At 34.7% G+C, this 121,658-nt stretch overlaps 1 protein-coding gene across 2 annotated transcripts; it reads left to right on the forward strand.

The window, feature by feature from the left end:
* Positions 1–4,870: 4,870 nt before the first annotated feature.
* On the forward strand, positions 4,871–117,576 carry LOC148944700 (phosphoenolpyruvate carboxykinase, cytosolic [GTP]-like). 2 transcript variants are annotated; one of them, XM_089100683.1, is made up of 12 exons: positions 4,871–5,094; positions 30,606–30,714; positions 68,026–68,171; positions 69,587–69,771; positions 72,722–72,874; positions 74,937–75,175; positions 80,128–80,341; positions 83,375–83,529; positions 93,618–93,866; positions 103,928–104,139; positions 109,984–110,119; positions 114,265–117,576. In XM_089100683.1, the coding sequence occupies exons 1-12, from the start codon at positions 5,066–5,068 to the stop codon at positions 114,379–114,381; spliced, it is 1,944 nt and encodes a 647-aa protein (XP_088956809.1). In that variant the 5' UTR covers positions 4,871–5,065; the 3' UTR covers positions 114,382–117,576. The 2 variants fall into 2 exon arrangements, with proteins under 2 accessions (XP_088956809.1, XP_088956808.1); XM_089100682.1 differs by lacking the exon at positions 4,871–5,094 and adding an exon at positions 19,487–19,511.
* Positions 117,577–121,658: the final 4,082 nt, after the last annotated feature.

Here is a 121,658-nt window from a genome sequence, read left to right on the forward strand (position 1 = left end):
AACCTTATATGCCCCCAGGGCATAACGTAAAGCCCTTGTCCTGAGGGTTATGGGGGAGTGTCCTCCTCAAAAATATATTTTCTATCTGAAAGTCAACTACGCTGAACAAAATGGCTGTCTCAACATTTTTATTGGTTGTGTTTGGGGGTTCGTTGGGCGTGGAGGAAGGTGGGTTGTTGCCCTCCAAAAACAGTTAAACCTAAACGATGGTAATATACATTTGATTTACCAAGCGATTTAGCTTGTTTTGACGTTTCTATAATAACGCCTACTATAAAAACATTATTTGCCCCCTGGGTATCGTTTAAAATCTGTGCCATGAGGGTTATGGGGGAGTGTTCTCCTCAAAAACATATTTTCTATCTGAAAATCAACTACGCTGAACAAAATGGCTATCTCAAAATTTTGATTGGATGTGTTTGAGGGAATGATGGGCGTGGGGGAAGGGGGCTAGGTGCCCTCCAATCACTTTCGACTATTAAAAAGGGCACTAGCCCTTTGAATTTCCAATCTAATGAGCCTGTTTTGAAGTTTCTACGACAACACCTTCTATAAAAACCTTATATACCCCAGGGCATAGCTTAAAACCCTTGCCCTGAGGGTTATGGGGGAGTGTCCCCCTCCAAAACATATTTTCTATCTAGAAATCAACTATGCTGAACAAAATGGCTATCTCAAAATTTTTATTGGATGTGTTTGGGGGAATGATGGCGTGGGGGGGCTAGTTCCCCTTCAATCACTTTCTAGTATTAAAATTGGTACTAGCCCTTTGAATTTCCAATCGAATGAGCATGTTTTGAAGTTTCTACGACAACGCCTTCTATAAAAACCTTATATGCTCTCAGGGCATAACTAAAACCCTTGCACCGAGGGTTGTGGGGGAGTGTCCGCATCAAAAAGATATTTTCTATCTGGGAATCAACTACGCTGAACAAAATGGCTATGTCAAAATTTTGATTGGATGTATTTGGGGGAATGATGGGCGTGGGGGGGCTAGTTGCCCCCCAATCACTATCTACTATTAAAAAGGGTACTAGCCACCCCAATTTCCAATCGAATGAGCCTTTTTCGAAGTTTCTACGACAACTCCTTCGATACGAAATGCCTGTCGAAGAAAGAAGAAGAAGAAAAAAAAACACCTTGTGGCCGTATCGTTCTTTGCTTAGGCAGCGCTAGCGCGCTGCCTATGATGTCAACTTTCTTCTTTTCTTAGACCGCTTTCTAAAGTTTACAATAAAGCCATAAATGTAATCCAGGATACACATCATTCATCTGCAAAACCATTACTTGATGTTGGAAAGATTTACATTATTCCTGTGTCTCCTTCACATTTCGTCAGCTCCATGGTGATCTTCCCTGGTTAACTGGCTTTATTTTATCCTTTGTACTTGATCGCTAGAATCTCTCTCTTTCAATTTTTTTTCAAATTTACAAATTCAAATTTTTAAATTTGAATTTGCAAATTTGTGATGAGGGGGGGGGGGTGTATTAGAATATTTGTATAGTTTAGAAGAAAATTCATATGTTTCAGAGAAAAAATCCACATTTTTTCGTTATTCAACAACAAACCAGTTACAACAATGAAAAAAGTATGGTATTGCTCAACTGCACAATTCCCCTTGCACACCTTTTCTTAGCTGCTAACCTTTTCTTCTTGTCTCCCAACATTTATCATTCAAATAGGAAGACAGGCTTTTGAGTCTTTCAATTTTAAAACCCATCGGGAAATCAAATTCTCTATTAGCTTTCTCTTTTATTTATTTATTACTTAAATATTTAATATTTACGAGTTACTTTTTCACAAATAGTCTTATTTTCCTTCTTTTTAAGGCCATAGACTCTTTATTGGGATTAGTGAATTATATATATTTTATTATCTTTATTGTTTTTTGTTGAAAATATAAAAATCGAATTTTCAAAAATCCAAAAATCTAAAAAATCTCACTTCCATAAAAATTCAAAATCATATCAAATGACGGACGTTATTCAAAGATCCGTCAAACAGAAAGTGGGACATTTTTTTGGATTCACTTTTCTATTAGATAGGCTATAAATAGTATAAAAGATTCCATGATAGAGGGGTGAGGGTATTTTAAAATTTGTTAACTTTACAGGAGAATTTGTAAATTTCAGAGAAAAAACGATCTCTTGACGTTATCTAGCTACAGAGTGTCGATAACGATTAAAAAAAACCACCCCCGCCCCTCCAAAAAATTTGCACATTCAATAGTATTACTCAACTTACCGATAAGTGTATGATATATTCCGCTCGTCTCCCAAAAGTCATAAATTTTAATCACAAGATAGCCTTTTGAAATGCTTCAATTTCAAATTCCGTTGGGAAATTAAGACTCTCAATTATTTTGCAGTAGTGATTTTTCAATAAAATAGTCGATCATATAAGATCCGAGAATCAGGATCTAGAACATTTCTTATTTACTTCTCGTTTTATGTTTCGCAGCAAAAATATTTTGTGACGGGAGGGGGACTGTTGAATAATATCCAAACCTCATAGGAGAAGTTCCCCAGAAAAATCTATTTCTTGCCGTTATGCAGCTGTGGACCCCGGATGAAAAAAAAGAACAACTACGGATTGAGTAGTTTTTCTCAGATGTACAACTAGTGCATTACCTTTTCCCTTTGCCTTTAAATGTTAACATTATGACAGCTGTTATAGGTCTTGCCGCTTCAAAACTCGTCGGCAGGAACAAAACAAATCTCGTTACAGTTATGATTTATGTGTCACATCTCGACGCTTCACATAATAATGAATTTCATTGGTTGGCTTTTGCTTGCCTTATATTTTATTTTTGACCAATAAACTAGGCCGGAGTGAAAACTAAAAAACTTGATATGAGTGACTTTCTAGCAGAATTAATTCTTCAACTGTCAAGGGAGAATATATTCCAAAATAGTTAAGATTTATATATTAAATATCAGTATATTTCGAAATCAGAAATCATTTATTTAAAGACAGCTTCCATACTCGTAGATAAAAATCACAAACTAAATGTCACTGTCATTTACAAACCTAGTCCTAAGGCATTTTGGTATAGGCACTGGTAAAAACCGGCACAAATGAATTGTTAAATTGATTAGTTCTGCAAGGCACTGGCACTAATTTGTTCTTCTATCTGGTATTAACTACTGAGTTGGCAGCAGGGGGTAGAAAATGTCGGTGCTTGGGGCTAGCAAGAATTTGCCCGAAAAGCATTATCAACTGAAACCTGCGATTTCTAAGAGTTTCAAACTTTAAAGACTCAAGAGCAGACTTGTAATCTAAAAATTTTTCTCCAAGGATGAATTTAACTGCTCTTTTTTGACTCCTTCCACATCATCACTTAGATACACAATATTATGAATCTGAGGCCCCCAAACGGGACATGCATATTCTAATATGGGACGTATGTATGTTAGATATGCTGTTTTCAGCTGATTTACTGGGAAACCCAAGCGGCGATTTGAAATCAAACAATGTAGTGCCCAGTTGCCTTTCTGGGCTAGCACTTGAATATGAGGCCTAAATGAGCAGTCGGTACTGAAATTAGCTCCCTGGACTGTAGCTGACAATACAAGCGGAAACCAGGGAGCTGGGCCAACAAGATCTTATTTCAGTGGATTGAATCTTAAAATTTTGGTTTTGCTTTCATTGATCTGCATTCTATTTGTACTACATTTTCCCCTGAATTCTGTTAAAAGATCAGGACTGAATTGGGACACATCTAGTGTTGTATCTAATGTGAACTTGAGAAGCGCAGACAGCTCGTCTACGTATTTGAATCGGTCATCCATGTTATCCATAACATAATTAACTACCGCAAGGAAAAGTAGAGCGGCTAATTTGGTCCCTTGATGGGCTCCACATGTAAACTCTTTCCATTCAGAGTCTGGATCATCGGGAAAGAGGGCGTAGAATCGCTGGTACCGGGAACGTAGGAAATCAATAACAAGCAGTAAGATATGTTTACGTCCACCCATTCTTTAAGATTTATAGCAGCGGCGAGGTGATTAATCAAATAAAGTGCTGCCCGTTAATTGATGAGTAACAAATTAACAAAATAGTTTTCAGATTTAAACCATTTCACGATCAGGTCATAAATCTTAACTAAATACAATGGGATACTACACCCTTTTTAACAACCATATTGGTGCAGGTCAAGTGAAACTGCAATTTGTGATATAAGTTCACAGTAAAGAAAGGACTCAGTGACTTTGGCAAAGTTCGACGTGATTGAAATGAGTCTTAATGCATTCATTTGTTCTTTTCATTAATCTTCGTAACAATGGTGATTTTGTATAAATTAAATGAGAAATCATTCACATTGCTCGAGATAAAAATTACTTTTATTAAAGTGCAAATTGAGTTTTTGTCTTTAGTAGGCACAAGGGGGTGTTAACCCTACTCCTCATTGTAAGTTTTTGATAACTCGAATGATGATACAAAAAAATGACACTCTAAACAACAAAAAGATTGCTTTAATAGAGATTAAGAATTCAAACAGCATCGGACTTTCGTACACTGAATTCAAACCACTTAACCACAGGTGTCATAATCTCCTTTTAGTGTATCTTTATTACTTTGCTCACATTATCACAAACACGGGAGACGGAAACTACAATACCCAGACTTTTGGTAGGCTCAGAGAGCCTTTTGTTGAGTTCCAATTCGAAAGTCCTGTTAGTATTTGAAAATTGGCAATCAAGGTCTAAGAGCAAGGTCAACTTGGTGGATTCCACAGGCTATTTGCTATCTATTCTAGTAGAATTATATTATAGTATCTACCCACCTATAATCCTGCTATAGTATCTATAAATCTTAGATGGCACTAGAAAATAAAGAACCGCTAAACGATTTTCCGAAGATATAACTAAAAACTACCATTAATGAACTGCCACAACTAGTCTGGATTTTACATAGGTCTAATCTACAAGACCTGAGTGTCTCATTTTTGACACTTTCAAATACAGCTCCTCAGTTATCTATGAGAAGCTTTTTCACTTGGAATTATTTGCAAGATTGCCTATACTACAAAAATAGTCTAGTTCCTGTTCATTCTTCTGAAAGATGCCCTTGACAATTAGTTTTGTGTTAAGGTAGGCCATAATTTAGACTACTTGAATATGTAATGGTATTTAGATTTTGGAGAGTGAAAATTTCATATATAAATATATAGGCTGGGTTACTAGATTCCACAACTGACATATCCTTGGGACAAGGTGAACACAATAAGATTGGCACTATAATTTAGCTGGGATGAAAGTGAAAACATCATTTGCTGACTTTTTTTTAGCCTATGCTCTTTCATAATTCAATGATTGCTACTCTTGCAAATTGCATCTTGAGCCCTTAAAGGGGCCCCAAAGGTATTTTATTTTTGTAACCACACAAAGATGTTAGCCTATCAACATTAGTTAAGTTATTGAAAAGTTGTTAAAAACATATCACTAGTTTATAAATAAGTTGTTCAAGAGTAATATATTCCAAAAATACTTTTTATAACAATCCAAATCTCATTTATTAGGCAACTCAAATATAAACAATTTTCCTAGCCTACTGTCAAGTTTTTCAAATGCCATCAACAAAAATATTTTGCAATTCAAAATTTTGCTGTCAACAATTCAGGGTATATATTTCCACATTAGTGGGGTGGGTAATGTAGTGATAAATTTGCAGTGGTCCATGTAATTTAGCTAGGATGAAAGTGAAAACATAATTTGATGTTTTTTTTTATAATTCATATAAAATAACTTTGGGGCCCCTTTAAGGGTTCAAGATGCAATTTGCAACAGAAGCAATTATTGTATTATGAAAGAGCATAAAAAGGCATCAAATGATGTTTTCACTTTCATCCTAGCTAAATTTTAGTGCCACCTAGAAATTTACCAATTTGTGCTTCAGAGTAAATTAAGATCCATCTTAATTAGTAAATTGCTCTAAAGTTGATGATCAAATATCAAATGCATTCCACTGGTACTTTGGTATTTTCAGGGAACCATTCAACATTTAGTAAAAGGTAAGGTTAATATTAACAGACTATTCAGGTGGCTAAGAAGTAAACTTACCTCTATAGACAAAATTGGGTAAATACTTACCAAATCATATTATTGAGTTACAAATAAAGTAAATATACCACTTGATGCCTTTTTTATACTCTTTACAAATATAAAAATCATTTTTGTTAGAAATGAATTTTACCCCACCCATATATATACAATTCAGGGTATATATTTGCACATTTGGGGGGTCGGGGTAAATTTTATTTCTGATATAAATGAGAGGTAAGTTTAAACTTTCCCCCACCCTTCTAATGTGCAAATATATACCCTGAATTGGTATATATAGGGGTGGGGGCTAAAATTTATTTCCAACAAAAGTGATTATTATATTTATAAAGAGCACAAAAAAAGGCATTGAGTGGCGTATTCACTTTATTACTAACTCAATAATATGATTTGGTAAATATTTACCCAAAATTGCATTCCTGAATCCAAATTTAACATGCATTTGCATTGGAAATGAACTTTACCACCACTTCTATGTACACAAATACAGAGTATATATTTGCACATTAATAGGGGGCAGGTAAAGTTCAGACTTACCTCTATAGTCAGAATTGTATCCTGAATCCAAATTTAATATTCATTTGCATCAGAAAGGAACTTTACCCCCACCTCCCTAAGGTGCAAATCTACCCTGAATTGGTATATATAGGGGTGGGGGTAAAGTTCATTTCCTACGCAAATGAATATTAAATTTGGATTCAGGATGCAATTCTGACTATTTGTTTACAATCCTTTGTTTGTTTTAATTTGAATTCAATTAGAATTCAAACTTAATGGATTAATTCTCATGGGAGTTAAAAATAAAATATATTCCAGGTAAACAAAGACCAGGTAAGTGAATTCACACTTTGAGAAAATAAACTTAAGGATAGATAATAGTTGGAAATAATAAATATAGGTACCAATAACTGCTTTACCACATGAAATTGGCCAGTAATCCTGTATTCAATTTTCACTTAGATTAAGTTGCTGTTGTCAAGTTGTTATTCAACTTGAATATTAGATTTGGATTCAGGATGCAATTCTGACTATAAAAGTAAGTTTATTTCTTAGCTACCTGAATAGTCCATTAATATAAATCTTACCCCACTATAATTTATATATAAATTATATATATATATATTTATATATATTATATAAATTATAATATATAAATTATATATATATTTATATATATTATATAAATTATAATTTATATATAAATTAATATAATATAATATAATATACTTCTTGAAAGTTTCATCATTGGATGCCAAGACTATTGTATTTGAGAGACTATTGCTGTGGTTTACTACACAGTAGGAGAAAAACTGTTGTTGGCATTGAGTTTTGACAGATGGCTTGAGCAGCTTCTTTGAATGTCCTCTCCTGTCAGTGCCAATATTCTGGGAAAATGAAAAATGAATTGGGGGGCAGAGGGGGCTCTTGTGAAGTTAGCTTATATGTCATAAGTATATCAGCTCTTTGTTGTTGGTAAACCAGCTCCTTCAAGTTCAGCTCCTTCAAACATTCATCATATGGCTTGTCTCTCATCTTTGTTACTCCCTTAGTAGGGCAAAAAACAGTATATAATTGAGCAAAATTATGTAAAACTTAAACCCTCAGATCTTGCTACCAAATAGAAATTGAAAATAATCATATACATCAATGAATAGCTAAAATCTAAGCTATGCATCAATATAGTTATCATTAAAATTATTTAAGATCAAATAATTGAAATTATTAGTTTATTGACTTACCTAGAAGGATCTCTTTTTAGAAATAACAATTATCCTATTTTGATGCATATATCTCAGTTGTATTTACATATTAACAGAAAGCTGGTTGTCTTCTGATTCTAAAAATGTAACTTTTATTGTTTGATATTTATTCTATAAATAACAAATATTAGATATAATGTTTTCTTTTCAATTGCTTATCAAAACAGAGACCACATTTTGGATTTATGATGACAAATCATTGGTGAAGATTTAACCAAGAAGGCAGGATCTTGATACAACAATCATATTGGATCTTGCCGTAGTAAAATTAGAGCAGCCCAGCCCAAAAACCTGTCTCTATTTTTCCAGAATGCCAAAGAAAAGAGGTATTTTCCCCTAGCTCTCCTCTGCCCCCATTCCAGAAGTTGTACATCACCCCTGTATCCTGGTGATGCTATGCAAATTCCAAAGTCAAGCACTGGCCTGACAAGGCCCTTGCACAACTTCACAAAAACATAGGGAATCCTACTGGAAGTAGTTTTTTTTCAAAGAGCCCAAGAACAAAGCTTGCATGAAACACAATCTTCTTACAGTTTGAATGGAATTTACACTGGTTGTCAACAATGATTCCAAGATCACTTTCTTCATCCACACTTTGCAGGTGTTGTAGGGCAAAAGACTACTTTTCTTTTGCATTCTGGAAAAATAGAGATGGGCTTTTGTACTGCCCCTATGTTAACACAGCAATGTGTGTGTAGTATCAAGATCCTGCCCTTGGAGAAATTTTCACCAATAATTTGTCATTGTAAATTCAAAATGTGGTACTTGTGATTTATAGAATAAATATCAAGCAATAAAAGTTATATTTTTAGAATAAAAAAATAATCAGCTTTCTGTTAATATGTTGATAAAACTGAATCACTGAAAGGATATATACATTAAAATAGGATAATTGCTTTTTCCAAAAAGAGGTCTTTCTAGGTAAGTCAATAAACCAATAATTTGAAGTGTTTGATCTTAAGTAAGACACTTATCTGTTATAGCCACCACCTTCATGTTCTTGATCTGACAGAACTGGTTTCTTTCTGTAGTTTCTTTCAGCTTAGCATGAAAGAATGTGTATGTATTTATTGATTAAATATTTTATCTAGTATTTTGGTTAGGTCAAGTCATGTTAGAAACGATTTAATATAATGAATTAGGGGTGGGGGCTGATTTTCATAAGTGTCTGTTATAGTTTCCATAATTTTGTTACTAAATATTTTATTTTCTTCATACTTATGTATATTTCATTAGGATTAACTTCACTTCTTGAGTTTGGTTGTTGTAACAGATAAGTTTCTTAAGTAATTATAATAATAACTATTGATGCATAGCATAGATCTTTAGCTATTCATTGATATATATATATATATATATATATATATATATATATATATATATATATATATATATATATATATATATATATATATATATATATATATATATATATATATATATATATATATATATATATATATATATATATATATATATATATATATATATATATATATATATATATATATATATATATATATATATATATATAATTTTTCTCTATTCCTATTTGGCAACAAGATTTGAGGGTTTGACTTTTACATAATTTTGCTCAATTGCATACTGTTTTTTTACCCTATGTTGTTTACAACTGAATTGACCATAGTATAGTTAAAACCTAGGTTGGACATGCCAAATGTATAATGCAATATTTGTCAGTATTGAAGCTCATGTGCCATGTTGTTGCCCAGTTTTGAATATGGTCAAGATCTGCTTGTAGTCACTCATGGCTGACTGCACTAAACAACTTAGAGTTGTTAGCATAGAGAGTGAGATGAGTTGTAGCTAATTGAAAAATATCATTTTTGTAGGTATTGAACAGGATATGTCCTAAGATGCTACCCTGTGGGACATCACTGGTGACTCCACATCTCTCAGAAAGGATTGATTCTCCTTCATCAGTAAAAAGCCCCATCCTCTGTTATATCATAGGCAGCACAATAGAGCTGACTAAGTAAAGAACAATATGTATTATTTTTATTTTAACCCTTGCTCTCAGGGCAAGGGTTGTAAGTTATGCCCTGGGGTATATAAGGTTCTTATAGAAAGTGTTCTTGTAAAAACTTCAAAAAGGGCTCATTTGATTGGAAATTGAAATGGATAGTGCCCTTTTTAATAGTTGAAAATGATCAGAGGGCAACTAACCCCCTCTCACGCCCACCATTTCCCCAAACACATACAATCAAAAATTTTGTTATAGCCATTGTTTTCAACAGAGTTGAAAGTTCTGGAAATTAGTTCTTTGAGGATGATAACCCCCTCAGAGCCCTCAGGGCAAGGGTTGTAATTTATGCCCTGGGGGCATATAAGATTTTTTGTAGAAAGTTCTGTTGTAGAAACTTCAAAAAGGGCTCATTTGAGTGGAAATTGAAAGGGCTAGTACACTTTTTTTTAGTTGAAAGTAAATAGAAAGCAACTAACCCCCCTCTCACTCCCACCATTTCCCCAAACACATTCAATCAAAGTTTATACTTGACTGATATACTTGAGAGATAGCCATTTTGTTTAACCTAGTTGAAAGTTCTGGAAATTATGTAATTCAGAATGACAAACAACCCAGAGCCCCCCAGGGCAAAGGTTGTAACTTATGCCCTGGGGGCATATAAGGTTTTTATAGATAATGTTGTCATAGAAACTTCAAAAGGGGCTCATTTAATTGAAAATTGAGAGGTCTAGTGCCTTTTTTAATAGTCAAAAGTGATAGGAGAGTACCTCCCCCCCCCCCTCTAACACCCACCATTTCCCTAAGCACATCCAATCAAAATTTTCAGATAGCAATTTTGTTCAACATAGTTGAAAGTCCTGGAAATTAGGTCATTGAGGATGACACTCCCACCAGAGCCCTCAGGGCTAAGATTGTGAGTTATGCCCTTGTGGCATATAAGGTTTTTATAAAACGAGTTGTCATATAAACTTCAAAAAGGGCTCATTCAATTGCCCTGGGTGCAACTAACCCCCCTCTCACACCCACCTTTTCCCCAAACACATCCAATCAAAATTTTGAGATAGCCATTTTGTTCAATATAGTTGAAAGTTCTAGAAATTAGGTTTTTGATGATGACAACCCCCCCAAAGCCCTCAGGGCATGGTTGTAAGTCATGCCCTCGGGGCATACAAGGTATTTAAAGAAAGCGTTGTCGTAGAAACTTCAAAAAGGGCTTATTCATTGATTGTAAGGCAATTAACAACCCTTCCAAGCCCATCATTTCCCCAAATACATCCAATCAAAATTTTGAGATAGCCATTTTGTGCAACACAGTTGAAAGTTCTGTAAATTATGTCTTTGAGCAGGACACTCCCCCACAGTCTTCACAGCCAGGGTTATAAGGGGCATATAAGGTTTTTATTGAAAGCTTTGTTGTAGAAACTTGAAAATGGGGCTCATTCGATTGGAAATGCAAAGGGCTAGTGCCTTTTTTAATAGTTGAAAATGATTGGAGGGTAACTAACCCCCTCTCACGCTCACAATTTCCCCAAACACATACAGTAAAAATTTTGAGATAGCCGTTTTTTTCAACGTAGTTGAAAGTTCTGGAAGTTATGTATTGGAGGATGACAAACCCCCCAGAGCCCCCAGGGCAAAGGTTGTAAGTTATGCCACCTTTTCCAAACACATCCAATCAAAAATTTTTTATAGACATTTTGTTCAAAATAGTTGAGAGTTATGGAAATTAGGTTTTTGAGGATGACAACCCCCCCGCAGCCCTCAGGGCAATGGTTGTAAGTTATGCACTTGTGGCATCTAAGGTTTTATAGAAATCAATGTCGTAGAAACTTCAAAAGGGCTCATTCGATTGGAAATTGAAAGGGCTAGTGCCCTTTTTAATAGTTGAAAGTGATTGGAGGGCAACTAACCCCCCTTTCACGACCACCATTTATGAAATCACATCCAATCAAAGTTTTGAGATAGCCAATTTGTTCAACGTAGTTGAAAGTTCTGGAAATTATGTATTTGATGATGACAAACCCCCCAGAGCCTTCAGGGCAAAGGTTGTAAGTTTTGCCCTGGGGGCATATAAGGTTTATATAGATTAACATAGTATGTCCAAAAATAGCTAGCAATGTATTGGCTGATTTTCGGAGAGTTTTGAACTTTATATACTATCTGTTCTGTATCTGTTTTGTTCCATCCCATTTGCTAAGGGTAGCAGTGTATTGAGTGATTTTCGGAGATTCGGGGAACCAATTTTTGGGATTCGTAAGAAGACTCCTTCCCCCAGGTTAAACAAAGACCTGTCACTCCTCCTTTATAAGAGCTCATGCACAATTATGCATTGCTGTGCATAATTTTGTGAGACATCAAGCGTTTCAGTTTGGTCAAATGAAGGTTTAAAATAAACTTTTATATTAACCACTTACTCTGTACAGACTGAGTGACTTCTTGCGAACAAACCGACTACCAAGCGGCACTACTTCCGTCGAAACTATGAAGCTAAATGTACAGTATCCCGATACTTTGAAATCGACTTTTGGCTGTCTAGGAATTTTTAATCGACAGAAACTTTGCACTATTTTAGGCAAAGTCGTATTTTGAAGCCGTAAAAAGGCGGAAAACACCATTTTTCAGTTGCATAATACTTTTTCTACTTGAAAAGGGCACTAGAACTTTTAATTTTCATTTGAATTACCCTTCTCCAATTTCTAGGACCTTTTTTTTAAACTTTTACCCCTGGGGGGGGGGGGAAACAAAAAGAACAAAAAAGCAACTGAAAAAAATTTAAATGAATTTACTGAAAGAAAAGGGCATTGTCAGTTTAGTATACATATGCTGATATTTATTCCTTTAAATCTTAATTAATTTTTGATTTCTTAAAGTTATAAAATTTAAAACATTTAAAGAAATTTTTACAGTAAAGTGAAAATTATGCTCTGGCTTTTAGGAAGCATAGCGTTTTAGAACCCTATTCATATTAGTTTCTGCTCGTTTCGAGTTTGACTCTGTTTGTTTTTCGTTTCAGTTATTTATTGATACTGATTTGTGGTTGTTGTATGCTTGGTAGATTATTTGATTCTAATTTCATTCATTTTTGGTTTAATAGAGGTCTTTACTTTTTTTTTGAAAAACTTATTTTGTGGAAAAAGTTTTTTTTAATTAATCAGTAAGAAAAGCTGAGATCCAGCCCACAAGGTCCACATGAGATGAGTTTTATTTTCAGGTGCAGATGGAATTTCCAATTGAAGAGCCTTTGTGCTTCCATGTATTATTTCTTTCTTCCTATTTTCTCCTGGCCACTTCATAAAGAAGTCATACATACTTTGGAGGGGGGTTCTAGTGCCCTTCCAAGACTAGCCCCCCAAAACTTCTAATCAAAGCTCGAGATAGCTGTTTTGTTCAGAATAGATGAAACGTTTAATAAATACCCCTTTGAAAATGACATTAGCCCCGCTGCCACTGAAGCAAGGGCTGTAACTAATAGGAAATGCCGATTGTTTATGCATGTATCTTATAATGGTTAAGGGTGGCTTGTCTGATCTTAGGTTTTCGATTGGCTCAAAGCTTTGAGGGACTGTTCTCTGGATCAAACGGATCCCACTTTTGTTGACGGAAGGGAGGATGTTAGGGGGCCTTGAAAGGTGCCAACAATCTTCTTGTCCCTAGTCAGGTTGGAACTTACAGGCGTAAGACATCAGACCAAAACGAGCCTACTGCACAAAAAAAGTTGTTTTATATATACCTCTCAAAAATAGGGCACAAAATCCTATTTTTCAAAATCTAAATTTTTTAATATTTTTTTTTCTATTTTTGTGAATTTTTTAAGTGAAAAATCTTTTTTAGACCTAATTTCTAGAACTTCCAATTTCCAATCAAATGAACCTTCTCCAACAAATTATTTGTCAATTTAGTTTAAAATCTGTTTGGTTCCTTGAATAATCACAATTCACAATAGCTTTGAAAATTAATGTTAAGAAGACTAAGTCACTAAGGCTAGGAATAAGTGAAGATGAAAAGGTGACGTTGGGTAGCGAAAAGATTGATCAGGTGGGCACCTTCACTTACCTTGGTAGTATTTAGTAAAGACTGAGCAAAATATTGCTCAGAAATTGGGGATGGGAGAGGCCACAAGCCCAAGGGCCCCACTTTGTACTTTTCAACACATCAGTTGAACATTCTTGCAGGAGTCTGATTTCAACAAGGTGTAACATGCCTGTCTTTCTGTTAAAATCTATCAATGAAGCCTCTGTTTTATATGGACTATTTGCATAATTTGGGGTCCTTGCCCCTGGTACTGCATGAGTCTTATTGTCCCCAAAGGTGTTTCTTGAAAACATTTCAACCGTTCTGATTAAAATAGCTATTATCAGATGTTAATTCGATGCCGTCTTTGGGCTCAGAGTCTTTAGGGATTTGGAGGGATGTTAGGTTTGCATACGGTTGGTCTTGGCCCTAAAAGAAGGCATTGGTTTTTTTATTTGTGACCGGGTGAACTCTCCCTCAAGTTTCTACAACTATCTATTTTGTGTGATGACACTAGGAAAAACACACGGGATGCGCATCGATCTTTACTAAGTCAACCCTGTTGTGTTGGCTATGATGCTTTATGAGGGTCTCCTCGACATTTGTCCTGTCAAAATGACGACTTTTACTTGGTGGCGACGCAATACCTCTAAATTTGTTTTTATTGTGACAATTTTGAGTAGCATTATAAGCAAAAATCCGAATTTTAAAGTCATAATTAGATTCATACATCCTGAAAAAGGGGCCGAAGTTGGCTCAGGAACGCAAAGTAACAGAAATATCTTAAACTAGATGGCGCGTGCCAAGTGCGGCGGAATTATGCCGAGCGCTACGGGGACTGTATCACACGTGGCAAAACAGTTTGGCATACGTGGCGCTCTGTGATGCACACCAGGAGGCCGAAAATTGGGGATCCCTCGGAGTAGGCTATCCTAGGACCCTTGGAGTGAAAGTTTAGAGTCAAAGACAAGGACGTATCCGGGGGGGGGGGGTCTCGTGACCCATGACCTCCGAAGTCTCCCGAATTTAAGACCCTTCATATTCAAATTATCACATAAAATTTGTTTTTTTTTCTGTTCCCCTCATTTGGAAAAGAAGTTTCTGGGTTCGTGCCTGGTAAAATATTTTAGGAGTTGGAGATAGCGTTTTTAATTTAATGATTCTGCAACCCTGTTTTGAAATAGGTCCAGCTGTTTACTTGCATGTGTGTATACAAGACAATACCAAAACATGGGGTGGAGCATAAAACCCAACCTCCTTTTTTATCCAATTAGCTTTGTTTAAAAAATATGCTGATTGTTGCTATTTGAAACGGTGTTTAACCTCTGAATTGGCCGTAATCGTCTTACGTAGTTGCTTGAGTTTCCAGCTGCATAGTTGCTAAGAGAACTTGTATAAAGGCCAAGGGATACCTGCAAAAAACATTAAGAATCACCAACCAGTTTTTTTACTTTAACGACTTGTAATATATGGTCGAAATGGGGGTGTGTCTGTACGAGTTGCGTATGTTCCTTTTTCATTGCGCAATTATTTTGTCTCAAGAACTCTTTTTAAATGATCAAATTGAAAAATAAGCTATTGTTTTGCAGGTGTAAGTAAAGACTGATGTTAAAACTAAAAACGGACAAAATTATCCAAATATATGGGAGTGTCCCACTCATGCCCTTGCTCTTTAAGTTGTAATTCTACTCGATCTTATTTACCACAATGTCTAATTTAAAGGTGTTATGTCGAAAATACACAATGTCTAGAGAATGGATGTGCAAATTTAAATGTCTGCTTTAAAGTATGGGGTTTTCAGGAAGACGAAATGTCATAATTTGCGATTCGGAATGTTTGAAAGGCTGTAGGTAAATAAAGCACTAGTAATTGCACCAAAGGTAGAAAACGACAGTGAATTAAGGCACGGTATTCTTTGCTACCCAAAAATACTAGTATAGGTAAGAAAAAACTGAAGCTCTGTTTAAAAATTTTATTAATGGGGGGGGGGGCTTGAAACGTTCAATTAAAGTTTTAAGCCACATTATTCTATTTTTGTTATAGAATAGTTTTTTGGACCATTTTTAACATAGGGGTATCCATATCCATCTTCACACTTGTTGGCTGTCATCTTCGATTTTACCCTCAAAACTTTCGCTGTAAGAAAGGAGTTATTACCCCTAACCACCTGGTTTTATAACAGTATAAAAATATTCCTTCAAATTAAGGATTATGGGTGAATTGTCCCTCTCCCTTGTATATTGATGTGAAGGACCTCACAAAATTTGGTAAATTTGGGTCTTATTATGCACTTCTAGAGGCGTCAGCCTCGGGCGCCCATAAGCTGTATTTTAAGGGGGGGGCTTACCTGGTCTAATCGGCACTTCCAATGCTGTCTAATAGAAATCTCAAAACAAAAATATAAACTAATAAGGCAGCGTCAATCAGCCAGGGGGGCCGCCCCCCTTATGGGCACCCATGGCTTCAGCCCTCCAAACTAAAAGATTCAATTACCATTCCTTTCCCCGTAGTTGGTTCACAACTACACACAACTGTGCATAAATAAATGAAATCTCAGATGAATTAGCTAAAATCTCAAAGAATTAATCAAATCAGTCAAATTTCAATTAAAGCTTAAAAATAATTCGCCACTGTTTCGCTGTATGTCTTAAAAAGCTAGGAGGCTTTATGCGACGAGTCTTCGATAGTTTTAAACCAATTTCCTGTGAACAGAACTTTTGCTCGAAAGCATTTTGGCCTTATTTAGGCCAAAAATGCTCTTTTACATCCTAAAATTGCTGTAAAAAGTATTTACTGTGACTCAGTTTCTGTTGTTACTTAGACGAAGCGCTAGAACTTCAAATTACCATTTGGATGGGCCCTATCCCATATTTTGTGGAGACTGGGTCGATACAACCACCATTGAAATAAATCCAAAAACCGAGCCAAAAAAAAACAAAAACAACTAACAAATAAGCATGCATCGCTGCTTATCCCTTATTCGTGCTTCTAAGTAAATCCCTTACCAGTTCATACGACATTCTTTTCTGGTGTTCTCATATATGCTAAAGTTGACGGTGGAATTTCGGTACTTGTATGCAATTAAATAAAAAAAACAAGTTTTTTTTAGCTGAAAGTAAGGAGCGACATTAAAACTTAAAACGAACAGAAATTATTCCGTATATGAAAGAGGCTGTCCCCTCCTCAACGCCTCGCTCATTACGCTACAGTTTTTTAGTGTTTAAAAAAAATAGAGTTGTGAGAAAGTCAAACTTTATCGGAAAGAGTGAGGCGTTGAGGAGGGGACAGCCCCTTTCATATACGGAATAATTTCTGTTTGTTTTAAGTTTTAATGTCGCTCCTTACTTTCAGTTAAAAAAAAACTTGTTTTTTTTATGTAATTTTTGAACGTTTTTCAAAAAATGCAGGTTTTGATCTTGGCTCACCGTACATGAATAATTAAAACAAAATTTGCATATTAATTTACTTTTATTTGGTTAAATGGCTTTCTCGAAAGTTGTTTAATTTTATTTATGAACGTTTTTATTAGTAATAAATATACGTAACTTACGAATTAACTTACGTAACGAACTTCTATTTTCATATATTTTTAATACGTATGTTAGGGGGTTCGCCCCCTAGTTAATACCTTGCTCTTTAAGCGAAAGTTAGAATTTTGTTCCAATTCTTTAAAATTGACCGCTTAATCACATAGGCCGTTCATTAGAATAAATAGCTCTTATGAAAGTACTAAAAAATCTTTGGCTTAAAGAGCGAGGTATTGACTAGGGGCTGAACCCAACCATAAATGTAATATTTTCTGTTCGTTTAAAGTTTTGATGTTGCTGCTGTTGCAGTTGAAAAACTTGTTTGTTTATATTTAATTTCTGATCTTTTTTTAAATAATGCTGGGAAGTCCGGCGTCCCCTTCATAGCAATGTCCCTTCCCCCATGAAAACTTCCTTCATGGAAAGATCCTCCCACATAACCCCCGACCCACCCAACCCCCCACTACCAGGAAAAATCTCCCCTGAAAACGTCTCTATACTTCCCAATAACCAATACTATATGTTAACATTAGGTAAAGTCCATAACTTTCATCCCTTCCCCCAAAAACTTAGGGGTATTAATTCATTCTAAAAGACATACTTATAATGTTTTTGAAAATCCTGAACAAAATGGCTCTCTCAAAATTCTTATTGGGTGACTTTGGGAAAAAATGAGCGTGGGAGGGGGCCTAGTTGCCCTCCATTTTTTGGTCACTTATAAAGGGCACTAGAACTTTTAATTTCCATTCCAATGAGCCCTCCCAAGATATTCTAGAACCACTGGGTCGATACGATCATCCCTGGGGAAAAAAAAAAACAAAAAACAAACACGCACCCGTGATCTTTCTTCTGGCAAAAAATGCAAAATTCCACTTTTTTAGTAGATAGGAGCTTGAAACCTCTACAGTAGGGTTCTCTGATACGCGGAATATGATGGTGTGATTTTCATTAACGTTCTAGAACTTTTAGGGGGTCTTTCCCCCTTTTTTTCGAAAATCAGCCAAATATTCTCAGACGCTTAACTTTTGATGGGTTGAACTAAACTTGATGAAACTTGAATATATATTTGAAATTAGCATTAAAATCTGATTCTTTTGGTGTATCTATTTGTATCAAAATACCGTTTTCTAGAGTTTCGGTTACCATTGAGCCGGGTCGCTCCTTACTTACAGTTCGTTACCAAGAACTGTTTGATCCAGTGAACAGGCGAAATGTGAAGTTTGGTTAATTCTAATGAAATACAACAAAATAGGATGAATATATAATAGTTTAGAAATAAATATGGGCTATATATTTGCACATTGGGGGGGGGGGGGTAAAGCATAGCATATATTAAATACGTAACCTAACATAATCTGACCTAACCTAGGTACCTTTTTTTGTCCCTTCAACCCCAAAAAACTAAAGATTAAATAGTTTCCACGAAGTGAACAACAACTCACTAGCTAGTGAAACCCGGTTTTGAATAACATCTTTGACATTCTATATGCGTTTCTCTTTGCGTGTTTACTGGATTGCATACAAGTACCGGAATTTTCATCAAGATCATACTTCTTTTTGGGAATATTTGACCTCTTTTTCTTAATCTTTGTAGGCTAATAACTTTTATAAATAAAATTAAATACACAATAAGCATATTTAGAATTAGTATTAAAAAGGAAGTCCTATATATTGATGTATATATTGCATTCAAATTTACGTTTTATAGAGTTTTGTTGACCAGGGCTGCTATTTCCTTACCGTTCGTTAACAAGAACAGTAAGGAAATGCGTACTGTGTCTACAAATGCCTGTATTTAGGGCTCTAGATTGCGCATGAATTTAGACTACCATAATGGAGAGAGAAAATAATATGGAGAGATGTGGTTGAATGAAAATTGAGTTTACTTAAATTTCTTCTGGTAATTCTCTCATCTTTAAATCCCCCAAATTCTGTGAAAACTGACAAAAATTCGGCTTGATCTCTACGCCATTGGATATTCTCATGACAACGGCAAATTTTAATACGATCAACCTAAACTACGCTTTCATAATTATGCTTTGTCAGGAAAACAAGGATATGCTCTTATGTATTTAACCTGGTACATAACGCAGTATGTATTTAGTTTCTGGTTGTGATGGCTACTGAAAGCATGTTTTGCTGTGACTCTACCATATTTGTAAGGTACAAAAATTAATAATTTTATTCTATATTGTTAGAATTATATTATTTATATAATATAACTTTACATATGACACATATAGTTATTACTATAAATATATATTAGATATGGTACTAGTGCATTAGATGGCCACTTTTATATACTATGCAAGGAAACCAGTCACGAAACCCGCCAGAGACCGGTTATTTTCAAAGAGATGGTTATTAAGAAAAGGAATGCAGAGTATTTTTCATTGCGTTTACGATAACTGTTGCTTTTTGGGGTTTAGGGGGGGGAGGTACCTAAGTTAGGTTAGGTTAAATATTTAATGTATGCTATGCTTTACCCCTCCCCCCCTCCCTATTGTGCAAATATATAGCCCAAATTTGTTTCTAAACTATTATATATTCATCCTATTTTATTTCATTGGCATTATATATTTCAATAATATAATTAAGAACAATAGGTTACATTAGCAGCGAAATGTTTCGGACAACAGGCATGCAAAAGAGAAAAGCTGCATATTCTCTTTTGTAATCAACTTAGTTACAGGCCTATGTAGGGAGTTGATACTGCAATTCCTTCTGGTAAATGTCCTGATAACAAGAGTTTAGGGACTCCCTTTCTCTACATATGTGGAATCATGTAGGAGCTCTCCAAAAGCGGAACTAGGAAATCTACATTTACTTTACAGCAAGTTTGGTTGAGATCCCACTACCCGGATAAAGCTTCATTTTGACACCTCTTTTGGAACGCATAATTTTATCCTGTGGAATATACTCCGGGCGCCAGACCCCTATAATGTCACAACTAGGTGATCAAAAAGACACAGTCAGTTTAGCAATAGTTTCCGACTATATCGACTGCACTGAATCTGAATATGGGTGGTGGCAAAGCTGGAGGTGACGGCTTGACCTTCTAAAATCAATTCCTTATTCTTCTGAGAGGTATCTAGAGAAATTCAAATTTCGGTTTTTCATTCATTAACAAATTAAATATTTGTGATCGGCCAATTTTATCCTATTTACTAGATGCAAGTAGGAGAATAAAATCCGATATTTTCTAAAATAACTGAACCGGATGAAGGTTCATTTTGATGCCTCTTTTGGAACGTATAATTTTATCCTATGGAATAAAGGAAATTTCTTTAACAGTGTTGTAATTTTGTCAAAATCTTGATGGAGGGCAAAGTTGAAGCCAATTTTCCCAAATGACAGTGAAAAATGAAAAATAAGCCATATAGTACCATAAACGCAAAGATATAATAAAGAAAATGTACCCCTTTCTCTGACTGCTTGAATTATGTATGCTTATCTTAGTTTTGACAAGATTTTTGAAGAAACTAAATTTCACCTGAAGAGGGGGGGGGGTAAACTGGGGTCTGAAGGGGGCAGTTGCCTCCACCCCTGGTCCATAGCCAATTACGCCCCTGTTTCTTGACCTCATCCGCACCTTTGTGTGTGGGTTTATTTATAATTAGTTTTATCATTAGAAATTATAATTTCTTGCGCGATTGAAGAGTACGTGACATACGTTTTTAATCTTCTTCGCAAAAGAATTTCCTCGGGATAGATAAATAATGGAGACTTTCAATCTTTGTACTATGACCGAATCAAAATAAAGAGGTCGAGCATTTTCAATTATCTGTTTTGTTGTGCAAGGAAAATAGTCATGACTTTTAGATTTTCTAGTTCTAGGCGTGAATTTAGGAAGAATTTCTGTAGAATTACCCAATAAGCCACATAAATAAAGTAATTTTTCAGGAAAAATAATGTAGCGTTACTTAACGGTAATATGAAATCAAGTTATGAGATTAAAACTGTCGCTAATGCCTGTGCCACATTATAGTCACACTTGTTGATAAAATCAAAATTACGCACGACTACAGCGCCAACTACGTTCGCCGTTTGTAATTTCTTCAGTTGAACATTGTTCAACTTTCAAATATAAATTTCTTGGCTGACCAATCAGAGTCAAGGTTTAAGGCGTAATTTTTAAAACTAGAAAAGATGGAAACTTAGAGCAGGTGTTTTTCTATCTGGGAGAGGGATTTGACAATAGTAAAGGAGACTTAGTATTAGTAAAGAGCAGTTGGACACAAATTACTGTTGGTGCAAACTCATTAAACTAATTTTCTGGCAATTTTAATATTTTGCTTTTTAAATACAAGTGTGACGCAAAATCAAGAAAATTGTCTTGACATTCATGAAATTTTGCTTTCCTTATCGATAGATGTGACTATGATGTGGCACGGGCATAACTTGGATATAGATCTTGAATCCCATTTTTATACTCATCTGTTTAGTCCAGGAAGTGTGTGAAAAAAAGGGCCTAACCCGGAACAATTTGCAATAGAAATGATTCTTTGACTACCCGACTCAGAAAAAATTTGCTGATTCCGAATATGCAAAGTTTGCTCATCTAGCTGTTTCACAAATACGTTTTTTTGGGGTTGAGGTAAATAACGAAGAGGAGAAATATATCTTTTGCAGAAATGCTTAGAACCACGAAAAACAATATGCATTTAGGGGTAATAAAGTGCGATGAATCTGAAAATGATCTCTAACTGCAAGGATAAACAACGGTTATCAATATTTAAAGGGGAAGTATGCGGGAGGAGGGTGAATTTTCTCATCTAGTGTTAAACCACGCTGAATCTGAAAGAAACCGGTCTTAAAATGTAGAATGACAACTATCACCCATTTTGATGGTTTAACTAACGATTAAAGCATCCTCGACTTTTTCAGTTATATACTATACAAATGTGATAAAAAAACGAAATATCAATATTCATAGATCTTCATTATCTTCGAGATCATCAACTCCGAGAAACTCAGTCGTGACACAGTTCGCACACCATATTCGCTTGCATGGTCCACAGGCCCAGGTGCATTTCATTCCATTTCTTTTGCAAGTGCATCGCATATTTGAGCAGTCGGATTTGCAGTTACAGCGAAAAACTGCAAGGAGAAAGTTGGGGGCAGCGGGGAGTTCACCAAAAATAGGGCGATATAATCCATTCTGAATTACCCAACCGAACTGGCCAGGGTTGAGATTACATCCCAGGGTCGAGATTACTTGCAAATAAACTCGAAATGAGTGGAAGCTGCAAGCATCACTGGTTGGAAGGAGAACTTTAGACTCAACATACGAAGCAGATGCTGTAACTTTCTCAATGAATTTGAGATGACGCAACTGATTGAGGGTTGCAATTGAGCCTGGACACTTAAACAAAAGCATCATTGCTTTCTCCCCAGCGGCTGAAATGTCGTTCTTGGTGGATAGTGGGTCTGTAAAAATTTAAATAAATTCGTAAAACTCGTTGTTTTTATAAGTAGCTCTTGTCCCGCTGACATCCCAACACCATAAATACGAGAAATTGAGTCACGCCCAAGAAAGGCGCGGAAAAATTCAATTTTGCTACATAAGTTAGGTCTAAGGTTAAGTTTTGTTTCGTGTATATCCCAGATTCTATTCTTTGCGATTTCATCTCGAGGCTCGGAGTAAAAGTAGATCGCTTTGCTACCTGTCTGTGCGTGATAACACAGGAGTATAAGCAGATCTGTGTCGTCTCCAACCAGGACAGTAGGCATTAAAGAAGCAGATCGAACTGCGGTTAGAACAATGACAAGATCAGCGTCCCCTTCTGATTAGTATACCTGACACCCAGCTTTGGTTAGGTACTCACTGGTCATGGCTATGATTGCTTGCTTATTCTTGAAGTTGCTTAGGAACACTTCTTTCTTTGTAGAACAGACGAAATTCCTGCTAAAATTGATCTGCGGGCACGATCGTTTCCCTTTCCGTCTCAAATGGGTGATGTCTTTGATTGAAGGTGCTTGGTCGTATCTTTCGAAAACCACCGACGTCCTTGGCGCCCCGCTTTTCCGTCCAATGTAGTCAACGTACTTCTGGCAGATACTATCATAAGTTGAGTTATTTTCCCAAGGAATTCGCTGAAGCAGTGCCCCACCATCGAGAACTAAATGCTTATCACTAAAATATTTGACGAAGTCTTTAGCTTTCGGCTGCTGCTCTGCAACTAGACACCGCATCCCATCGGCGAGGGCAGGCTTATTGGCTGTTTGTGGAAGTCCGTTTGCTTCAAAAAGTGACGGAGGCGGTGAACACAATTCATACTTAAAGCATGACTCCAAATCATCTTCGCGATTTCCAGCAACTGTCACCAGCCGCTGAAACATGAATGCAGGATCAACGGCAACTGACTGTCCGTCAATAACTTGTGCAGCTTTATTAGCAAGCGTTACGGCCACAGGCTTTTTATTGAATGTGTACGTGTTGACGTTTTCCCCTGTCATGCTATCCATGATTTCTTGTCCGACGGATCTAGCTGTGTCGACGTTGACTTTTTCATCAGCCGTAACTTCAGAGGTAATTTTTCGCAAGCTCGGGTCTTCTGCGAAAGGGGTATTCTTAGCAAGAAAGCAAAAGAGCTTGCTAGTGTCATGGTTGTCGCGTTCAATCCTCGACTCTCTAACTTCTTTGTGCTGTTTGCTCGTCTCGTATTGGACCTTAGCAAAAGTTTGCATCGACAAATTAATTGCACTACAAGTTGGTGCTGAGAGTAACCAAGTCAGCCTCTGCAACTCACTCATGCCGCTTCCCCTTGTAAGACCACCGTTAGTTTTCAACGAGCGCATGAGGACCTGCTCAATGACCCCCGTTCTGAAAATTGTCAAACACGTCGGGATTGGTAGTTTCCAGCTGTTTCATATTTTGCAGGTACACCCTGGCAGCAGAACTACACCATCAGCTAAACAACTCTCACTGACTGAACAAAACTTTGACCTGTTATCCATTAATCGACTGGCCAGATAAGGCAAAACACGATGGAACAGGTTTTATCACTGTAATGATAGATTTAGAATCGCCTGAAGGATTTTGACATACTGGGACTGTGATGTCCCGTCAGTCACTAAAGGGTTATGAAACTAATGGAATATTTAGATAAAATTTCTAATTTTACATTCAAATAAAGGTGATTTTCATAATCACGATGATCTAGTACCCTGTTTTAGACATTAATTTCGTTGTTGTATGCCTTTATATGAAAACATGAATTTTACATCCTCAAAATCAACGTCAACCTCAAAAACAGAATTTTTAGTAGTTTGCTATATATTCATCGTTCAACCTAAAAAGATAAATGAAAGTTTAATTTTACGTTCAAATAAAGGTGATTTGCATACTCACTGTGATCTAGTACCCTATTCTAGACATCAATTCTGTTGTTGTACGCCTATATATGTAAACACGAAATCCCCCTCCTCAAAATCAACCTCAACCTAAAAAAAACAAAACATACTTTTGAAGCAGCTAGATGAGCAAACTTTGCATATTTGGAATCAGCGCATTTTTCTGAGTCGGGTAGTGAAAGAATCATTTCTATTGCAATTTGTTCCCGGTCAAACCGTTCCCTTCCTGGACTAGTTATCCGTGGATACTGTAGCTAAACATTAATTTTAAACCATATCGGGAAACAGGGATATAGTTCATATCAGGTTCGTTTGGGCGTCTTCAAACCCGTGTCCACAGAAGCCCCCAGATTCTTAAGATTTTTCATGTGTTTTCTTTAGTTTTCCTTTAAGTCGCCTGTATTTAGCTTTTTTATTTAAATTGTGATTCCTCCCGGAAACAAAGCCCTGTGCACGTGACTGAGTGGGGTGATTCGACGGTGAACATGTGGTTGCATACAGAGGATGGAGGTTTCTTTTCAGTAAATTAAAAACTAGTGACCTAAAAATAAGCTTATTTCGTGCTTTGGTTTACCTCTCTTTCTACTATCCCCCCCCCCAAGTGTCAGACCTAAGTTCAACTGTGAAGGTACACATCCATAGTTTTGAAAGAAACCGCAAAGGACTTGTCCAAGGTGTGTTTGAAACCAGGAAAAATCCGCTTTTGAACCTACATTTTCCTCGGGGGAGGAGTTTTTCTTTTGGCTAATACTAAGGAGAGTTAACGCAGTTTAGGTACCGATGAACACCTCTCCTTAGTTTGTTCTTTGACCCCTTCCCTACAGGAACAGTTCTGAGAAACATGAAAACAGAGGCGGTTTTAGGGGAGGGAGATACCACTTGTCCCGTTCGCAGAAATTTTAGGGGTGCAAAATTTCAAATAAGTAATCTAACGGTTATAACCATCTTGTAATTTTTGAAATTTTATTTTTATGAAAGTAAGGTAGAGGGCACAATTAGATAGATAGATTTATTTTCCATATACCAGTAAAATAATTACATAACAATCTACAAATCCCCACAAAGGCTCCATGGCCTGTAGGAGGGGGATTATGAAAAGATCAAATGAACATTAAACATTTAAACGCTTAAGATTTAAACAATATAAACATAACATTAATATTTAAACATATAAACATAAGCATTTGAACTTTTAACATGTAAAGAATTTGCTTAATAAAAAAAAAAAAAAAAAAAAAAAAAAAAGGAGAGTTCACTAAATAAGCTTTATCAAACTACAGTGAATCACAACATCTATAAAAAAAAGGAGAGTTCACTAAATAAGCTTTATCAAACTACAGTGAATCAAAAAATCTAAAAAAAAAACAAAAAAACAATTAAATGAAAAAAAAACTATTGGTAGCAGGCAAAAGTAAAGAAAATTAATCGCATGAAAACAAATATTGTTTACTAGTCTTTTGAAGGTGCCAAACGAGTGGCATTCTCGAGCCGAATCGGGAAGGGTGTTCCATGTCAAATGACACGCAACAAGAGGATTAAAATCTGATCTTATTGTTGGTGTATGGGGATATTTAGATATTTATTTGGATATTTAGAGAACTACGGAGTTGATAATTTGACCGATCAGATACAAAAGAGGACGTAAATCTAAGGGACCTAGGAATATCACCATGGAGCTGAAGAAAAGCGAAAGACGCACAGGAAAGAATATACAGTTTTTTAATATCAAGTAACGGTTTAGTTGCCGAACGATTTACATCCTGGATAAGATTTATAGCTTTATCATAAGTATTCGAAAGCGGTTTGAGAAAAGAAGGGAAAGTAGACATCCATATGACTGAACAATAGGAAACATAAGAATGAATTAAGCTATGAAATAGGATTCTTAGAGTTGGTCCTGGAAAGATATGTTTTAGTTTTCTTAGAATACCGAGGTTTCTGCATACCTTCATTTTAATCAAATCAACATGGTGTTTAAAAGATAAATTTTCATCTAGGAGGATACTTAGGAAACGGACAACGAACATTACATTACTTACAAACTTACATTAAAATACGAAGTTTAAACTAAAAATGCTTTTAAAAAACGCTTTTGAAAAACCTTTAAAACAGCCCTAGTATCCTTACTTCAACGAAGTTCAACCAGGACTCTTGAACTTTGGACTCTAGTCCTGGTTGAACTTCGTTGAAGTAAGGATACTAGGGCTGTTTTAAAGGTTTTTTAAAAGCATTTTTAGTTTAAACTTCGTATTTTAATGTAAGTTTGTTTATATATATATATTTTTTCTTTAATGTTGTGCTGAAGACGGCCCTTGGACATAGGGCCGAAATATTCACCGATTTAAATTGCACTGTCTTGTGAAAAAAAAAAAAAAATTCCCTATTGTTTTTAAGTTGTGTTTGTTCGAGACGACGAACAATTTTTCAATCCTATAACAATTTTAGCTATTTCTTTCTCCGTCGCTGGTTCCAAAAACATTGACTTCATACAAGGTGGCCCAAGATAAGACCTGAAATTGGATCCTGAAGGAGAAGAACCAACAGCCGAAGCTGTCGTTTTACCAATATTCGCAAAATATGAAGTAAATGCATCTTGGACATTCGGTTCATCTTTAATGATTTGGCCATTGAGATCCAAAAAAAAGGGGCTGATAGAGACTGAAAAGTGGGCCTACGTACAGAATTTATAACCGGCCATGTTTTTTGTATATCTTTACCACAATCTGAAAAACAATTAAAATAATACTGTGACTTGGCCTTTCGAAACACAGAATTGTAAATATTCCTATAAATTTTAAATCGCTGAAAGCAAATAGCTTTCATTGAAGGGCTAGCAGACTTAGACTTAAAGGCCCTCCAGAGCTTATTTTTACTCCTACAACTCATAAGGAGACCAGGGGTCATCCAAGGATTTAGAGGAAAAGCATTCTTAGACTTACGATTAGAAAGTGAAATAGAACAATATCAAGTACAGCTTCTTTAAAAGACTCATAAAAAGTATCAAATAAATTACAAAAATCAGAATCACTCTCAAAACCACCCCAAGAAATGTCTGCCAATCTTGACCTAAGAAGCATCAATTCCACTTCACCAAACCTAAAAGGCATCTTACCAGACTCACAAGTCCTCTCAATAGCCTGTTTGTCAAAACAGTATCTTGAAAAAACAACAAAACGATCAGAACTATCACTCAAAACAACATAATTTTGGATCATTGTAGCCGTACAGACAATATTGTCAGTTAGGGATAGCATACTCTCTGTTACGCGAGATGGAATGTATAAAGAAGTTAAATTATCTTCGGCAAGCATGGACGACAAAATATCCAAAGATACAGAAGACCTTATATACATCAAATTAATATTAAAATCTCCCATTATAATTATCCCAGCCAACTGTTTGAGGATGGTATCCTGCAGTTGATTAACAACGCTTAGAAGGAGAGGAATAGAACAGCGAGGAGATTGATAAATAATACCAACAATTAAATCCTTATCTATATATTTAATTACGAAAAGTGACTCAAAGACACCTTCGATATTTCTGGATAAATCCATTCTAAGAGAATATGGGAGATTATTAGAAATATACAAAGCAAGACCACCCTTGGCCATCTTTTGTCGATTCAGTCGTTACATTTTATAACCTTGCAAATCCAAAAGCATATCATTTTTAGAATCTAAAAAAGTCTCGCATAAACCAACAACGTCAGGTAGCCCATCAGAAACAATCTGTTTTCGATGGTCAATTGAAGAACAAAGACCCTGGATATTCAACTGGAGCACTGAAAAATATCCATCCCGCTTGACAGCCTCACTCAGACTAGAAACATATTTACTTATTACTGTGTGGTTCACTGGGGTCAAATCACTGTTGACATGTCCGATAGAATTATTGATAATGCTTAAAATATCTAACGGGTTATTTTCAAGCTCAAAAAGTCGTCCTACAACCGGGGGCGTTTCTAATTTGCCAGTAAAAAAAATACAATCTATTCTAGATATGGAATTAAATAATAAAATATAAATGCAACAAAAAAAAATAAAAAAAAAAAAAAATATCTAAGCACAATCCGCGAATGATCGAATCTTTCGTATCATTGATTGACCAGGTGGTTTGGCCAAAATTTGACCGCGGTCAGTCCATACATTAAATTTACCGAAGCAATATCTTGCCGCATTTAAAATTTCACGACGCTTTTTTGTTAGCGATTCTGATAAAAATATTCCACTCTTTGCTAGTTTAGTCTTTTCTTTGAAAACAACTCGAGCTAATTCCACAATTTTGAAGCGTATTAGCACTGGAGACACTTTGGATTGATCATTAAAGTCATTCAAACTTAGTTGATAAACATTTACAATATTATTGACTTCAAAACCAGGGACCAGCATCTTGTCTTTAATGATAACCGATACTTATTTCTTTAGATCATTTCAAGGCCTCTGCCTTACTCCATTCATCACTAAGCAATCCAACATCTTTTCTTGTTCAAAATCATCCACTTTCGATTCCAATGACAAAATCCTACTTTCCAAGCTTTTAACCATTGCAAATAGTCCTTTGAGTGATCAATGGAAATAGCATCATGATTTTTTTTTACTGTAATATCAATTGCTTGATTTGCTGTATCAGGGTCTGATAGTTTAGCCTTAACTTGACGGGAAGTCTCAGCTGTAAGATTCACTTGTGTCCGATTTAATTCATCCTGGGTAAAAACTATTTTTTGCAGGATTAGGCTAGGTGCCAGTGAGTCTTCTGCAATAACGCTCGCTGGGTTTAATGCTAGATAAGTAGGTGATGACGATTTATAAATGTCTGGAAACGAATCTAATTCGGTAAATGCTTTACCAAACATCTTTTTCCGTTCTTTTGCGAGCACTAGGGTTATCCGAAAGTAATTTCAAATTAGTCTCTGCCACTTGGTGCTCAGAGTGATCGCCGTAGCAAAAAACCGTATATCTCCATAATCCTTTAGCACCACTTTTTGACTGCAAAACAATTGCTGGCCAAGGGGGGTAACTTTTGAAACTAGCGAGAACAATGTCAAAAGGCTTGAATTTTGACATGAGCGTAGCACTGAAAATAAATAATTACTTATCTTTGAGTGGGCCAAGTAATCCAGTAATTTACAAATAAATTCAAATAATTGCAAGTAGTCCAAGTATTTCAATGCACGATTCAGATGATAATAGTGCTGAATACTAATCCAAAACTACAATCCATAAATAATCCTTAAGCCGTAATCACATGCAAGTCACTTGTGTAATCAGATTTTAACTTAATAATTTCTTTTTACGCAAAATCAATTGGCTCCGTACCTAGGTTTATCCACAAGTAAAAAATTAATCCATGAAATGTACTTTTTGTTTTCAAGATGTGAACTGGTCAGAGACTGAATGAGTACTGATTAATAAATTAATAAATAAAACTAAATAATAAATTATTAATTAATTAATAAATAAGAAATAATTAAATACTAATTAAAACAATTTATAATAATTAAATAATTTAACTAATAAATTGAAAAATAATAAAAAAATGAACTATTAATTAATAAGTTGGAAATAATTTAGTTAATAAATGAAAATTCTGATAAAATTTGGCCTGAAAATTTCATGGGAGACAAGGGGGAGGAGGACAAATTAACATTTTGCCCCGAGCGCAGTAGAGGCCAGAACCACCACTGCATGAAAATAGAGATTTTTAAGATTAAGCCCTTTTTTAAGCATCTTGACCCCTCGCCCTTCTTTCGGAAAAATCATCTTTGGTTGCTTTTTCTATATTTTTCTTTTATATGGATGTTTTCTAAATAAGATATCTAAATAAGATATTTGCTTGTATAAATTTATAAGTAAAGTTCAGTTTTTTTTTCTTTTTTTGCTAAATAAGATATCATTTTAGAAACAGCAAGAGCCTTCGTCTTTCAACCGTTTCTGGTACTTTTAGCTCAATATCAGCCTTACGTAGGATTGGAATTTTAAATGGAGACATCAAGAAACTATCCCCTGCCGTAAGCCAACCTTTTATTTAATGTAATAAATTGATTACTTCGATTGTTTCCCAAAATTTCAAATTATTTTCTTTAAGCGGATCAAAATTTAGGGATTTACCTAGAGCATATAACTCAAGTATTGTAGATTTGAACACTTTTTCAAGTTCAACTCGTGCAAATTTGTTCATATTTTTCTTGCAGTTTTTTTAAGTAAAACGTTAAAATAGAAATAATAATATCTTTTGTTTAAAACGTTTGGAAACAGATGGTCATATGGATAAGCATTGTTTCAGCATTGGATGAAAATGCTTAAAAAGAGCATCTGAAAATTTTTTGCTTGTATAAATTTATAAGTAAAGTTCAGTTTTTTTTCTTTTTTTGCTGTCAAATTATGACGAGTAATATATTTGTTTCTGTCAATAAATTGAGCATTGTAAATTTGAATATTCTCTTAAATATATTTCGTGCTATTTATTCAAGTTCTTTTTATGTATGTGCGTGTTCTTTTTTTTTAAGTAAAATATCAAAATATTATTAAAAATAGATTTTATTAAAAAAAAGAATGAAAGAAGCTGGTCAAATGGACCAAAAAAGCTGGTTGTTGTTTTAGTATTGAATAAGAATGCTACAATTTAACATTTTGAAGAAATGAGAAGGTATAATTTGTAAATAACGTTTGGTTTTTCGTTTTTTTTTTGTTTTTTTTTTCTTGGCTGTCAAATTTGGAGAAGTGATAAATTTGTTCCTGTCGAGTAAGTAAACGTGGATAATTTTTTTTCCTTAATTTGCCTTTTATAGAGGGAATCGTAGTACCTAGTCAAAATTTTCTTGTAAAAATTATCTAAACGAGATATTTAAAAAGTGTATTTTCTTGGATAGAGAAAAGAAGAAACCAATGATTGCCAATCATTTCATCACCAAGGCATTTTGAAGTCTTTTAGATAAGGCTGAAGACCACGAAACTAGATAATTAATTTTATAATGATTCAGTGCCTTCTTGCTTGTCTTTTATTTTTAAAAATAAATTTAGTTAATATTTTTACATTAAAGCACCGACAAATAGATAGTTCACTTATAAAATTTGTGTGGTTCAAAATTTTTGTTCTTTTTGTTTGATTAATCAAAAAAACTGCACATAATACGTTTTTCAAAAAAAGTAAACAACTCCATTAAACCAAAAATAAACAAAAATAGAATCAAATAATCTACCAAGCATACAGACCATAAATCAGTATCAATAAATAAATGAAACCCAAAACAAGCAGAAATTAAAATAAGTCAAACTCATAACGAGCAGAAATTAATCTGAGTAGGGTTCAAAACCCAATGCTTTCTAAAATTCAGAATGTAATTTGTACTTTACTGGAAGAAATTCAAATGAATTTACTGAAAAAAATGTGTATTGTCAGTTTAATATACATATGTTGATATTTATTCCTTAAAATCTTAATTAATTTTTGTTTTCTTAAAGTCATAAGTGAAAAAATTTAAAAGAATTTTTTTCAGTAAAGTACAAATTATATTCTGGATTTTAGAAAGCATAGGGTTTAGAACCCTATTCAGATTAATTTCTGTTCGTTTTGAATTTGACCTATTTTAATTTCTGTTTGTTTTGGGTTTCATTTATTCATTGCTACTGATATGTGGTAGTTGTATGCTTGGTAGATTATTTGACTCTATTATTGTTCATTTTTGGTTTAATGGAGTTCTGTACTTTTTTTTGAAAAACTTTTTTTGTGCAAAAATTTTTTTTGACTAATTTATGTTCGTTTTATATTGACATAGTCTTTTTCAGGGAGAAACACTGAGCCTCTTCTGAAGTTAAACAGCCATCCCTCCCATAAAAACTTTTAATACCCCCTGGGAACAACTTACATCCCTTGACCCTAATCTCTGGGGTTTGTATCAACCCCAAAAGCCTTGTTATATGATATTTAGACTATTTTGAATAGAATGGCTATCTCAAAATTTCTATTAGACGCATTTCCGGACAATATGACGTGTGTGTAGGGATGAAAGGGTAGCTGCCCTCTGATCACTTTGACTCTTAAAATGAGCACTAGAGCGTCTGATTACCAATCCAATGAGCCCCCTTTGAAGTTTTTATGACCATACTTTCTATAAAAACCCTATATGTTCCCAGGGAACAACCTACAACCCTTGCCCCAAGGGCTGGGGGATTTGTTATCCTCAAAGACATAATTTCCAGACCTTTCTAATAGGCTTAACAAAATGGCTATATCAAAATTTTGATTGGAAGTGTTTTGGGAAATGATAGGCGTCGAGGGAGAAATTTGTCCTCTGATCACTTTCGACTAATAAAAAAGGCAGTCCTCTCAATTTCCAATTGAATGAGCCCTTTTTGAAGTTTCTACGACAAAACTCCCTATAAAATCGTTATATGCCCCAAGAGCATAACTTACGATCCTTGTCATGAGGGCTATGGGGGAAGTGTTGTCATCCTTAAAGACATAATTTCCGGACTTTTCAACTACGTTGAAAAAAATAGCTATATCAAAATGTTGATCGGAAATGTTTGGGGAAATGATGGGCGTTGGGGGGTGGGGGGATTAATCTCCCTCTGATTACTTTTGAATATCAAAAAGGGAAATAGCCCTTTCAATTTCCAATCAAAAGAGCGCTTTTTTGAGTTTTTACGACAACACTTTCTATATGACATTATATGCCCCCAGGGCATAACTCACAGCCTTAGCTCTGATGTCTCTGGGGTGTTGTCATATTCAAACACATAATTTTCGGACCCTTTAACTACGTTTAACAAAATTGCTATATCAAAATGTTGATCGGAAGTGTTTGGAGAAATGATGGGTATGGGGATTCACCCTCCGATTGCATTTGACTACTAATAAGAGCATTAGCCCTCTCAATTCCCAATTGAATGAGTCCTTTTTGAAGTTTCTGCGACAACGCTGGCAAAGACCTAATTTCCAGAACTTTGAACTACGTTGAACAAAACGTATATCTCGAAATTTTGATTGGATGTGTTTGGGGAAATGGTAGGCTTGAGAGGGGTGTTAGTTGCCCTCCTATCACTTTCGACTATTAATTAGTGAACTAGCGCTTTCAATTTCCAATCGAATGAGCCCTTTTTGTAGTTTCTACGACAATTCTTTCTGTATAACCTTATATGCCCGCAGGGCATAACGTACAGCCCTTGCGCTGAGGGCTGTGGGGGGGGGGGGGAGCGTCATCCACAGACATAATTTCCGGACTTTTCAATTACGTTGAACAAAATGGCTATCTAAAAATTTTTATTGGATGTTTCTTGGGAAATGGTGGGCTTGGGAAGGGTGTTTCCTGCAATCACTTTTGGCTATTAAAAAGGGCCCTAACCCTTTGAAGTTTTCGAAGATTCTATTACAATGGTCTATAAAAAACCTTATATGCCCCCAGGGCATAACTTACAACCTTTGTCCTGATGTGTGTGTGTGTGGGGGGGGGGTGTTGATCATCCTATAAGACATGATATCCAGAACTTTCAACTACGTTGAAAAAAATGGCTATTCTTTTAATGGCAAAAATGGAAAACTTTTAATTGGATGTGTTTGGGGAAATGGTAGGCGTGAGAGGGATTTTAGTTGCCCTCCAATCACTTTCGACTAGCCTATTAAAAAGGGCACTTGCCCTTTCAATTTCCAATTGAATGAGCCTTTGAAGTTTCTACAACAAAATTTTATATAAAAACCTTATATGCCCCCAGGACATAACTTAAAACCTTATCCCTGAGGGCTCTGGGGGAGTGTCATCTTCAAAGACCTCATTTCCAGAACTTTCATCTACGTTGAACAAAATGGCTATCTCAAAATTTTGATTGGATATGTTTGGGGAAATGGTGAGTTTGAGAGGGGGGCTAGTTGCCCTCCAATCACTTTTGACTATTAAAATGGGCACTAGCCCTTTCAATTTCCAATCAACTGAGTCCTTTTTGAAGTCTCTACGAAAACGCTAGTAGGAGGGACCCAATTGACGCGGAACGAAGTAGACATCATTGCCAGATAAGAAAGGTACTATTTAGTACTTTAAAAGTACCTCTTTCAAGGTCAATAAGGGAACTTGGAAATACTGCTGGGAAAATGCACTTGCGCAATGAATGCTAACGAGACAATGCTATTGATCTACGAAGGGAAGAAGATCAGACTAGATTTCTGGGAAATTGATTTGCGTAGTCGAAGGGGAATTCTAATGTATCATGAGGAGAATTAAGAAACAATATGGCTTCTCTGGTCTTTAGGTCTGAGAGATAAATATTAATATTATTTCCGAACCTTACTAGTACAACTAGAACCACCGTGGATATATTTTCACAATTCCAAATAAGGTCAAGACAGATTTAATCTATTTTACTTAGGAAATACTTTCCTGGGAATTTAAAATTTAACATCGCAAAAGGATGCCAAAACAAAGAGAACATTCTGAAATTACTTTTAGGGAATATTTTGGGCGAAAACAAGTTAATCAACATTTTATGGATTTTTTTGGGTGAAACAGTTTGAGACATTTTAGAGGATGATTTGGGGTGAAACTTTGTGGTCGTTATAATACATAACTTCCAATTTGAACAGTGTTGTAAGGTCCCCTACCCATACCCCAAGGACCCCCCCATTTTTTAACACTTGCGCGCTTGAGACACAGAAGGCCCCCCAAGGACCCCCCCCAAGTTTTTTTGCCCCCCCCCCCCAATTTTTTTACACTTTTTTTCGCGCTTGAGACACAGAAGGACCCCCCTCCCCCAACTTTTTGGGTCCCCCCCCCCATTAGTGTTTCGTCGTGGTTTACCATGTCACTGTTACATTCTCTTGATGTTTCAAAGTTCATTTTGGATTTTTCATTGAAATGTAAGAGTTGGAATATTTCAGTAGTATTTTGTCATGGTTTACCTTGTCACTGCTACATTCTGAAAATGTTTTAAAGTTCTTTTTGGATTTTTTACGTTGAAATGTAAGAGTTGGAATATTTCAGCAGTGTTTTGTCGTGGTTTACCTTGTCATTGATACATTCTGAATATGTTTTAAAGTTCATTTTGGATTTTATCCTTGAAATGTAAGAGTTGGAATATTTCAGTAGTTTTTTAATATGGTTTACAATGTCGTTGTTAAATTCTTTAGATTTTTAAATTTTCATTGTGGATTTTTTTTTCGTTTTAATGCAATAAGCGGATTATTTAAGTATTTCGTTCTCATGGTTTACCATGTCAATTTTACATTATGTAGATATGTAGAATATAAGTTTAAATTTATTTCATTAAAATGTAAGAGTTAGAATATTTCAGTAGTGTTTTGTCGTGGTTTACATTGTCACTGTTACATTCTGAAGATGTTTCAAAGTTCATTTTGGATTTGTTTCGATGAAATGTAAGAGTTGGAATATTTCAGTAGTATTTTGTCATGGTTTACCTTGTCACTGCTACATTCTGAAAATGTTTTAAAGTTCTTTTTGGATTTTTTACGTTGAAATGTAAGAGTTGGAATATTTCAGCAGTGTTTTGTCGTGGTTTACCTTGTCATTGCTACATTCTGAAGATGTTTTAAAGTTCATTTTGGATTTTAACATTGAAATGTAAGAGTTGGAATATCTCAGCAGTGTTTTGTCGTGGTTTACCTTGTCACTGTTACATTCTCTTGATGTTTCAATTTTCATTTTTTATTTTTTTTTTAGTTTAACTGTAAGAGTCGGAATATTTCAGTAGTGTTTTGTCGTGTTTTAACATGTCACTGTTACATTATGAAGATGTTTCAAAATTCATTTTGGATTTGTTCCGTTGAAATGTAAGAGTTGGATTATTTCAGTAGTGTTTCGTCGTGGTTTACCTTGTCACTGTTACATTCTGAAGATGTTTCAAAGTTCATTTTGGATTTGTTTCGATTAAATGTAAGAGTTGGAATATTTCAGTAGTATTTTGTCATGGTTTACCTTGTCACTGCTACATTCTGAAAATGTTTTAAAGTTCTTTTTGGATTTTTTACGTTGAAATGTAAGAGTTGGAATATTTCAGCAGTGTTTTGTCGTGGTTTACCTTGTCATTGCTACATTCTGAAGATGTTTTAAAGTTCATTTTGAATTTTAACGTTGAAATGTAAGAGTTGGAATATATCAGTAGTGTTTTGTCATAGTTCACGTTGTCACTGTTACATTTTCTTTATGTTTCAAAGTTCATTTTTTATTTTCTTTGAAATGTAGGAGTTGGAATATTTCAGTAGTGTTTTGTCGTGGTTTACTATGTCACTGTTACATTCTGAAGATGTTTCAAAGTTCATTTTGGTTTTTTTTCGTTGAAATGTAAGAGTTGGATTATTTCAGTAGTGTTTTGTCGTGGTTTACCTTGTCACTGTTACATTCTGAAGATGTTTCAAAGTTCATTTTGGATTTGTTTCGATGAAATGTAAGAGTTGGATTATTTCAGTAGTGTTTTGTCGTGGTTTACCTTGTCACTGTTACATTCTGAAGATGTTTCAAAGCTCATTTTGGATTTGTTTCGATGAAATGTAAGAGTTGGATTATTTCAGTAGTGTTTTGTCGTGGTTTTACCTTGTCACTGTTACATTCTCTTGATGTTTCAAAGTTCATTTTGGATTTTTTTCGTTGAAATGTAAATTGGAATATTTCAGTAATGTTAGTCGTGGTTTACCTTGTCACTGTTACATTCTCTTGATCTTTCAAAGTTCATTTTTGATTTTTTTTCGTTGAAATGTAAATTGGAATATTTCTGTAATGTTCGTCGTGGTTTACCTTGTCACTGTTACATTCTGTTGATGTTTCAAAGTTCAGTTTGGAATTTTTTCGTTGAAATGTAAGACTTGGAATATTTCAGTAATGTTCGTCGTGGTTTACCTTGTCACTGTTACATTCTCTTAATGTTTCAAAGTTCATTTTGTATTTTATTTTTTCGTTGAAATGTAAGAGTTGGAATATTTCAGTAATGTTCGTCGTGGTTTACCTTGTCACTGTTACATTCTCTTGATGTTTCAAAGTTCATTTTGGATTTTTTTCGTTGAAATGTAAATTGGAATATTCCAGTAATTTTCGTCGTGGTTTACCTTGTCACTGTTACATTCTCTTGATGTTTCATAGTTCATTTTGGATTTTTTTCGTTGAAATGTAAGTTGGAATATTTCAGTAATGTTCGTCGTGGTTTACCTTGTCACTGTTACATTCTCTTGATGTTTCAAAGATCATTTTGGATTTTTTTCGTTGAAATGTAAATTGGAATATTCCAGTAATTTTCGTCGTGGTTTACCTTGTCACTGTTAAATTCTCTTAATGTTTCAAAGTTCATTTTGGATTTTTTTCGTTGAAATGTAAGAGTTGGAATATTTGAGTAATGTTTGTTGTGGTTTACCTTGTCACTGTTACATTCTCTTAATGTTTCAAAGTTCATTTTGGACTTCTTCGTTGAAATGCAAGAGTTGGAATATTTCAGTAGTGTTTGTCGTGGGCTGTCGTAAAAAAAAAACTTATATGCCAACCTATAACCCATGCCCATTGGGCTCTGAGGGGGTTATGATCGTCAAGGACCGAGTTTCCAGAACTTTCAACTACTTTCAACTAAGAGTTGGAATATTTCAGTAGTGTTTTGTCGTTGTTTATCATGTCACTGTTACATTTTGAAGATGTTTTAAAGTTCATTTTGGATTTTTTTTCGTTAAAATGTAAAAGTTGGATTATTTCAGTAGTTTTTGCCGTGGTTTACCGTGTCACTGTTACATTCTCTTGATGTTTCAAAGTTCATTTTGGATTTCTTTCCTTGAAATGTAAGAGTTTGATTATTTCAGTAGTGTTTTCTCATGGTTTACCTTGTCACTGTTACATTTTCTTGATGTTTCAAAGTTCATTTTGGATTTTCTTCGTTGAAATGTAAGAGTTGGATTATTTCAGTAGTGTTTGTCGTGGTTTACCTTGTCACTGTTACATTCTCTTGATGTTTCAAAGTTCATTTTGGATTTCATTCGTTGAAATGTAAGAGTTGGATTATTTCAGTAGTGTTTTATCATGGTTTACCTTGTCACTGTTACATTCTCTTGATGTTTCAAAGTTCATTTTGGATTTTTTTCGTTGAAATGTAAGAGTTGAATTATTTCAGTAGTGTTTTGTCGTGGTTTAGCATGTCACTGTCACATTCTGAAGATGTTTCAAAGTTCGTTTTGGATTTTTTTTTCGTTGAAATGTAAGAGTTGGAATATTTCAGTAGTGTTTTGTCGTGGTTTACCTTGTCATTGTTACATTCTCTTGATGCTTCGAAGTTCATTTTGGATTTCATTCGTTGTAATGCTATATTTTGCACATTTCAATAATGTTATATCGTTTTTTAGCTTTTCACTGTTACATTCTCTTCATTTTTCAAAGTTCATTTTGGATTTTTTTTCCCTTGAAATGGGAGAGTTGGAATATTTCAGTAGTGTCTTGTTGTTGTTTACCTTGTCACTCTTACATTCTTTTGATGTTTCAAACATCATTTTTGATTTGTTTCGTTGAAATGTAAGAGTTGGAATATTTCATTAGTGTTTTGTCGTGGTTTACCTTGTCACTGTTACATTCTGAAGATGTTTCAAAGTTCATTTCGGATGTGTTTCGTTGAAATGTAAGAGTTGGATTATTTCAGTAGTGTTTCATCGTGGTTTACCTTGTCACTGTTACATTCTCTTGATGTTTCAAAGTTCATTTTGGATTTTTTTCGTTTAAATGTAAATTGGAATATTTCAGTAATTTTCGTCGTGGTTTACCTTGTCACTGTTACATTCTGAAGATGTTTCAAAGTTCATTTTGGATTTTTTTTTTCGTTGAACTGTAAGAGTTGGAATATTTCATTATTGTTTTCTCATGGTTTACCTTGTCACTGTTACATTCTCTTTATGTTTCAAAGTTCATTTTGGATTTTTTTTTCGTTGAAATGTAAGATTTAGATTATTTCAGTAGTGTTTTGTCGTGGTTTACCATATCACTGTTACATTCTGAATATGTTTCAAAGTTCATTTTGGATTTTTTTTCGTTGAAATGTAAGAGTTGGAATATTTCAATACTGTTTTCTCGTAGTTTATTTTATCTTTGTTACATTTTTTTGATGTTTCAAAGTTCATTTTAGATCTTTTTCTTTGAAATGCAAGAGTTGGAATATTTCAGTAGTGTTTTGTCGTGGTTTACCTTGTCACTGTTAGATTCTGAAGATATTTCAAAATTCATTTTTGATTTTTTTCGTTGAAATGTAAGAGTTGGAATATTTCTGTAGTTTTTTTTCGTGGTTTATCATGTCACTGTTACATTTTCTTGATGTTTCAAAGTTCATTTTGGATTTTTTTCGTTGAAATGCAAGAGTTGGAATATTTCAGTAGTGTTTTGTCTTGGTTTACTTTGTCACTGTTACATTTTCTTGATGTTTCAAATGGTTTACCTTGTCACTGTTACTTTCTGAAGATGTTTCAAAGTTCATTTTTGATTTTTTTTCGTTGAAATGTAAGAGTTGGAACATTTCAGTAGTGTTTTCTCGTGGTTTACCTTGTCACTGTTACATTCTATTGATGTTTCAAAGTTCAGTTTGGATTTTTTTCGTTGAAATGTAAGAGTTGGAATATTTCAATAGTGTTTTGTCGTAGTTTACTATGTCACTGTTACATTTTCTTGATGTTTCAAAGTTCATTTTGGATTTCTTTCCTTGAAATGTAAGAGTTGGATTATTTCAGTAGTGTTTTCTCATGGTTTACCTTGTCACTGTTACATTCTCTTGATGGTTCAAAGTTCATTTTGGATTTTTTTCGTTGAAATGTAAGAGTTGGATTATTTCAGTAGTGTTTTGTCATGCTTTACCATGTCACTGTTACATTCTGAAGATGTTTCAAAGTTCATTTTGGATTTTTTTTTTCGTTGTAATGTAAGAGTTGGAATATTTCAGTAGTGTTTTGTCGTGGTTTAACTTGTCACTGTTACATTCTCTTGATGTGTCAAGTTCATTTTAAAATTTTTTTCCCTTGCAATGTAAGAGTTGGAATATTTCAGTAGTGTTTTGTCGTGGTTTACCTTGTCACTGTTACGTTCTCCTGATGTTTCAAAATTCAATTTGGATTTTTCCGTTGAAATGTAAGAGTTGGAATATTTCAGTAGTGTTTTTTCGTGGTTTACCATGTCAGTGTTACATTCTCTTGATGTTTCAAAGTTCATTTTGGATTTCTTTCCTTGAAATGTAAGAGTTGGATTATTTCAGTAGTGTTTTCTCATGGTTTACCTTGTCACTGTTACATTCTCTTGATGCTTCAAAGTTCATTTTGGATTTTCTTTGTTGAAATGTAAGAGTTGGATTATTTCAGTAGTGTTTGTCGTGGTTTGTCGTTAAAAAAAACTTATATGCCAACCTATAACCCTTACCCATTGGGCTCTGAGGGGGTTATGATCGTCAAGGACCGAGTTTCCAGGACTTTCAACTACTTTCAGCTAAGAGTTGGAATATTTCAGTAGTGTTTTGTCGTGGTTTACCTTGTTACTGTTACATTCTGAAGATGTTTTAAAGTTCATTTTGGATTTTTTTTCGTTGAAATGTAAAAGTTGGATTATTTAAGTAGTTTTTGCCGTGGTTTACCATGTCACTGTTACATTCTCTTGATGTTTCAAAGTTCATTTTGGATTTCTTTCCTTGAAATGTAAGAGTTTGATTATTTCAGTAGTGTTTTCTCATGGTTTACCTTGTCACTGTTACATTCTCTTGATGCTTCAAAGTTCATTTTGGATTTTCTTCTTTGAAATGTAAGAGTTGGATTATTTCAGTAGTGTTTGTCGTGGTTTACCTTGTCACTGTTACATTCTCTTTATGTTTCATAGTTCATTTTGGATTTCATTCGCTGAAATGTAAGAGTTGGTATATTTCAGTACAGTTTTCTCATGGTTTACTTTGTCACTGTTACATTCTCTTGACGTTTCAAAGTTCATTTTGGATTTTTTTTTCGTTGAAATGTAAGAGTCGGATTATTTCAGTAGTGTTTTCTCATGGTTTATCTTGTCACTGTTACATTCTCTTGATGTTTCAAAGTTCATTTTGGATTTTCTTCGTTGAAATGTAAGAGTTGGATTATTTCAGTAGTGTTTGTCGTGGTTTTCCTTGTCACTGTTACATTCTCTTTATGTTTCATAGTTCATTTTCGATTTCATTCGTTGAAATGTAAGAGTTGGAATATTTCAGCAGTGTTTTGTCGTGGTTTACCATGTCACTGTTACATTTTCTTGATGTTTCAAAGCTCATTTTGAATTTTTTTCGGTGAAATGTAGGAGTTCGAATATTTCAGTAGTGTTTTGTCGTGGTTTACCTTGTCACTGTTACATTCTCTTGATGTTTCAAATGGTTTACCTTGTCACTGTTACATTCAGAAGATGTTTTAAAGTTCATTTTTGATTTTTTTTTTGTTGAACTGTAAGATTTGGAATATTTCAGTAGTGTTTTCTCGTGGTTTACCTTATCACTTTTACATTATCTTTATGTTTCAAAGTTCATTTTAGATTTTTTTTTCCCTTGAAATGTAAGAGTTGTAATATTTCAGTAGTGTCTTGTCGTGGTTTACCTTGTCACTGTTACATTCTTTTTATGTTTCAAAGTTCATTTTGGATTCTATTCGTTGAAAAGTAAGACTTGGAATATTTCAGTAGCGTTTTGTCGGGTTTGCCATGTCACTGTTACATTTTTTTGCTGTTTCAAAGTTCTTTTTGGATTTTTTTCGTGGAAATGCAAGAGTTGGAATATTTCAGTTGTGTTTTGTCGTGGTTTACCTTGTCACTGTTACATTCTCTTGATTTTTCAAAGTTCATTTTAGATTTTTTTTCCTTGAAATGTAAGAGTTGGAATATTTCAGTAATGTTTTCTCGCGTTTTATCTTGTCACTGTTACATTCACTTGATGCTTCAAAGTTCATTTTGGATTTTTTTCGTTGAAATGTAAGAGTTGGATTATTTCAGTAGTGTTTTGTCGTGCTTTGCCATGTCACTGCTACATTCTCTTGATGTTTCAAAGTTCATTTTGGTTTTTTTTTCTTGAAATGTAAGAGTTGGAATATTTCAGTAGTGTTTTGTCGTGGTTTACCTTGTCACTGTTACATTCTCTTGATGTTTCAAATGGTTTACCTTGTCACTATTACATTATGAAGATGCTTCAATTTTCATTTTTGATTTTTTTTTTTCGTTGAACTGTAAGAGTTGGAATATTTCAGTAATGTTTTGTCGTGGTTTACCTTCTCACTATAACATTCTCTTGATGATTCAAAGTTCATTTTGGATTTCTTTCGTTGAAATGAAAGAGTTGGAATATTTCAGTAGTGTTTTGTCATGGTTTACCTTGTCACTGTAACATTATCTTGATTTTTCAAGTGGTTTACAATGTCAATGTTACTTTCTTAATATGTTCAAAAATTCTTTTTTTTTTTTTTTTTTGTTGAAATGTAAGAGTTGGAATATTTAAGTATTGTTTCCTCATGGTATACATTGTCACTATTACATTCTCTTGCTTTTTAAAATTTCATTTTGGATTTCATTCTTTGTAATGTAAGAGTTGGAATATTTCAGTAGTGTTTTGTCATGCTTTACCATGTCACTGTTACATTCTGAAGATGTTTCAAAGTTCATTTTGGATTTTTTTTCGTTGAAATGTAAGAGTTGGAATATTTCAGTTGTGTTTTGTCGTGGTTTACCTTCTGACTATTACGTTCTCTTGATGTTTCAAAGTGTTTTGTCGTGGTTTACCTTGTCACTGTTACATTCTCTTGATGCTTCAAAGTTCATTTTGGATTTCTTTCGTTGAAATGTAAGAGCTGGATTATTTCAGTAGTGTTTTGTCGTGGTTTACCTTCTCACTATTACATTCTCTTGATGTTTCAAAGTTCATTTTATATTTTTTTTTCCCTTGAATTGTAAGAGTTGGAATATTTCAGTAATGCTTTGTCGTGGTTTACCTTGTCACTGTTACATAAGTTCATTTTGGATTTCTTTCGTTGAAATCTTAGAGTTGGATTATTTCAGTAGTGTTTTGTCGTGGTTTACCTTGTCACTGTTACATTCTCTTGATGCTTCAAAGTTCATTTTGGATTTTTTTTTTCGTTGAAATGTAAGAGTTGGCATATTTCAGTAGTGTTTTGTCGTGGTTTACCTTCTCACTATTACATTCTCTTGATGCTTCAAAGTTCATTTTGGATTTCTTTCGTTGAAATGTAAGTGTTGGATTATTTCAGTAGTGTTTTGTCGTGGTTTACCTTGTCACTGTTACTTTCTCTTGATGCTTCAAAGTTCATTTTGGATTTCTTTCGTTGAAGTGTAAGAGTTGGATTATTTCAGTAGTGTTTTGTCGTGGATTACCTTGTCACTGTTACATTCTCTTGGAGCTTCAAAGTTCATTTTGGATTTCTTTCGTTGAAGTGTAAGAGTTGGAACATTTCAGTATTGTTTTGTCGTGGTTTACTTTCTCACTATTACATTCTCTTGATGTTTCAAAGTTCATTTTAGATTTTTTCCCCTTGAAATGTAAGTGTTGGAATATTTCAGTTGTGTTATTTCTTGGTTTACCTTGTCACTGTTACATTCTCTTGATGCTTCAAAGTTCATTTTGTATTTCTTTCGTTGAAGTGTAAGAGTTGGATTATTTCAGTAGTGTTTTGTCGTGGTTTACCTTGTCACTGTTACATTCTCTTGATGCTTCAATGTTCATTTTGGATTTCTTTCGTTGAAATGTAAGTGTTGGATTATTTCAGTAGTGTTTTGTCGTGGTTTACCTTGTCACTGTTACATTCTCTTGATGTTTCAAAGTTCATTTTGGATTTCTTTCGTTGAAGTGTAAGAGTTGGAATATTTCAGTAGTGTTTTGTCGTGGTTTACCTTGTCACTGTTACATTCTCTTGATGCTTCAAAGTTCATTTTGGATTTCTTTCGTTGAAGTGTAAGAGTTGGAATATTTCTGTAGTGTTTTTTCGTGGTTTACCTTCTCACTATTACATTATCTTGATATTTCAAAGTTCATTTTAGATTTTTTTTTCCTTGAAATGTAAGTGTTGGAATATTCCAGTAGTCTTTTGTCGTGGTTTACCTTGTCACTGTTACATTATCTTGATGCTTCAAAGTTCATTTTGGATTTCTTTCGTTGAAGTGTAAGAGTTTTATTATTTCAGTAGTGTATTGTCGTGGTTTACCTTATAACTGTTACATTCTCTTAATGTTCCAAATGGTTTACCTTGTCACTGTTACATTCTGAAGATGTTTCGAAGTTCATTCTTAATTTTTTTTTTGTTGAACTGTGAGAGTTGGAATATTTCAGTAATGTTTTCTCGTGGTTTACCTTGTCACTATTAAATTATCTTGATTTTTAAAATTTCATTTTAGATTTTTTTTCCCTTGAAATATAAAAGTTGGAATATTTCAGTAGTGTCTTGTCGTGGTTTACCTTGTCACTGTTACATTCTATTGATGTTTCAAAGTCCATTTTGGATTCTTTTCGTTGAAATGTAAGAGTTGGAATATTTCAGTAGTGTTTTGTCTGGTTTGCCATGTCACTGATACATTCTCTTGATGTTTCAAAGTTCGTTTTGGATTTTTTCATTGAAATGTAAGAGTTAGAATATTTCAGTAGTATTTTGTCGTAGTTTACCTTGTGACTGTTACATTCTCTTGATTTTTCAAGAGAAACATCAAGGTTTACATTGTCACTGTTACATTATCTTAATGTTTCAAACTTCATTTTTGATTTTTTTTTTTTCGTTGAACTGTAAGAGTTGAAATATTTCAGTAGTGTTTTGTCATGGTTTACCTTGTCACTGTTACCTTCTCTTGATGTTTCAAAGTTCATTTTAGATTTTTTTTTTCATTGAAATGTAAGAGATGGAATATTTCAGTAGTGTTTTGTCGCGGTTTACCTTGTCACTGTTACATTCTCTTGATGCTTCAAAGTTCATTTTGGATTTTTTTCGTTGAAATGTAAGAGTTGGATTATTTCAGTAGTGTTTTGTCATGCTTTACCATGTCACTATTACATTCTCTTGATGTTTCTAAGTTCATTTTGGATTTTTTTTTTCTTTGAAATGTAAGAGTTGGAATATTTCAGTTGTGTCTTGTCGAGATTTACCTTGTCACTGTTACATTCTCTTGATGTTTCAAATGGTTTACCTTGTCAATGTTACATTCTGAAGATGTTTGAATTTTCATTTTTGATTTTTTTTTCGTTGAACTGTAAGAGTGGGAATATTTCAGTAATGTTTTGTCGTGGTTTACCTTCTCACTATAACATTCTCTTGATGCTTCAAAGTTCATTTTGGATTTCTTTCGTTGAAATGCAAGAGTTGGAATATTTCAGTAGTGTTTTGTCGTGGTTTACCTTGTCACTGTTACATTCTCTTGATTTTTCAAATGGTTTACCTTGTCACTTTTACATTATTAAGATGTTTCAAAGTTAATTTTTTATTTTTTTTTTTTCGTTGAAATGTAAGAGTTGGAATATTTCAGTAGTGTTTCCTAGTGGTTTACCTTCTCACTGTTACATTCTCTTTATGTTTCAAAGTTAATTTTAGATTTAATTCGTGGTAATGAAAGAGTTGGTTTATTTCAGAAGTGTTTTGTCATGCTTTACCATGTCACTGTTACATTCTGAAGATGTTTCTAAGTTCATTTTGGATTTTTTTTTTCGTTGAAATGTAAGAGTTGGAATATTTCATTAGTGTTTTGTCGTGGTTTACCTTCTCACTATTACGTTCTCTTGATGTTTCAAAGTGTTTTGTCGTGGTTTACCTTGTCACTGTTACATTCTCTTGATGCTTCAAAGTTCATTTTGGATTTCTTTCGTTGAAATGTAAGAGCTGGATTATTTCAGTAGTGTTTTGTCGTGGTTTACCTTCTCACTATTACATTCTCTTGATGTTTCAAAGTTCATTTTATATTTTTTTTTCCCTTGAATTGTAAGAGTTGGAATATTTCAGTAATGCTTTGTCGTGGTTTACCTTGTCACTGTTACATTCTCTTGATGCTTCAAAGTTCATTTTGGATTTCTTTCGTTGAAATGCAAGAGTTGGAATATTTCAGTAGTGTTTTGTCGTGGTTTACCTTGTCACTGTTACATTCTCTTGGTGTTTCAGATGGTTTTCCTTGTCACTGTTACATTCTGAAGATTTCAAAGTTCATTTTGGATTTTTTTTTTTCTTTGAACTGTAAGAGTTGGAATATTTCAGTAGTGTTTTGTCGTGGTTGACGTTCTCACTATTACATTCTCTTGATGTTTCAAAGTTCATTTTGGATTTCTTTCGTTGAAATCTTAGAGTTGGATTATTTCAGTAGTGTTTTGTCGTGGTTTACCTTGTCACTGTTACATTCTCTTGATGCTTCAAAGTTCATTTTGGATTTTTTTTTTCGTTAATATGCAAGAGTAGGCATATTTCAGTACTGTTTTGTCATGGTTTACCTTCTCACAGTTACATTCTCTTGATGCTTCTAAGTTCATTTTGGATTTCTTTCGTTGAAATGTAAGTGTTGGATTATTTCAGTAGTGTTTTGTCGTGGTTTACCTTGTCACTGTTACTTTCTCTTGATGCTTCAAAGTTCATTTTGGATTTCTTTCGTTGAAGTGTAAGAGTTGGATTATTTCAGTAGTGTTTTGTCGTGGATTACCTTGTCACTGTTACATTCTCTTGGAGCTTCAAAGTTCATTTTGGATTTCTTTCGTTGAAGTGTAAGAGTTGGAACATTTCAGTAGTGTTTTGTCGTGGTTTACTTTCTCACTATTACATTCTCTTGATGTTTCAAAGTTCATTTTAGATTTTTTCCCCTTGAAATGTAAGTGTTGGAATATTTCAGTAGTGTTTTTTCGTGGTTTACCTTGTCACTGTTACATTCTCTTGATGCTTCAAAGTTCATTTTGTATTTCTTTCGTTGAAGTGTAAGAGTTGGATTATTTCAGTAGTGTTTTGTCGTGGTTTACCTTGTCACTGTTACGTTCTCTTGATGCTTCAATGTTCATTTTGGATTTCTTTCGTTGAAATGTAAGTGTTGGATTATTTCAGAAGTGTTTTCTCGTGGTTTACCTTGTCACTATTACTTTCTCTTGATGTTTCAAAGTTTATTTTGGATTTTTGTCGTTGAAATGTAAGAGTTGGATTATTTCAGTAGTGTTTTGTCGTGGTTTAACTTGTCACTGTTACATTCTCTTGATGCTTCAAAGTTCATTTTGGATTTTTTTCGTTGAAGTGTAAGAGTTGGAATATTTCTGTAGTGTTTTTTCGTGGTTTACCTTCTCACTATTACATTATCTTGATATTTCAAAGTTCATTTTATATTTTTTTTTCCTTGAAATGTAAGTTTTGGAATATTCCAGTAGTCTTTTGTCGTGGTTTACCTTGTCACTGTTACATTATCTTGATGCTTCAAAGTTCATTTTGGATTTCTTTCGTTGAAGTGTAAGAGTTGGATTATTTCAGTAGTGTTTCGTCATGGTGTACCTTGTCACTGTTACATTCTCTTGATGTTTCAAAGTTCATTTTGGATTTATTTCGTTGAAGTGTAAGAGTTGGAATATTTCAGTAGTATTTTGTCGTGGTTTACCTTCTCACTATTACATTCTCTTGATATTTCAAAGTTCATTTTAGATTTTTTTTTTCTTGAAATGTAAGTGTTGGAATATTTCAGTAGTGTTTTGTCGTGGTTTACCTTGTAACTGTTACATTCTCTTGATGCTTCAAAGTTCATTTTGGATTTCTTTCGTTGAAATGTAAGAGTTGGAATATTTCAGTAGTGTTTTGTCGTGGTTTACCTTGTCACTGTTACATTCTCTTGATGTTTCAAAGTTCATTTTGGATTTTTTTTTTCGTTGAAATGTAAGAGTTGGAATATTTCAGTAGTGTTTTGTCGTGGTTTACCTTCTCACTATTACATTCTCTTGATATTTCAAAGTTCATTTTAGATTTTTTTTTCCTTGAAATATAAGTTTTGGAATATTCCAGTAGTGTTTTGTCGTGGTTTACCTTGTCACTGTTACATTATCTTGATGCTTCAAAGTTCATTTTGGATTTCTTTCGTTGAAGTGTAAGAGTTGGATTATTTCAGTAGTGTTTTGTCGTGGTTTTCTTGTCACTGTTACACTCTCCTTATGCTTCAAAGTTCATTTTGGATTTCTTTCGTTGAAGTGTAATAGTTGGAATATTTCAGTAGTGTTTTGTCGTGGTTTACCTTCTCACTATTACATTTTCTTGATATTTCAAAGTTCATTTTAGATTTTTTTTGCCTTGAAATGTAAGTGTTGGAATATTCCAGTAGTGTTTTGTCGTGGTTTACCTTGTTACTGTTACATTCTCTTGATGCTTCAAAGTTCATTTTGGATTTCTTTCGTTGAAGTGTAAGAGTTGGATTATTTCAGTAGTGTTTTGTCATGGTTTACCTTGTCACTGTTACATTCTCTTGATGCTTCAAAGTTCATTTTGGATTTCTTTCGTTGAAGTGTAAGAGTTGGAATATTTCAGTAGTGTTTTGTCGTGGTTTACCTTCTCACTATTACATTCTCTTGATATTTCAAAGTTCATTTTAGATTTTTTTTTTCCTTGAAATGTAAGTGTTGGAATATTCCAGTAGTGTTTGTCGTGGTTTGTATTAAAAAAAAAAACTTATATGCCCCCCCAACTTTCAACTACGTTGAACATAATGGCTATCTCAACATTTTGATTGGATATGTTAGGGTAAATGGGGGTCGTGGAAGGGGTGTTAGTTGCCCTCCAATAACTTTTGACTATTAAAAAGGGCACTAGCCATTTACATTTCCAATCTAATGAGCCCTTTTTGAAGTTTCTATGACAACGCTTTCTATGGAAACCTTCTATGCCCCCAGGGCATAACTTATAAACCTTGCCCTGAGGGCTGAGGGGGGCGGGTTGCCATACTCAAAGACCTAATTATCAGAACTTTCAACTACTTGGAACAAAATGGCTATCTCAAAATTTTGATTGGATGTGCTTGGGGAATTGATGGGCGTGGAGGGAGTGTTAGTTGCCTTCCAATCACTTTCGACTATTAAAAATGGCACTAGCCACTCCAATTTTCAATCGAATGAGCCCCTTTTGAAGTTTCTACGACAACTCCTTCGATACGAAGTGCCCTGGTCTAAAGAAAAAGAAAAAAAAAATAATACTTTGTGCCAACATCGTTCTTTACTTAGGCAGCGTGATTGCGCTGCCTATGATTTAAATCAAACAGTTTGTGGTAATGAACTGTAAGTATGGAGTGATTCGGCCCAATAGTAACCGAAACTCTAAAAACTGAACTTTTATTACATGAATGCATGAAAAGAATTGGCTTTTTATTCTGATTCCAGATAGGTATAGAAAGGAGGAAAAACTCCAAAAAAGGCAAGACATCTTAATTTAAATCACATCATCAGACACAGCATATAGTGGTTTCGAGCTCCTATCTACAACAGTGGCGTAATTTCGTCAAAATCCTGGTGGGGGGGGGGGGCAAAGTTGGAGCCAATTTTCCCAAATAAAGTAAAAATGATAGTAAAAACTGAAAATTTGCCATTTGGTACCATGAAATAACTATATAGTACTATAAAAGTACATTAAACATACTTTATAGTACTATAAAGGTAAATATATACTAAAGAAAACTGATCCGTTTCTGTTGATGCTTGAATTATGCAGTTAAAATACTTCCTCATCCCTCGGTCTTTACGCTAAAGTTTGACTTTAGTCCCAGTCCTTTAAGAATGATTCCTAAAACACAAGGGCCATTGCATTTGAATGAGATGTATTTTAAAGAACTTAAGGATTTTAGCGTAAAGAGGTAGGGATGGGGAAGGGGCATACCTCCTCCCCTATATACGGAATAATATCTGATCGCTTTAAGTTTTAATGTTGCTCCTTATTTTCAGTTGACAACTCTTTTTTATTAATTTCTAACAGTTTTTAAGTCATACCAGGAAATTCCCCTCCCGTGTAAAATTTTCCCTTCAAAATTTCCCCTGGAAACCTCCATCCCCACAGAAAATTCTCTCCATGGAAAATGCCCTCCCATCTCAGATAACTCCCCCATCCCCGAAAAATTTACATACAAGAGTCATTCATTTTTGCTGGCTAAAAATTTGACATAGCAACAACAGGTAAATACAACAACGCGTAAAAGGGGTTGGGTTATTCGCCTTTCTTTTTATGCCTAGAAACAGAATGATTGGCTAAATAAAAATGACGATTGACGTCACACAAATAAACCAATGTAATTAAAGCACACTTTTAACACGGGAGTATAGGATAGTCGTCGCTGTTTTTCTTTTTGTTTGAAGTCTAGAGTTCTCTGTAAAAAAAAAAGAGAAATCAGTGATTGTCAATCATTTCATCACCAAGACTAGACATTTTTTCTTCGTCTAGATAAGGCTGTAAAGGCAAGAAGATGACATAATTAGATATTAATCTATCGAATTATTTTTCCCCTCTTTTGTTCGTCTTTTATTTTTAGAAAATTCTTCTTATTTTGTCCCATGGCAACTGTAATTTTGAATTAAGATGTATTTCGTAGAATATTAACCGGCTAGAGTTTGGCTACGATGATTCAGATATGTATCAAATTAAAATATAGAAATATTTCGTCTGGAATATGAAATTTCTGAATATTGCTAATGGCTACTTCCATGATGTCTAGAGAAATATTTCAGATGGAGGGGTGGGGGAGGCATGCCTATAAGACTATTCCTAAGAAGAACAAAAGTTTGAAAAAAAATCCTTTTTGCCAGAAATATGTCCTAATGTTTCTAGGAATTACAGCATCTTTGACCTTATGGACGTTTTGGTTGAATGTTTGCCCGGTCTGTCCCTCCTCCCTGTCAGGCACGTATGACTAGTTGTCATGGTTGCAGCAGTTGCTGCAGTCTTGGTAACTAATAATTTAATTATGATTTATAATAAAATATTATTTTGAAAACCAGTTTATTGGAATTTAGAAAAAATAACCTGAAACCCATCGAAAATGGCATCTGATCGAAACAAAAAGTAATCCATTAGAATTCCTGTTGCGGACAACCCTATACAGGGAACTTACAGTCCCGTGGCTTGAACAACAAGAAAACTTCACTTTTTCCACTGAAGAGGACACTGACCTGTTCTTTTTTCCTGTTTTTCCGTCACCGCTTGCGTGGAATTGTAACAACACAGAGTAGTTTAAATGTTCATTAGTAGTTTAGTATTATTGTAGTTAAAAGCAGTCTAAATTTTATTGTTCAACTACTCTTGCAAGCAAAATAGAACATTTAATAATAATTAATTCCTTTAACAGACACGTATATCTGTTATTTTGTGAACCTTGCCGAAATATCAAGATTCTTGCGATTTTTTTTTTACGAATTTCCAGGGCAATTGGATCAATCCAACCCACACACCGGAAGGATACACTCCTACCTCCGCCCACATTCCAATTGAAACTACCTATGTTAATCTAATTAAATTGTGGGCTGAAATCGATTTTGCATCAGAAATTGATCCTTTGAGACGAGTCTGTGGTCGTTTTTTATTCTCAGAAACGTGCTCCTGAGAAATAGCGCTCGTTGACATAGGGTAGTTGTCTTGCATGGCAACGCTGCAGCTTCCGTACATTTTTTTTGTTTTCATGGGTGATTTGCGATCTGCTGCTCCTTAAAGAAAATGCAAAAATTTGTTCTGGAATGGTGATTGTCAAGCAGAGAAAAAAAAATTGCTCTGAACTTGGCAAAATTTTTAAAGTTTTTCAGAAAGAATTGGCATTTTTTGCGTACTAAATTGTGTACACCACGAAGGAAAACCAACCCGTCATAAATTCAAAACACACTTCTTAAGGATCCTGTGACGTCTGTTCCGTGTGCAGCAAATCGTCGAAGTCCTCGATTGCAAATTCTGTATCTCTTAGATTGGTAAAACTCAATCTGGCACCCCCGATTCCTACACCTTCCTGCAATTTCAAGTGCATATAAAGTTCGGGCCCGAAAGTGGACTGAATTATGTCCTATTGCGATTTGACTGATATGCTTACCTATATCATAACTATAGCGAGAGGGATGGGTGTTGGTGGTTCCAGAATCTTATTTTCTGAACATTTACCATAATGGGTTGTCAGATCTCAACCAAACTTGATTGAAAGTAGAAGCTTGTTTTCTAGTTGTATATTAAATGGCTTTGAGATATAATACAACCCCTCCGGGGAAGTAAGGAGTTCCTAAATTCTTGCAATAAAGACATATAGCAGAAGGGTTTGCTGTGCTAGTATATTGGCGAAACTTGGTAAGAACTAAGTCCGCCCCCCCCCCCCTAAAGTAGTTCAAAGTAGTGTAATTTACTTAATTAACGCAAGTTTGTTAACACATGGAATGTGGAGGAAATGTGTCCCTAAATTCGGGTCATCAAGACATCTAACGGAACGGGTTTTCGGATCTCAGCTAAGCTTAATGGGAAGTAAGAGTGACTATACTAACTTTTAGTTAAAGCAATTACCCAATCATTAAGCTTGAGATTTTGATTGACCCGTAGACATCCCAGTCCATCCCAGTCCAGTCCATCGTACAAAGTCAGCATAACACTTGCTTACCTGAAAATCGATTCTTCTAACCACGAGAAAAGACCGGGAAGATATGACAACAAAATTAATGGGGTCCATTCACGGAAAATGAAGGGACAGGGTGTAGTGTATTTTTCAAAGGGTGATTATAATGTTTCTTTCAGTTTTTCCAACGGAAATACAAAAGAAAAGCTTTTTTCAATGAAAACACCCCAAAAGATATTTACAAAATTTAACTTGCCCCCCTCCCAACCCTAATAGACTCCTTTGAGTAAAAGACCATTATTTTTTTATGGTTACGGTGAATTTACTTATTTTAGTAATCAAATTAAGTTATGACAAAACATGATCTTGCAGGAATTTTAATTATTCAGGATTGTGACGAATCGTCACAGAGATGGAAAGATGAGCTAAGGAATTATAGTAATGAGCTAAAGAAAATGCGTTCTGAGGCCACAACTTTTACGAAAGAAATCGAGGCCTATGGACCAATTTCAGTGGAAGTTTCCTATTATCCGTATCTTTTTTATGTACGATTTTACCTATAACCGCACATGCGTAGGATTTATCCTGAGATGGTTTCAAAGCTCTCCCCCTGGAAAAATACAAAAAAATAATGACCAAAAAATTCTCTTTCTAATTTTGTCCCCCCACCTCCCTTAAGGGCTGTTTCTATCATAGGCAGCGCAGTCTTGGTGGACAATCAGCCCCTCTTGCATGCTCCTTTATTCCCCAAACACATCCAATAAAAATTTTGAGGTAGCCATTTTGTTCAGCATAGTTGAAAGGTCCAATAATAATTTCTCTGGGATGTCACCTCCTGACAGTCCTCGGGGCAAGGGCTTTAAGTTTTGCAATTCGCCCATTGTTTACATGTAGCAAGTGATATTGGGAAAGAGGTGCAGGTTTGACCTTTGTTGTTCGAAAAGGCCAAGGCATTCAGGCGAAGCTTTAAAAGAATTTTGAGGGGAGTTTTGAACCAAATCAAAGCACGTTAAATGATTCCAGGTTGTCAAAAGAGAGTAACTCAGGAAGGACTGAGTGTATTAAGTCAGAATTTTCAGGGAATAATGAGGGGGATAATCAATTGATCAAAAAGGTAGTATTTCCAATCTACTACTACTACAACTAACATCACTACTAATGCTACTACAGTCACTGCTTCAGTAGCGACTACTACTAAGGCTGAAGACATTCATGTGAAAATTTGAGGAAATGTTAAGGGGAAAGTTGAAATAAATCAGACCATACTTTGTGCATACAGATTGTCAAAAAAGCGTATAATTTGCATTTTTCTGAAAGCTAAATACATTTTAAATGTTTTCCTTTTTCAACTTCAATAAATAGAAAATTATTAAGACTTCCAGGAATTAATATCAGTATATATATATATATATATATATATATATATATATATATATATATATATATATATATATATATATATATATATATATATATATATATATATATATATATATATATATATATATATATATATATATTAAACTGTCACTCCACATTCATTTTTTCTCACTAATCTCGGTTTAGTTTTACGCTTTGAAAATTAATTGACTATATTTTTACTCTTTTTGTGGTTTAATTTAGCTCTTTATCTTTCTTTGAAAAACTTGGTTTATAGAAAGGTTTTTCTTAAATTCATATCTCAAAAGATCATAATATGATTCTTTATGGTGTAATAATGACATTCTACACCAGTTTCCATTTCGTATAAAAACTTAAATAAACTGAAAAGCAATCCTCTCAGAAACAAACTTTGAGCACATTTTTTTTGTGCAATGATTAGTTTGAATTTTGTGGAGATTTCTTTCTGTGTCGTGTTTGTGTCCGACGAAATACCCATTTTTTGCTTACATTCCTAAGAGGTCACTGGAGGAGTTTCAAAAAATTCAATAAGTGAAACTTGTTCAAAATGTACCGAAATCAGCAGAAGTTTTGGACTGTGCCATAAAATGTCCGAGTGTACCACATTGTACCATGACCCCTTAATTGTTCAAAAAAGTACAGTTGTACCGCATTGACAGCACTAGTCGTTACTGAGCTCTTACAGTCTTTTCGTTTTTGCAAATTTCTTTGGTGTTTTGAAATAAAATGTCCAATTACAACGCTGCATCAAAATTACTGTAGTTTTTTTTATCACCGCTCCTAGTTAAAAAATTTGCAGAAACTTCTTGAAGTCGATGATAATCAATTATTTGTTAATATTCCCGTTATAAAACCTAGCGTAACAAATAAAATAAAATTAAAGTTCAATAAAATTTCACCGGAAGTCGTTAAAAATTTGAGACTCGGGGGGGGGGGGATCATTGACCTCCTTGCCATGGTAGACAAGCCTACCCGATGGTGTTAGCTAAAAGATTTCTGAGATTCTGTTAGAAAAACATGCTTATTTGTTTAATAAGAAAAAAATATTCAGACTAACAGAAAAATGCGAAGCTTTTTTCTAAGAATTTCACATATTTCTAAATACGAATGTAAATATAGGTAATACATAGGCCTAGAATGTTTATTGGCAAAACTAAGAGATATTGACGCTGATTTTATCAACAGATCAAAAAATTCCAAACGCTAAAATTTGGATTTTATTCCAATTCTTTAAGAATGAACCCTGCATCACAAAGGGTTCAATTAGAATAAATAGCTCTTATGAAAGTGCTAAAAAAAACTTTAGCGTAAAGAGCGAGGTACTAAACGAGGGGATGAAACCCCTCATATACGTAATAATTTCTGTTCGTTTTAAATTTTAATGTTGCTCCTTACTTTCACTTGAAAAAACTTTTTTTTCTGTAATTTCTGATCGTTTTATAAATAATGCTGGGATATCCGGCGCCCCTTCATGGCAAATTCTCTTCTCCCGTGAAAAACTCATCCATGGAAAGATCCTTACACGTAACCTTCTTTCCTCAACCCCCACCAGAAAAACTCCCCCCTGAAAACGTCTGAATACTTCCCAATAACCAATACTATATGTAAATAATTGGCAAAGTTCATAACTTGCAGCCCTTCCCCAGGGGAGTGTGGGGGATTAGATCATCCTCAAAGACATAATTATTAGATTTTTCGACTCTGCTAAACAAAATGGCTATCTCAAAATTTTGATCGTGTGACTGAGAAAAAATGAGCGTTGGAGGGGGCCTAGTTACCCTCCAATTTGTTGGTCTCTTAAAAAAGGCACTAGAACTTCATTTCCGTTTGAATGAGCCCTCTTGTGATATTCTAGGATCATTGGGTCGATACGATCATCCCTGGGAACAAAAAAGAAAACAAATAAACACGCATTCGTGATCTTTCTTTTGGCAAAAAATAAAAAATTTCACATTTTCAAACAGTTCGTGGTAACGAACTGTAAGTAAGGAGCGACCCGGCTTAATGGTAACCGAAACTTTAAAAAACGGAATTTTGATACCAAAAGATACATCAAAAGAATCAGATTTTATTTCTGATTTCAAATATATAAGTTTCATCAAGTTTAATCTTACCAATCAAAAGTTACGTGCCTGAGAAAATTTGACTGACTTTCGAAAAAAGTGGGAAAAACCCCCTACAAGCTATAGAACCTTGATGAAAATCACACCATCATATTCACCGTATCAGCGAACCCTGCTGTAGAGGTTTCAAACTATCTACAAAAATGTAGAATTTTTAATTTTTTGCCAGAAGAAAGATCACGGATGCGTGTTTATTTGTTTTTTTGTTTTTGTTTTTTTTTTGTTTCCCAGGGGTGATCGTAGCGACCCAGTGGTCCTAGAATATCGTGGGAGGGTTCATTGGAACGGAAATTAAAAGTTCTAGTGCCCTTTTTAAGTGACCAAAAAATGGAGGGCAACTAGGCCCCCTCTCCCCTCATGCTCATTTTTTTCCCAAAGTCACCCGATCAAAATTTTGAGATAGCTATTTTGTTCAGAATGGTCGAAAATATTATAACTATGTATTTTAGGATGACTTAATCCCTCGAAGCCCCCAGGGAGAGGGCTGAAAGTTATGAACTTTACACAATGTTAACATATAGCATTGGTTATTGGGAAGTATACAGACGTTTTTCAGGGGGAATTTTTTCTGGTAGTGGGGGGTGGGGGTGGGTCGTTGGTTATATGGGAGGATCTTTCCATGAAGGAAGTTTTCATGGGGGAAGAGACATGGCTTTGAAGGGGGCGCACGATTTCCCATCATTATTTAAAACAAAAATCAGAAATTAAATATAAAAAAACAAGTTTTCCAACTGAAAGTAAGGAGCAACATCAAAACTTAAAACGAACAAAAGCTATATGATTGGGTTCACCTTCTATTCAATGCCTCGCTCTTTAAGCCAAAGATTTTTTAGTACTTTCATAAGAGCTATTTATTCTAGTTAACGGCCTTTGTGATTAAAGGGTCATTTTTAAAGAATTTGAACAAAATTCGAACTTCAGCTTAAAGAGCAAGGTATTGACTAGGGTTACGTAAGTTAATTTGTAAATTACGTCAAAACCAAATTTAGAGACAGCCATTTAGCAAAAGAAAAGTAAAATTTTTATGCAAATTTTGTTTAAAGTAAAATTTTTATGCAAATTTTGTTTACTTATTCAATGACGGTGAGCCAAAATAAAAGCTGCATTAACTAAAAAACGATCAGAAATTAAATAAAAAAAAACAAGTTCTTTAAACTGAAAGTAAGGAGCGACATTAAAACTTAAAACGAACAGAAATTATTCCGTATATGAAAGGGGCTGTCCCCTCCTCAACGCCTCGCTCTTTACGCAAAAGTTTGACTGTCTCACAACTTTATTTTTTAAAACAATAAAACTTTATTTTTTAAAACAATAAAAAACTTTTTATTGTTTTAAAAAATAAAGTTGTGAGACAGAGTCAAACTTTAGCGTAAAGAGCGAGGCGTTGAGGAGGGGACAGCCCCTTTCATATGCGGAATAATTTCTGTTCGTTTTAAGTTTTAATGTCGCTCCTTACTTTCAGTTTAAAAAAATTTTTTTTTTATTTGATTGCAGATAGGAGCTCGAAACCTCTACAGTAGGGTTTTCTCATACGCTGATTCTGATTTTCTGATTTTCATTAAGATTCTATGGCTTTTAGGGGGTGTTTCCCTTTTTTTTCGAAATTGAGGTAAATATTCGCAGGCTCATACCTTTTGATGGGTAAAACTAAACCTGATTAAACTTGTATATTTGAAATCGGTATTAAAATCCAATTCTTTGGATGGATCTATTGGTATCAAAATTGCCATTTTTTTTAGAGTTTCTGTTACTATTGAGCCGGGTGGCTCCTTACTCACTGGTCTACCACGAACTGTTGATAGCCTCAGACAGTGGGATCGGACCACATTTTTGTAGGCCACTGCTTATTGTTTAATATATAGTGGTTCAAACAAGTACCTTATAGAGTTCCCATGTAACTCAACTTCCGTCTAACTCAACTGACATTCAACGCAAGACTCATTCGATTAAACCCCGTTTAACATGATCCCCATGCAGCTCAGTTCAGCTTCATTAACTTCGTTCACCTTCATGCAACTCAACTTTGTCCGACCCAACCTCATTCAACTTACACCCCCCCCCCCAATTTAGGTGAACCCCTTCATCAGGTTAGGTTGAGTGGGTTTGAGTTGCATAGAGTTGGGTTAAACAAGGGCCGATTTGCATTGGGTTGAATTTCATGGGGGTTGGGTTACACGTGAGTCGATTTTAATGGAAGGTGGTTTAAACGGTGGTTTAGTTCAGTGGGGGTCAAGTTGAACGAGGGCTGAGTTAAATGGGTTGAGTTGGAATGAGGTTAAGGTACACGCACCATACCTCTACTTTGCTTTTCTTCCAAAATCATAGGAATTAGTGGTCGATATCTGTCGGTTGTTTTGAAAATCAGAAAAATAACTCTATTGTAAAATGGAAGCGTGACCCGAACGGTCTTTTAAAGTTTTAACAGTGTTTTAAACTATATTTTGCAAATCTGAGAAAGGGAACTATTCATTTGGGTTTGATTCAGAACTTTATGGGTTGGGGTGAACTTATGTTAGATCCTTTGGGAGATGGAGAGTAACATTAAATGTTCTTATTGACGGGGTTCAAACGCAAAAATTTACACTTCTAGTTCCTAATTTTTCAATTCGCCCCTGGGGATCTTTTGAGCCTTAGGGGGAAATATCTTCCCTATTTTTGCCTAGATACTTGTTGGTTCAATGAGATTAGTTAGAATTCAAAACTTCAAAATAATGATTAAGGGCTAAATGTTTAATTTTCCTTACTTTTGCGATTTATTTTAAATCCTTAATGTTAATTTTTTTTTTTTTTAATATACTATATTAATTACTATGTTCTTCCAGTTGTGCGATTCATTATAGGATTTATGTTATATATAAAAACAGGACTTGAAGCAAATGCTAATTCTTAGGGGATTTGTCCTCTTAGAATCATATATATGACCTATCTTGACCTCAAACAGCTCTCTCTCACATATCTAGTTGATGAGCCAATTTTTGCGGTTGTTTACGATATATGCAAACACATGTCAATAACAGGGATCAAGGAAACAAGTATCTTAGAATTGCCCAACTTGCCAAGATAACAGTAACGTTGAGTAATTGTTCGTATTTAATTTTTTCGCTAATCAAGAAGTTTTGTATACAGTACGGTAGCATGATCGACAGGGCCCTGGGGAGGGATTTCTGTTCGAAGGAGTGGGCTACCAAAAGAATGAAGAAGGTTTTTTTTTATCTCCCGTGGACTTTGTCTAATGGTCTCACATAAGATTTTTTTTTACCTGCATTTTTTTGTCAAACTTACGTGTCGTACAATTTTCTTTTTGAGGGTTGGGATTGGTTCAAACCCGTTAACCCCGAGGAGCGGCATGGAAACTTGGGACTTAGTCAAATGAAGCTCGGAAAATTGATTTTTTAGGCAGCAATCCTTCCAAGAAAATGTTCAATATCTATAAACTCGGATACAAAGTAACAAAGCTTGAATCTAAGGTATGACAAAGTATTTTATGTAGAGTGCAGTAGTCCTTTTGACCGGGTCATTATTCAAGCACATAATATACTTGCACCCAGGGTAAGGAGATAAGGCATGTGAGGAAGGATCTTCCTCCCGTGGAGAGGAAGGAGATAAGGGATCTTCCTCCCAAGGAGATAAGCCAGGGGAAGGATCTTCGGAACTATTTATCATAAGGCCAGGATAATTCAATTTTTCAGGGAGTAATTCTCTTCTTGAAAAAAAAAAAAAAAAAACAATATTCTAATCCTTCCAAAGTTCGGTTGTTGTGTGTGCAAGACATATAAATATTAAACAGTAGTGAAAATTCACTACTATACTCTTCTATACATATATATATATATATATATATATATATATATATATATATATATATATATATATATATATATATATATATATATATATATATATATATATATATATATATATATATATATATATATATATTCAATTATATATTATATATATATATTATATTATATATATGTATATATATATATATATATATATATATATATATATATATATATATATATATATATATATATATTAAAAACGAATATACATATATATATATATATATATTCAAAACGAATAGAAATTATTGCGTATATAATGGGTGTTGCCCCCTCCTCGATACTTCACTCTTCATGCTAAAGTTTTTTAGTACGTTCAAAAAAGCTCCTTATTGTTCAAATTAAGCGACCCTTGTGTTTCAGGAGTCGTTCTTAAAGAATTGAGACATAAATTCAAACTTTAGCGTAAAGAGCGATGTGTTGAGGAGGGGGCAACACCCCTCATATACATAATACTTTCTGTTTGTTTTAATTTTTATTGTTGCTCCTTACTTTCAGTTGAAAAAAACTTGTTTTTAGGTTTGGTAAAGAGAAAGCAAGACATATGAAAAGAATTCCGTATAGGAATTCTGGTAGATTTCCCCTGAAAAGTTCAACCCCTGGAAACTTCCCTCCCCATGGAAAATTCTCTCCGTGGAAAATCCCCCAGCAGAAAATATGTCCCCTCCACACATGAAAAATGTATGCATACTTTCCAATAACAAATGCTATACGTAAACCACAGTATAAAGATATAGCAGTAAGTTTACCGCTGATAATTTCTGGCTCTTCATTCTCGGTGCGAACAAACAGCTCCTCCCACTTATTCTTGCATTAGCGCGTACAAGCAGCTCCTCTCATTTGATCTGCCATCTGCTGTCCAATTACCCTGGAACGCGTATTTTGGCAGAAACTTTCTCAAAATGCCTTTGAAACCAACTTGAGACTTCGAAACCTACTTTTAATTCCTAAAAATATCTAAGTGAAATAAAATTGCACTACTAAGTACCAATTTTCATATTTGTATTGGAATAAATTAATTTTAAATGAGTTTCTTCAAAATGTAGTGTTCCAACGCTGAAGCCAAGTTTCGCGTTCAAGAGAAATCTGACTTGTCTACACGTGAAAAGATCTAATATCGCTTATGTTTCTACGTTCTCTGGAGCACTTGCACCTCGGTCCGGGTTTTTATAATGGGTGAGATAGGGAAAGATCATACTGCCTATAACTTATATACTGTGACGTAAACAATGGGCTAAATTTTAAAGTTAAAGACCTTTCCCAAAGTGTTGTGGAAGTCATGTTATCTCCAAAGACGTAGCTGTTGGGGTTTTCAACTATGCTGAACAAAATGGCTATAGTCGGACGACTTTGGGGAAACATGGGGGTTGGAGAGGGGCTACTTGCCCTTCAATGTTTTTGGTCACTTAAAAAGGGTACTAGAACTTTTAGTCTCCGTTCGAATGGGCCCCCTTCCCATATTCTAAGACCACTGGGTTGATACGATCACCCATGAGGGAAAAAAAAATTAAATAAACATGCATCTGTGATCTTTCTTCTGGCAAGAAATTCAGAATTCTCTATTTTTACAGAGACGAACTAAAATCTTTGTGTTAAGATTCTCTGATACGCTAGATCTGATAATGTGTAGGTAATTTAGTTTTAGTGACCTTTAGGGGATGTTTCTGCCCTTTTTCGAAAATCAGGTCAATTTTATCAGGTTCATAGCCTCTGATGGGTAATACTATACTTAAAAAAACTTACATATTTGGAATCAGCATAATAAGCTAATTCCTTTAATATATCTATTGTTATCAAAATTCCGTTCTTTGGAGTTTCGGTTACAAATAAGCCGCTTCGTTTCTTACTTACAGTTCGTTACCACGAATTGTTTGATATTTATACTGTGGTGTACAAATATAGACAAATTGGATAAAGAGTCGGAGCTCGAAGCTCTACTCATTATCTCAGTTCAAGATTTAATTATTTCGTGAAATGACAAATTAACGCTACTAAATGCTCAAATTTATCAGAAAGATATTTCGCCATATCATAAAAAAATTTTGCTAAATGCGATTTGTATTAATAAGACCGAGGGGGCCACTTTCGGCCACATGGTGTCTATTTCAGAACGTCACATGTGTTGCAAAGTTTTCGCCACGCTCGGTGCAATTTTCATCATACTTACCATAGATTCCGCCACGCTTGGCATGCACCACCTGATGCACGTGATTTGGGAAAGTGGTGTCACTAAAAAAAAAAAAAAAACATAATAGGGGGTTCAGGTGGTCTAGCTGAAAAATGGTCCAAATTAGATCTGCAGCTGTCTTTTGTCTCGTGTATATTTGTTTACTTGGTTATTATAATTTTTTTCAAGTTATTTTCGTTATATTTTAATTGTAAGTTAATCATTAAAAAAACTTCAAATAAATTTAGTTACGCTTTATTTTGGTAATATAAGATAAACCTACTTTTTAGAAAAAAAAAATTACCGGCAGGGCCGTGTCCAGGATTTTTTGTGGGGGAGGGAGTGGTTTAGAAAAAAATTATTTAAAAACGCATCAAAAATTTGTTTAAATGCATTTTGTTATGCTTTTACGGATCGGACAAACATTTCGGGGGTGGGGGTGTTGTGTTAAACCCCCCAATCCTCCCCTGGATACGGCTTTGAATACCGGGTAAGAGAAAGGAAGAAGTAAAATGTTACAACATAATTATCAAAGGACTCTTGAATAAGACCCTCTTTATTTTGACATTTTTGGATATGTTTGTATTATTCTGTAATAATAATAACGTTGTTATTATTATAGTTATAATATTATGAACATGTAGTTCTGTTTTACCTTTTTTAGAACTTTCCTTTGAAAAACGATTTAGTCTTACTCATTTTCAATGGTGTAGAACAAAGGTTTCCAAACTTTTTTGTTCTCATAGACCACTTTCAAAATTTTGCTGGCTCCAGTTGATCCCCTAAAGCTAGGTTTCCACCATATTCCCAAAACTTGTAAAAAATGTGAAAATTAGATCGAACCATCGAATATTTTATTGTTGCTGACTTCCAACCACTAATTGGTAGTTTTCAAAAAAGAAGGGAAGAATTGATTGGGCAATTAATTAACCTTCTGTGCTGTGAGTGCATGCCAGAACAGTAAAGTTGGCCTGTCAAAATCGATTCAAGCCTATTTTTTTTTTTTTACATCTGCTCACAGCGCAAGAAACCAATCAATTCTCACTTATCTCCAGAGAGGAATAGGGGGTTTGACCCCCCCCCCCTAAATTTTGGTCTGACTCGTAAAAACTTAACAGAAATCGACATAAACAGATTTAAATGCATTTTTTCAAATACATTGTATAATGAAAACAGTCCTAATATAATTAAAATTAAACATAAATAACTTAACGTATCATCTATAATGACAATCACAAAATAGTCATAATTTTAATGGCAAAGATGTACATGATGGATTGGCAGCAAATTATATATATTTTGCTTCAGCTTTGTTAAGAATAACTGCAATTTCCCTCTTTTGTGATATTCAATGTGCTTCTTTTTTGCAAGGTTTGTAACGAAACTAAACCTTTCTCCTGACCAGATATAACGAGGGAAACGCTATCAAAAGCTTTAAAACGCTTACCTACAGTCCAGTATATTTTTGGGGTGTTTGGCTGCCTGCAGCCAAAATATTTGATGCCCTCTTCTAAATTTCGTCTTTAGCTTCTCATTAGTGCTAAGCTTGAGTAGCTAGCTCTTGTACTATCACATTCTCCACTTCTGTTTCATCAAATGGATTTATTATCCATGGTTGTGTTTCCATCACCAGAATATGTTCGAATCTGATTTTGAAGTCATGCAGGGCAATTAATGTTAAACATCCGTCTGAAATATCCTCAGTAAATTTGCACCAACTCAAATTTTGCTTCGTAAGTTTCAGTAAACCCTTTTTTTTTTAATTGAGCTATCCCCTTGTAATGGTAAGTTATGTCAAATATGGGATGTCTGCTTTTAAATTGATCAGTTTTTTTCATCTGGATCTTTACTTTTCAGAAACTAAAGAATTGATTCCGAAATTGAGTAAAATATTTTTAAACACTTCAGCTTGCTTCAAGAAGTTGCAAGTGTTGAATGTAGGACAGCTACGGGACTACCAAATAGGAATATTTGCCTATCAATGCTGGAATGATGTTAGTCCAGAGGTTTTTCGTGAATATTTTACTGACAACAGGTCTTCGCACCATTATGAAACTCGTCATGCTAGTGACTTCATTGTTCTGAATAGAAGTGGAACCAGGGCCGGCTTCCATACTAGATTTTCAGGACCTAATGTTTGGAACTCTGTTCCAGAGAGCATTCGGGCGGCTGAGCACCTGGGATTATTTAAAAAGAAATTGAAAAATTATTTGCTAGGTCAAGGTTCATAGTTATTTTTTTTTTTTTTTTTATTTATCTTTATTATTATTATTATTATTATTTAAATGAATTGATGAGAGATTTTTTTTTAATAGTTAATCATTTATTAGTAAATGAGTTGTATGTACCCGCCCAGTCGCAAGTGCTTTTTTGTATCTTTCTTGGGGCGGGTATTGGCATATTAGTTAATTGTATTTTGATGTTAAATAAAATGAACTGAACTGAACTGAAACATTCACCTTTCGACAACCAGCGTACTTCAGTATGTAAGGGCAGTCATTGTGAGTCTTCATCGTATAATTGTGCAGATAAACGCATATTCAATTCATTGCTTCTTATTTTGTAGACTGCATTAATCACGCATTGAAGCAATTGGTGCAATGTATCACTCAAATTTTTTGCTACTAGGCAGGGGCGTCCCGAGGGGGGGGGCGCTCCTCCAACTTTTTTGGCATTCGGTAAAAATTTCGCCGAAGGCGAAAACTTCGGCAGAAATTTTGCAAAATCGGCCGAAATTTTGCAAAATTCTGGATTTCTGCCGGATATTCGGCATAAATCAGGTAGCGATTCGTTAAAATTTACGAAGATCGCCCCTCCAATAAAATGAGCATCGGGACGCCCTTGCTACTAGGTGGTGTTGGTGGATAACGTAGTGACTTATGGTTACTGTTTTTACGAGTAACAGTAACTGAGCTTCATAAAATATTACCTGCCTACGTTATTACGCGAAGTCAAGCCATCGTTTCAATTCTTCACTGTCTAAACCAGATAAATCTTCGTGGAACCCCATTTTCGAATTATGAACCCCTTTTTTTGTCACGCTAACTCAGACCCCCGTCAAGTTTCCCCTGGCGCCCTGGGGGTCCACCTGGACCACTGGGAAACACTGGTTTAGAATAAAGTAGGTAGGTTGCAATTAGAAGGATTTCATATTGTCTAAATGAGCATATCACAGTGCTTACACAATGTCTTTAGGAATTACATGGTGAATTCACCACTACAGCCACATGGGTCATGGTTACAAAATATACAACAAAATGAAAAACAAAACTTAAAAAAAAAATGACAAAATAACTGCTCCACCCCTGTTAACACATCCTTATCTTTTTCGAAATCATCGTCCCTAATCATGCCGATCCTCCAAGCTCCGAAAGCTCCGATTCTCCTTTATGTAAATTTGTTTCTGATTAGTGGATTATTTTTAGTTGATTATATTTTATTGACAAGGACAATATTTTAGTTGACTATTTTGTCGTCTTTTTGTCGTCGTATTTTAGTTGACTATTTTGTCGTCTTTTTGTCGTCGTATTTTAGTTGACTATTTTGCAGACCATATAACAAGCTCCGTAAGTTAAGTTCTGCGTTGCAATATGAAACGCCAATTACAACATAATTTTACATACGATCAAGGTGGATCCTGGAGGTTCTTATACGGGTACATGCCCCCCTCCAGAAGGTGGAAAATGGCACTAATTATATGGGCGGATAGGTGACAATACCCACGAGGGATCCTGAGTTTTGTTGGTGCACCCCTCAAACATTAATTCTGTATCCGCCCACGTTCTGATAACAAACATTCAAGGATATGTAAAGGATATCAGAAAAAACAGGGAAATCGTCAAAACAACATAGTATTGATAAATGAAAATTTAATTAAAAGTAAAATAAGGCTATGTGTAACGCCTCGGCTTCATTGGAAATATTCTCCTGCCAGCACCAGGGCCGACTTTGATTGGACAGCCAATCACAACCTTCAAAGTTGTGAACACTGTCCAATCATATTGGCTGTCAAACCACAGCTGACTGTCCAAAAATGATCCGCCTCCAAAAAAAATGCTGGTGACAGGGTGAATGATGTCGATAAACACGAGGCTTAAGTAAAGTCAACCAATCATAAGCTGTTTTATGTAGTTCAAGTTTTAGACGTGGACGCCTCACCCGGCATCTAGAAGACTCCATATTGTTGACTCCCATATGTTGCTATCTTGTGCCAGCTCTTCAGCAAACCGGAGCTTGCAGCTGTACCACTTTCTGCCAAACTTTCGAAACCCACCAATGGTATCGAAGTTGGTCTTTACAGTTCTCCACCAATTCCTCCATTAGCCGCCAGGACGTCTGCGTTAATCTAGCAAAGGAGCAGTTTGAAGCGCTTGCTTCATGATGCTGTCATTGGACCCTCTTAGGACAAGCCAACGCAGTCTTCTTTGTTTGACAGTCATTGCTGTGTGCTGATTTTACAGAAGCTTTGACGCACATCAGCATTTGAGATTCTGTCGGAGTATTGAGTTTTGGAACGTAAATTCTTACGTAGGATTCTAAAACGCCAGACTTAATTTCCGAAGAATAGAAGAATGTGTAAACAAGACAGTCCCGAATGAGGAATCTTTGGATGTCCACAGGCGCGCTTGGGCTACGACGAATTTCAGTAGCATTTTAGTATTAAATTAGAATAACAAACGTATACTCAGGTTTTAGTTCTCGGGTCTAAGACTTCATTGAAAGATCCATGGATTTGTGTAAACCAGAAGACGTTATGCTCATAGTCATTAACGTTACAACAAAGTATGCTCGGGTTTTATATTCAGAAACTTCACTGGCTTCGCTGAAAAACTTTTGATTTTATGTAAACCAAAGAAGATTCTACTCTACTCATGCTTGTTAAGGTAAACTTATCCAGAGAACGTTATACGCAATACTCATTAACGTTACAACAAACTACTCAGGTTTTATATTCAGAAACTTCACTGGCTTCGCTGAAAAACTTATGATTTTATGTAAACCAAAGAAGATTCTACTCTACTCATGCTTGTTAAGGTAAACTTATCCAGAGAACGTTATACGCAATACTCATTAACGTTATAACAAACTTGACTCAGGTTATCTTTCCAGATCCAAGACTTCATTGAAAAAATTGTGAATTTATTTAAACAAAAGAACGCTCTACTCATGCTTATTAATCTAAACTTTGTCAGGTTTCATCTACAGGTCTAAGATTTCACTAAAAAGTCTATGAATTTATGTAAATCAGAGAAAGTATTAACCTAAACTTATGCTAACTTTTTATTTTCAGGTCCAAGACTTCATTGAAAAATCTGTGAATTTATGTAAACCCGAGAACGTTCACATCTGTGATGGAAGCAATTCTGAAAATCAACATATTATCAACATTATGGTTAAAGATGGTATCCTTGAACCACTGCCAAAAATGGACAACTGGTATGACTTTTTTATAATATGTATAAAGTAAAATTCTTATCCTTGTAGTAACTCTCTTAAATGTTATTCTTCTGAAGCTCCAAGGGTTAGTATTTTATGTTGGGTGGGGGTTTATTTCTGTAATTGTATTGTTAGCTTTGGTTCTCACTTAATAAGAGATACTAACGATAAATTAAGAATAAATCATACAAAAATGGTTGCCAGTGGAGGTCTACGGCTAGCAAAGTTAAATGCCACTTATTCATACTTGATTATTTTTGATTTTTTACATATATATATATATATATATATATATATATATATATATATATATATATATATATATATATATATATGTATATATATAATAGATATTTGGTGGCAATATGAGTCAGTTATTTGTAATGTATTTTTTCTTATATTCGACGAAATCGACTCAAAATTATATTTACTGAACTTTATATATTTGTCAATATTAAGCCGAAAATGTTCGGATTATAATTGAAGCAGTGCTGAAAAGAAAAGTCTTTACCAATACTATGATTGAAAATGGTATCCCTGAACTTCTGCCAAAAATAGACAACTGGTATGACAGTGTGATGATTATAAAGAAACATTTCCAGAGAAACCACCAGGATTCGGATAAATTGATAAAAACGTAGATTCGGATAAATTAATAAAAAACTGATAAAAATTAATAAAAGTATCAGTTCTTACTGATATTCACGGTCTGTCTTCAAAGTCTGTACGCGAAAAATAGAAATTTTAGCTGAAATTATACGGAAAGCTGATCTCTTCTATTTCTCTTTTATTTGTATTTTTTATCCATTCAAAGCATTTTTCCAAGCTTTGTAATCGTTTTTCTGTCAGAAAATGAGATCCTACACTTATTACTGCACTAAATTTACCAACTACACAAATTATGTTAATTTTTCTTATTATTACACTGGAAAAAATGCCAAGTGTCGCCAGATGCTAGATGGAGTTGATGTTTTTTTCTCAACACTAGCGCCAGTTCCCTCTCTTGAAAGTTACCCATACTCTTTGGACCTTTCCTTAATTTGCGAGGTAATATTTCCTCAGGATAATTTCTATCTGTTAAATGAGCTAACAAAAACTCGCTAAGAAAAACTGAAAAAATGCCTAGTGTCGCCAAATGCTAGATGGCGTTGATGTTTTTTTCTCGACACTAGCGCCAGTTCCCACTCTTGAAAGTTACCCATACTCTTTGGACCTTTCCTTAACTTGCGAGGTAATATTTCCTCAGGATAATTTTTATCTGTTAAATGAGCTAACAGCCTCGCTAACAAAAACGCGCTAAGATAAACTGAAAAAAATCGGCTTCTGCAGCAGAAACTTTGAATGGATAAAAAAAAAATTAAAAGAAAAATAGAAGATCTGTATAAACTAAGCACTATAATGGCTCTTTATTGTAGCTGGTTAGCAAGAACAGATCCAGCAGATGTGGCTAGAGTGGAATCAAGGACCTTCGTTGTAACGAAACGAAAGCAAGAGGCTATACCCACCCCAAAATCTGGAATTCAGGGAACCTTGGGAAATTGGATGTCTATGGAACAATGGAAAGCTGCTATTCAAGAAAGATTTCCTGGATGTATGACTGGTATGAGCACAATAATCCATCCGTCATTTTATTTTCTTTCCTTTTCTATTTGTAGTACTCTTTAAAAAAAAATATATATATATATATATATATATATATATATATATATATATATATATATATATATATATATATTTATATTCCTCTTTTATCCTAGTACACGCGTGCCTCATAGTAGATGTGGGTGCTATTATTGTTTACCGGTTTCCTGTTGAAGGGGTTGCAGAGATAACAGATGGTAAATTTTTTAGGCCGAATCCCAGCTGAAAAAAATTTGTTCTCACTTGTCGTCAATTTTTTTTATTGAAGTTTATGTTTAGCTTTTGTAATAAGGACTTTACCGTCCTTGAAAAATAAAATAAACTTAAAAGGATGCTACTTTATAGGATTTTGTCCTAATTATGGAGTTTTATTTCAGTACATCGCGCTGTTCTGTCAGAAAGCATACTGAGTCCAAAACTCTGAAAAACTGAGCATAAGTGAACCCAGTAAGAGAATAAAAATTATCATAAATATGACAGTGCAATTTGATTCATGAAAAAGAGCCAAAAAATTATCAAAATTATTTCTAACCAGGAAACTTGAAAAAAAGAAGAAAATAGACGTCAAGCAATAAAAAAGTAGAAAAAAAAATGTAATTTGTGAGTTCAGTTTATGTTCTGTTCTTGTTTTTCTGTTCTTGTTTTTCTGTTACGTAAAATATAGCGTTCTTTTTCTTTTTGCAAAAAAATTTGGAATTTAAATATGAAATATCCGCAATGTACTTGCATGGTAGTTGCACTGTCTTTATTAAAAGCTATTAACCCCTACATGTCAACGTGTACATGGTAGTGAGAGATAAGTAAAGAGTGACATCAGAAAAACCTAAAAATGCAAGTTTACGAGCAATATAAAGTTTCTTTTTTTACTGATTATAAATGTATAAAATGTATTACGTTTTAAAGCTTTTATCTTAAGAATATGTAAATTTTACAAAAAGGAGGTAGCATGCGCCCCGAAAAGGGGCGGGATCTTGGTTAAAACCATTTCAACAAATTTTGTATCACTGACAAGCTCAGGATAGGGGATGAATTCCATATAAAAAAAAATAATATAAAAAAAACAATATTTTCTTTGAGAAAAATGATTATTATTATTACTATCATTATTGTTATTTATTTCTAACCCACACTATACAGAGGTACAATACGTGGAGTATCATGAAGAAAAACACATAAAAATGCAACGCAAATCAATATAGAAATCAAAGAATACCAGTTACAGAGTAACACATAAAATTTAAAAGAAACTAAAACAGAAGAGAAATAACATAAAAGGAGGGGAAAAGAAGAAGAAAAAAAAACTCTCCAACTTGCAGAATCTAATAAGGAAGTAACATACAGAAATATGGACACAAGCTGTCATTATTATTATCATTATTTGATTTTTACTCACTTTTTACAATACTAAAAAATGTGGACCAAAGAGAGAAAATAAATGACCAAAATAATGACCAAAGAGAGAAAAATAAATAAACAAATAAAAGAAAAATAACTTACGACTGAAAAAACCTGGTAAAGTGATGGTGCGGAGAAAAACGGATACAAGCGGTATTTGAAAGTTTTCTGTGTAGTGCTTCCAGTTTTACAATATTATCAGGAACAAGAAATTTATTAATAATTACCCGGGTTTTAGTCCAAGGTGGAATAAACAACAAAAATTTACAAAATTTAAAATAATTAATCCGGATTCTTTTTAACTCATTTTTCTTAAGAAGGGGAACAATTCCAGAAGCAAAAAGAATTGAATGGTCACAAAGAGTTGAGTAGAGCTTGGCCAACACGAGTTTATTATATTTACCTCTATTGGCAACAATCTTAGCATATGCTAGTTGAATTTTCATAGTGGATGCATGTTCTTTTATTTGTTTCTCCAAACAGATCTTATTTAAGGGGTGATTGAGTCGAGGCAGTATTAGGAGATTGAGGAGTCGAGGCAGTTACTGTAGGAGATTTGGAAGAGGGTTCACTAAAATATAAATCTCTAACTATATTCCCCTTTTTAAGTTGCAAAATAGACAGGTCTTACAACAAATCAAGAAGTTTGTATGCATAATTATTTCTACAAATAATATGTCAGTCATTACAATGCAGGGATGGCAGTATAAATTATCTGATAACCTGGTATTCTTTGCTCTTAATCACCGTTTCTCATTCTTTTTAGTTACGACCCCTCCCCCCCCCCCCTCGCACTAAGTAAATTAAAGTCAGACGACTTACGACCCCCTATAATAAATGTCAGTTTGAGCATAAATAAGTTTTTCATCAGTAAAGATTAATTGTCTCATTAGCTATTGATTGATTCTTTCTCATTTACATATCAAAGTTTATATTTTTGTATTATTGTGTATTTGTATGACAAAGGAGAAAAAATATATTGTGTGAAAAATAAGAAAAATGAATAATAAAATAGCATAAAAAAACGACGGTAATGTCAGCGTCAGCCATTGGAACGAAAAGAAGTGAAAATAAACAGATATTTCGACAAGGACCTCCGCCAAGCCGTCTTCTGTGCTAAAAAAAAAACAAAAAACTAACCTGTTCCCTATTCGGGTTTACTTCAGAAGATTAGTTCCTTGGTCCTTGGCTAAATAAACAATAAAGGGAGCCAGAAAAAGAATTCTTCTAGGAATCCTATCATCTGTTATACGTCGAAGTTTCCTCTATATTGCTTGCTTTGTTTATTCAGACATTTTTGTTATGGTGAAGAAATATAGGATTCCTATTGTCTTAACTTGAAGGGGGTCTAGAGGAGCTCAGCATCGCTCCCCGAGCCACGAAGGGGGCCTGATAGGTACGGCAATAATAATATCCACGTTTGTATCGATAGAAATTACCATGAACTATTAGACATTAAAAAAAATTAAAAAAAATGTGAGATTCTTTTTATTCATTTGTTTTTCTTTTTTCAGGAAGGACAATGTATGTGATACCTTATAGCATGGGACCAGTTGGATCGCCTTTATCGAAAATTGGTATTGAATTGACTGACTCGCCTTATGTGGCAGCTTCAATGCGAGTTATGACTCGAATGGGGTCAGATGTACTTGACGTTCTAGGAAATGGTAATTGAGGCCTCTCACATAATATTCTAGTCTTTTACGATTTCCTGGGGGAGGGGGGTTGGTTGGAAGAAGTTTTACAAACTGGTTTCTCAATTTTGTATCTCTTCTAAGCAGTTTATTATAAATGAGTTAAACCGCTCATTAATTGAAAATATAAAAATATTTAATTAAAATTTTATTTGTAACTTTAATTTAGTTTATTTTGAATAAAAAGTTTAATTTTATTGTTAATTAAAAAAATGATAAATTAATTAAAAATTTCTGCCTTTAGATGATGATTTTTGATGAGATTGCACTTTATTTATTAAGTGGGTATTGCCAGCTACATTTTAGCTAAATTTGTATATTAGGTTGAAGATTGAAGTAATAGTAAAGAGGATCGGTCAAAAAAACCTTTGGTTTTTCAAAGACAGTGACTTAAAAGCAAAGAAAGATATAGAAAGAATATTTTACTTGTGGACAACAAATCCTATGCCATTTTTCCTTTTTTTTTGTCTTTCTAGTAAATATGCTTTTCCATTATTGAAATATTGGAAGTTTTCACTAATTCTTCACGTCATTTCCTATGTAATGGCAGCCTGGGTGACTATATTCTCAACTGCTTGCAGGGTGCTATTTGTATATTTACTCCTTTGAATGTCCTTCAAGAAAGACAAAAGAAAAAACACAAAAAAGGGCCAACTGAATGACCTTTAGAGCCTTGCGATCTCTCCTCGTAAAGAGAGAAGACATCCAGGAAGTATCTTCCAAAGAATTATGGGGGATGCCACAAAGTGTGAATTGCACTTTGTCTTGTAAAAAACAGACTTCTTCCTCTTTATCGTCTCCAACCAACTGTTTAACTTGGACTGGATGACAGTCATGATCATGTGACAGCGGTGATTCGACGCAGCTGTTACCGTCAGCCTTTCTGCTTAGAAAAGAAATATGGATCCACGTACCAACTTCAGCAACGGGGCACCCAACTATTACACGGGGTTGACGAACCAAAATTGTTACACGAGGGTTGGAAAGTGGTTGTCCGTGAAGCTCTTCGGGGCAGTGGCAATTTTGTCAATTTACAGTACCCGACAAGTCGAATTGGGTCTCATGTAAATAATTCAGAACAGTACCAGAATGAATATCCTTAAGAATGTCCTCTCACATCTGTGCGAGCATCAAAATCTCTCTCATGGTCCTTGTTTTATAAGATCCCTTTGCAAGGTAATTAGATTCTTTGCAAAGTTTTATAAGATCCCTTCGTAAGGTAATTAGATCTTTTGCGAAGTTTTATAAGATCCCTTTGCAAGGTAATTTGTACACTCCTATTATGCAATTATTTGGGTTACTGCCTATATAAGTCCTGAGTGTTTTGGAGATTTCCTGATGGAGAGTCTCGTTCTCACTACATTTTCAATCTTCATCAAAGTTTATATTTTTGTATTATTGTGTATTTGTATGACAAAGGATAAAAAATATTTTGTTTTACAAAGAAGAAAAATGAAAAAAAAAATCGACAAAAAAAACGACGGTAATGTCAGCGTCAGCCATTGGAACGAAAAGAAGTGAAAATAAGCAGATATTTCGACAAGGGCCTCTAGTGCTAAAAAAAAAAAAGAAAAACTAACCTGTTCCCTATTCGGGTTTACTTCAGAAGGTTAGTTCCTTGGTCCTTGGCTAAATAAACAATAAGGGGAGCCATTTTCAATCTTCGCGCCACGTATCAAAACCGCTTTTGATCTTCGAAAGTGAATGCTTTTTATACCATATGCATGGAATTATTGTTTGAGTGGATGGGGGGGGGGTAAATTTTGGGTTGTTTGTGACGATTTGGTTGGGTACTGTTGTGACGAGAAAGAATTTCTAAAATAATAATGTCCAATTTACTAAAAAATGTTACGAGTTCATCTTCAATTACCATCAATAAGTTTAGGTCCATGGCGCTGGTGTTAACTTCATTTTTTAAACCCTTTAGTTTAAAAACTATATACACGTAATTTGATAGTAATAATGTATAATTCTATGACTGATATAAATACATAATATATAAATAATATTATATGACTTAAGGATGTATTTTCAGGTGAATTTACGAAATGTCTTCATTCTGTCGGCTCTCCACTACCTCTGTCCCGTCCTTTAGTAAATAATTGGCCATGCAATCCAGACAAGACAATTGTTACCCAGTGTCCAGAAACTAATGAAATTGTCAGTTTTGGGAGTGGCTATGGAGGAAACTCTCTACTTGGAAAAAAGGCTTTCGCTCTTAGGATTGGTTCAACTATTGCTAGGAAAGAAGGTTGGCTTGCCGAACACATGCTTGTAAGTTTGTGGCTTTTTCTATTTTTATACTCCTATAAATGCATCTACTCTTCAACAAATGGGGGGGGGGGAGAGACTCCCCCACAACTAACTCTGGGGGAGGAGGGACTTGTCATGGTGAATTAAAAAATACTTTTAAATTTATGTAGCGCTTAGTTTCAAGATAGTTGAAGTAGTTGAAACAATGGATTAATTCTGTAACAAATGAGATAAGATGTTTATTTGAAAAATTTCTATCATAAGTCCAAAAATAGGGACGAAGACCACACTGCCTTTCGAGAACAAACAACAAAAGCACGAAGAACAAAAGGGAAATCATTTTGCAAGACAGTGAAGACGCAGAAGAAACGCATACAAGTGAAGAAACGCACACAACAGCATAAAGATGATATTGTCAAAGCTCTTAATTTTAATATTTCTACTGTTTCATTTGATTCTGCTTTAGGCAGCCATGTATTTGAAAATCCTAGCCACAACATGCTTTTTGATGAATCTGCCCTTATTAAAAACATAAAACAGGTAGTCCGAGAAGCAATTGAAATCAGACTCAAGATTAATAATCATATCTCCTTAAATAGGGACTTGGGGGAACATACACTAAATGCCCTATATACAAATTAATTAAAAATGATCTTACAAAATATAAAAAAAAAACAATAGACATTAACACAGAACAGGTCACAAAAAGCCCCTTGAGGCTAGCTGCCAAAAAGGCGGGATTAACAATAAGAGCGTGTTTTTGTATTATTTGCCTTTCATCTCATTAAATCCCCTTGTTTTACCTCACTTGTTTAATCAGTCCTGGTTGAACTTTGCTCAAGTAATGATGCTGGGATTGCTTTGATTTTTTTTTTTTTTTTTTTTTTTTTTTTTTTTTTTGTCGCATGTTGTTGTGAGTCTTTTTTCTTTTATATATTTTTGTCTTTCTGAGGACGGCCCATGGACATAGGGCCAAAATATTCAATCAAATTATCTCCACTGTCTTACTAAAAGATTTCCCTAATGTTCTTCGTGCTTTTGTTGTTTGTTATCATAAGCCCGGATGGTCCCAATACGAATTTCGGGGTAAAAAAACAATAAACGGGGAAGAAAAACATGGAACGAAATAGGCACCAAAAATGTAACACTAGATAAAAATGCTTAAAAAAATTTACGAATTTTGTATTTAGACGCGCGTCATTAAAAACAGAAGAAAAAGGAAAATAGAGGAATATACGTATGCAAAACAAAGGTAGCAGCCGTACAAGTAATAAAAAAGAGATACTATTTTAAACATAAAAGAGAGATACAGTAGCTTTCATTTCTGGAGGTAAGGCACCGACAAGATAGGAACGGAATCAAAAATAACCCGGGTTTGGAGAAATGTTATCCGAGGGAGGATTTATTATTGCTTTTTTTTTGAAAAACGGAGGCAATACGTAACTCTCCTGCATTCAAGCGTTACCAGCCTCTCCATGGAAGAAGGGACTCTGAATATTAGGGACTTTTGACATTATCACTGATCAAGTTACAAAAACTACGAAAATAATTTAAATCTCCATAAGCTTCTTTCCATAACGAAAGGCACAGTGGAATATTTAACTGCAATTTGAGTCAAATACGATGTTCATTTTCAAAAAATGTATCAGTTATGCCCTTTGGCTTTGCGCACAACCGTGTATACCTTTAAACGTCCATATACACTCTTTTCTTCTTTTTTTTTTTTTTTTGTATATCTTGCTTAGTATACAGTTGTCTAAAATGAACAAAATATGAAATCCACGGCGATAGACACCGACAGATATGACCTTTGGGGAGAGGTTAAAAATTGGTTCTTATATCGAAAATTGGAAAACAGTGTAATTTTTGTCACTGTTGTCAACTTTTTTAGGGAGGGGGCAATGAAAATCTCCTTGATTTAAAGGTCCTAAAAGGACTAGATGACATCTAACAAGACTGTAAAGATATACCAAGTTTACTGGGTCCACGCAAAAATAAAATAAATGCTTACGAATGTGTTTGATAAATGGGAGGATTGAAAAATAAGATAAAGCCAAAATAAAGCTTTAAAAAAGCAGTAATAAGACTGCTAAAAGACAAATACGCATAGGAAAAAATGTAAAAAAACAAAAACAAACTTAAAATCCAAGTTAAAAAAAGCTACGATTTGGGAGGTTTACTTACTACCTACTATAGAAGTATAACTTGATCCAATTCTAGAACACACTAAAAACGGATCCAATTCATATAAAAATATATTTCCTGACTAAATAATTTCTCAGCAATTTCAAGTTTTCCCGTTTTATACATGGATACCTATCAAAAATACTTTGTCTTTTCCGGAAATAAAACTGCCTGTCTTTCGCACGTGTATGCTCCTTAAACGCTGCGAGAAAACGATACGTTTATTTAGCGTTGATTATCGTCTGTCTTGCGTTTCTCCTAGAGGCTAAGACGTTTTTCTTGTTTAACGAAAATTACTGAAACACCTGGTAACTTGCAAAATTACGTCTAGTCCGGGGATTCATTAATGATGCGATACAAATAGTACGAGTAACTTATAAGAGTGGAAACTGGCGCTAGTCTCAAAAACATCATCAGCACCATCTAGCATTTTATGTTTCTTGGCACATTTTCAAACTTCATGATTGCGCTGGGTGACGCAAGGACCTTAGTAGTCAAGAAGTGTTGTTAGTTCGATATAATACAACACAAAACTGATCTCAGGCTGGTAATACGCGACCCAGAGTTTTAACCCGGCTATAGCAACAAACTGATCATACTGATCAAATTGATCATGTGCCGACACAAGGACCTTAGTAGTCAAGAAGTGTTGTTAGTTCGATATAATACAACACAAAACTGATCTCAGGTTGGTAATACGCGACCCAGAGTTTTAACCCGGCTATAGCAACAAACTGATCATGCTGATCAAACTGATCATGTGCCGACACAAGGACCTTAGTAGTCAAGAAGTGTTGTTAGTTCGATATAATACAACACAAAACTGATCTCAGGTTGGTAATACGCGACCCAGAGTTTTAACCCGGCTATAGCAACAAACTGATCATACTGATCAAACTGATCATGTGCCGAAACAAGGACCTTAGTAGTCAAGTAGCGTCGTTAATCCGGTGCATAGATTGGAATTTGAGATCAGACACTTATTACAACACTTTTGCAATAACACCAACTTTTCTTTAGTAGTATTCTAAAAAATGCCTAGAAATACCAGACACTAGATAGTGTTGGTGATTTTTTCTACATTGGTTCCAGTTTTCATTATTATAAGTTGCCTATATTCTTCGGATGCTATACTTCAGCAAATAATAGTCTTAACTGTTTATTCTGTATTTTAATAACTAATTTTATAAAATAGGTCTTTATTGAAAAACAGAGCGTCAATATGAAGTCTGTATTTGTTGTAGGTTATTCTGAAGGTTCTATTTAACATTGTATGATGAACTAACATTTATAGTACACCCCTTCAACTCACCTAGCTGTATTGATAGGTTTAATTTGTTCTCCCATATTATATTTAGTTCTCAAGAAAATAAGTAGCCTTCTTAGGTTTCTCAAAATGAATTCTATTATCTAGTCTCATTCACAGAAAAAAGTTTGATTCTTGAGCTTTTGATATAATAATGGTTTCTCTGTTTTTTTTAGAAAAAAATTACAATCATTCCTGAAAAATCTTGCGACCGTCTCGGGGCTACAAGGTTGTCACAAGATTTTTCACAAATAACCTGGTCGGAGCAGGCAGTCTGCTTTGTCGGAGGCTTCAAAAACTCCGACACGTGAATTCTGATTTTTCCCTGGATGTAGCTTGTATTAGAGTATGGAACTGGATGTATGAGCTCATTTGGCTCTTTCGAGAATAATTTTAAGAAATAGTTAGTTCAAGGTTAAGAAGTTAAAGCTTAGCTTAAGCTAAAGGATGTTTAGATTTTTTTCTTTTAACGTTAATTTAATTTTTGTTAGTTTAAATAAATGAGGGGGGTTTACGACGGGGAGAAAGTGAGGAAGCGTATTTTCAAGGTTAAATGAATTTAAGAAGTGAGGTTTGGTCGCGTTAAAGAGTGACCTGGGACCCGTACTTCACGCTAGTGAAGAATCTTACGTCTATGGGTCTCAGCATTTTTGGGTATCAACACTATTGGTCTAACACCAGTATCAAAATTTTGCTTGTCTATAAAGTTCCAAAATTCATCGATTGGAAAGACTGCACTCCAGTGCTGTGCTGGTTATTGAGAAATATGACACCGGTATGACACCGGTTTTTCTTGCCCTTTTTTGGTGGTGCATAATTTTTTTTTCACTTGTTGTGGGATATTTCTTTATTAGCTTACTCTCATAAGCATATCTGTTTTTGGTGGTACTACCCAAAAAGGGCTTTTTTATACATATTTGAAAATGAATTATTCACAGCGACACCGTTAAAAAAATTAGTACTCACAAAGTTAAAAAGTATATTGGCCGAAAAGATACGAACAAATCGTCCATGCTAAAAAGGTATTGAACAGAGAAAAGACCAGAAAGGTTTGCCTGTTCTTGCATGCTCTCCCTCCATAAATGAACCCCTTACGAGTGGCCCTAATGACCACCATACGATATTTAACGAGGGTGGAAATTCTAGTAAGCTCCTTTAAATGTTTAGTGTTGTTTTTTAGGTGGGAGGGGGGGGGGGGTTAAATAATCAAAATTTCTTAGACTCATTAAGAAAAAAGTATTCAGGTGGATGATACTTTCTGGAATGATTATTGGAATCAGATCGATCTGAGTTCATTTTCAAAAAGATTTCAGGCTTCAAATTTTGGAAGTCCCCGAAAGTTTTAATAATATAGCTGCACTATTTTTCTTAGAAATATTTAAGAAGGTTTATTCAGAAAGTTATGTTTTTATTAATAGTTATTATTTAATTTCGTAATTTGATTTCAATTTTTATTTTCTTAATAATAAAATTTTGGTTTCAGATTGTGGGCATAACAAACCCACAAGGTGTTAAAAGATACATAGCTGCTGCCTTTCCCAGTGCTTGTGGTAAAACCAACTTGGCTATGTTGACGTCCACTCTACCAGGATACAAAGTGGAATGTGTTGGAGATGATATTGCATGGATGCGCTTTGATAAAAATGGAGTTTTGAGGGCTATCAATCCAGAAAATGGATTTTTCGGGGTCGCACCAGGTATTGATAGAATATTTTTTTATTTCTTTTCTGTGTAAGGGGAAAATTTTGGTAAATTTTCAAATCATTATTGTAGAATTGAAAATAACTTATAGTTCAATTTTTTTTTTTTTTTTTTTTTTTTTTTTTTTTTGTTTTTTTGTTTGGTTTTTATAACAACTAAGAACAAGAAGCAGGGAGGGCGTTTAAAAACAGAATAGAAATGAATAGCAAATATCTGTTCGGTTTTTACTGTTCGGTTTTCTTAAACACGATTTTTGCATTTGAAGCGAATTTAATGGAACTTCTCAGTTTTCAGGCAAGATTGTTTATTAATGAAGTATTTTATTATTAATATTAATTAATATTAATATTATTTTTTATTTCATTTATTTTTAATATTAATTATTAATATTAACAAATGGAGAATAAGATATCGTACTCTGGTTTTTCATCTTGCCACTCAAGAACAGTCTTTTTAGGAGTGTTTGACTGTACAGCCAAATAGCTGACAATCTCAAGGTTTGCACGCTTCAAATTACTGAATTTTAAACTTTGGATCGACCAAAAATATATCATCAAAATCAAGTTTTTGTAAAAGTACAGGGCTGTTTAGTTAGTTTTGCCCTTTTACCTAATTGAAAATTTGTCCCATTTTGATTTCTTACAAGCGGGGAAACAGAAACCTCTTCTGGGGAAACGGAAACAGATGCTTTAATTTATATTAATTATTATTAAATTTATTATAAATTAGGGAAATGATGCTCGTCCGGAGTTAGTTCCCATGCAAATTGGCGCATGAAGAACGACCTCCACGTGCCTCTGGATACCTGGCTAGCCACCAGAGAACCAAATGCATCTAGGGACGGTTGTGTTGGCAGCCCTCCTCCTGAAACTTCTATTGCTACGAGTGGAACCAGAATTTCAGCCTCGGATATATCATCTCAAACCCCGTATCGACCTCGGACCGCCAAAGGACGATCCCCTCTGAACATTGTTGACCAAGGTGACACCAATGTGGCCACCTGGAACGTCCTGACACTGAACCCCCCCGGTTCGAAGCTTCTTTTAGCAAAAGAAGTAAAAAAATATAAAGTCATAATAGTTGGAGTCACCGAATCACACCTCCCTGGACATGGTGAAGAGGACATAGATGAAGGACGCACATTGCTGTGGTCTGGCGGTAGCCAAAGAAGAGGAGGCGTTGGCCTAGTACTGAACAGTGCTGCACGTAGGGCCCTCCTGTCATTCAAACCAGTATCGCCTAGACTCTTGACCGCAAGACTGTCATAATAACTGTCATTACGTGCTATGCCCCCACAAACGACGCTGATGAAAAAGACAAAGACGATTTTTATAACCTGCTTAGTTCTGAACTATCTTCTGTACCTCCCCATGACTACCTCCTCCTCCAAGGAGACATGAATGCAAGTGTTTCAAACGATTCAGGCCTGTGGGATCTCGCTGTTGGACCTGTTACAGTGGATAGCCTATATGCGAAAACATTAGTGACCTCAAAACTACTCTGGAAACACTGGCCTCTGCCGCTGAGAAACTCGGTCTGAAAATAAATTGGTCGAAGACCAAGATAATGCCCGTTGAGAAAACGCCGTCCAACCCCCTGTCATCTGTGGAAATTTGTGGCCAAACTGTAGAGGTAGTCAAGCAGTTTACCTACCTTGGTTCAATTGTCTGCTCAAACGGAAGCCTAGATGCCGAAATATCAGCAAGAGCGGCAAAAGCAAACTCTGTCTTCGGTCGGCTTCTAAAAACAGTCTTCCATAAACCCCAGATCAGCCGTCTCACCAAAGCACAAATATATTCTGCTTCGGTTGCCAGCGTTATGCTCTATTCTGCCGAGACTTGGTCGCTGACTCAGACACAGACGCTGAAGGTTGATGCCATTCAGACGAAACACCTCCAAAAAATCGAACGCTCCCGATGGTCCGACAGGGTACGAAATTTGGAAATCCTCAGGTCCTTCAAACTCCCACCCCTGTCCGAGCAGCTTGAGTCTCGCTCGCTGCGTTGGTATGGTCATCTCCTCCGTCTGCCTGCCCAAACACCCGCCCGGCTCATCTTCGATTTCGACCCAGCTACAAACGGCTGGAGGTGTCCTAGGGGAAAACCACGCACCATATGGGTGGACGTCATCCATGATCGGCTCGCCTCCAGAAACATCAACCCGGCTGAAGCGACAACCTTCGCCCTGAACCGACCACTCTGGAGAAGACTGACGGCGCTGACGACTGGTTCCCTCTACGCTGGCGACGCTGCCGAGCAAGAGCTTTAAGTAAGTAAGTAAAGTAAATTATATTTCCCTTGCTTTTCAAGCCAAGGGACAGAAAATTTCCTATATAGGGGTTTCGGACAAGGCGGTTCTAATGGTGTACTTTTTGTTTTGATCTAACTCAATTTTTAGGAGTTATGGGTTATTATATTTCTTAAACTTGGACGTGGTCGTCTCTTGCAAGGTTGCTAGCTACCGCTGGAACCCGAATAGCATCGTGAATTACTAACTTAAACGGTTAAGGTGATGCGACCCGACAACCCTTATATAGTGACGAAATTGTCGTCATTGTAACTGACGTCATCATATAGTTTTTACTAACGCTCATTTATAGTTGTAACCTACGTTTATGACGTCATTTACCATCTTGTGTATGAATATGTAGTTTTTTGTCAAAAAATTTATTTCATTTAAATATTTTTTTTGTTTTGATAATTATAAAGGGCAGTATATATTGCGATATCCTTGAAAATAAGCCTTTAAACAGCTCTGTGATTTTCCAGTGCGCCACTAGCAGTGTAGGAAAAAAAACGAAAAAAAAAGACGAGATCAGTGCTACCTATGCAAAAAGTAATTTTCCTTGTAGTTCAACCCTGGGGGCTGCAATTTTCTAGACAGGCACTGGCGATTCCAATGGTGCAATTTTCATTTTGATCCGATTCGTTTTCAAAGTAATTGATTTTGGTTTACTATGGGCTAATGTTCGTCCTCTACTAGGTCGTAGCTACCGCTGCAAATAAGTTTACAAATTTACTTATTTTTAGGCACAAACATGGAAACCAATCCCAATGCAATGCAAACTTGCGAAAAGAATACAATATTCACCAACGTTGCCAAAACCTCAGATGGTGGTGTTTTTTGGGAAGGTATGGAAAAAGAGGTTTCACCCGATGTTTCAATTACCTCCTGGCTTGGGGAGGTAAGCTTAATTTTATTCATCTAATTTAAGAAAAGGGTTTTTACACTATCCAGCCGCAGCAAAGTAAAAGAAAAAGGGCAAAGCCATGTTAACGATCCTGACTGTTGGGTCACAGATAAGTTGTTAGGGTAACCTATGGCCTAATTCATGGGTTAAACGGGTATGTTTTGGTAAAAAGACGAACGTTTTATGATATGCAACTGGATTCGGATAGATGGCTCATGCATCTGCTTCGTCGATTTATGTCGGGTGCATATAAGTGATTCTGCGAAACCGAAAACCGGCCAAAGGCTTTTCAAGCATAATTTGTCAGTGTGTGCGAACATTTGTGAATTTGTAGATGCGCAAAACCGACGCACTAGTTTTACCTTATCATATAGGTTTTAGGTATAATAAAAAGAGCACATATAGAAACTTTTAGGTACGTATGAAATTCTAGACCGGATTTTGGGGTGATTCATTTTTATAACGATTGTAATGCATTGCATTTTTATGCAGCTTCTTAGCCCCCTTCTCCCAAAAATTTTGCAGAAGTACCTGTTTTCGAATTCACTTTCAAAACAATACGCACTAGAAAATCACAAACGATTAAGTCACATAAAAGCCCCCATATATACGACGTTGGTATTTTTTCCAAGACCACGCTGCCTTTCTATGACGAAACAAACGAACCCAGTTATAACGAGTAGAGTAGATTAGAGTAGAATATTTTTATTTATAACATATACATAAATAAATGTCACACAACAGCGCACATGCCTGGTGGCATACTTTAGCGCTGGAAATATTGCCAACGAAAATACACAGCCATTTTCTAACTAAATTTTATAACAACGAAAAAGAAAACCCTAATGACTAAAATGCTTAGCATGTCATAAGATATTTCTTCACCAGTCTTAGAAAATGTCGTTTGTTGCTGCATTCCCGAACTGATGCTGGAATTGAGTTCCAGATTTTTGGGCCAATGTGACGGATGCTGAATCCCGCTCTCGATGTCGGGTGAATTTCGCACGAAAAGTCTGAACAATACGTAGTAGGATAATTATGAAATTGAGAATTAGTTGGAAAAATGCCGGAGAAATTTACAGATAAATTACTATATTGATAATCGTGACAAATACTAGAGATAGAAATTAAATGAAGTAGGTCAAAAGAAAAAATTCCTGAAGTCCCATATAGGTGTTTAACTGAAGATCTGAAATCAACATTAAAAAGAATCCTCATTGGTTTATTGTGACGTATTTGGAGAGATTTGAATATAGACGAAAAGGTAGAAGCCCAAACCAAAATGCAATAGAGAAAATATGGGAGGACGAAAGAATAATAAATAGATTTTAGGATAGCTTTGGGAAAGAAATGACGAAGACGAGTTAGCATGCCAATATTTCTGGAAGTTTTTAATGACATTGTTTTTACATATTTATGAAACGACAAATCTTCATCTAAAATAATCCCAAGATATTTGAACTGATCTACCCGTTTTAATTAAAGACTATTCAAGAAAAGAGAGAATCAACCTGACACTACTGATCCAGTTCGCGAAAATAACGTATATTGGCATTTTTTTTTTCATTAAGAGCTAGTAAATTCCTTGAATACCAATCAGATACAGTTAGTAACCTACTTTCGAGGCTCTGGAAAAGAACTGATAGGTCTCGGTGAGAAGCAAAAATTACTACATCATCAGCAAACATTATAATTTTACAAAGGCAAAATTTCTGGCAAATCATTTATAAAAAGAAGAAATAAAATAGGCCCAAGGACAGAGCCCTGAGGCACTCCGTAATTAATCGGAAAAGTTTCGGAACGGAGATCACGAAATTTATCAACACAATCTAGTCGTCTCCCAGAAAGATGCAAGAAATTTAACAGCTTGTGTTGAAAACCCATGACTTGAGTTTAAAAAGAAGCAAAGAATGATTTACGGTGTCGAACGCCTTGGCGACATCAAGAAAAATCGCCAACGCGTGTTGACCATCATCTAGTGAATCATTAATATTTAGTAAAAGCTCATGAATTGCCAGCTCAGTTGACTTTCCTTTTATAAAACCATATTGAGACGTGTGTAAAATCTTACTATCAAGTAAATACTTTTGTAATCGACTATTTGCAAGTTTTTCCAAAATTTTGCTGAAAATCGAAAGTAGAGAAATGCCTCTATAATCTGAAGGGTCAGTTGAACTCCCAGCTTTAGGTAATGCTATAACATTTGCCTTTTTTTAAAGCTCAGGAAAAATCCCATGCATAAGTGATAGATTAAAAATATGTGCCAACAAAGGTGAAATGCTTGACGCTATTTGCTTTACGGTTTGAGCCGAAAATCCAAATTCGTCCTTAGAAAAACTCCGTTTGAGCTTCAAAATAACTTTTTCAGTCTTATCAGACATAATATCAGAAAAAGAAAACGAATTTTCTGCATGTTGCTCATTAACTGGAACAAAGGGGGAATTCAGTCGCATATTCATAGTCGATGCAAGTCTAGAACCAATATAACTGAAATAATCTCCAAAAGTATCTAAAATTTCATTGGGATCTGTAACATTTTCTCCATTTAAAACAAGGCAATTAACACTAGTACTTTTACGACTATGAGGACGTATCTTTTCATTGTTATGTCTTTCTCATATCCGATTTATACTCGAAAAATTTCTCTTTATAATATTTTCTCTTCTCATTTCTGATAATTTAATTTAGCTTGTTCGTATAAACTCTGAATTCTACAAACGACTCAGGTGTCTATAATTTTAAATAATTCAAAAATTTCCTATTTTTATGTTTTAACGATGTCAAAATACCTTCAGTAATCCATGGGTCAAATTTCTGAGGAATCTTTCCATGCGAAACTCGTGTTGAAGAAGCCCGATCCCGCAGTCGCATCATTTGATCAATAAAATCTGAAAACGCAGCATTTGCGTCATCTGAGCCACAAACCAAACTCCAATCATGGCCACTAATTAACTGACGTAGAACTTTACAGTCAATCCATGTATATCGCTTTTTTGAATTATCCATTGTTGAATCTCCATGCTCTTTATTACTATTATTTAAATTTAAAAGAACACTCACCGGAAAATGATCCGACATATCAGACAAAATTACTAGCGTTTTTTCAGCTTTAAATAAAACAAGAGAGAAAAATATAGTATCTATTAATGTCGCTGTATTAGCTTTAAATTATCTCAGTAGGGAAATACTTGGAAGAAAACTAGAGCACAACATCATACTTAAAAACTCATTATTTCCAACATCGAGATTGAAAAGATCAAAATTAAAATCATCCGAAATAATAACCGGTTTTTTCAACGCTTCCAGATTTTTCAACAGCGGTTCAAAAACTTCAAAAAATCTTTTTGGTTTACCCGACGGAGATCGATAAACAGACCCGAAAATAAATGGATTACAGCCCAAAGGTACAACTCCAACAAAAATAGTCTCACATTACCCTTCATCAAATACAGACAAATCACTGAGAATACTAAAAGAACAGTCATCACGAATATACAGCATCTGACCTCCTCTCGCATTCTGACACCTTGTACACGAAGTGCACTTCATCTCAGGCAGATCTAACATGGTAAGGGGTGTATTAGCAGACAAAAAGTTTCGCAAACTCCAACAATGTCTATAGGATTAGATGCAAGCAAGAGCTTCAGTTCATTGAATGCACTTTGTAACCCCTGAACATTTACATGTAAAGATCGGATCTGGATATCACAATCTTTTGTTTTATCCGATAGAAAGTCGCCTGAAAGACCACATTCAGGTAGATTATTTACATAAGGCATATCTTTATCACTTCCGGTATCTGAATTTAGAATAGCATCTAATTTCGAACGAGAATCAAGAAAACACTGAAAACGATCCATAAACCAAAAAAAAAAAGAAAAGAAAAATTCACCGCTTCTTAATTTAGACGACAGGTTCATATGACACATTGCGAATCTGAACTACGTCGGAAATCGTTTTACACGGAATGATTTGCGAACCGCACTTGACATAAACCACACCTCGTAAAGTCCATACATTTTTCAATTTAAACTTATTGCGCGCAAACTTGTAGATTTCTTGCCTTTCCCTGGTAGAGGCTCATTTACATAGATTCGGGAACCTTTCAAATTATTGCGATTGCGCAGGATCTCAACTGCAGATGCCTCAGTAAAAAATGTAAATTTAATTGGAGTTTTTATTTCCGAGGCACCTCCCAAACGCCTTGCACCCTTGACAACGGATTTATCAAGATTGAGTTCCATTTCACTGTTGAGACGAGCCAATACTTTCTCACCAAGGTGAGGCAAATCACGCGCGGGAGAGTATCCCAGATACAATGACCTTAGTCAGAAGAGAAGACTGATTTATATCATCCATCTTAGTTTCAAGCTTTTGGAGCTTTGCGCAATTTTGAGCAATTCTTGCCCGCAAAGCGCCAAGTGATTTCTCAATCAGTTCAAATTTACCCTGCAGATCAATCGCCTCATAGACAGCTTGCGTAACAGTATCAAGAAAATCTGACTTAATCTGTGTCGCCGAAGAACTCCCTAATCTATTGCACTGGTCTTCCACTCTCCTACGAATTTCATCCTGTATGCCGTCAAAAAGTTTTACAATTTCTGACTGCATCAAGTTAACCGACTAAGATAAATCTTCGGCTAAAACTTCCGAGTCCTCCGTACACAGCCTTATCGCTCGCTTTACATTTGTTCTTCCTTCTCTCAGCGCTTCTTCATATTTCTCCACGTTGGCCCGTATATTTTCTGACGTCACTATCTTAATTTCGTCAGTTCCGTAACAGCAAACTTCATAATTACTTCGGTCATCTTTGACAGGTATCACCCGCGTAATTTTGCTAGGCCACAGCTTGTAATATTTAAATTGAGCAAACGCCCGGTTTCCCACTTGCATAGCTTCGGCAAATGACAAAATGAAAAAGGCAAAATCTCTCTTGCTCAATACGTCGGAACACCTTGTGTGTATGAATGTCTAGCAGCGACTGATGACAGTGGGCGGGATCAAAAAAAGGTAGAGCTGAAAACAGCCAATGGAAAATTTACCAAGTATCCAAGTTAAAATATCCAAAAAAGTACGATATAACTCTCTTGTGTTAACTAGTCAATGACTGGACGAACCCTCTAAGCCAATGGACCGGAGACTTGCTTTGACCCGAAAGTTAATATTTTGTTCATTATAAATATATAAAATAGTTTGTTTTAATTTTAATACTTTAGTTTTTCTGCTGATGATGATGGCTGACTATGTCGTCGAAATATCTATAGCTTTTGTATATGTTTTTCACTGCCTATTAAAAGGACATATCCCTATTGGAACTCTTATTTGTTTCATAAAAAGCCCCCCCACAATAAGGAAAAGCCACTTCTCGAAAACCATAGAAAAACAGTGGTATAAAAATGTAATTTTTTTCTTTTTGTTGGCATCCATAGATTTGTGGCATCATCAATTAACTGATGGTATGCCATTAAACTCGGTTTTGACAGGAATATGTTTACAGTTCGCTTCTGTTTCGGATCATAGTTAAGAAATCTATTTTTCTGGCCGGGAGCATTTAATTTAAAATGGAGACATGCATTTCTTTGAAAAATGCACAAAATCGACAACGTGTATTATAATTATTCCTTTTTAGATAGGCATTCAAACGAGTCTTTTTTTCAAGAAACTTTCTTGGGAGAGAATTTCGCTTTCATTTAAACGTACTACCCTGAACTGTCATTGTGACGTTAATTGGCTGTATTTGCTTAACAGTCTTGTCGCCCTCTGCCTGACCTTAGTTTTTGTCTTGTCAAATAGGCGTATAACAGTTATTCTTAACACTACTCGTATTTTAAGGAATTGGAACTCCTACTCCTGCTCCCTTGCTTAGGCTGTCTGATAAGGTAAGATAATATTTATTTTCCAAAGTCTATCACAAGCTCTAATAAAGCCGAATTCGCTTCATATGTCAAAAAGAAATTGAAAAAGCAAAACGAAGAAACTAATAATACAGCAAGAAAAGAAACACCAATCAAGCATAAACATGTTCGATAAGAATTTAACAAATGGCCAGAATAGAAACAGAAAAATAGAAGAAGAAGGGGTGGGGGATAAAAAGAAATCACAGTCAAGAAGAAAAACATTGCCAAAATCGTGTTCAAGGTCAAATACATAAAATAAAAAAAAAAAACACTTAAAATCAAGCCAAATTAGTTGTCAAAAGAAATATTTACAATTGAAGAAAGGAATACAATTAAAGGAAAAAAAAATTTAATTAAAGGTCAGAAAACAAATTTAACATAAATAATTCTCAATAAAAAGGAAAATAAAAGGAACAAAGATAAAGAGAGAAAAAATGACGCATGATTATTGTGAACATACACAAAAACTAAAATAAGGGAGGGAGGAGTTAATTTTGGTACAAAGTATAGTTCAGGGATTATTTAGGTGCGCCAAAATAAAGGGGATAAAAATTTTCCGGAACCTCTCAGTAACGGTATGAATAGGCGAATATGTTGGAATTGCCAAGGAAGCTAAGCGGGGGAGACGGGGTCTAATGGGGTCATGTAAATCAGGAAAGATGTCCTCAGTACGAGGATTAGATATTGCGGATTTAGCAAAACGCTCACAAATTTGTACTCTCCTTTCTTTTAACGTGGAAATACCTGCGGATTTAAGGAGGAAGGAGTATGGAATTTTGTTCTCTTTGTAGATGATCCTGAGCGAACGCTTTTGGACCAACTCAATTTTGTCGCTAAGCTCGCTTGAAAGATGCGAATGTCAGACCAGACATGCATATTCCAATAGCGGCCTGATAAATGATAAATAAACACGGAGAGAATACATCTTAGGGCAATTAAATTTATTTAAAAGTTTAAACATAGATAATGAAACATTTGCTTGTTTAACAATATTTGAAACATGCATGTCCCACTTAAGGTTATTTGGAATTGTGACACCAAGGAGTTTAACATGTTTCACAAGCATTTCGGGTGGGATAGGGTCAAGGAAAGCGGGAGTTGATTTCAAAAAATGTATCGTCATTATATTTGATTTGGTGGAATTTACTTTCATATTTAGGTTCTTAGCTTCATCTGAAATGGGGGTTAGGATTCCTAGGGGGTTTAGTATTCCTGTGACATACTTCAAGGATGGACTAGACATCCACGTATTTGCGCCTTCGGGGACAAACCCTACCAATATCGTTAATTATGAATAGAGATAAAAGTGGTCCCAATAAAGTTCCTTGAGGGATTCCACAATATATAGGGAGGGGCTTAGAGAAAATATTTTTGTATTTAACAACTTGAGATCAATTCGAAAGAAATGATATAACAATATTTACTAACAGAGGATCAAGTTCAAAGTTAACCAGTAGTGAACGGATTAGGATGGTGTGGTCAACCAGGTCAAAAGATCAACTAAGGCAGGGTTCAGCCAAACATTTAGTTTATCAAGGTTACTTACGATGGTATGCATTAAGTGCACAAGGTAATGGAGAGTGGAAGTTTTCCTTAAGTTACCAAACTGCCGGTTGTCAATACGCGGACAAACTATACTCCTAAGCCAGTCACAGAGGAAACTTTCATAAAGTTTGGAAAAAACTGAATTGAGTGTAATGGGGATAATGCTGGCGAAAGTCATGCTTGTGCATTTTTTGGGATAGGTATTATAAAACTTTGCTCCCAGCAACATGGGAATTTACCAAACTTTTTGATGTGGCGGAAAATATTTGATATAGGGTCAGGAATTTTGTCTGAAAAGGCTTTAATTAAGTCAATTGGGATGTCCAAGGGACAAATACTTGATTTTCTAAGCTTTAGAATTTTATTTATAACATCAGAGGGAGAAATAAAGGGGAAGGAAGTATTGGGAGGAATATTTGGACTTGAGCCAGTGAAAGGGGGGGGGGGACTTTGCACGATGGAAGCAAGGTACAAGTTTAAATCGTTGGCAGTCTTATTAGGGGGTTCAGGGAGATGAAAATCAACTTTGGAAGGACTTTTCCTGCATATTCCTTTAATTTTTCTTTACCATTGCTTGGGCTCGTTAGAATATAGATCTTTGATTTTACTATTATAATAATTAGAAACTGCTTTTCTGTCTAAGGTACACAAGCTCATATTGACGCTTCCTCAATAAATAAGAACTTAACCTTAATCCCCTTCTTCCCCTTATGTACAACCATTTTACCTAATTTAAGTTACAAAAAAAAAAAATCAAATAACACTCAAAGTAAAAAAATAAAAATAATAAACATCATGTAGTTTAGATTATGATTATCTTTAATATAATTTTATATCTTGAACTAATTAATTCTTTAAATTTGATTTTTGAAAGATCCGACGGAGCTCCTACACCTAAACTGTTGTGGACGTATATTCCACGCTCTAACACATCTGGAAAAAAAAATAATCGGAAATGAAAACGTAATACTGGGTAAAACTTTAATTAAGACTAATTAAAACTTCTAATTAGGACAGCTAAATTAACTATTTCTTATCAGAGAAAATGCTCTAGCGCTGCTAAAGCAAAGAGCCATATGGGTGAAATGTATATTTTTCTTTTTTTCTGTTCACTTATTTCTAGTGCCCTTTTTGAGTGTTGAAAGTGATAAGAGGGTAACCAGACCCCCTCTTGTGCCATGCGACCCTCTGTAACTCTCAAGACATCTTATCAAAATTTGAGATATCCGTTTTGTTCAGACTAGTCGGAAGGTCCAATAATTATGCTTCCTGGATGGGATGGCCCTATTGCCCCTGGAGCAAGGGCCGTAAATAATGCAAATTGCCAATTGTTTAGACTTCGGTTTTCTAATGAAAAAGGGCACTTGTTTGATGTTGAGTGTGCGTTTGGCTCGAAACTTTCAGAGATCATTCTTTGGATCAAGAGGATTAAATGTTTTGCTGCTGGAGGAAGCAAAACATTTGTTAAATGTTAAGGTGCTCGGAAGTGGGGTAAAAACTTTTTTTTGTCGCTGATCAATTTCAAAAAGACATGTAATTTCTTTGGATAGGAGAAACTTATGTACAGAAAAAATTTCCGTATATGTCCCAATAACAAATGCTTTATGTTAACAACGGATAAATTCCGTAAATTTTAGACCTTTCCAAGGGGAGTATGCGGGGTCAAGTCATCCCCAAAAGCATAGCGATAGGACATTTTAGCTATGCTGAATCAAATGGCTATCTCGAAATTTTGATCTGATGTCTTTGGGGGAAAAAAGGTGTGGGAAGGTGACTAGTTGCCCACCAATCTTTTTAGTCACTTAAAAAGGGGACTTTTGATTGTTCAAATGAGCCCCCACTCCTGATCTTTTAGGACCATTGGTTCAGTATAACACGCCCATGGAAAAAAAAAACAAAAAAAAAATAACTACAAATAAACACGCATCCCTGGTCTTTCTTCCGGCAAAAGATACAGAATTTCACATTTCTGGAGATAAGACCTTGAAACGTTTGTAAAAGGGTTCTCTGATATGCTGAATCTGATATTGGGATTTTCATTAAGATCACTTAATTTTTTAGGGGTGTCCCCCTTTTTTCAAATCAGGCAAATTTTCTCAGGCTCGTAGGTTTTGGTGGATGAAATTAAACTTCATACATTTATATATATAGAATCAGCATAAAAAGCCAATTCTTTTGATGTGTCTACTGTTATTAAAATTTCGTATTTTAGAGTTTTGGTTGCTATTAGGCCGAGTTTCTCCTTAGGCTACTGTTCCTTGAAACATTGAACAAATTAATAAGAATAGCATTTCTATCTGAGAAGTTATTCTTGAGTAATAATATTCGTTGTTATGAAATTAGGACTTTAAACTTTATAATGTAATGTTTGGATACGAACTATAATATTTTATGATATAACATACAAATAATCGAAGCATCAAAATAGGAAGAAGCCATTGCGCTGTCTGCATTCTTCTTTGACTGACAAAATGTTTGGTCAGTTAGTCTTTTCCTTCTTTTACTATTAGGCTAATGCATTTTTTGTTAAATCTTGATAGACGTTTTTTAACATAAAATAATTGATATTCAATCTAATATAATATTTATTGAGCGTCAAATATTAACATATAATGTGATCTCTAATATTTATTCTCTTAGGAAAACTGGACGAAAAGCAGTGGACGATCAGCAGCTCATCCAAATTCTCGTTTCTGCTGTCCTGCGTCGCAGTGTCCCACTATTGATCCAGATTGGGAATCAGCCGATGGTGTTCCAATATCTGCAATATTATTTGGTGGTCGAAGGCCTTATGGTGTGCCGTTAGTCTATGAATCTTTTTCTTGGCGTCATGGTGTTTTCATTGGAGCTTCAGTTTCTTCAGAAGCAACGGCTGCTGCTGAATTCAAGGTAGTTCAAGTTCAATTATTTATTATCCAGTATGCGTATATATTAATTTGACTGGGCCTATTGATAGTCACAAATTATAAATAAGAAAAGCCAGAGGATCTTGGACAAAAAACCCTGAGGTACCCCTGCCTTTACCATGTTTTTCAATTCTTTTTCTTTCTTTTTGCTGCTTTTTTGTCTTTTATGTGTGTTTTATTCTTTTTATACCTCTATTACGTCACTTTGTAAAAGACACTTTTTTGAGGCGAAATGAAAATTTGTGACAGGTCTTGAGCGGGAATCACCTACTGATGTCACATTATCAGGAATAATGCTCGGTGAATGAGGATCCTATCGATCTCCACTTAAAATAGTTGATTTATTACGTGGGATGCGGCATCGGATCAACGGAGACCGCAGAACATCCTCAAATTTTTGTTCTTATCAGGAATAAAGCCACATCCTGATATTTTCAATATCTGGAATAGTGCTCAGTACGTGGGATGTGGCATTCGAATCAACGGAGACCACAGAACATTCTTAAATCTTGATAATATCAGGAATAAAGCTACATCCTGATATTCTCAATACCGAGAATAATGGTTGGTGATACTTGGGATATGGCATTTGAATCAAGGGAGATCACAAAACATTCTTAAGCCGTTGTTTTTATATGTATATGTGGCTATAGTGTGGCTTAGGCACAAGTATCTGGAATCAGATGATCGTTGAAATTATACTGCTGATTCTGATTCTAATAAAAATCCCGGTTCTTAAGGTGATCCCTTAATTCAGGATTGATACGTATGTGTGAGTTTTCCAAATTTTGGTAGTGGAATAGTTGTGATACACCTCTTTCTGGCACATTGAATGTGAAGGTCTATGGCGCTGTATACCCAGCGTCAATTTTCTAAAATTCCTTATAAGTACGAAACAGCGGTAATTCCTTATAAGCGGAAACAGCGAAACAGCGGAGATCGAAACAGCGGTTACAGTGAAATACTAGCAGAAAACGGTAACAAAATATTGAAGCTCTTTGGGAAGAAGAATGACAGTTTAAGAAGGTCAGTCAAGCTGCTAAGCGACACCGTCAGAGCTTGAATGCATTAAAGACTATATTAGCGATTTTTTACGTGAATTCTATTATGTTTTGGTTAAAAGGTCCGATTTTACGTAAATTGTATTGTGTTTTGATGAAAACTACCGATTTTTACGTGAATTTTATTATGTTTTGATGAAAAAGGTCGAGTTTTTACGTAAATTATATTGTGTTTTTTGAAAATTTTTGTTATTTTTGATGAAATTTTGTTATATTTATTATTGTTAATAAAAATTAATACTATTATGTCCAAAGAATACTCCTACAAGTAATACTGTTGATTTTAAAGTAAATTTTATGATTTTGAAAATACAATGAAGTCCAAAATCTCCTTGAAATGTAGTTGAGGAATTTTACACCTGACTATTTTTTTAATATCAAATTCGCTCCATTCTCACGCCATTAATTTCAGTGTAAAAGGGTAGTTTCGACCACAAAACTGCTTTTTTACACTGATTTATTGTCTTGCCAATTTATTGTCTTTAAAATTGTTTAGTAACACTAACTAGCTTATTTATGCGAAAAGCAAATGTAACTATAGCTATAGTAAAAACTAACTAATTACTATTACTACTGCTAATAACTCACTACAACATTAAGCCGCCTAACGCAAATACGGCTACGCACGCTCTTCCATTCCAATTACAACTAGCGAAAAATTAACTATAGAGAAAAGTGTTGACTTTGTAGCAAAAAATTGGTTTGGCAAAAGCGTATCATTTACAAATTTTTCTAGCTCTTCTTTGGCAGCTGGCATTGTCGTTCTAATAAAAAAAAGGAGAATTTAAAACGTTTTTACCTTTGGAATAGAAAACAAATTAAAATTCAATTGATGAAATATAGAATAGAATATGATTTATTGGCTAAAATAGCACAAAAGCTAGCATAAGCACGTCAGAAATATTAGGGGATAAACAAAAAGCAAAAGTTATATCAATTATTAAAATGGGAAACAAAATAGGGGACAAAAGAGTTTTTGCACCTCATGGTCATCATTTGGGGATCCAGGTTCAATTGGGTATTTGGAGCTCTACGAGCATCCCCAAAATAATTTTTACTGCTCTTTTTTGAATACTTTCAATTTTAGAACATCGGTCTTTGGTCAACCCAGGGTGCCAGACAGGACAATTATATTCCAGACATGGTCTTATATAAGAACAATAAATTGTTTTGAGGTTTTGGGTTGATATGGAGAACCGTTTTAGAAAGGAGAAAGATTTGAGGAGAAAACTACCTGACTTAAATAAGTGGGAAATGTGGGAGTTCCATTTAAGGTCATTGTCCAACTGCATACCAAGCAGTTTAACAGGATTTAAATTTGGTATGCAAAGGTAATTATTGATAGGGGGTATATTTTAAAAAAAAGAAAATAACATGAAACTGCTTTTGGGTATGCTTAAGTTGAGTTTAACATTGTCAAGATCATTCTTTAAATTGTTAATTAGTGAATCGAGTGTAACATTCAAAGTATTAGATGTTTGACAAAGGTTCAGTAATGTCAAATCATCCGCAAATTTAAAAGTGTTGTAAAAATTTAGTTAAACATTATTAAAAGCTATTAAAAATGCTAAAGGACCTAACTTAGCCCCTTGAGGTACTCCGGAGGGAATCAAGGATAAGCCTGATGAATCCCCGTTAGGGAGGACTACACATTGCTCACGGCCAGACAAAAAGCTAGCTAACATAGGTAAAACAAAATCTCTTGCACCTAACCCCTTGCATTATCTATAATTGTCTGATGATCCAAATTGTTGAAGGCTTTGCTAATATCAGCAAAAACAGCCTCAATGTAGGAACTATTCAACTCAAGATGTTTGAAAATAGTATCAATAATTGCACCCCCTTCTGGAAAATTGCTCCCGGAAAATGTTACTTAGAGGATAACAAAAGGACCAAATATCAAAAAAGGTTCCAAGACTGGGGATTGTTGGTATCCAATCGTTTTCGACTTTATGAAAAGGACTAGAACTCTCAATTTTCGATCGAACGTGGATCCTCTGGAGGTTCTACGACCATGAGGGGGGGGGGTGATGATGAAGAGGGGCAGCCCCCTCCTGGATGGAGGAAAATGCTCGTTTTTAGGTTTAACATTACTCTTTACTTTCATAATAACGGCGTTCAAGAGGTATTATATATCCTAATATACAAAAATTTCAAATTTTGTAATTTTTACCCAAGAAAGATCACTTTTTTTTCGTTTTTTTTTACCCTCAGATAGGGTCGTATCGAATCAAGAATTTGATAAGATTTGGAGAGGGTTCTTTAAACAGAAATTAAAAGATTTAGTGCCCTTTTAAGTGACCAAACAGATTGGAGAGCAACTAGCTCGGAAGGGTTTCCGGCACCCCTTTTTTCCCAAAGACATCCGATTAAACTTTATAAACAGCCATTTGGTTCAGTGTAATTGAAAGGTCAGGTCCAATAGTATTTTGTCTTCTACTGTTTACATATAGTATTTGTTTTTGGGTGTGCCCCATTATTGGGAAACATACGGACATTTTTCGAGCGGAAGTTTCTGCGGGGGGGGGGGGTAGGGTATTTCAACAGGGAGAGTTTTCATGTCATGTGGGGAATTTTTGAATGGTCAGGTCTAATAAACGTGCCTGTGGGTATGACATGGCCCCCAACAGACCCTTGGAAAAGGACTGTAAATTTCCCAATTTTTCCATTATTTGCTTATATTATTTGTTATTGGGGATTCCCCATTATTGGGAAACACGGATATTTTTGAGGAGTTTTCTGCGGGGGAGGGATTTCCATGGGGAGAATTCTTCGTGAGGAAGAATCTTCCGAAAATTTTCCAATTTTGCATGTGATGGAATTTTCCGTGTGGGTGGGGGGAGGAATTTTCCGCGTGGGGTGAGGATGCCTAGCACAATTAATTGGTAATTTTTATATATTTTAATCCGAAAAGCCTATAAGACGTCTCAAGACGGGGCTTTTATACTAGGCTTTCCAATTCAGCCGTTTTTTTCTCCATCTTTCCTTGTTCGTATTTTTCATCTAATTTGCCTATTTCCATCAGTCTTGTCGAGTGAAGTAAAATTGACGTGTACTGGGTAGGCTGTATTCTGCTTTTTGCGATCATTTTTGTGAGCATTCTATCCTTCACCTTTCCGCTCTTTACCACCCTTTTAAAGAAGATTGATGTCCAACAAATCCGGTCTTTTCATTTTAGATATTGTAAATTTTTACTTTAACTATATTTTGCCCCCTCTCTAAAATTCAAAATTTGTAAGTCCCTTCAACCTTCTCGAGAAAAAAAAATTGTTGTTGGAAGTTAGTTTCAACTCGAACCTCCACCCACCCCCCTACCATGAAACGGGGTAAACTCTTGTGATGATGAGAAACTGATCTTTGATATTAAAAGTACTCCTGAGATATTGCCTTCAGCTGTCCATTGTATAACCAACAGTGACAACAGTGCTTGGCACTGTTGTCAGGTGTCATGGACACATACCAATTATATAAAGTTGGAAGTTTATTTCTTCCTAATACAGATCGGAATTAGGAGGGTCAAGATAGGATAGTTGCTGCTGCCCGTGTTGTCCGTAATTAGAACATTCGGAAAAATCAGATTAGTAAAAAAGGAAAATATTAGAATTGTTCCAGCCATATTTAAGTAGTAATTCAAAATCATCATTTTGCAAACTATTTCCGTACTATTCTCTGTATCCGTGCCTTCTCTGTATACTTTGCAAATGCGTTGCAAAGTATTAAGGAAAAGCTTCGTAAGGCCTGTGGTATGCTCGCCAAAATAAAAGGGCAGGTCTATAAGAAGGCTGTACAATGCTATGTTTACGCCCCATATGTTTTTATTACGCCGGTATTGAAGTTTCTTAGCAAGACTGAACATCTTTCAATCCGTAGACAGTTCTGCAGATATTGTTTGTTTTTTCTTGGCCTTCCGCTATGGATCAGCAATACTTATGTCATAGGCAGCGCAATAGCGCTGCCTAAGTTAAGAACGATGTTGACACAATGTATTATTATTTGTTTTTTCTTTAGACCAGGGCACTTCATATCGAAGGAGTTATCGTAGAAACTCCAAAAAGGACTCATTCGATTGAAAATTGGAATGGCTAGTGCCCTTTTTAATAGTTGAAAGTGATTGGAAAGCAACTAACCCCTCTCTCACGCCCAAATTTTCCCCAAACACATCCAATCAAAATTTTGAGATAGCCATTTTGTTCAAGTAGTTGAAAGTTCTGGAAATTAGGTCTTTGGGTATGAACCCCCCCCCCCTCCCCCACAGCCCTCAGAGCAAGGGTTGTAAATTATGCCCTGGAGGCATATAAGGTTTTTGTAGAAGCGTTGTCGTAGAAACTTTAAAAAGGGCTCATTAGATTGGAAATTGAACTGGCTAGGGCCCTTTTTTTAATAGTCGAAATTGATTGGACGGCAAATAACACCCCTTCCACGTCCACTATTTCCTCAAAGACATCCAATCAAAACTTTGAGATAGCCATTTTGTTCAACGCAGTTGAAAGTTCTGGAAATTATACCTTTGAGCAGACACTCCCCCAGCAGTCTTCAGGGAAAGGGTTATAAGTTATGCCTGGGGGGCATATAAGGTTTCTATTGAAAGCTTCGTCGTAGAAACTTGAAAAAGGGCACATTCAATTGTGAATTCAAAGGGCTAGTGCCCTTTTTAATAGTCGAAATTGATTGGAGGGCAACTAACCCCCTCTCACGCCCATCATTTCCCCAAACACATCCAACCAAAATTTTGAGATAGCAATTTTGTTCAATGTAGTTGAAAGTTCTGGAAATTAGGTCTTTGGGTAAGGTTTCTACTGAAAGCTTTGTCGTTTCTTCTGAAATCTTTGTCGTAGAAACTTGAAAGGGCTCATTCGATTAGAAATTCAAAGGGCTAATGCCCTTTTTAATAGTCGAAAAGGATTGAAGGGCAACTAACCCCCTCTCCCGCCCACCTTTTCCCCAAACACAGCCAATCAAAATTTTTAGATGCCATTTTGTTCAACGAAATTTAAATTTTTGGAAATTAGGTCCTTAAGAATGCCACCCCCCCCCCCCCTCAGCCCTCAAGGCAAGGGTTGTGAGTTATGCCCTGGGGGCATATAAGATTTTTATAGAAATTTGTGTCCTAGAAACTTCAAAAAGGGTTCATTTGATTGGAAATTGAAAGGGCTAGTGCCCTTTTTATTAGTCGAGAGTGAATTGAGGGCAACCTACCACCCTCTCACGCCCACCATTTCCCCAAATACATTCAATCAAAGTTTAGAGATAGCTATTTTGTTCAACGTAGTTGAAAGTTCTGGAAATTATGTATTTGGGTGTGACAAACCCCCCAAAGCCCCCAGGGAAAAGGTTATAAGTTATGCCCTGGGGGCATATAAGGTTTTTATAGATAACGTTGCCGTAGAAACTTCAAAGGGGCTAATTGAATTGGAAATTGAGAGGGCTAGTGCCCTTTTTTATAGTCAAAAGAGATTGGAGGGCAACTAATCCCCCTCTCACGCGCAACTTCTCCCCAAATACATCCAATCAATTTTGAAATAGCCATTTTGTTCAACGTAGTTGAGAGTTCTGGAAATTAGGTTTTTGAGGATGACACCCCCCGCAGCCCTCAGGGCCAGGGTTGTATGTTATGCCCTGGGGGCATAACATGAATGTTATGTCCCCTATAAAAAATATAATTTTTTATAGAAAGCGTTGTCTTAGAAACTTCAAAAAGGGCTCTTTCGATTTGAAATTGAAATGACTAGTGCCCTTTAGTCGAACGTAATTGGTCGAAAGTAATTGGAATGCAACTAACACCCCTTCCAAACCCACCATTTCCCCAAACACATCCAATCAAAGATAGCATTTTTTTCAATGCAGTGGAAGATTCTGGAAATTATGTCTTGGAGCAGGTCACTCCCCCCCAGTCTTCAGGGCAAGGATTATAAGTTATGCCCTGGGGGATATAAGGTTTTTATTGAAAGCTTTGTCGGAAACTTGAAAAAGGGCTCATTCGATTGGAAATTCAAAGGGTCAGTGCCCTTTTTAATAGTCGAAAATGATTGGAGGGCAATTAACCCCCTCTCGCGCTCACCATTTCCCCAAACACATACAATCAAAATTTTCAGATGGTCATTTTGTCAACGTAGTTGAAAGTTCTAGAAATTATGTCTTTGAGTATGACACCCCTCCCCCCACAGCCCTCATGGCAAGGGTTGCAAGTTATGCCCTTGGGGCATATAAGGTTTTTTTTACAAAGCGATGTTGTAGAAACTTCAAAAAGGGCTCATTCGATTGGAAAATGGAAGGTCTATCGCGCTTTGTGATAGTTGGAAGTAATTGGAGGGCAACTAGCCCCCCTCTCACGCCCACCATTTCCGCAAACACATTCAATCAAAGTTTTGAGATAGCAATTTTGTTCAACGCAGTTGAAAGTTCAGGAAATTATGTATTTGAGGATCAAAAATCCCTCAGAGTCCTCATGACTTATACTTTAAGCCATGCCCTGGGGGTGTTTAAGATTTTTATAGATAGCATTATCGTAGATACAGTCAAAGGGGCTCATTCAATTAGAAATTGAGACGGTTATTGCCCTTTTTAATAGTCAAAAGTGATTGGAGGGTAACTAACCCCGTCTCACGCCCACCATTTCCCCAAACACATCCAATCATCATTTTGAGATAGTCATTTTGTTGAACGTAGTTGAAAGTTCAGGAAATTAGGTATTTGAGGATGACCCCCCCCCCCCCTCACACACGCACACACAGCATTCATAGAAAGCGTTTTCGTAAAAATTTCAAAAAGGGCTCATTCGATTGGAAATTGGAAAGTCTATTGCCTTTTATAATAGTCGAAAGTATTCGGAGGGAGAATCCCCCCCACCCTCATCATTTCCCCAAACATTTTGATTTGGCCATTTCGTTTAATGTAAATGAAAGGTCTGGAAATTATGTCTTTTGAGGATTACAATCCTCTCCCCATAGCCTTCAGGATAAGGGTCGTAAGTTCTGCCCTTAGGGCATATAAGGTTTTTATAGAAAGTACTGTCGTAGAAGCTTCGAAAAGAGCTCATTTGATTGGAAATTGAGAAGACTAGTGCATTTTTTATTAGGAGAAAGTGATCAAAGGGCAAATGCCCCCCCCACGCCCCTAATTTCCCTAAACACTTCCAATCAACATTTTGAGATAGCCATTTTGTTCAGCGTATCCGGACGATTTAGAAATTATATTGAGCATAACAAAACACGCAGCCTTTAGGGTAAGGGTTGTAAATTATGCCTTGGGGACATATAAGGTTTTTATAGAAAGCGTGGTCATATAAACTTCGGAGGGGGTTCATTGGATTGGTAATCAGACGCTCTATTGTTATTTTTAAGAGTGAAAGTGATCAGAGGGCAGTAAATATCAACATATGTATATTCAAATTACAATGCACATTTTTTCTGTAAATTCATTTGATTTCTTTTAAGTAAAATACAAATTATATTCTAGCTTTGAAAAAGCATAGGGTATAAAACCATAGTCAGATTAATTTCTGCTCGTTTTGAGTCTGAGTTATTTTAACCTCTGTTTGTTTTGGGTTAAATAATTTGTTTAATGTTTTCACTTTTCTAACTTTAAGAAATCAAAAATCAATTAAGATTTTAAGGAATAAATATCAGCATATGTATATTAAACTGAAAATGCACATTTTTTTCAGTAAATTCATTTGAATGTTTTCAGTAAATTACAAATAATATTCTGGCTTTTAGATAGCTTGGGGTTTAGAACCCTACTCGTAATAATGTCTGCTAGTTTTGAGTTTGACTCTGCTGTTTATTTCAATTTCTTTTTGTTTTGGTTTTATTGATAATAATTTGTGGTAGTTGTATTCTTCAAAAAAAAAAAAAAAAAAAATTATAAAAACGCTACAAACTTATTACCCAACCCTATTTGTATATTCTGTCAAAAAAAATATATATATATATAAAAACGCTACAAACTTATTCCTCAACCGTATTTGTATATTTGTAAGTATTTGTGTATATTTATAATATTTGTCGATTTTAGTCGTTTTTGTATAGTCGAATAAACAAAAAAAGATAAGCTTGTTATATATTTATATATTATGTAATTTATATATTATGTTATATATTAGGTAAATTAGATGGGACGGGGGTTTAAGCTCTCTCTCTCTTATGTCCTTTCTAAGAGGTATTCATGGGCGGTTTCATTTGAGTAAGTTTCTTGCATGGTAAGTTTGCCGTTTATGAGGAAGGTATTTCATGGCATGCTTGGATAAAATAAGTTTTTTTTCATAAAATGATTGCAGATATATATTTCCTGATCGTCTTGTCCGTTTTCTTCTCCTTTTCCATTTTATTGTATTTTGATCGTATATTTGTTTTTGTTTTTTCGTTTCCAGTTTTAATAAAATGAATCAGGATAACAGAAGGACAGTAAAAAAAAAGTAAAAAATACGTTATTAGATTTTCCAATACCCACCGGAGGTGCTGATCCGTTTCTTGGCCCTTCAGTCAGGATGCGTAATAGGGGGCTAGGGGCCAGTAATCATATGCTTTTGTACTCTGTTACTGTTTATCGTCCCTAGATTTCTCTGGTTACCCATTTAGAGCTGGGTTGACTCTGACTGAGCTTGCAGAGTCACGCCACTGACTCTGTGGCGCTGTGACAGAGTACAAAGTACTCTGTCACGCCACGTGACACGAGTACTTTGTCAGGCTACGTGACAGAGTACTCTGTGGCGCCGTGTCACGCCACGGGACAGAGTCACGCCACTGACTCTTATTTAGATAGAACTTCTGTCCTATCTAAATAACCAGCGACAGCAGGACTCGAATTCCTGTCCTCGCGGACAAAAGGTCTGATTTGTAGCGCGCTAACCACTCGAAGGGCAGGAAGTATTTACAAGAAGAACAGTGTTGACATGCATTTTAAAATGAGACAAATTATTTCAAATATTTGTAAGTTTTATTTGTTTTATACAGTTAAAATAAACGCGCAATTTTTTGGATTCTAGGGTCGCGTCATAATGCATGATCCGTTTGCAATGAGACCATTCTTCGGTTATAATGCCGGACATTACTTACAACACTGGCTCAGTATGGAAAAGCCTGGACGCAAGCTTCCAAAAATATTCCACGTCAATTGGTTCCGGAAGAATGCCAAAGGAGGGTACTTATGGCCAGGTTTTGGAGACAACATTCGAGTTCTTGACTGGATCTTAAAAAGGTGTTTTTCCGTTGTTGTTTATCTCTCTCTCTCTCTCTCTCTCTCTCTCTCTCTCTCTCTCTCTCTCTCTCTCTCTCTCTCTCTGTCTCTCTCTCTCTCTCTCTCTTTCTCTCTCTCTCTACCTCTCTACCTCTCTCTACCTCTCTACCTCTCTCTCTCTACCTCTCTACCTCAAACTGATCCAGAAATCTGTTTTTTTTTGTAAACCAAATTATTTGTTCCTTTTTGATAAATTTTTTTCACTTTTTACTTTTTCCCTCTTTTTATTATGCTAGAGATGAGCAGGGTATTGCATGGGATGGGAGATAATCTGGATAATTTTCTAAGAATTTCTACATCCCGCCAATGGAGAATTAATACTTAAAGCTTTTAATAAATACTCCATGTGTTGAATCGTTTCTAAGGATTTTCTGAAGAAACCTGAAATTAAAATGCCTTGTTTGTGGCATATGTGATGCCAAAGTTCCTACAATAAAAGATGATGTTACAAAGTACATAGTTCATACGAAATTGCTGCTGTATCTAGACAAAAACACGAAATAATTCTTATTTTTGGAACTTAAAATGAAACGAAAATTTATTAAAAATGGCTATATATTTTTTTAAACGACAAAACTAATTAAAAATAGTAATTAAAGTCTGAATGTCTGCTTTAGTGTCCAAAAATACCAAGAACATTCAGGTGAAGCTAATATGGTAATGGTAATATGGTATAGAGACTATGGTATAGAGACTATGGTATAGAGGTATAGAGAATAATGGTAAGAGACTAACCAACTCTGAAGTGAGGAAGCATTTGAAGCTGATTCAAGAATGGTAACTCTAATCTTTGTAAAAATTTATAGCAAAAATAAATTAATGGGATTTACGAAAAACAGCCGGGATTGATCTTAGGAATGGCTATGGGTATTAATGTTGAAGCTTTTGTGGCATGTCTATAGTAAAGAAAGAACTCTAGCCCATATTAACCAAAATATTAAAATATATACAAATTCTGACAAGAATAACTCTAATCTTTGTAAAAATTTATAGCAGAAATAAATTTATGGGATTTACGAAAAACAGCGGGAATTGATCTTAGGAATGGCTATGGGTATTAATGTTGAAGCTTTTGTGGCATGTCTATAGTAAAGAAAGAACTCTAGCCCATATTAACCAAAATATTAAAATATATACAAATTCTGACAAGAATAACTCTAATCTTTGTAAAAATTTATAGCAGAAATAAATTTATGGGATTTACGAAAAACAGCGGGAATTGATCTTAGGAATGGCTATGGGTATTAATGTTGAAGCTTTTGTGGCATGTCTATAGTAAAGAAAGAACTCTAGCCCATATTAACCAAAATATTAAAATATATACAAATTCTGACAAGAATAACTCTAATCTTTGTAAAAATTTATAGCAGAAATAAATTTATGGGATTTACGAAAAACAGCGGGAATTGATCTTAGGAATGGCTATGGGTATTAATGTTGAAGCTTTTGTGGCATGTCTATAGTAAAGAAAGAACTCTAGCCCAAATTAACCAAAAAAATAAAATATATACAAATTCTGACAAGAATAACTCTAATCTTTGTAAAAATTTATAGCAGAAATAAATTTATGGGATTTACGAAAAACAGCGGGAATTGATCTTAGGAATGGCTATGGGTATTAATGTTGAAGCTTTTGTGGCATGTCTATAGTAAAGAAAGAACTCTAGCCCATATTAACCAAAATATTAAAATATATACAAATTCTGACAAGAATAACTCTAATCTTTGTAAAAATTTATAGCAGAAATAAATTTATGGGATTTACGAAAAACAGCGGGAATTGATCTTAGGAATGGCTATGGGTATTAATGTTGAAGCTTTTGTGGCATGTCTATAGTAAAGAAAGAACTCTAGCCCATATTAACCAAAATATTAAAATATATACAAATTCTGACAAGAATAACTCTAATCTTTGTAAAAATTTATAGCATAAATAAATTTATGGGATTTACGAAAAACAGCGGGTATTGATCTTAGGAATGGCTATGGGTATTAATGTTGAAGCTTTTGTGGCATGTCTATAGTAAAGAAAGAACTCTAGCCCATATTAACCAAAATATTAAAATATATACAAATTCTGACAAGAATAACTCTAATCTTTGTAAAAATTTATAGCAGAAATAAATTTATGGGATTTACGAAAAACAGCGGGAATTGATCTTAGGAATGGCTATGGGTATTAATGTTGAAGCTTTTGTGGCATGTCTATAGTAAAGAAAGAACTCTAGCCCATATTAACCAAAATATTAAAATATATACAAATTCTGACAAGAATAACTCTAATCTTTGTAAAAATTTATAGCAGAAATAAATTTATGGGATTTACGAAAAACAGCGGGAATTGATCTTAGGAATGGCTATGGGTATTAATGTTGAAGCTTTTGTGGCATGTCTATAGTAAAGAAAGAACTCTAGCCCATATTAACCAAAATATTAAAATATATACAAATTCTGACAAGAATAACTCTAATCTTTGTAAAAATTTATAGCAGAAATAAATTTATGGGATTTACGAAAAACAGCGGGAATTGATCTTAGGAATGGCTATGGGTATTAATGTTGAAGCTTTTGTGGCATGTCTATAGTAAAGAAAGAACTCTAGCCCATATTAACCAAAATATTAGAATATATACAAATTCTGACAAGAATAACTCTAATCTTTGTAAAAATTTATAGCAAAAATAAATTAATGGGGTTTACGAAAAACAGCCGGGATTGATCTTAGGAATGGCTATGGGTATTAATGTTGAAGCTTTTGTGGCATGTCTATAGTAAAGAAAGAACTCTAGCCCATATTAACCAAAATATTAAAATATATACAAATTCTGACAAGAATAACTCTAATCTTTGTAAAAATTTATAGCAGAAATAAATTTATGGGATTTACGAAAAACAGCGGGAATTGATCTTAGGAATGGCTATGGGTATTATATTGAAGCTTTTGTGGCATGTCTGTAGTAAAGAAAGAACTCTAGCCCATATTAACCAAAATATTAAAATATATACAAATTCTGACAAGAATAACTCTAATCTTTGTAAAAATTTATAGCATAAATAAATTAATGGGGTTTACGAAAAACAGCGGGAATTGATCTTAGGAATGGCTATGGGTATTATATTGAAGCTTTTGTGGCATGTCTGTAGTAAAGAATGAACTCTAGCCCATAGTAACTTAAATTTTAAAATATATACAAATTCCGACAAGAATAACTCTAATCTTTGTAAAAATTTATAGCAAAAATAAATTAATGGTATTTACGAAAAACAGCCGGGATTGATCTTAGGAATGGCTATGGGTATTAATGTTGAAGCTTTTGTGGCATGTCTATAGTAAAGAAAGAACTCTAGCCCATAGTAACCAAAATATTAAAATATATACAAATTCCGACAAGAATAACTCTAATCTTTGTAAAAATTTATAGCAGAAATAAATTTATGGGATTTACGAAAAACAGCCGGGATTGATCTTAGGAATGGCTATGGGTATTAATGTTGAAGCTTTTGTGGCATGTCTATAGTAAAGAAATAACTCTAGCCCATAGTAACCGAAATTTTAAAATATATACAAATTCCGACAAGAATAACTCTAATATTTGTAAAAATTTATAGCAGAAATAAATTTATGGGATTTACGAAAAACAGCTGGGATTGATCTTAGGAATGGCTATGGGTATTAATGTTGAAGCTTTTGTGGCATGTCTTTAGTAAAGAAAGAACTCTAGCCCATAGTAACCGAAATTTTAAAATATATACAAATTCCGACAAGAATAACTCTAATATTTGTAAAAATTTATAGCAAAAATAATTTATGGGATTTACGAAAAACAGCGGGAATTGATCTTAGGAATGGCTATGGGTATTATGTTGAAGCTTTTGTGGCATGTCTGTAGTAAAGAAAGAACTCTAGCCCATAGTAACCGAAATATTAAAGTATATACAAATTCCGACAAGAATAACTCTAATCTTTGTAAAAGTTTATAGCAAAAATAAATTTATGGGATTTACGAAAAACAGCGGGAATTGATCTTAGGAATGGCTATGGGTATTATGTTGAAGCTTTTGTGGCATGTCTGTAGTAAAGAAAGATCTCTAGCCCATAGTAACCGAAATTTTAAAATATATACAAATTCCAACAAAAAATGAATCATCGTCCACCAATGGTTGTTATACGATTCGAAAGGGAAAAACGCACTTATCAACATATCCAAAATCGGCATCGCTACCTATAGGTGAAATGGGTCAAATTTGCATTTGAAGTGCAGAGGAGGGGGTAAAAAGCTAAAAGTTCACTATACGATTGTGTTAAATTGTAGATGCAAAGGCAGTGTGATCTAATAAGTTATTAACCTAAAATCTATGGAGACTCCTTGAAAATACTCAAAGGAGGAGTATTATTTAACGTAGGCTGGTGAAGGAGCCTTAGCCAGAGAGTAGCATAACGCTGTGGCAAATTTGTAATATGCCATTTAGAAGGGGGAGGAAAAAAAAATTAATAAATGAAGTCGGTGTTGAGGAAGAACAATGAATAAAGAGAATTAATCTTTTTTTTGGGAAATTAATCTCTGTTGATAGGAAATCTAATTATAATCGTAATTTATTTATGAACGTACAGATAATAGATTTATTAAAGTGCTGAGATGTAAAACCTAAAGTTAATTGATTTGACTTCTGAGCGATTCAAAATTTGGTGCGTCCCAAATAAGTCCCAAATAAGGTCCCAAATAAGGCCTCTCAGCCAATTTGTGTAAAAAAAAACTTTTAGGATTGATTCAAAAACTAATAACTAATTATAAACCGGATTATGCAACTCAGATTTACACGAGTCGTTTTAAGTTTTTATGTCTTCCTTACTTTTATTTTTAAAAAAAGATTTTTATTTTTATTTAATAACCAATCAAAAACCAGCTTACACAAGTCTCTAATTGGCTAAATGAAATATAGTTAACTCAACAGATTATATTTGTTGATTATGTTGGTGTTAAGGGATTAGCCTTAAGGGATTAGTTGAAAATAAGACTGAAGGATGATAGATCCTATTTATGCTTAAATCATGAAAATTTATACAATTGGTTAAATTACAATAAAAAGAAGATGTCCAAGACAAATAAAGATGTGCTCTAAGGATGAATAGGCCAGTTGACGTAAGTCGATAGTCGTGAGAAACTGTTTACGGAGTTCTCAAAACACATAAAGCAAAATATTTCTGTTTAGCAAGCCATTTATTTCAGAGGCGAATTAATTCAGTAATAATCAGGTTTAGACCAGAGGCGGTTTTAGGGGGGACAGAGGAGCCACCTGCCCCAGGCGCAGAAACTTTAGGGGCTCAAAATTTCAAATAAATAAACGGACTGTTATAATCATTTTGTAATTTTTGAAATTTTTTTAATATAAAGTAGAGGGCAAAGTTAATGAATGAAAACAAGTAATAAATTATTTATTAATAAAATAAATCAACAATAAAAAAATAATTACATGTTAATAATTGTAATAATTAAATTGAAATAGTTAATAATAATTAAATAATTAAAAAAAATAAATTATTAGTTAAACTCAAAATAATTGTGTTAATAAATGAAAATTTTCTCAAACTTTGGCCGGAAAATTTTGTGGGAGAGGGGGGGGGGTAATCAAGATTTATCCCCGGGTGCAAGAGAGGCCAGGACCGACACTGATTTAGACAAGAATATGGTAGTCAACAGGTAAAATTGAAAAAGGATTGGTTTGTTTGTTTTGCTGTTTGGTTAAATAAGTTGCGCTCACGATATCTTTCTATATGATTTGTTCATATATATTTTTGTTTTTTAGGTGTGAAGGAGAAGCTATTGCTCAACCAAGTCCTATTGGCCTGCTACCAAAGCCTGGAAGTTTGAACACAGATGGCTTGAACGACTTGGATTTCAATGAATTGTTTAACCTACCGCAGCGATTCTGGGAAGATGAGGTTCGTCTCTCTCTCTCCCTTACCATTTCTTTTTTCTTCCCCCTTCCCCCGCTCGATGTCATGTTGTGAAGGAAATTCCAGTGAGAGTAGAAGTATCATTTCTTTGATTATAGAATGAACTTCAATTGTGCCATATCTAAACTTGTAGAATTATTACTAGTATTAATATTTATAAGTGAAGTTTAGAAATGCACCCTCTATATTGCACCCTGTTATTGCACCCTCTATGTGAATCCGTTTGTGCAGTGCCGTTGATATGCGGCTAGTCACAATAATTTTTATTTAATTTGTCCTATTTATTATTATTTGTATTATTTTATTAAATAATTTGTATTACATATTAAATAATCTTTATTTAATTTGTCTGTTTTAATATAATTTGTCTAAGAAGTATTGAAGTCAATAAGAGTAGACATTCAAGTTCGTTTCGTGAAACAGAAAAAAAATGAAATACTAACACCGTCCATAATAATTCAGCAAAATTACTTCATTAATTACGAAATTTTAAACAAAAATCTTTGTTGTTACTTTTCATATCTTTTTTTTTCCTTCGGCTTACAATGGTTCAAATTTAAAAGAAATGTTTTTGCCAAAATGTGAATCATCAGTTGGAGTATTTGTGTACAATTTTTGTTTTTTAACTATCTTATGTTCTGTGCACTATCCTAGCCCCATTATTTTACAATCCATGAATTTGCATCTAAAAATAAAAGAAAGCTGACTGCTTTCAAAAAACCTTCAGGTTGGATTAGAACGCTGCACTTTCAGTGGCTCTGATAGTTTTAATTCCTGTTACCTTGAAAGTTTCTCAAAGTTGAAATCTGCCTGAAAAATGAGAAAGTTAAAAGCTGCCAACTTATAAGTTTTCTTTACTCTTTACACAAACTCTCTTAATAATAATCTACTCTACCGTCAATTTTTTTCTGTGTTTTTTTTTCGATCCTGCTTCTTTTTCCTTCTTATTTTTTACTTTCTGCCAAAATAGCAGCAAATTACTGCCAGTCTACACAACCATGATATTTTTTTCTGTTTTTTCTCGCTCCTCCACTTTTTTTCCATTTTTTTTTTTTAGCTCCTGCCAAAATAGCATTGCCATACTTCCAAAGATTCCAACCTTATCCGTTTCCTTATTCTTTGACCAATCCTCTTAATAATAATCTGCTCTGCCGTAATTTTTCCTTCCCATCACTACAGGGAACTCCTAAATCTGTTAAGTTGCTCAAATTATTATTCCTTAGAGCTGATTTTGACGTTTTCCCAGCAGGTATACTAGAACATTTTAGGAACTGCCCTTACCTTAACTTAAAAAAAACTTCTCAGTTTAAACAACCAAACAAAATAATGATCTGAGCTTCATTAAATCTGAATATTTCTATCACTGGCACAAAAAGGGAGAATTGAAATGGTTTTTCTAAGAAATCCGGGAAAGTAGGTATAGGCTTTTGATCTTCCATCGTTTGTTCGGGTCTCTTATCCAAGCTCTATTAGTTATGGCAAGGCCGTCCAATCAATTCAAAATAGTTTGGCCGCACAAACTGAAAAAGTTTAATATGGACGAGATTGGGTGGTTCTTTAAGGTACTTCGATTGGGTGGTTCTTCGGTACTTCGAAGGGACTTTATTTTGTTTAGTTTTACGAGATTTTACCTTACTGAAATCTTAATCTAGTCAAAGTTGCTTTTGTTACATTGGTCAAAATTGATTGAAATCAAAACCAATCGAAAAGCAAAAAAAAACGCACGAAAAGCAAATTATATGGAAAATATAAGGAATTCTACGGAGAATCTGAAAATATAGAGGTTTTTTTTGGGAGGGGGCACGGGCTTTACAGCTCTCCTCTTTCCTCTTTGTCATATTTACTCAATTTATTTTAGATGAAAACTAGATGCTACTCCACCTCGTCCGGCATCCATAATTTCACCAGCATATAAGAGGCAGAAGCCTCCAAACGTCTCTGTGTTGATCTTCACCATTGACCACAGATAATTACCCCTTGTTCTAAGAGTCTGCTATTAAGAATTATTAACCTGAAACCACGTACTCTACAAAAAGCAGTAATCTACCCAATTCTTGTTCAGTTCCACTAGAATATTTAATTTTTATATATCCTTGTCTCCCCTAGAATGCCGGGTAAAAAGAGAATTTTTAGAACCAGCTACTTATTTATTATTTTGATTGTCATTTGTCCGATAAGCCAAGTTCAACATTTCTTGTTTTAGCACCTAAAAATAGTTAATTTTTCAACAGACCCTTTTCCTTATTTTGAAAAGCCTTCGAAGTCTATGCAATTGATTTTTGCGGAAAAACATAAATTGGGCTCCTCTTAACGAATAAAATTTGAACAACCGAGTTCTGTTAGAGAATTTTAAACAACTTAGAATTTTAGGGGAGGATAGGTCTCACAAAACAGTCCAGTCCTCAGTCCTCAAAACAGTCCTCCAGTCCTCATAAAACAGTATACGCAATGGTTTTTTCGTCTTCGTTTTTTTTTTACAGTAGTCTGACAGACTCAATGGATGGTTTGTAATTAAAATCTGATAAAAAAAAAAAAGTTCTGTTTTGTCGGTTCTGCTATCCTCTGCCAGCACGATTTTTTTTTTTTTTTTTTTTTTTGTAGTTAACATTATGTCTATGGTTCCGGTTGTTACAGTCCTTTCCGTTGCTTTTATCCAGGAATCTTGTTTAATGCTGTTCAGTCACGTGTGCTCCCGTAAATATTGACCGGAGTAGTCAACGGTTCAGAAACAGGGCTGTCCATTAAAAATGTGGCAATAGCCCAAGATTCACTTGTGGAAAATAGCAAGGTTTGGAAAATAAACTGATGACATTAAATAGTAATATTTTATATATTTAATATACTTTGTGGATATATTTAATATTTGCTTTTTGCCAAGATTCTAGCCTCCTGTACTATATTTTAAGGTTTCGTGAGGGGGGGGGGGGTATAAAGGAATGTCAGCCTTGATTACAACGGAGAAAATAAATAGGAAAAATTTCTTGAATATAAAGAGCATCAATGGCAGATATTTTGGACCGATTTATTTGATCTGTCGGTTAGAATCTGGCCGTATCCGCAAGATAGCACTGAATACTCATTTATCAAATAGTTTAATTATTTGTTTACTCATTTACCAAATAGCTATAAATAGCCAAGAATAGCCATCAAATAGCATTGAACACTTGTTTACAAAATTCAAAGGCTACAAAAAATTCAAAGAACGAATCAAAAAAAAATTTGATATGCATTTTTTTTTGGGGGGGGGGATATTCAAACCCTGAAACCCCCTCTGGATACGGCCTTACTTAACGCGCTGAAGGGGTTGTAGAAGGTCAGTGGCTGTAGGATAAAGAAAACCAACAAAAATTGCTATGTCAATTTTGAGACAGAACAATCAATAAATTGAGGAACTTACTTTTAAAGAAACCTTGTGGCTATGTCTTTTACTTGAGTTTCATTCGGGATGAAACATTTCTCCGGTCATTCTTGTTTCTTTCCTTTGTTTTTATAAAACTACTGTTATCTATTAATTTATATTGTCTTTAATCTCTTTTTTTGGCCATCCAAATAGGGCCATCCAAATAGGATTTTTGGCCATCCAAATAGGGCCAAAGGTATTTCTTGAATGTGATGACAAAAAAAGATTGGAACTTTAGGGGAGGGAGTAAAGAGTGAAGCTTTGAATAGATTAGGGTGGATGAGAAGTGTGCATAGCTGCGTTGCCCTCATGTGGATTTGTGCCGCAATGTTAGTAATAGTAGTATTATTTATTTAGTAGGCTAATTATTTATATTAGTTTATACTTTTATTTATTTTATATTGTTTATGTAGTTATTTATGTTATATAGTTTTATTTTTTAGCAATCAAAAATAATTTAAATAAAATGAACAACACTTTTGCGTTGAAGAAAAACCTGTGTTGGTTTGCGGTCGTGCGAAAGTCCTCGTAACTACTGACCTATTAAATAAATTATTCAATCAAAATAATAATAATTATTATTTTAAAATAGAAACATAAAATAGAAATAATGACAAATCCATTCTTCATCAATCATCAATACTCAACTCTTACCCTCCCCCCCCCCACCCTGCACTCCCAATTTCGCCTAACTTATGCTTATATCTTAGTAATTTGTATTTTCTTTCAGGTAAAGGATTTGGAGACATACTTTTCAGAGCAGTTTGGCGATGATTTACCCAACAAAATACTTGCCGAGCTTCATGACTTGAAGAAAAGGATATCACATCTTGGCTCTGATTATTAATTAATTAATCATTTAAAACTCCTCCCCTTTTTTATATTTCCCGTTTACTCGCATTTAAGGTTGATGGTTACTTGTTTTGCAGTCCCCAAGTTTGAGGTGTTCTCTGTTTAAATAGTTGATCATATTATTCGTAAAACACCTCATTATTATTTTAATAGCATATAAATTTAAATGATAGTTGAAAATCGTAACATAGCGGAATTTTACGGGGCAAATTTTCTGACTTAGTAAATTATATATATATATATATATATATATATATATATATATATATATATATATATATATATATATATATATATATATATATATATATATATATATATATATATATATATATATATATATATATATAATGTATGTTGAGAGCACCAGAACCATCCAGAGAGAATTCTTCCAGGTTCCCCCCTCCCCCTCCCTCTCCCAAATCGGCTGTTCTCTACTAATACATAGTAGCCTATCTATACAAAAACTTGGTTTTGTGCTAAGGATCGACATTTTATAATCTTGACACGGCAAGTCCAGTACTACAGTCTAAATTTATGTCTTCTATAATATCTGAGATTCCACCTAGTATCTCCATTGGTAAAGATAAATTTCCCCGCTTCTGAAAGTATATACTAGAGTTGCAAAACTTACTATATGCGTCCAGCAGAAAACGTTGTGACAACGACGGAAGTCACTATTAGATTTGTAAAAAAAAATTTAAAAAAAAACATACTACGTTTTAGCAGGTTATAGCAGAAATTTGAAATACCTCATAAAACCCATATTTCCTGCTTATATGATGGCTAAAGCAGACTGATGATGGCTAAAGATGGCTTATATGATGGCTAATGTCGCCCCCTCTCCCTCCTCAACAAAATCCCGTTTGTTCAATTAAAATTAATTGTATGGTTCTGGTAAAGGTCAATTTTTTGAGCTACTTGAAGTAATGAATGCTTTATTTTATTATCTTAATTAGTAGCAACTTAATAGTCGTTGTTTTGATTTTTATTTATTGTTAACATCCTTCGGCGAAAGGAGTTTATCGTTTTTGTCTACTGCTATTATAATTGCCGTATCTGTGTCAACCAAATCTTCATGAAAAGCATAGGCCTATTGAAAATTCGATCTCGAAATGCCCATTGTCACCAAGATCAGGAAATACATTCCCATGGTTAAAATAGATTTTGATGTGGTTAAATATTCGGTTCTTTGCACTATGCCTTTTGTGCATGGTTGTCACTCTCTAGTGATTTATCACTATTTCTAGTGATTTTTTATATTGCCTAAAGAGAAAAATCAATAGAATCTAGTGACTTTTTTTACGGGTGGCAACCCTGCTTCCATACTAGAATAACTTTACGTTACGTTAGATAATCTTACGGAGCAAATTTGTTCGTAACATGGGTCCTACTTAGAATTTTACATCATGCAAGTTTGTTTTAAGTCATGGAAATAGTCAATAGAGCAGCAACAAAATGAAATATCAGGAAGAATGATTAATAAATTTTGAATAAAATAAGTTAATAAATTCATCATATATAGCATTTCACCCATGATCAGATCTCCAATGTATAACTCCATTCAGTGGCGTTTCTGGCTTATCGTGCCCGGAGCAAAATCTTGATCAGCATTTTTAGGAGACTATTGAAGTTTAGGGGTACATGTGGTGCCATTCTTCTGCCTCAGTCCCAAACACATTAAAATAAAATCACAAAGTTAATCGAAATACCTAACAGAAATCACTTTTAAAAGTAGATAGCAGCACTTTCAGATTAATCGGAAAATGTTTTTTTTAGATCTATACATTTTCTTTACATTTTTCCGACAGCGTCAGGGAATTGTAATTAAATTTGTGTCTCTAGGATTCAACATACCGTAAAATTATTACCATCGACATTATTCGATAATGTCTAGAGTTAAAAGCCTTCACGTGGTTATTTTTTGGGTTTTTTACTGAAAGATTATCATTCAAAGGGTAAAAAAATCCAAAGAAAAAATTACACAAAAAACGACAGGCACTAAAAAGGTCTGATTTAAATTTTCAAGTGAAGCATAAGAGCAGATATAATAAAATCTTCCTCAGTTTTTCATTCATCCGAAACACCCAAATCAAACGATTCGCGGTAACGAACTGTAAGTAAGCAGCGACCCGGCTCAATAGTAACCAAATCTCTAGAAAACGGGTTTTTGATACCAATAGATACATCAATAGAATCCGATTTCAATGCTGATTTCAAATATATAACTTTCATCAAGTTTAGTGCTACCCATCAAAAGTTACGCGCCAATAGTCTCTGTCTCCTAAAAAAATTTCAGGTCAAGTTTTATAAAAAAAAATTATTTACTTACAAAATTATATTAATTTAATAACAATTTATTTTAATTATTTGTTTAATTTATTATATTAATTATTTAATTATTATTAATTATTTTAATTTGATTAGTTTAATTATTTTTTAACATATTTTTATCTTATTAATTAACTAATATTTGATTAATTCTTTTCATTTATTAACTACTCCTCTACTTATTTAATAAAAATAAAATTTTGAAAATTATATTATAACCGCTGGATTATTTATTTGAAATATTGCGCCCCTAAAATTTCTGTGTCCTGGGCAACTCTTTTCTGTCCCTCCCCAAGATCAGTCTCCATTCCACATTTTAGATTTTTGAAAAGTTTCCTCGCACTAATTGTAAGGACTTTAGACGATGATTAGGATTGTTTTTTTTTATTTTTGCGTCAAGCTTTGAGTGTGAAAGGACTTGTCTAAATGTGAAAGGTTATGCTTCGCGTAACATAACTTAGCTTTTTAGCATAGAAAGTGGCGTAGGTAGTGTGAAAACCGCTTAAACTTTAATATAGACGTTTAATTTGTCAGTGGGTTCATTTTAGAAGGGTAAAAGTACGAGATACGGCAATAATGCTACCAGCCAATGATTTGTGGTTGACTTGTGGCTAAAACTCACAATATATTTTCGGTTTTTCTTTTGCAATTCTTAAATTAGAGCAATATTTTCGAGTATTTATTGTGAATTGTACAGCCATTCCTTATTGCAAATTGTTTACAAATATGAGTACCTTTTTCCTGTCACGTTTTTATTCCAATTCTCATTCCTTTATTGTGCTATTAGTAAGGAGGTGAAAAATCCGAATATCAGTTCTGTCAATAAATTAGAATGTAATACAAATATTTTATTATCTTATTATGTTTACTTGCTTCTTTTTACGTAAGAAATTCGAGAGTCTTTGGTGATTTGAGACGGGTCGGACGTTCTCAGACGGCCATCGTTGGCTGCAGACAGTGCCGCAATGGTATGTAGAAAGACTTTTTGTTACACAATAGAATAAATTTGTTACACAATAAAAAGCAGAGGCAGGTGGACAAAAGGCTAGGCAGGCGGGCTTTTTACTAGCTACAGCACCGAGTTATTTGACTCTTTTACTGGTCAATATATATATATATATATATATATATATATATATATATATATATATATATATATATATATATATATATATATATATACATATATATATATATATATTTCGGAGAATATATTTTTTATGTCAATGATTCATGTGCAGCGTTGGCGACCTCTTTTAAATAAACTCTACCAGTTTTGGAACTAAAATTGTTCCAGAAAAAAACAAATTTGTACCATCTTAAGAGCAGATAGCACATAAATGTACCGGAGAATTTCTGTTGTACCAAAATATTTTCAAATGTAATGAATTGTACTGAAAACGGTACAGTTGTGCCGAGTTGGTAACGCTGCACCTGTGTTATATTATTATGTCAAAAGATATCTTGTATATGAAGATGTGTCATATTATCTTCTGGTGCTTGCAGAAGACATTAGGTAAAGAAATTGTATTTAGAATGTGCCCTTAAAGGCCTTTCCATGATGTTTCGGTGCCTCACTGGCACCAAGAAAAAAAGGAGACATCACTGCTTCTCATGCAAAAAAGTGAATTTCCTTGTTCCTCGAGATGGAGGACTATAATTCTACTGTAAGAAGTTTTCGGCTATGGTGATTACAATGTTTCATTTCGACCCGACACCATTTTTGAGGGTTTTCAGACTGTTTTCGAAATTCCCATAAATTTATTTTCGTAATAATCTTTTACTATTAAGAGTAATCGTTTTAATAGTTATCATTCCTGAATGAGCTTCAAATGGAAATTCTTCATCACTTGACAATTTTTTTTTTCAAAACGAGTTTTAAAATTTTTGGTTACTGGGAGTTAGAGTTCGTTCCTTACTAAGTTTTGGTGGATGCCACGATCATGATAAAGTGTATGTCTAAATGTCAAATCAAAACATGAGAGTTTGTACAGAATGGTGTTGGAACTTTAAGATTCGGCCTAGTTATAGATAAATGTGATTCATTATAACGAGCTAGCGAGGGCTCGAGGTCTGAGTATGGCCAAAGCAAACGGAATTTGTTTGTTCTAGTTGATCTGCTAGAACATTTTACTTTGTAAACTCTAGGTGGGGGTCTTCGGCGATTTGAGACGCTTCAAGCATCTTTTCAGTGATCACAGACAGTGGTAAATGACGTGAGTGCTGCTGTGAGATGGTGGCACGGTAAAGTGGTGTTTTCTGCCATATTGTGTCACAAAACATCATTTTTTGCTCAGTGCTGGGGAATCCAAAGTATAGGATAGCCAATCAAATAGTCATGGTTTAAGACAACACTCAGAGTTTTGAGTCCACTTGAAGAAAGAGGGGAAAAGAATTTTTTGGCAGTGTTCGCATGCATCTCCTTTTCTTTCTTTTTTTCTTTTTTTCTTTTTTTTTTTTTTTGGCTAAGGCTAGCCGGCTACCGCAAAGTAGTTTTGGGCGATATTGGATATCGATATATCGCACCAAATATCGAATATTGAAACTTAAATATCGATATCGAAAACGATATTATTTCGGCTTTTTCCGGTATCTACCGGTGAACGTCCAGAAGAAAAGATCCAAGATAGAATATTGTTTCGCAAATGGCAGAGTAGAAGAATAATCTATTCAATATACTGACTCATATATGCTGATACACAGCATACATAGCCCGTTCTGAAACTACGTTTAGTGAGGGTGGGCTGTCAAATGTTGCTGAGAACCTCCAAAGGGCTTGGACAGATAAAATACCTCCTAGGCTTATAGGCCTTGTTCAGATCACACTCGTCAAAATTGCCACATATCTCAATCCGCATTTCTAGAAATTGTATATTACCCCTGGTGACTTTCTACAAGTTGAGAGTAAAATAGCAAGATACATGGATTGGGCCTTTCTGAAATCTGTATCAGTAGATGCATGTGCCGTATCAGTCCCTATGATTCAGCCACTACAGAATCAAGACAGTTTGTAGGGATCGCAAGACGAAGTTTCAGTAGTCAATCCCAGGAAGCTTTGTCAGCAGCTGAATCTATCACGGCTCTACGGAATTTCAATAGAGTATATAGTTCCAAGGGAAACTGATTCATTCAAGTCTCGTAATATGTATATCAGAAATACCTAGTCTAAGTTGCCACTAAATTGATATCCATGCCCGCACCAGTGTCCCGTCTGAGACTGTTTTCCAAGATCATCCAGTTAATCACTGAAAAAAAGATACAGACCCTCATGGAGAACATTGACTTGTTGCCTTTTTTTAATAGCCAATAATACCAAGTAGTTTTTTTGTTTTGTTTTTTTTTTTGTCCTGAGCCCGAGTAATATCCAATTTGGGTTTCCAGGATATTCATTTACATAATCTAAGTTTCGTTTTATATTATTCAAAGTTAAAAAAAAAAAGATTATATGAAACATTCTTTAACAGTTCCTGTTACATTCTTTAACAGCCGTGACAGTCCCTGTGATTCAGCCACTACAGAATCAAGCCAGTTTGTAGGGATCGCAAGACGAAGTTTCAGTAGTCAATCCCAGGAAGCTTTTTCAGCAGCTATATCTGTCACGGCTCTAGATTTTCAGTAGGGAATCTTTATTTCCAAGAAAAATTGATCCCCTCAAGTCACGGAAGTCTTGAGATCATGAATACGTCTTTACTTGTTCTGTTTTTTTTTATGTCTGTGTGTTTTTTTGTTTTTTTTTTCTTGCTTTGCCAGGGTGATCGTATGGAATCAATGATCATATAAGATCGGGAGAGGGCTCGTTCGAATGGAAATTACAGTTCTAGTGTCCCATTTTGTGATCAAAACAAATAGAGGTCAACTAGATTTTCCCCTCCCTCCCATGCTCTTTTTTTCCCAAAGTCATCCGATCAAAATTTTGAGATAACTATTTTGATCAGCATAGTTGAAAGGTCTAATATCATGCCTCTGGGGATGATACAACCCTGAAAATCCCTGGAGAAAAGGGTTACTATGTTATGAAATTTCTCTAGTGTTTACATATACTATTTGATATTGGGAAGTAAACAGACATTTTTGGGGGACATTGAATTTAATGTGGTGGAAATTTTCTGGGGGGGGGGATTTCCAAGGGAAGAATCTGCCATGGTGAGGGAAGTTTCAGGGGAAGAACTTTCAAAGGGAAACTATACACGGGGACCCGGGAATTACCAGAATTCTTATACAAAATTATTTTTATTTGATTTACTTTCTCTTTGCCAATTCAATTTTACACGTGGAGAAATTCCGGGACAATTGACCATGGAAAATTTCAAAGCGAGTAGAGATTGTTTGGGGTATTTTTTCAAGGAAGGATTTTATACGGGAGAGACTCTCCATGGGGGAATTTCGTGCGGGAGAAACTTTCCATTGAGACATTGGGAGGGGAGAAGGATTTCCGGCATGATTTGAAAAACGATTAAAAATTAAAAGAAAAACAAGTTTTGTTCAAACGAAAGTAGGCTTAAAAATAATTTTCCAGGCGGAATTGTCAACAAGAAGTTTTTTTTTTGGGGGGGGGGGAATTTTCATCAGGGATAGAATTATATGGGGATGGGAAATATTACGCAGAAGGAACTTTCCAAAGAGGGATTTTCTTGGGGGGGTTTCCCATGGATCGAAAAGGTGGATTTTCTGGCATTATTTTAAAAACAATCGGAAATTAAATTAAAAAAATAGTTTTTTCAATTAAAAGTAAGGAGCAATATTAAAACTTAAAACAAACAAAAATTATCCCCTATATGAGCACAGATCCCCCTCCTCAATACCTCGCTCTTTAGGCTAATTTTAACTTTTTCTCCACATTATTTAAGAACAACTCCTGAAACACGAGAGCTGTCTAATTAGAGTAAAGACATTATTGAAATACAAAAAGAAACTTTGGCGTGAAGAAAAAGGTATTGAGGA

Source organism: Artemia sp. Qi Xiang Cuo, chromosome 14 (genome assembly GCF_049724085.1).
Source record: "Artemia sp. Qi Xiang Cuo chromosome 14, ASM4972408v1, whole genome shotgun sequence".
Lineage (NCBI taxonomy): Eukaryota > Metazoa > Arthropoda > Branchiopoda > Anostraca > Artemiidae > Artemia > Artemia sp. Qi Xiang Cuo.

Bases quoted from the DNA above. Each gene is read 5' to 3' on its own strand.
- LOC148944700 (XM_089100683.1), top strand. From the start codon at position 5,066: ATGCCCTTGACAATTAGTTTTGTGTTAAG. The intron at 93,867-103,927 runs GTAGTTCAAGTT...TTTGGATTCTAG, and splicing joins CGGCTGCTGCTGAATTCAAG to GGTCGCGTCATAATGCATGA. The intron at 104,140-109,983 runs GTGTTTTTCCGT...TTTGTTTTTTAG, and splicing joins CTTGACTGGATCTTAAAAAG to GTGTGAAGGAGAAGCTATTG.